Source organism: Malus domestica, chromosome 11, assembly GCF_042453785.1.
Source record: "Malus domestica chromosome 11, GDT2T_hap1".
NCBI lineage: Eukaryota > Viridiplantae > Streptophyta > Magnoliopsida > Rosales > Rosaceae > Malus > Malus domestica.
The window spans coordinates 41,044,545-41,187,699 of record NC_091671.1 but is presented as its reverse complement, the minus strand read 5'-3'; the positions used below and the strand labels follow the sequence as shown (position 1 = coordinate 41,187,699).

Here is a 143,155-nt window from a genome sequence, read left to right as displayed (position 1 = left end):
CAGCATCAGTATCTTGCGCGAGGAGGCAACCGATGGATTCTTCAGCCACTAAAATGTAAAGCTTAAGGGGTTTATCACGTTGAGGCGGTACGAGGACGGGCGGAGTTGCAAGAGCTACCTTGATTTGCGTGAAAGCCGTTCGATGTTCTTCATGGCACTCAAACTTATCTGGGTCCTTAAGTTTCAAAAGCGTAGGAATGCCATCATTTTGCCAGCGGAATTAGCTATGAAGCGGCAAAGAAAATTTATTTTCCCGAGCAAGGACTGGAGTTATTTTTTGGTCGTCGAGGGTGGTGCGTCAATAATCGCACGAGCTTTGTTCGCGTCTACCTCGATGCCGCGATGGTGGACAAGAAAACCTAAGAAATTACCGATCGACACACCAAAGGTGCATTTGGTCGGGTTCATCTTAAACTTATGTCAACACATGCGAAGGAAAGCTTGCCGAAGATCATCAATAAGCGTTCGGTGACTTTTTGATTTGACCACGACGTCATCAATATACACTTCTATGGTTGTGCCGATCAAGTCATGAAAAATAATGTTCATCGCGCATTGATATGTGGCAGCAACGTTTTTTATACCGAATGGAATGACTACCCACTCGTAGGTTCCAAGTGCCCCCAGGCAGCGGAAAGCATTTTTATGAACATCGGCCTCGGTAATAAATATCTGGTTATAACCGGCATGTCCATCCATGAATGACAGCATGTCATGATTAGTCGCGGCGTCGATTAGCAAATCTGAAATTGGCATGGGATATGCATCCTTGGGTGTTGCCAGATTCAGATTTCGAAAATCAATGCAAATGCGTATGGCCCCATTTTTCTTTAGCATTGGTACGATATTCGCCAACCATTCGACGTATCGAGTAGTTCGGAGAAACCCGGCATTTAAAAGTCAAACAATTTCATCTTTTATGCCGAGCTGTACTTCGGTCGAGAATCGTCGAGGAGGTTGTCAAAAATGCTTGCAACCAGGCGTAATTCATGCTCGACAAGGGTTCGATCAAGGCCAGGCATCTCATGATAGCTCCAAGCAAAACAGTCTTTAAACTCGCCGTGTAAGTTACAAAGTTCAGATTTGATAGAACGGGGCAACAAAGCACTAATAAATAGTGGCCGAGGGTCATCAACTGTCCCAACATTTATTTCCTCCAACGGATCTTTGACTTAAGGCCGACTGTCTTCAGGTTCGGCCGGGGCGGCTTGAACTTTATCAAAAGATAAAACAGGACCATTGTCTCCTTCAGCTAGGAACTTTACGAGGTTAACACCTGAATTCGACTTTTTAGATATCGCATACCAATGAGCCAGCAATCGTTACATGGTCGATGAAACTGCGGCTCGGTGTTTGGTCTGACTAATGTTAGACATCGGGATCGGAAACGAAGCTAGCCAATCCGAGTATCGTCGAATCGTGGTGAACAGTTTCGACGCCAACCTCGATGGCCTTCTGAACAGATATCTGAGTTGGTCTTCCTTCCTCATTGAAACCTTGTAAGGTGATGTAACCGGCGTGGTCATCATAATATCGTGCTTGGATCATGCTAGCTTCGAATGGCTGAGCATCAGCCAGATGCACAACAACCGATTTGTCGTCCCAAAAGATGAGAACTTGATACAATGATAAAGGAATACAGTTTGTTTGATAAATCCAATCTCATTCGAGTAGTGCATTATACTCGGTCTTGGAGTCGACGATGAAAAAAGCGGTCATGTGATTACGACCGACAATGTTCACTTCTAGTGGAAGCACCTCTTTGGTTTTAGATTTATCCTCGACGAAACTGCTCATGGTGATCCCTGATGGAATAAGTTTGTCGTTAGAGTGACGTAACGCCTTCATGATGGTTACAGGCATATTAATAGTTGCCCCACAATCAAGGAAAATTTTGGAGACTGAGTATCCTTTGATATGAGCTGTTACATACAACGGCTTTAGATGATGAAGATTAACCGGGGAAGAACAGGGAAACAAGATGTCCAATTTATCGTCGCCGTTTGTTTATTCTTCAGTGGTAGTAACAAAATCAACTTGTGTTACTTCCTCGGCGACCATATCACCATCCAAGGAACTTGGTTGGTGTGTAGTCAGCTGGAATTCAGCAGGTAAAACATGGACCATGCTAATTTCCATATTTTCAATGACTGAATGGCCTATTGGATCCTGGTCATCATTTTCCGGGTTGGTGAAGATTATAACATCATGTGTTAGAGCATTCTTGGTTTGATTACTGTGTGTCTCAACAAGCTCTTGCACTTATGCCATATTATCTGACTCTCTGTCCTTTTGACTATCGTCGTCGGGCTCGCATGCAATTGGTGTCTGATTCTGCTTCTGCCGCATTTTACGAGCTCGTTCCTCATAGGCGATCCGGGTGTTCCTTGTATCCAGGTAGGTGTCCAAACGTGCCACCCGATCTTTCTCATCGACCGTTAAACTGAATAAAGATACAGCCGAAAAGACTTCGAAGTGATATCGAAAGTGTTGAAGGTATTCGAGAGAAAAAAGGAGTTCGACTGTGTCAATGTCCATGTATGGGTCAACCTCAAAGCCGAGAACCTTAGCCTCTCGAATGTGCTGGAATCTAGCTTTCATTGCTAGATCAGTGGTTTTTTGGATGATCTGCTCAGCATCGAGGCAAGTTAATGCTAGGTTAAGAGCTTCTTAGCATGCCTTGGGCAAACCATACAAATCGTTAGCGGAATATTTCTTATGAAACTCTTTCATATATTCTAATGATTCATCGAGAAATGGGGGGTGCAGATTCTGTCGAACTCTGATTAGCGGTTCTTTCAAAGGTAACGGGGGCAGTTGGCTTTCGGCATCTTTCGTAAATTGCTCGAAACGAGCTTTCATCTCCCCGGGCCGAATAAGGAGTTTGATGCGCTTCTCAGACTCTTCAATGGTAGTTTCGAAGTCGCGATTGGTTTCCTTCTACCCTTGTAATTCAGCCATGATTGTTGGGGTTGGCCGATCATCTCCGCTCCCTACCGTCTCTTTCGGCTGCCATTTAGTGGCCGAAACAGGCTAGGCCGCTTGCCGTCGAGCCAAGCTATCTATACGCTGACGTCGACGTTTCTGAGATTTAGAAAGTACGGTATACATGTCGGTGGGAGAATTGTAGTTGTACCAACGTTGGTCACATGGTACGGGTGGCCTAAAGGTTTTTGGATTTGCCGATGAACTCGAGCTACTGGAATTACGTGAATAATAATCCTTGTTATAAAACGGTTCGTCGAAATCAAGGCGTCGTCTGACCAATGTAGAACCATCTGTCTGTTTCCTTGGGCCGAGCCTATCGAATACTTTCTGGCGCTGGCTTTCACTAGGTTCCTTTGAAGGTTCCGCCATGATCGTCGATTGGTGTCGTGACGGCAGCATCTGCGTCTGAGGTAGTTTCTCCTTTGGCTCGGTTAATACAACGCGTGTCTTACAATTGCTACACAAAACTATCGGCCCGTCATTTTCTTCTTCGCTGGAGTCTGACATGGACTTAACTATGGCCTGTCCTGAGAGTTCGGTAGGTGGCGTATTGGAAAATAGGTCGATCTTGAGTCGAGGCTGGGAACCTTTCTTTAAGACGTGTTGTACTATCAGCCCGCCATTTTCTTCTTCGCTGTAGTTTGACATAGATTCAACTATGGTCGGTCATGAGAGCTCGGTAGGTGACGCATTGGAAAACAGGTCGATCTTGAGTCGAGGCTGGGAGCTTTGCTTTAGGATGTGTTGTACTGGGGCAAACCCGACCTTCTTTTTTCCTTTACTCTTAGGCAAACGAGCGTCTACCATGCCAACTGTTGCCGAAGGGAATGGATCCGTATCAACCGTCATGCGTTTTTCAGGAAATTTTAACTTGCCTTTGTCAATCCAGCTCTGGATATCATCACGAAATATGAAACAATTGTTTGTGGCGTGCTTGGTCGAGTTATGATATTTGCAATACGTCTTTCCTTTAAGCTCTTCGGCCTTGGGAATGTTATGCCCTAGCCGAAGTTTGGTGTTTTTTGCTAATAACAATTGATCGAAAATTGCTTCGGCCTTTGTGATGTCAAAAGTGTAGACTTTCGATGTTTTCATTGTCTCTTCAGTGACTGAGCGGGTTTTGAAATTCTTGAAATTAATTTGAGTCAGAGTCAATGCCTTGCAAACGTATGGCTTATCTATTACAATCTCGGTCGCGTTGATGCTGACATATTGAGAATCCTCACCTTCGGTCGATGTGTAGTTGACTGTGGGATTTTTGTAAATCGTTCCTCATGATGGGGATTTCGAGATCTTCTCTTCTCGAAGCAAATATCATATTGCTCGACATGCTAGGGCTAATTCATACATATCCCGAAAGTTTGCCCCCAAGAATTTCTTTTTTTTATTCTACATCGAGTTCGTTCAAAGCAAGCCTAACAAACTCGACTTCAGGGAGAGGTACTCGGCACCAATTCCTAGCCGATTTAAATCTGGTAAGATAATCAATTGGTAACTCATCAGATGCTTGATCATCCTCGCCAATGAGGAAACTGACATTTCCATCCCTGTCCGATAAAATTACTAGTGAAATTTCTCGACATGAACTTTGTAGTTTTAGCACTGGATCCCACTGGGCGTGCCAAAATGTTGACCCTAAAAACTAACAAGCCTACGTGGCATGCAGGCCGAGTAATCTATGAGCTAACTACGTCTTTCGGTTGAATGTGGGGTGTGCCAACTCGACGGCCGAGCTCGACCGATGAGTAAATATGTTGACGTTGCGTTGGGTGCGCAGCTGACTTCGTCTTGCGATTGCAACCGAGGAAGGAACACGTCTCGGCCTCTTGGGTTCTCGAACCTGAAGACAAGGCCACTATTCTTACGAAGTTCACAAATCATCGTCGTCAGATTCGGTCACAGTGATGGTATTCGTCAGAGTAAACTCACGCCGAATCGACACCAAAGTGTAAGGGCACAAATACTCAAAGCGGATATAAGTCTTAACAGTAAACGTGGTTCGGCCGTTGAAATGCCGAACTCTAAATCCCACTTGAGAGTATCCAATCATAAAATAACTCGGCGTGCAATGTGCCAAGCCCAAAAAACTGTAACACCTCACTTCGTCGAGAAGGCTGATGAGATGACCTCGACCAATAAGGATTCGGAAACCCTTCTCGACCGAGACTTGGATAGATAACCAGTCGCCCTCGACGCAGTGCTATTTATGCCAACTGAAGATGCTATGAGATCGGCTGATTCTATGGCAATAGTGTTGTTTATGCCAACTGAAGATATCACTGGTTGCCTTCACAGTGCTGTTTATCCAAACTAAAGGTATGTCGGCAAAAAGAGAAAAGAAAAAATCTCAAGATTGTTGAGAGAATTTGCGCAGGGCAGTTGTGTGTTGAATTGGAGGGGGTTGTTTCGATGTCTTCCCTCCCTATTTATATCAGCCAACCTATATTGGATCTCATTCACTCCCAGATTAGAACTCCTACTCATGATCCAACTTTATCTCGACCAATCCTATTCCTACTAGGACTTTGAACATAACTCGTTATCAGACCGTATTCAATCTCAGCATCCTGATCCCATCGAGACTCCCTCTCATAACAGAATTCGTCCACATTCCACTTTCCAATAGGATATGGCCAACTTCGACCGCGCGACCCATGGGCTGAATATCTTCTAATGACACCTGTTTACAACTTCTGGGCCAATGATGAATCTAAACTCGGCCTATCCAACACTTGGCCGAAAAAAATCTAACTCAACCCAAAACAGTATTTTTTGGGCCCAAACAACATGTTAAAAACATAAACAAGTAATGCCCAATACTTCACCGTTTTTTCTTGAGAGAAAATGCTCATAACTTCACTGTTTCATACTTCCCTTATTAAACTAGCAAGTCTCCCCGCCTTGCCTCAACAGTAATCAATATACATATATATATATATGAGCCAGCCACATGCATTTTAATTTACTTCAATTAATTCCAGAAAGGAAAAAATCTTATTGCTTAATTAATCTGCTTAAAGCTGATGAATTAACAAAGTGAACAAAGACGAATTAATTCATTAATATCATGACATTTCATCAACTTAATTATTCCCAGCTGCTTTCAAATCTACCCATTACAATCAAGGGTTACTCAAAGCAAAACTAGCAGAAAAAGAAAGATAACAAATGAAATAAAAGCGAGAATTGTGGCCGCCGGCGGAATATCCATGTTTTCCTTAGCAAGACCTCCTGTAGGCATCCAGAAGTCGCCCGAGCGATACATGAGCAGCTTCCGCCTAAGAGCGAATCCCATTCACCCCTTCCTGATGGGTTGATACCAAAGCCAGTCTCTCCAACTCTCGCACCACTCGCATCCTTGCTGCTGCTGTAAAATGACTAGATGCCCTTCCGCCGCCGGGGAATATGAGGCGCTCATGATCAGCTTCATCTGCATCTTCTTTACATGATCAAACTCTGCAACCCATCTCCACCAACAATAACTATTATTATCACTATCATCATTAGGAGCTATTGATCTTGAAGAATTAGAATAGTCATAATAATGACCATCAACAACACTGGAAAACAGCAGCTGGTTCTTCATCGTATATCGATTGATCTTCCTTAATTAATTTCCCCTCTAGATAAGATAGCTAGGACTAGGAGGCTTCAAATTAACCAAAGATGAAGGGAGGGCGTGAACAGTAGGACATTGTAATGTTTCCTTTTTTTTTTGCATGGTCCAAGTTTAACGAATGAATGAGGAGGTCCACATAGCTCAAGGGAACAACTTCCGTTACCTTATGGTTTATGGCTGCTGATAAACCAAATATTCAGGATCTTTCTCCACGTCAGCAATTCATGGTAAAGGACTCTCCAAGTCAGCAATCTCAACACCAGTATTTTGAATTAATCAACTCGCAGTCATCAAGTCAGCTACACAAGTTGGATACTCTTCAAACTCTTCAACAGATAGAAAGGAATCACAATCCTTCCTTATCTATAGTTCATGTGTAACTTAGTTTTGAATTTCAAATGTAATTAGATGATATGTTTATCCTGTAACCTCATCTTGTAATCTATATATAATGAAGTTCATACCTCACTCATAATTAATTGAGTTGAACTTATGCAATCAGTGTTTACAATGGTATCTCAGAGCTAAAGTCTAACGACATAATTTTTTTTATTCTTCTCCCATGGCTTCTCAATCTTCCTCTCCCATTCCCCTACCAAATGTCTCCAATTTTCTCACGATCAAACTTGATCGTACTAACTACCCACTCTGGCAAGCTCAAATGCTACCTCTCCTCCACAGTCGAAATCTTGTTTCATTTGTAGATGGAACCAGTAAGTGTCCTCCAGCATTCCTGACAGATGTGGATGACAACATCACTGACAAAGTCAACCCCGACTTCGACACCTGGATACAACAGAATGCCACTGTTACGTCCTGGATCAACTCTTCAGTTCACCCCACCGTACTTGCTGCTTTAATTGGGAAAACTAGCTCCCATTATGCTTGGACAACACTACGTGATCGATATGCTTCTCAGTCAACCAGTCGCCTTCTCCAGCTTCGTAGTGAGTTGATGAATACTCACATAGGTGATTCTTCCATTTCTGAATTTTTGGATAAAATTAATTGTCTAGCGGATACCCTCTCTCTCTGGTGCTCCTATTTCAGACTCCGACATCGTTGCCATTATTCTCAATAACGTAGGCCCTACCTATGAAAGCACAGTTGCCTCCGCCCAAGCTCATGATGAGGCCATTACCTACAGTGCTTTGGAAGCACCACTCATTGGCGATGAAAGACGGCAGAAAATGCATTCTGCATTTGGTACTGACAGCGGCCTCACTGCTCTCACAGCGATTCGCAATGAAGGTCGTGCACCTGCAGCTTTTCGAGGACGAGGATCCTCTACTGGGTTCCAAGGTCGTAGTCATTTCAATAGTGGTCGTGGATCTTCCAATAGACACCGCAACTCCCTTCACTCTCACCAAGGGTCCAACTCTCACCAAGGGTCCCACTCTCGCCAAAATGATGGGATTCTCTCGGCACAGCTCCTTCCCAAGGTAATTTCACTACTGGAAGGATTCAATGTCAAATCTGTAGTCGTCATGGTCATTATGTGATCGATTATTTCAACCGCCTAAACATGTCTTATGAGGGATGCATCCCTTCACCGCGACTGCAAGCTTTTGCTGCTACTGCACCTCCTGCTTCTGCCACAGCACCTGCCATACAGGAGTGATTGTTTGACTCAGGGGCAAATGCTCACATCACAAATAATCCTACTAGTGTTTCAAATCCTCATGTCCTATGTACTTTGTCACGTCAGCTGCTTCCTCGCACTTTCCTTTCCTTCACTTGATGATGGTGATAAGCACATGCACAGTACAACACTAGATACATATATCGTACGAAACAGAATATTTCGATCAGTGACACGGTTCTCAGTTTTTGACATTTTTATCTGAATATTTTAAAGGAAGCCTAGGTTGCATAGTTTGTTGGAATATAAGTGTTTGTGCTAGTTAAATATATATTTACTGTGAGCCATTGGATTACATTCCAATTGGACAGCTGAGATGTAATCTCAGTTTTAATGATATGTTTTGTTTCTTGTAACTATCTCATAGGGTAGATTACATGAATGGTTGAGATTGAATTGTAATAGAGAGTGTCTCTCTCCTCTTAAGAGTGTTATCTCTTGCACATACCTTGTGTGCTGAGTATGAATGAAATATAAAGAAAAACATTAGCTCAGCTTGAACTCTCTCTCTGTAATTTTTCTGTGATTTTAGAATCTCTTCATCTTTCACTTCTTTTCGGTTTTGTTGAAACAGAGATCATAGTCTTTGGATTCTAACATGGCCTCAGAGCCAGGTTCAGTCGTTTAGCACTGGGCGATTGAATCTGTGAAGGAAACGATTTGAAGAGATTACTTGCGAGATCTGTGTCTAACATGGCAGGGTCTGGAGGTGGTGAGCTGAGAGCGCCGATCTTCAATGGCGAGAATTATGAATTCTTGAGCATAAGGATAAAGACTATATTCAAATCTCATGGATTATGGGAGTTTGTGGAAAAGGGGATAGAGTGCTCAAATTCGAAGGGAGCTAATGAATCTGCTGAAAAGACGAAGGAGAATGAGGGATCGAGTGATGCTGCATCTCTCTCGGAGAAGCTCATGAAAGATGCCAAAGCATTGGGGCTGATTCAAGGAGCAGTTTCCGATGAGATCTTCCCTCAGATCTCTCACGAAGAAACCTCTAAATGAGCTTGGGATATCTTGATGCAAGAATTCCATGGTGACAAACAGGTTAGAAGTGTCAAATTACAAAGTCTTCGTAGAGAATTTGAATACACTAGAATGAAGGATGATAAGTCTTTGTCTGCTTATCTTACAAAATTGTTTGATCTGATAAATCAAATGAGAAGTTATGGAGAAGAGTTATCTAGAGAAAGAATTGTGCAGAAAATGTTGATTAGTTTACCCTCAGTGTATGATCCTATATGCTCTGTAATTGAACACTCAAGGGATATAGATGTGATTGAGGTCCAAGAGGTGGTTGCCTCGTTGAAAAGTTTTGCACGGAGATTGGAGAGACATAGTGAGAATAAGACTGAGAAAGCATTTGCAAGTCTGTTAATCCTTCTGGAAATCGATATCAGAAGAATTGGAAACCAAAGTTTAAAAAGTGGGATCAAAAGCTTGCTTACCAATCGGGGAAGCAAATTGTAGCTGCAGAAGGTGGTAGAAATCCTTGCAAGCACTGTGATAAGTATCATTATGGAGAATGCTTTCTTAAAGGCAAACCTAAGTGTCACTGTTGTGGGAAATTAGGACATATTGCAAGAGACTGCAACAATAAGAAAAATGTTCAGCAGCTAAATTATGCAACTCAGGTTCCAACCATGTTCTATGTTAATAATGCAATTAATAAAAAGCCCATGGAAGATGTATGGTATGTGGATAGCGGCTGCAGTAATCATATGACTGGCAGAGAGGATGTGTTAGTTGATGTTGATAGAAGCATAACTGTAAAAGTAGAAATGGGGACAGGACAATTGGTTGATGTTGTTGGAAAAGGTAGTTTGGTGGTTAACACTAAGATGGGAAGGAGGTATATCAAAGAAGTAATGCTAGTCTCTGGTCTTAAAGAGAATTTACTCAGTGTAGGACAGATGATGGAGCATGGATATTTTCTGATTTTTGGAGATAATAAGGTTGAAATTTATGATGACTGTTCTTTATCAACTCTGATTGCTAAGGTGCAAATGAAAGGAAATAGAAGTTTTCCTTTGAAACTTCAAACAGGATTGCAGTTTGCTTTAAGAGCAAGTGTGGGTCAATCAACCTTAATCTGGCATAGGAGAATGGGACATTTTAATCTTAACAGCTTGAAGCTTTTACAGGAGAAAGAGATGGTGTTTGGACTGCCGGAAATCAAAAACATCAATGAAGTGAGTGAGGGGTGTATTCTTGGGAAACATTGCAGAGATTCTTTTCCAAGAGAGTCAACAAATAGGGCTTCAACTCCACTGGAATTGGTACACACAGATGTGTGTGGACCAATACAGACTATAACAAAGGCAGGAAATAAGTACTTTCTCACCTTTATAGATGATTGTACTCGGATGTGTTGGGTCTACTTTCTGAGGTATAAATCTGAGGTGTTCAGTGTCTTTAAGAAGTTTAAGGCTACTGTTGAACTTCAAGGTGGATATAAGTTGAAGAAACTAAGAAGTGACAGAGGATGAGAGTATACATCTTTGGAATTCAACAAGTTTTGTGAAGAAATGGGAATGGAAAGACAGCTCACTGTGGCATATTCACCACAGCAGAATGGAGTGGCTGAAAGGAAGAACCGGACCATTGTGGAGATGGCTAAATGTATGTTGGTTGAGAAGAAAATGCCACTGGAATTTTGGGCAGAGGCAGTTAACACTACAGTATATATTCTAAACAGGTGTCCAACCAAAGCTTTGGTTAATAAAACTCCTTTTGAAGCTTATAGTGGAAGGAAGCCAGGAGTTAAACATTTGAAGGTGTTTGGTTCTCTGTGTTATGCACATGTTCCAGGACAACAAAGACAGAAGTTTGATTTGTCTAGCACAAGATGTGTATTTCTGGGGTATAGAAGTTGTGAGAAAGGCTACAAGTTGTATAACATCGAATTTGGAAAAGTTGTCATTTCTAGAGATGTAGTATTCAATGAAGAAGCAAGTTGGGATTGGAGTGCATAGAAGGAGTATTGTATTTCAGTTTCACTTACTGATATACCTACAGAGAAAGGAAAGAAGGCTGGTGAATCTGATTTGACTCAAACTGAGATTTCAGAAGATGATAATGTGATACAAGAAAATGTTGAAGAAATACATGTTAGAGATGGTGTTGTAAGACATAATGAAAGCACAGGTCCACAGGATTATGATCACACTCCACTCAAATATAAGAACATCACAAAAGTATATGAAAGGTGCAATGTGTATCATTAAACCTGAGACATTTGAAGAAGCTATCAAGGATGAATCATGGCAGAAAGCAATGGAGAATGAAATTGCAATGATTGAGAAGAATGATACTTGGGAGTTGATTAGTAGGCCATCTGATAAGCCAGTAATTGGTGTCAAATGGGTTTACAAAACCAAGTTGAATCTCGATGGCTCTGTGCAGAAAAACAAAGTTAGACTGGTTGCAAACGGTTATTCTCAAAAGCCTGGAATAGACTTTAATGAAACCTTTGCACCAGTTGCTAGACTTGACACAATAAGAACACTGGTTGCTTTGGCTACTAAGAAAGGGTGGAGACTATTTCAATTAGATGTGAAGTCAACATTTCTAAGTGGGGTATTGCATGAAGAGGTATATGTTGATCAACCTCCTGGTTTTGTGATTAACAACAAGGAGGATGGAGTTTACATACTCAAGAAGGCTCTATATGGTCTTAAGCAAGCTCTAAGAGCTTGGTATGAAGAAATCAACTCTTACTTCACTAAGGCTGGTTTTCAAAGGAGTCCTCGTGAAGCAACTTTATATGTGAAGATTACCAAAAGTGGAATACTCATTTTTCACTATATGTGGATGATATCATTTACACTGGGAGTTCACAAGAATTGATGATGGAGTTCAAAACTGCAATGATGAGGTAATATGAAATGACTGATCTTGGATTGCTGCATCATTTCTTGGGTTTAGGTGTGATACAAACTGATTCTTATATCTTCTTGCACCAGAAGAAGTATGCACAGACATTGTTGGATATGTTTGGCTTCAAAGATTGTAAATCAATTGCTACTCCTCTTACAGTGAATGAGAAGTTATCTAAGATGGATGGTAGTGAACAAGCTGATGAGAATCTATATAGGCAGATAGTTGGAAGTCTGCTATATTTGACTGCAACAAGGCCGGACATTATGTTTGCAGCAAGTTTGTTAGCAAGATTTGTGCATGGTCCTACCAGAAAACACATGGGAACTGCCAAGAGAGTACTTAGGTACATTCAAGGCACACTTGACTATGGTATAGCATATGAGAAAGGAAAAGAAACAATGCTTATTGGCTACTGTGATAGTGATTGGTCAGGGAGTGAGGATGACATGAAAAGTACATCCGGTTATGCATTTAATCTTGGCTCTGGTGTATTTTCTTAGGCATCAGTCAAGCAAAATAGTGTAGCACTATCCACTGCAGAAGCTGAGTATGTTAGTGCAACAGAGGCCACTGCACAAGCAATCTGGTTGAGATTTGTTCTCTAAGATTTTGGTGAAGAACAGGTTGAGCCTACAACTATTCTATGTGATAATACATCTGCTATAGCTATAACCAAGAACCCTGTGCATCATCATAAGACAAGGCATATAAACAGGAGATTTCATTTCATTCGAGATGCATTACAAACTGGAGAGATCGACTTACTGTATTGCAAGACTGAGGAGCAGGTTGCAGATACCTTTACCAAAGCATTGGCTAGAGATCGGTTTTAATATTTGACAAAGAAGCTTGGAATAATTTTAGCACAACATTTAGAAGGGAGTGTTGGAATATAAGTGTTTGTGCTAGTTAAATATATATTTACTGTGAGCCATTGGATTACATTCCAATTGGACAGCTGAGATGTAATCTCAGTTTTAATGATGTGTTTTGTTTCTTGTAACTATCTCATAGGGTAGATTACATGAATGGTTGAGATTGAATTGTAATAGAGAGTGTCTCTCTCCTCTTAAAAGTGTTATCTCTTGCACATGCCTTGTGTGCTGAGTATGAATGAAATATAAAGAAAAACATTGGCTCAGCTTGAACTCTCTCTCTGAAATTTTTCTGTGATTTTAGAATCTCTTCATCTTTCACTTCTTTTCGGTTTTGTTGAAACAGAGATCATAGTCTTTGGATTCTAACATAGTTAACTTCTTATAAGCACATGAAAAATCTCTTAATTCTCTGATTTGGAGTTCACTCTCAACAATTGCCTTCTCTCCCTCTGAATTTCGTAGCAGTGTTCACAATAACCAGTAGCCAAACACAAGACGGACGATGAATTGAATGGTGAAGGGTAGTGTTCGCGTCAGGAATTTCCGTTGGGGACGTTTTCCTGGCCGACGAGCGCACAGCTCCCCAGGAGGTTGGCACCGGTTGAGGGCTGCTGTCGGGCTTCTGCTTTTCTGTCGGGCTTCGTCGGGCAAGTCTCGTCGGGCAAGTCTTGTCGGGCAAGGCTGAAAGAGAAGGACAGAGTTAACTTTGAGAGGTGCCTTTGTGGGGCCTTAGGTGTAGGCCTTGAGGCTCACAATCAAGGTTAACTTTTAAGTACTCAGGCGTGCCACTGCCATCTTCAGCATGGCAGATGTGAAATGGATGTCGAGTTTTAGTTGTATATATGTATATACCCGAGAAAATGTGTTAGTTATGATAGGTGCCTTTGTGGGGCCTTAGGTATAGGCCTTGAGGCTTCCTATCAATAACTAAACCAGTGCTCGAACACATCATATTTGTGCTCGTAAGTGCAGGAGTCTTTATAACTTTTATACTTCTGATTACCCGAGTCCGAGAGGTAGAATGAACCCAAATAGGTGCCTTTGTAGGGCCTTAGATGTAGGCCTTGAGGCTTCCCATTAGAGTTCGTTCTTATACTCAAACGTTCTAAACCGCAGAACGGAATGAATACAAATAGGTGCCTTCGTGGTGCCTTAGGTGTAGGCCTTGAGGCTTCCCATCAAAATTCATTCCATGCTTACGCGTTCTATGATAATCATAATATAATAGACATAAGACTAAGAGGTAAGTCGATTACTTGCGCCCTAAGTAACTTTGGACTTCTCGTTTATCAAGGATTGTCGTGGATGGGTTAAATCCACATAAGGTTCTTTTTTATGCCTTGAGGCCAAGGACTTTTAACTGATCAAATTTACATGTCCGAGGGCTTAGAACTTAGATCTGGTTTGAACAATGACTATATATTCAAATCGGATCTGAGTACTGAGAAAGCCTTTTAATAGTCATCTTGCTAGAAATAACTTGAATAGAACTGGAAGTATACAACATATTGCTAGGCTAATGAATGAAAAGACAAAAACACAAAGAAGGTCGGGCAAGGTTTAACCTTGTCGGGCAAGCTTGGTCGTCTTGCAGGTTCCTATCTTTGTGGCTTATCAAGGGTCTGAGAGTTTTTAGGGAGAGATAAGGAAAGGAGTTTTACAAAGAGAAATCGATACGACAGCAAGGTTGAATAGGGTAGCAGAGCTATTACAAGGGTTTGAGTGAAGGCTTGTCCCGAGATGGATGAAGGCTTGAGCTGACTACAGCTTCGTTCTGAAATCAAATCTGGCTTTGAGCAGAGTTTGTGCTTGCATTTGTTTGTTTGTTTGAGTGTCCTTATTCCTGGTTTCTCTTTCTTCTTATATAGACAACTCGGCTTGGTCTCCTGTAGCAGCAACCTTGCCCAAATGCGGTTTGAAGGGTGATGACTCATTAGCTATTTTACATGTACTGCCACCATAAAGTACTTTATGGGCTGTGTAGCTGGTCAGTCTATACCACTTGGCCTTTGGGTAGGTAAGCAAGTGGTCTTCATGAGCTGCATCAAATCAGAAAAGGCCCTTTCCTGCTTTCTGGGCTTTGGCTGGGCTTAGGTCGGGCTCTCCTCTAGGCATCCCTTTGGGCCAGCTCCTTTCTTGAGCCCAAAGTTCAAGTTTTGATCCAAACAATGCCCCCTTTAATCGATATTTAGCCTGGAATTCCAGGCGCCAATATTAATTGAAAAAGCTCCTTTATTAAAACCCACGAATCCCTTGCGTTTGAACTCTCCAATCCCCTATGTTTACAGCAAGAAATCCCTCTCTAAGGTTTCACCCTCGTCATCTTCTTTGGTATCCTCTTCTCGAACTTCATCAAATGGCTTCGAAATCTAGCCAAACCCAACCCTCATATGAATCTAGCGAAGGAATCGCCACTCTGCGTCGTCTACTCAACGGGCTGCATCGCCTTCGGGCAGGTTTGCATTCCGAGCTCTTCTTTGAGGTGCATGGGGCACAATCATTGGGTCCCGCCTAGATCTCTCGAGTCCCTTCAGTGGTAGAAAGAAACATGCCCAGGGATAATTGGTTTTCCCCAAATCCCTATTCGGCTAGGTCGAGCATCTCTTCATCCAAATGGTCATCATACCGACAAGGCTTTCCTCTGATGAACGACCTTGCCTGGGCTCAATGGATTGATGAATTAGAGCCCACTTTTAAGAAGAGATGGATGGATAATGGTATTTACGAATTAATCATGCTCTCGAAGATTTCCATCACTCCCAAGCTCGAATTGCTTGTTTCTGCCCTCCTTTTCTGGAATTCGGGCACGAATACTTTCGACTTCCGCATGGGCCCTATGTCTCCAACCATTCTTGACATGGCCTAAGTTTTCGGGTTAAGGCCCTCGGGCAGGATAGTGGACGTCACTCAAGACTGGGTTCCGTCCCCTACCACTGGAAGCTCAAGTTCATCTACTACCTTCCTTTCTTTGAACTATAACTCTGCAACTTTCAAGAGTTATGGGACCTTCTTCAAAGGATTCATTCCTTTTGTAAAGGAGAATTTTGGGGCGGGCTCTTCTCGGGTTGATAAAGATCAATAGCACATGTATTTCCTCTGATACTGGCTCAACAAACATATTTTCCCCAACAAGTCTAAAGGGGTGAGGGTTGAATGGATCCCCTTAGTAGAAGCTCTTCATAACTTTCATGACGTAGCTACAGGTCCATTCCTCATTTCCCATCTTTATCATCTCCTTTTCGAAATGACTCAAGGCGAGCCATTTGAGACCAACTTGAATGGGCCTATATGGATGATACAAACTTGGCTTCAATGGTACGTCCCAGAGTTTCGGGTTGCCAATTTGGAGTTCCCGGAGGGTGTGGCCCCTGCCCGAATCTTGGCTGAAGCTGCCCCTATAGACCACTCTACCTTTGCCTGCTTCTACTTCTTCAGAGTTTGTAGGACTCGATCAGATTTAGAATGGGGTGCGTCGGTCTTGAGGAGATATCCTTGGTTTTCTGACCAAGTCTTTCAAGATGCTTCTGGCGAAGATGCTACCCCCTTTTGCAGGGAGAAATTCATTAGCTGCATTCAACCGAGAGACCTGGCCTGGGGAGTTCGGGGTAATAGATATGACCGAGGTTTGGAGGTGTACCATCTTAACTTTTGCAGCAGGCAGTTGGGATTTAGGCAGGCCATTCCTGTCCCGTTCTTCGACTCTATCCATTGTGGTACTTCATTCCGGTTACTAACTCCACCTGAGGTGACATTCCGAGCTGCCCGACGCAGTCTTGACGTAATGAGTCAAGCGACCCGAAAGTCCATCGTTTTCAATTTTGAATGTACTTCGCTCTTCTCTTCTTGGTGGGAAGACAAATGGACCAAGAAGTATGGAGGAGATTTGAAAGAGACTCATGATCGCCTTTTCAACCAACTTTCTCTTAAGTCATACCCCAGCTCGGGCGAGCTTGAAAATTGGAAGGAGATGATCCAAGAGAAGAATCGGTCACTTCTGATAGGTACTTCTCTTTTAACCTGATTCTGTTTCCCTTATGAAGTCTTTTTATCCTTACTTTTGTTTGACCCTGCAACCCCAATGGATGTTGAATCAGAAGCCATTGAGTCCGAAGATGACTTAGCTGATGTTGCAGTTCTCCATGGGGCGGCCGCAGAGGCTGAAAGACGAGAAGTTGGGGAAGGTGTGGATGTTTCAGAATCCTTTGGGGATTCAGGAGCTGAAGAAACACCCGAGGCAATTATTAAAGCACCCAAGCGAAAGAAAGCGGCTGTGATTAAGGCTTCAGATCCTGATCCTACACTTCTACCCAAAACCACACGACCAACTCTTACTAGAAAGAGTAAGAGAGTAAAAATTATTGCCTCTCCTAAGTCATCAGCCCCATATGCTCCAGTCCCTGAGGCAGGCAAAAAGAAGCAACAATCTTCCAGTAAGTTTCTGCTTTCCTTTATCAAACTGCTACCTTTCTCCTTTATCTAACTGTTTCTTGTTTTTTTTCTCGAAAAACAGGACCTCAAGCATCCAAAAGACCAATCATTGCTTCTAAGGAGAAACCATTAAGAGCTGCTATGCTAAAAAAGGTTGAAGAACTGCAAAATACCGTCCTTAAAGAACTCGAGGTATGATTTATATATTTTTTGCTAGACCTCTTCTTGCTTTCACAAAACTTTTAAATCTGATTACTTTGAATCAGGACTCAAGAAAAGAAAAGCTTTTTCGGCCCGAGGCCTCTCCACAACTTGCTCGAGAGACAAGTTTCTCTTCTTCCCAGGTTAACCCTTCAGAGGTGCTTTTTCTTCCTTTCTAACTCTTGGATAACTCTCCAATTTCTAGACCTAATGCCTGAATCTTTTCTCTTCTTCTATTTGTATTTAGGCTGGGGCATCTACCTCCTTGCCTAGTCATGGCCCTCTTCTGAAGTCTGTGGTTTCTTCTACTGCTCTAGATGCAACTCCTTCCTCTCAATTTGATCCATCTACAGGAGTTATGTTGCACTTCGTGGATGAGGACAGTAACTTGGTGAGCCATTATTTCCACATTGAAATCCTGTATATTGCTTCCAAATTAACTCCCGCTCATGTTTTCTGCAGCCTTCTCCGGTATATGAGCCACCTCCTCCCTTAGTGGTATCAGATAATGAACCCATAGTTCCTGAGATTCCTGTAGCCTCAGAGGTAGCAATCTCGCGCGTATCTGTTTGCCCGACAGTTGATATTGATGAACCTCATTCTCCTCCTCAAGACCAAACTCAGGTATAGGAATATTTTCGTCTTGTTTTCCTCTTACAATTTATTTACTAACAATTACTGCTGTCTCTGGATATCTCTAGGGCACTGGTACAGGTTCAGGTGCAGCTATTTCCTCTCTTGCTGGTGGTAAAGAATCTTCCCCCCAACAAGGAGTTAGTACTCTTCCTGGTGAAACCCCAAGGCTGAGTCAGGTACATTTCTTCTCTCCAAAGCCTCTTTTTGCCTCAAACTGTATTTAGATTGTCTTGACCTGGTCTTTTGGCTTTTTGCAGCAAGTTCCAAAAGAAACTTCTCCCCCTCATTTGGTCCGTAAATCAAAACGCTCCCGTCCTCATTTATCTTCTGGAGGTACTGAGATTCCCCGTCTGGAATTGAGAAGATCAGGCAGACAGAGATTGCCCCCCCCAGTTGGCATTGCTCCATTAGAGGGAGCTGCAATGCATGATCCTCCTCATTTTCCATCCCCAAACCCTGCTAAGTTGCCCAAACTTTTTGAAGCACTTGGGCGGCTTGAGACGAGGTTGAGATCCTCAAGACATACTTCAGCGACCTCCAGTTCTTCAGAGCAACAACAAGTCTTCCAAGAATGGGCGAGGAAGGACTTCACTACATTATTCAGCCTCAAGTCTCTTTGTGATTTAGAAAAGGTCACAATTGAGTCTTTCAAAACTGGTCGGCTATCAAAACCTCAGCACGATTCCTTTCTCTCTTTCTTTGAGAATTTAAGGGCTCTTAGGGAGCAATACCAGAGAGCTGATAGACAAGCTAATCGGGCAAGATGCTTTATGGAGAAAGAGTCAAGCATCTCCGCTCAAGTTGATCGGTTGATGGATGAAAGCTTGCGGACAAAAGAAAGGGTTAAAGTTGTTACTTCTGAAATCCAAAAGCTGGAGGAACAACTGGTTGCTCTTAAAGCTGAACAAGCAACTCTTCTAGATACCCTCGAAAACCAAATTGAGGGAGTAGAGAAGTCAAACTCGGAGTTAGAGCATACTAGGTCCCAACTTGTAAATAACCATACTGTTTTGGTCGAACCCAGTAGGATATTTGCCATTATGCAAACATATCATTCTCGAATAATCACCCTGTGTGAAGATGTAAATTTTTTAGAATAGAATGATTTGTAACTCCCTCCTTTTTTTTATTGGAATGAACATGTGATTTGCTTCCTGCTCTGCTTTCGGTACTGTTTGAATTGACTTTGGGAAACTATTTTCCCCCTTGTTTACTTTCTTCTTTCTTCTACTTCCCTCAATAGCACCAATCTTAGGACCTGATCTTGGTCCCCTTCATGGCACTTTTATTCATGCAGGGGTGTTGGGACAACCTGGGACCTTTTCTTTCTCTGCAGTACCAAATGGTGACCCTGGCTCTTCTAAAATGAGGTTGATCATATTGATAGGAGCCTCAGGGAAAGGGTTAGTATCCACCATCATACTGGCTTGGGGCGAGTCAAGTAACAGTTTTCCCTTCACTATAAGATCTTGTATCCAATCTCTAAACTGGACACAATTAACTATGGAACGGTTGAAGGTATAGTGCACCTTACAATACTTTGTCCCCCTGAGTTCTTCTGGTTTGGGCATCTTTTTGGTATTGTCGGGCAAAATTACTCTTGCCCGTACCAGTTCTTCATAAATCTCAGGTGCCTTGGCCAGATCGAACGAATAACTCTGGTACTTGGGTGGTTTTATGGGGACGAAACCACTATCGTTCATTACGACCTTCTGATCTTTGACAGGTTGGACTAGCCTCTTTACCGTCAGTGGTTTGAAAGGTGTGGTCATTTCAGCGGCACATACATCTATGTTTTCTTCATCATGGCCATCCTCATGCTCTGGCCTGGTTTCTCCCACTTCCACACGATGAATTGCAGCTTTGTTTTTGTAGAAGGGAAGGACCTTGGAAGTGTGTTTCACTTGTTGCTCTTCATGCAACAGCCTCTCATACTTAGTGGCAGCAATTACCAATTCTTGCAGCTCGTTGAATTGTGTATCATAAAACCTCTTCCTCAAAGGTAATTTTATAGCCCTTTGAGCAATTGATATGAGCTGCGCTTGGTTGACGGGGAATTGGCATCTCATCCTTGTTTTCCTGAACCTCATCATGAAGTCCTCAGTAGACTCATGATCGTATTGTTTGACTTCAACAAGGTCATTGATAGTCAATTCTAGCTCTATTCTGTAAAACTGTTCGTGGAAAGCCATCTTCATTTGCCCCCAGTTGGCAATAGAGTTAGGGGGTAATAGAGAGTACCACTGAGATGCTAAACCCGCCAATGAATTCCCAAACAACCTCAATTTATAATTTGGGTTGCCCTCATATGCCACACAATGATTGGAGAATTTGAAAATGTGGTCTCTGGAGGACACGCTACTGTCTTCACCTGTGAACGTTGGGAATGCAAGCATCTTGAAGTTGAGAGGGAATGGATTGAGCTCGTCAATATATTCAGGATAAGGCTTTTGGTAAGTGACCCTGAACACTGGGCGAGCCCGCGGTTGAGCATTTTGAGCTACTGTCCTTAGCTCAGCCAATTCTTCCCTCAACTGCTGAGTAGCTGAATTATCATCATGACCGATGAGAGCAGTGTCAATCTTTGGGCTCCGGTCGTTGCCCGTACCTACTTCTTTCCTTGGTTCGGGCTTCCTCCAGTTAGTTCCCACTCCCTTACTAGCCAACGGAGGTGGCCTATAAGGTGGAGGTTTATCTGAAGTAGTGGTGCCCTCCTTTTTGCTAGTCTCCTCTATTATTACAGGCATTCCATACTTCGTTCTCTCTTGCTCGCTCTGCCTCATATTATTAAATGATAATAATGGGAAGCTGGGAGGCTGGGAGGCTCTTTTTCCAGAACTAGCTCTATCACAGGTTGACTCCCTTCAGGAACCACTTTATTATTTCCCTTATCCTTTTCTTCTTCTAATAGTGGGAATAAGGGAATGATTGGTTCACTTCTCATGGTGACTTGGCTCATCCCACTTTCCTGAGCCCCTTTTAGAGTAGAAAACTCTAGGTCAAGTCTTCTCTGTAGATTCCCTGTTAATGTACAGAGCCTACTCACTTCTCCCTTGGTTTCCAAGGAGATTCTTTCCATGCTTTTTAGTACTTGGATCATAGTAGCTTATAGTTCTTCACTAGTTCCCTTTCCTTCCGATCTCTCAGATGTGGTTGGGCTTTCTAGGACCACTCGTCCTTATGGGGAAGAAGGATTTTCTGATTAATCTGCCATTTGTAGAAGAAAAGGTTGAGGGAAACCCTCATTCGGATTCTGTTCGCCAATTTTATGGCTTTTCTTTTTGGACATGCAAGATCAAAAGGTATAAAAACCCACCGAGCGTGCCAAAACTATGTTCGCGTCAGGAATTTCCGTTGGGGACGTTTTCCTGGCCGACGAGCGCACAGCTCCCCAGGAGGTTGGCGCTGGTTGAGGGCTGCTGTCGGGCTTCTGCTTTTCTGTCAGGCTTCGTCAAGCAAGTCTCGTCGGGCAAGTCTTGTCGGGCAAGGCTGAAAGAGAATGACAGAGTTAACTTTGAGATGTGCCTTTGTGGGGCCTTAGGTGTAGGCCTTGAGGCTCACAATCAAGGTTAACTTTTAAGTACTCAGGCGTGCCACTGCCATCTTCAGCATGGCAGATGTGAAATGGATGTCGAGTTTTAGTTGTATATATGTATATACCCGAGAAACCGTGTTAGTTATGATAGGTGCCTTTGTAGGGCCTTAGGTATAGGCCTTGAGGCTTTATATCAATAACTAAACCAGTGCTCGAACACATCATATTTGTGCTCGTAAGTGCAGGAGTCTTTATAACTTTTATACTTCTGATTACCCGAGTCCGAGAGGTAGAATGAACCCAAATAGGTTCTTTTGTAGGGTCTTAGATGTAGGCCTTGAGGCTTCCCATTAGAGTTCGTTCTTATACTCAAACGTTCTAGACCGCAAAACGGAATGAATCCAAATAGATGCCTTCGTGGGGCCTTAGGTGTAGGCCTTGAGGCTTCCCATCAGAATCCATTCCATGCTTACGCGTTCTATGATAATCATAATATAATAGACATAAGACTAAGAGGTAGGTCGATTACTTGCGCCCCAAGTAACTTCGGACTTCTCGTTTATCAAGGATTGTCGTGGATGGGTTAAGTCCACATAAGGTTCTTTTTTATGCCTTGAGGCCAAGGACTTTTAACTGATCAAATTTACATGCCCGAGGGCTTAGAACTTAGATCTGGTTTGAACAATGACTATATATTCAAATCGGATCCGAGTACTGAGAAAGCCTTTTAATAGTCATCTTGCTAGAAATAACTTGAATATAACTGGAAGTATACAACATATTGCTAGGCTAATGAATGAAAAGACAAAAACACAAAGAAGGTCGGGCAAGGTTTAACCTTGTCGGGCAAGCCTGGTCGTCTTGCAAGTTCCTATCTTTGTGGCTTATCAAGGGTCTGAGAGTTTTTAGGGAGAGATAAGGAAAGGAGTTTTACAAAGAGAAATCGATACTACAGCAAGATTGAACAGGGTAGCAGAGCTATTACAAGGGTTTGAGTGAAGGCTTGTCCCGAGAGGGATGAAGGCTTGAGCTGACTACAGCTTCGTTCTGAAGGCAAATCTGACTTTGAGCAGAGTTTGTGCTTGCATTTGTTTGTTTGTTTGAGTGTCCTTATTCCTGGTTTCTCTTTCTTCTTATATAGACAACTCGGCTTGGTCTCCTGTAGCAGCAACCTTGCCCGAATGCGGTTTGAAGGGTGATGACTCATCAGCTATTTTACATGTACTGCCACCATAAAGTACTTTATGGGCTGTGTAGCTGGTCAGTCTATACCACTTGGCTTTTAGGTAGTTAAGCAAGTGGTCTTCATGAGCTGCATCAAGTCAGAAAAGGCCCTTTCCTGCTTTCTGGGCTTTGGCTGGGCTTAGGCCGGGCTCTCCTCTAGGCATCCCTTTGGGCTAGCTCCTTTCTTGAGCCCAAAGTTCAAGTTTTGATCCAAACAGGTAGTTTCACCTTACGCCAAAGTACATAGTCACGTGTTGTATTTTATTTTGCAGTGTAAAGATCTGGTGAAATTTTATAACTTCAATCAAATTTCTCTAGCTACGTGTTTTATCAAACATTTTTTGCCTCGTTTGTGGCATTACTGATGTCTAACCAGAAGTCACCGATGTCTTCTAATAAGGTGGAGGAAGCAGCTAAAAGGGTTGTACGAAAGAAATTCCACTCTGGTGTTTCGCTAAGGACACTTTGCTTACTCTCGGAGGCAAGTTGGTGTTCTAGCTTCTTTAAGTATGGATTGCACAATGACCTTGACATTTGAGTATATATATCTATCTAATTGTCTGAATTACCGTTCATTGAACCTTAATGTTCGAGAAAATTGTGATCAGGCTGAGTCTGGTGTCGAGGACATAAACTATAAAAGTGATCAGAACGGCCGAGGCCGGAAAACCAAGATCGAGAGATTTCTTACTCGGCAGTAATTATTTGAACAAGAATTTTTGGTTTCGCAAACCTAAGGTTATTCAGTCGTATATTAGCATGCCCGCATTCACTTAAAAATCCGGTAGATTTGCGGCTTACACTCCACTTAAGTTGCATATGTTTTAGGGTTAATAGTTTCCAACCCAAAGGTGTAAACTTTATGAATGGTGTAAAAATGATGAATTAGTGTTTGTCTTTTAGTTTATCAAAAAAATAATATTACGTTCTTTTTTGGAAAATGAACTTATTCATTCACTTGCAAATAAGACTATCTCCAAAGGAGATGTCAAATTTTAAATCTAAAATTTAAATTTATCATTTTATGTGGCATTTTGACATATTTTCATGTTTTGCTCTCCACCCTTCAAATTAAACTATTATTTTATTACATTATTTTTTTTTCTTAATTTCTGTCTTATACTTTAAATTTTACATATAAATAATTCATAATAAAAGTCATATTAATTAATACTAATACAAAGTCGTTGGAGGAGGACAATGAGAGGCGGCGATCGCAGGGGGAGAGCTGATGTGACTGGTTCCCATTTAGGGAGAAGGAGGTATTGGACGAGAATGCGATCCCGAATGTAAAGCTGTCGGACCTCTAAATAATCTTGGTGTCTGCACATGGGTTGTACACGTTGTTTGTGTTAGATGCTCCCACATTCACCACAATTAATGCCATCGGCAGGAGGAGCAGCAGCATCGCCACCGCCATTGTTGCCGGCAGTGATTGCATTTAGGGTGGTAGTAAGGTAACGGGATGGATGATTTTTGGTGGTGGTCGATGGGTGGTGGTCATTGAAGCTCAGAAGCCAAACCAACTCTACCGTTCAACAATCAAATAATAAATGACATTAAAATATTAATAAAAGACATTTAATAATTAGTAAAAAAAAATTGAAGCTACTGTCAAATTTAACAGCAAGCCCCTTTGCTACCATTACAAGTCATGCCACATAGGATTTGGCATTTTGATTGGAAACAATTAGTAGTTATCTTTTTTACTGTTATAGCTTATGTGCACAATTTGGCATTTCCTTTGGAGATGCTCTAAAGTATCTTTATTGTAGAAATTTCATAATCGAAACCTTTGAATTTCTTAATCTTCATTTAAAGATCATCTTATAAAAAATTATCTGAATTGGAGATCGGTTGGTCATCTAAAATGTATCAAATAAATCAGCGGTGTAGATACCAAGTAACATATCCATAACAAATCGCTAATTTAATTGATACAAATGGATGACCAAGCAATTTTCAATTCTAATGATTTTTTGTAAAAATAATCTTCAAATTAAGATTAAGAAATTAAACAGTTCTGATTACGAAATTATATGTGAAGATATATGTTGATGCACAAAATTGGGTGAACTTTGGAACAATGTAAGGTCTCAAGGTATGACCTTCGCAAGGTCGCTTTGGTCACCAAGTGAAAGTTATATGTAAAGAGATAGAGATAAGTTAACACAAGATGTATGTAGTTCACTCTGAGTTGGGCTACGTCCACAAGGGTAGAGGAGTTCTCATTAATAATGTAGAGTTTATATGATACAAAGATTTAAGCATAATCATTAATATTTGCGAGTTCTAAGAATAGATTAAAGTAGAATAGGATCATCAGGGAATAATTGTGGGAGAATGATTTCCTTTTATAGTTGAGGAGAGTCCTCTGTTTTCGTCCACGATCGATGTGGGAATCTATGAGCTTTATTCTGATGTTGACATGTGTTACGTTGTGATTGGTCTCTTGATTGGAGAGGAACTCATGTGCTTCGGTATGGGCGTCTTAGCACAAACCCTTTAGTAGGTCTTCGAATATTCTGAGTTGATTGGTACTCGATAATTCGGGATCTGTGAAGTATGTACAAACAATATATTATTTACAAGTAGGAGAATAAGCTTATTTTTATTAGGGAATACAAGTAACTATTCAAATACAAGTAAATAAATAAGGTTTTGGATAAGGGAGGGGTATAAAGTGGAAAATGATTTTCCCTGTGTAGTTGTGTGATGTCAATTCACTTATTATGACGTACAACATTTACATACTAGTTTGTACTTTCAGAGGGATTACCCTGAGAACTGATCCTGATTTTCATAGTACTCCCGGCCATAGATAGATAGCGTTAAGCGAAGGCTAGGCAGGCATTAGGCGAGAAACATAACTAGTAGAAAGAAAAGCAGCAGCAATTGAAACCGGAATTGAAATGGAGGACAAGTTATCCATCGTGGCAAAGAGTATTGCACCGTCACCAATTCAGGAACTGTCCCATCTCGCCCGGAGGTGCAACGCCATCAACCTCGCCGAAGGCTTCCCAGACTTCCCTGCACCTTCCCATATCAAACACGCTGCCATCTCTGCCATTCATTCCGACTTCAATCAGTACAGGTACACTCCCTCCTAGCTCACTGCTACACCCACGACTGCAGCTAGCTTAACAAGTTTTAGATAGATTTGATTGATGAATGATGATTTATTGTTAACATATAATTAGGCATGTGCAAGGAATATGTGACCACCTGGCAAACATAATGAAGCAGATGCATGGATTGGATGTCAACCCTCTTACTGATATGGCTATTTGCTGCGGCCAATCTGAGGCCCTTGCAGCGGCTGCCTTTGCAAGTATTTATACATGAGTTACTAACTGGATAACGCTTGAGTGCATGTGTGTATATAAAGAATTAATGTTTTGTTCTCCTTTATTTTTTGGACTCGCAGTAATAGACAAGGGCGATGAAGTTATTCTGTTTGACCCTTGCTATGAAACATATGAAGGATGTATTAAGATGGCTGGGGGAGTCTCAGTAAGCCTCTCTCTCTCTCTCTGATTCATTCTTCTTAGTAAATCAATATTTACCACCCTGCAGTACTCTGCTATGTAAATGATATCACTCTCCAAGTGTAGCCACTTGATCATCACTTTGTCATATATATGAATTGAGATTAGAGCTGCTGCCTTTGCTTGTCAAATGAATGAATGTCAATTATCAATTAGGATAGGCAGAATTTCTCCTTATTTTGTTCATTTCAATGGATGTGACAGGTATATGTGCCTCTTGACCCACCTCACTGGACCTTGGACCCTAACAGATTCATCAACGCTTTTAATGAGAGAACAAAAGCTCTCGTACTCAACAGGTTATAGCAAACTCAGGACCTATGGTCTCTATTGATTATAGAATAGAGGTTTACTTCCTCTGTTTGATCAATTGAATACGAAAACAATACTATAATTTATGGACCCTTTTATTGAAAATTATTAATCGAATGCTGGAAATATCCAGACGAATGGTCCCTAGCTAAACTCAAGTTATATCAAGAATTTCAAAATGGCTAATGTGTCCCTGCAGTAATTGGAGAATACTGTGGAACTCTGTATCCTGCAAGAAAAGATATCGTATTTCTCATATTATCATATTATGGTTTAGATATGTACTGATGTAAATTTTGCAGCCCTCACAATCCAACCGGCAAAGTTTTCACTAAAGATGAACTTGAGATTATTGCTGAAGAATGTCGCGCCAGGAATTGCCTAGCTATAACAGATGAAGTATGATATTCTTTCCCATATACTAATTAGAAGACTTAGGCAAAGTAAACTGCTTTAAATATTAATCAAATCCAATCAGGTATTTGCTATTGCTCCTTAGTTTGTACTTGTTTCTTTTGTTAGAAGTGAATATAAACTTTTCTTTTCTTGAATTAAACTGCTAAATGTGAGCCAACTACTTGTCTAATTGTTGAAATAAATTTCGGATTTTTTTTTCTTTGAATGTTATCTGCAGGTATATGAGCATATAACCTTCAACAATGCAAAGCATATATCCCTTGCCTCACTTCCAGGGATGAAAGAGCGGACTATTATTACGTCTTCCTTATCTAAAACGTTCAGTGTAACAGGTCATAGCTTACATGCATCTTTCCCAAAAGAGCTTTGATTCAATTCGTAATATAGGGCTGATTGTTCATTTGTGCTTCAAAATTACTAAGATTTCATGGTTTCGTTGTTGGAATCATGTCTATCGATCAGGTTGGAGGGTTGGATGGGCAATAGCTCCAGCTTTCATTGCCTCTGCAATCAGAAACATTCATGCTAAACTTACAGATTCTGCTCCAGCACCTTTCCAAGAAGCTGCCTTAATTGCATTGGGAAGCCCCCCCGAATACTTTGAATCCTTGAGAAGTGTAATGTCCAAATAGCCCAGATAATAGCTTTGTTTGTCTATGTGATGCAACTGGTGATGACTAATTCATCATTGGTGATATCTCTTTTATATATGCTCAGGATTATGAATCAAGGCGAGACTACATTGTCAATTTGCTTGCCAGGATCGGGTTTAAGATTCAATTCAAGCCTCAGGGTGCAGTCTTTTTATTTGCTGAACTACCTGAAAATTGCCAACTTTCTGATGTATGTTTACCTCCCTTTACTTTATTGGTCTTAGTTTTCAACAATTTGCACGAGGTTTAATATATTTTTCGGAATTACATGCATTTTTGTCCCCTCTTAATTAGGCTGCAATTGACAGTCTGTTTCTTATATGCGTAGCAAATGTAAGGTTTCATAACTTGTTTTAGTGATAAAAATGATGAAATTCATGCTTCCACAGGTAGATTATGTCAAAATGTTAATACAGCAAGCGGGGATAGTGGCTGTGCCAGGATGTGGATTTTTTCATGCAGATTTATCACTGGAGAAATTATCTCAGGAAGGTTACTGCTATCGGGGGAGATACATTAGGTTTGCATTCTGTAAAAGTGATCAGACTTTGGCTTCTGCTGCCAAAAAACTTGGACAGCTTTCGGATGCTGCAGGGTGTCTCAATCTAAGATAACTTGGCAGGAAGATTAACTCATATTTTTGTACTTTAAGTTGAGATTATATCGGAAGATAGAAGTTCATGAGAATAACGTAAGCTCGTCATATTAGATTGAATAAACGCACGAACTGTGCTTCCAATTTCACTTTTATTATTTAAAATATAAAATTGACAGAAAAAATATCCGATGAAATCACAAGAGAAAACTGCTCCTAAAACATCTCAGGGTATCCAAGGTGATGGAGGAGGTGGCGGGGGTGAAGGCAGGGGAGGAACTGCATAAAACATAGAGTTTTTGTCAACACCAGCAGGGTTTCCAGTGGACAGTGCCACAAGTGCAGCAACCAGACCTGCATTTCCTGCAAGGGTCGGCTCTGTGTAGTTATAATTGGAACGGACATCCTGGAAATTGTCGTGCTCATCAGGACCAGCAACCATGGCCCCAACAATTATATTTGGATTCGGTTTCTTACTGTCTCTCCATTTCAATCCCCCTTTACAGCCATACTTGATCTTATTTTTGGGAATGGATGCTCCTCTATGGTGGACCTGCTGTGGAAAACGCTCACCAAAGCCGACAATGTAGCTTATCCCCCGAGGATTTTTGCCAATAATGTAATCAATTTGGGTCCTGGCAAACCTGCGCAGTTCTTCAGTAGGGTAGAAATTGGATCCGCAATGCCATCCTGGTGCAGAAATAGCGTCAACATAGTCGCTGTATAACTGAGCTAAAAAAGCTGCATAGACTACATACTGAAGAGGCCTTGGCCTTCCATTGTTCAACTGAATCAGCCCTCCCTTTGTTCTGTTGAAGCTTGTGAATACGGGAAGGTAGGAACACATTGTTTCATCAATCTGACTGTGATATGTCCTCAACATCTCTTCATAAGGGTACCCGTAATTCAAGAACAATCTCAGCCGGCTTAGAAGCAAAAAAGCACCAGCATGCTTGTTGTCCCAGCTAAGTACCCTATTCTTGGGGTCAGTCCACAAAACTTTGCCATGAGCACCCAAGTCAGGGTTAGTGACAAGTTGGAGATAGGATAAGTTCCCCGTTGCAAGATACAACCAAGATCCACCCCACAGAAATTCATCCCAAAAACCAGTGGAATTGTAGATGGGGGAAGACGCGTCCGCACTACCCGTATACTTTGCACCTTGCCCTTTGTTAGCAAATTTGAAGAGTAAATCAGCACCATGAACAAGTTTCTTAGAGTAATTTGTATTGTCTTTGAAAACAATGGATGCAGAAGCTAAAGCAGAAGCCATTTCTGCGGCAAGGGCCGGGCAGTTATAACACTCTTGTCCAGTTCTTGGATGGTCAATATCCTCAGGACGTATCCAACAGTTGCGAGTTTTCTCCTGATCACCACCACCGGAGGAGTCAGTGTCATCACCCCCTCTAACATCTGCAACCACATTGAAAATGGAATCAGCTGCAGAGGAATTGAAGGTATTGAGAAGGTAATCTGTACCCCACTTGATGATGCCCTTCACATGGTCTAGTTCTCCTAGTGCCGCATATTTTGCACTGTATTCGATCACGCTCCAACTCAACATGGTAATGGCAAAAGATGCGGGGAAGCTGAACTTGCTGGCGTCTCCACCGTCATAATATCCGCCAATCAGATTTTTGGTGTTAGAGTTGCCATCACTCAAGCAGGAATCACCTCTCCATGAAACATTGTTGTACTTTGGTAGTTTTCCAGCTGCACAAAAAGAAACGTTCAGGTTAGATCGATTGTTTACGTAATACATGTTTCCCTGGGAAGGTTTTGATTAAACAGTCATCAACTCATCATTGTATTTTCCTTTTCATATGTAACATGTTGATGAGGGTGACATGACAATGTATGGAGGATTTTCGTCTGCGAATTGAAAGGTGATGACTGTCCAAGCAGATATTTCTTTTGGCGTGTTTGTAAATACGTGACTATATGACGGTCACACCCAAAGTTTTTTTGGTCTAAGTGGCGGGAAATCATATAGGAAACGTGCTATTGCTCGCTATTAGATTTGGACTCTCCTTGAAACTGGACCTAATTAATCAATCAGTTCTATCCCTTCTTTTGGGCAAAATAATGTGTGAGAGATTATACAGTATTCAGAGGGGAGAAATGAAATGAAATAAATAAAAATTACAGTGGAGAACTGGAGTGTAATGAGATGGCTGATATTGATACATACATCGTTGGGCATTGAAAAAGAAGAGGGCTTGGTGAAGGGCGGTGGTGTAGTTGTCAGGCACAGACGGGTGGACATGATGACGGCTCCGTTGGGCAAGCTTTACTATGAGAGTGATTAAGGCCGCCAAAATGCCAACCACCACCACACTCCTTACTGTGACGCTGTATTTTGCACAACAAATCTTCCTCATCGACGTAAACATCGTCCTCTTCTTTTTCTCGTCAATACTCCTCTCATCGTCTTTATTTTCTGGCTTCAGCAGCCACCCTTGCTTCACCTTGTCCGATGGCGGTGCCCCTGTCCCTGCCCCATCCTCCGCCTCTATCTCCAGCGGACCACCACCACCGTGCCGTATATCATCTCTTTTCATCCTCTCCTGTGTGTCTCTGATCGTTCTCTCTCAAGGGAGCTTCACCTTGAGAAACAGAAACAGAAAGACAGATAGCTGTCTTTGCCTCTGGGCTGCAAATTAATCGCTCTGTGCTATTAAGGCAGGCAGGCAGCCACTCCCGAAAATGCTTTCTAAGTGCCACCTCACTGCATTCCACTTGTCGAAAACAATCCCCTCCTTCTTTACTCTCTGCTGGCAAAGCGCTTCATATATTAATATTATGCACAAAGAAAAATGAAGGAAATTCTAATAAATTAATAATCCATTCATCCTACTCAAACACGTTTGTGACTGTTTATTCGGTCATTTAACAAAATAGCTAAGACATTTCCACTTATTATTATTATTATAAAAATTGCTAAAATAATAATTGGTCCTGAGTGTGTATATATATATAACACCTATGGGAACTTTCTGCACACACGCAAACAAATTAGGTTTTCTTTTACCAAAAGAAAAAATGTAAATTGTTTTAATGAGGAAATTATATGTCCTAATCTTCGTAAGCAAGCGTGAGTTGTCAAAAGTCTAATCTTTTTCAAAAAAAATTCAGAATAAATAGGGGTTTTTTTTTTTCCTCATAACTTTAGTTGGAGTGAATTATGGAAATTTAAGAATTCAACTGATATTATGGAATACATCGAATCCGTTTCCATATGTAATTGCAAATTGGTTAACCTTCGGAACCAAGATTGGCTATTAATTAAGCCCGCTTGTTGGAAATACAATATAGGGAAAAACAGAGAATAAAGAGTATTTCTAAAGAAATGCAAGAAAAGGAGCGGGACAACCTGAGAAGGAAATGAGACAGATAAAGAAAAGAAAATTATAGAAGATTAGATGAATTAGAATATTAATTAAGAGTAATATTAATTATGGAAACTTTAAACATAAAAATATGGTAAATATTATATTTAAGGTTTACCATGTGGATAATTTTGAGTGCATGGTAGTGCCAATCCGCATCGTCTAGTGGCAAGTCAAGCCTCACACAAGTTTTTCTCGAGGGGGCAGGGGGTGGACTAAATCTCATAATTGGTTAGTAATAAAGTGGTTCAAATTCGTCTTTGGCGAGAATTGAACATAAGTCATCTCATTTACTAGTGAAGAGGAATATCACTAGACCGTAGTACTAAGTAGCTCTATTATTTTTTGAGGAACTTTAACGAAAAACTCCCGGTACTATTCACTTTAATGAAAAACCACATTTTTACACTAAAAAGTCAATCCATATACTATTCACTTTACCCTTTATTTTGTCCTTATCGTTAAAACTCAAAATTTTCAAGCGCTTTTCATTAGTTTTCTTTTATTTTTATTAGATAGCCCATTTTAGTGGTGGATTCAAAAAAAATTGTTTTGGTGGGGGTTGCATGTAAAAATTCACAAGTAATTCTTCGACAATAAATAGCCGTAAAAATTAAATCATAACTCCATCATTCATAATTCATGAAATTAAAAAAATTACAAACTACGGGGGGTGTATTCAATTAAGAATTTGAGAGACTTTAATGGATTTATAAATCTATGGATTTTTATGGAGTTTAATTGATTTGTAGAGATTTCATATAAAATTTTAATTCAATTCCCTCGAAATCTCATGGGGAGAGGTGAGATTTGTGGATGCTTAAAATACACTACGAAATCTCTACAATTCCCTCTAATTCCTCAACTTTCTCAAATTTTTTAAAATCAATTTTTAATTGAATACACCAGGATTGTTATAAACTTCTTTAAAATTCTAATTGAATACACCCGGATTTTTAAAGATTTTAATAAACTATCTTAAAATTCTAATTGAATACACCTTGAATTTCAGGGAATCACTTAAAATCCTGATTGAATACCCCTATATTCATTAAAAGAAATAAAATCCCTCAAAATCCCAATTGAATACACCCCCCTACAATTATCCATTATAAGTGACATTGTTCATGACACGGTTTCATCTTTTGAAAATATCGTATTATAGCTTTATTATTATTTAAATTTACCATTATCAAGGAGAGATGAGAGAATTTGAAACTGTTACAATAACTTCATTATGAATACAAGGAAAATTGAAATTTTAAAGATCTGAAATTGGGTCGGGATTTGGTAGAAATTAGGATTTTAAAGATTTGAGTGTATATATGTCTAGATTAGAAGCTTAAGTTCTTTTTTACCTTTTCTCTGTGGCTAGGACCTTTTTTTTTAGATATAATAAAATGACTTGGTTTTGCTACGTCCAAAACACATAAATCAGCAGCAAAGAAGATACGTGATGCAACCTTCACCATCGCTACCCTACCCATTCATTGTTGTAGTTCATCGAGCAGTTGGAGGCATATCTCAAGGGAAACTCTAAGCATCAAAGGGGCAGCACTTAGGTCTTCCATGGAGATTTGCCAAAGTTAGGAAGATCAGCTAACTCCTCATGTCCCTTAGTAGATCCGACCCTGACCTATTTATAGGCTTTAGGATTTATACGAAAAATTATCAAGATATTACATATTGACTGAACAACCACATAATAAATATAATATACAATACTCCTCCTTGGATATCAACCCACTTTGCGGACTAAATTGGACTTCTTCAGACTTAATTAGACAGTTATGTCGTTAGAAAGCTACTGATGTCAGCTTTCCACAACACTTTACGGCTTATAATTTCATTCCCTTATGAAGAAAATATCGATGTTTTACTACAAACAATGCAAGCAGAGATTTTTTTTCACGGATTTGCATAGTCCACTTTTTCAGGATTGAACTCCGACTAGGGAAACAATTTGAAGGCTCATCCATTGGGTGAAAAACCTTGGAATAACCCATGGTAGTGCTCCAAGAGATAAGTGCCTTTGATTATTTAATTGTATACATGATTAAATACAAAATTTTACATGCTTTTAAGATTCACAAACAAAGATTGGGGCATGGAATCATAACAAGCCACGCGCATGAGCTCCACTCCGACTTGAGTTAGCCCCAATCATGTGTGGCTCCAACCTTATAAGCCTCGAACTGATTCAAATATAATTCGATCAATTAATGTACACTAAGTCAACTTGGTCAAAGAAATAACATCCTATGTAATGACTCAAGCACTTAGCAAGGGCCAGCATCGGGAACTGCATATTTAGGACAAAAACCCTCAAGCTGAGAATGATCTTTTTTAAATCGTTGCTACTGATCGCAAAGGAATGTGCAACCTTGCTATCTTCACCCTAAACTCACATTTTTTGCTTTCAAGAATGTGGATGTTTTGTTCATCACATGACTTTGTTCTTTCTCGCATCACTTTTTTGCAATATAGGGAATACCCCAATATCCCATAATATCACACTGTTTTTATGACTATGCAAAAGTGCAAGTCTAAAACAAATTCAAAGTAATTGTGTTAGATGAGTCTCTTGCAATAAAGCCTATTCTGTGGTGTTTCAATTAACAGTTTGGGAAACTCGAGTCATATATAAGCATGATTATGTTAGGCAGACTACAGACATTGGGACATGGCCCCATTGTCTGGAAGCTTTCAATGTACCATCCAGCTTCCAAAATGTTTAAACAACCTAAGGGTTGTGGGTTACCTACTCAAATCCAGGCTCTGGCCATTCGAGGGAATAATCGAAAAGGGTGAACCGAAAATCATCGGAGTAGTGCCTTTGAACTTTGACCGTAGAGTACAATTAATTATATCCCGGACTAGCGTACTAAGTCAAGTACGTCTTACATTGATCTCATGCCTAAAGTAAAACTGAATAAGGCATCCACACTAGGAATCCTCAATGAAATTTTATTTTAGTGGAACTGTGATTCTCGAAAGTAGCTTAGCAAAGCCAGCTAAGTGTAAACCAATCAGAAATGCTCAAGTCTAATGCATATAAGGTATGTCAAAATGATCGTAAGGTTTTTTCGATTCCACATGCAAGCAACCAAGTCACTAACAAACTTTTCATTTAGGGTTCTCTAGGAACAAAAATGCAATTCGAACTGTGAAGGAAGACCTTTCTTGGTTACATGTTGCGTTATTAAAATCTTCATACCTAAAATGGTGCAAGGTGAAATGAACAAACAAAATCAAAGTCATGCTCGATTTCTCATACAACATTTAGATTAATCTTTTGCAAGTGTTATCAATCATTATCGCCTGGCCAACAAGGCTATTGAAACATGTCAGACTGGCATTATGATGTAGAGATAATTCTGGACAAGATCCTTCACTTTCACATCCTTAATTCGATCAATACATCAAAAAAAGTTTCGAAGCAAGAGACATTTCATAGGACTTAGACCTGGTGTCGGAGTAAGATGGTATTCTGATTATCGCAGTGGAAATCTTTATAAACATTAAGTTTATGAGATAACATTTTTCTGCAATGTTATCAAGGGGACCAAAGCTCACATAAGCTTGCAAACTTATTCATACTTGACTTTGCTGCTTATTAACTCCGAGTTGGTTTAGAACTCCAAAAAAATTGTCGAATAAAACTATATTTCGGAAAAATGATGAAAAGTTCTAAGTATTTTACTCTAACATGATTAAAGACTTGAGTGAAATAAACTTAGCAAAATATCTCCTAAGGCATCTAAGTTCTTTCAAAGATAAAATAAAATAGGCACATTCCGCCATGCATCCAACCTTTTAGCTATACACTCGAAACTCTGATCAGAGGTTTACAATATGGTTTGGAACTATTAAAGATCAGATCTTTGAGAGACAAGCATGACTAGCCAGACTTGGCTAGCTTCGAATCAAACAAGCAAGTTGAAGGTCATTTCGATACACATTCTGGAAAAGTAATTCTAGAATGATTCACTTCTGGTTTGTTGGTAACAATCCATCCTCAAGCGGAGTGCATTCTCAGAATCATAGTTAGGGGCAATTATGAGACTATGATTTTTGGGCCCATGACACGTGGCACTCATGGGGTTAGAATGACTGAAAAGTCGTTAGAGTGATACTAGAGCTACATGGGTATTCCAGATCGGATTGTCAGAAACCAAGGTAGTCCCACAGGCCAAGAAGGCTGATTCATATACAACTGATATAGTTTCCAACTCTTTTGAGCAACCAAAAATATTTAGTAGCTAGCAAGCGGGGGTGCCAAAATTGACAATGGATAAAAAATTATCGTAGTCCAACACGAATTTGCTGGCTGCCTGGTACACGGCCCTGCAGCAAAGCTGCAGGCCTTAGATTGGGCTCAGGGGCAGGCTGCAAAGATGCCCCAACTCTTCCATGCAAGTTGCAGGCTAGAGGGAAAAGCAACCCAATAAGCAGCATACTCGCTCGGGGATGGGCCGAGGCATGGGAGAACAAGCCTAGCAGCGCAGAAAAACTGTTGGAGGCGCAAGCTGAGGGCAAGCAGAAGCCCAACAAAAGCTGGCTTCTAAAAACGGGCTGAGAGCGTGAAGCCCATTACCGAGAAACTCAGGCATTAGGCCTAGTCTAGTTCGAGCAACAAGCCCAGATGGCTGTTGATGAAAGGCTGGCGTTAGAATGACGTTATCCTGGTCGCTAACCCAAGTTGCAGGCTTGGCATGGCGTAGGCTCGGTGCGACTTGGATGCAAGTCAGCCAGGCATAGCTTGTCGTTGGCTCGGCGTAACACCAGGGCGCGGCTCGACCGTGAATTTTCTATTTTTTGCGGCTCGACCGTGAATTTTCTATTTTTTTTTTTCGAATTTAGGGTTTTGAAAAATCCAAAATTGCTTTTATTTTCTTTCATTTCATTCACTCACAAATTCCGCATAGAAAATTTATTATTGTGTTATGCATGAACTATATATTTTGACAAATATATGAAATACACAATATATATATATATATGAAGGTAATTATAAATTTAGGAGGTTCATGCATCATATGGAATGTTTTCATGCATCATGATACTTGAAAATATCAAACTTGGATTTTATAAAACCTGATTGGCAGAAAACAAATTGAGCATTTGAATTTGTAGGCGATCTGTCTCCATAACCAACGATTTCGTCTCCAATACGTTGTATCACGTTCAACATAGAAAAATTAAATTGAATCAATAGCATGTAGTTCAATTTAATAAAATAATAAGTTAATCATAAAAGTTGTATGACCTATTTATTGTAGAGAGGTGCGGCATAGTATAGAGAGAATTGGGTGCATTTTGAGGCGTGTTTTCTCACTCCATTGTTGCCTTTATTTATAGTAGTAGGGAATGTAAATTTTTACCCTAATAAAATTACAACTCTAATAGGATAATATCTAAAGTATAAGATATGGTAGAATCTCATAAGGATATCCCAAGATATAATAGAATTTACACGATCACATTTCTAAATTATAAGCCAACAACAAATTTAAATAAATATCTCATTCCTATAGGAGTTGATATTAAATTGGCGGTGTCGTTGCCTGACTTCGGGTTGTATTATTACTCGTTTAAAATTCAGATGAGCTATATGATGGTTGCATGCCTAATAAGGTGATAATGAAATTAGTGACTAAAATTTCATGACCTTGTTCCCTCCTTGAAAATAACCCATATTAACCGTACAAATATGGTAAGTGTAGTATTTCTCTATTAAAATATTTAGAAATTATGCATCTGATTTTTTATCTTAGTTTACTTTTCCTAAAATATTATCATTGCATACTTACTTATATGAGCTTTATAGTCAGTGAGGCTTCCTTTATAGTCAGTGAGGGGAAGCCAGCAATGCAATGGCACAGGGCCTTCAAATTCAAGAAGGCCCCTAAATATGTTTATGATACTTTCTTTCTCCATTGCAATTTGATTAATTTGATGCTTGGACAAATGTTATCATTTTTTTTTAACAAAATTTTTGTTGTGTTAATTTCTGAAGATTTAAAAACTTTTGAAATCGATACTACCATAACTAACAAATATAGTACTCTTTGACTCTCTTTAGCCTAGGCTGGTCTTTTAAATTTTCAGAAAGGAATTTCATGCAAGGCTGCTTTCTAGTTGAGTGCATTTTTGCTCACCACCATTAGTGTGATGTATACTCATCGCCTTATTTATCATCATTAAATGAGTTTGAATTTCGAGATTTGTGTCTATCTACTACACGAATCTCAAAATTCAAACTTATCTAACGGTGATAAATAAGGTGGTGAGTAAAAATACTCCTTTTTTAGTTATAGAATTTTTTATCATTTCATCATTTGATAAATTATACATCTTTTGTAAAATAATGTTAATAATAGTCTCTTTTGTCGTACTACAAGAATATAAAGACCTCCTTAGTTATTTTCGTGCTGGACTGGACCCTCAAAATTTTAAAGATGGCCCTGTTATGGCTTATGGGGTTTTATCACGAATCCAGTACATCATTCAATGTAGGAGTTTAACTTTTGGAGGTTATTAGAGCTGGTTTGATATTGTTGTGCTTTGAAAAAAAACTGATTCTGATGTGCTGTAAAAATAAGTGGCTGTGAAATAAAGCTGTAGAGTGTTTGGTAAACTTTTTTGTAAAAATGCTTTTGAAAAAAAAAAAAGCAGTATTATAGTGTTTGGTAAACTTTTATGTAAAATAGATGTGAAAAAAAAAACCGGTTTTTTAAAGCTGGTTTTGCAGCTTCTTGTTTTTTGGCTTTTTTTCACCCAAAACTGTGAAAAAAAACTGAAACTGAATGTTTACCAAACACAAAAAAGCTCCCAGCTTTTTTTGATACCAGCTTTTTTCAGAATCACCTCAGTACCAAACCAGGCCTAACTCTCTCTTGGTACGCAGAAGAGTTAACGAGTATATCAATATTTTTTTTACTACAAAAATATATTTTACACTAAAGAGAGAGGGAATTCGGCTAAGCCACGTCATGAACAACATAATTTGGTATCAAATTCGTCATCTACGAGATTTGAACCTAAGACCTCACATTTACAAGTGAAGATGAATATCACCAAACATGTAGTACTGAGTGGCATCAAGTATATCAATATTGAACTAAGTGCTAGAACGTTAGGGTTAGTGATTCTACTCACGTGAGGAACTTAATTATCTAGTTTGTGTAAGCAAATAAATTATGTATTTCTAGGCGTGGACTCCAGTTGAACGGAAATAACGAACGCCTATATAAGCATAAAATTTACAAAAGATGTATTAATTTGATAAAGCAGCATAGATTGATATATGGTTCAAACATTTATTTACTTTATTAAATCAGGTAGTACATATGCAGCTAGCTAGCTAGGTACGTTTCCCATGTGTATATATATTTAATTAAGGAACCCAAGTTAGCCGGCGTGAATGCGTGCAAACAGCAAAACGCAAGTGAAGGCAGTGCCAGGTGCATGTTAGCTTTGCAATTAGTTGTATTTTAAGCAGCAGCCATGTTATATACGACCCAAATTGAAGCGACACACATGCATGCATGTAGTACTAGGTACATTGATGGATCGGTCGATCTTAACCAATTGACCTGTTCTTCATGTCGTTGTAGCGACGATCGATGGAATCCAAGCGCTGAAGCCTCATCTGTTGATAGAACTGAGCTATAAACTCTTCAGCCTTGGCGTCAATATTTTGGTCATGAGTGGCATCACCAGGACAGGCAGCGATGGCATTGGTGTCGTCATCTTCCGTCCGGTCCAGCTCTTGGAGACTGACAGCAGAGGCGTATCGGCTGGACATTCCATCTTCGGAGGAGAGGTCGTCAGTCCGCGCCGGAGATATGGGTGGTAGGAGCACGTCTTCGTATCGTTCAATTGAAGAAGTACGTTCATGCGTGCTCCTAGCGGAGGAGGCCGACGGCGTCGATGGGTTACTGCTGCCGCTTTGGAGGTGCAAGGGACGGATGGACCCTACGAGGCGCTTCCACGTGCTTTTTGAAGAAGCCACTGCTTCTGCTTCGATGGAGGCCGGAATTGATTTGGATTTGAATTTGTCAGATGAACGGCGTCGTCGGAGCATAAAGGCGGCCACCTGGAGAATTTGTATAGCTCCTCTGCGCTTCTTTTTGTAATTATTACCGGCTGGTGCTGGTGCTGGTGCTGCGGCTGTGATGGCGCCCACATAACCATGATGATCCTGCCCATGATCTCGATCTCCATCGGATTTAGAATTAATATCGATAACATCGCCATTAGGAATAATAGGACCCGGACCCTTGTTGGTGGTGTCGGCAATGATGATCACGCTGTCTAACTTGGGTTCCATCAATAATTAATAAGCTATGGTTAATTATGGGGCCGGGCCTAGACCTAGTTACGTGACGGCTGACTGTCGATGTCGTCTTCTTCTTCTTCTTCTTCTTCCCGCGCTTCCTCTCTGTTATCGATCCCCTCCCCTGCGGCGAGCAGGGTGAGATGCGGGAGAAAACTTTGGAGGGAGTGTTGGAAAGCAACCACCTTATATACCAAATTAACTTCCGCTATCGATGCATCCTCCCTTTCTCTCTCACTATATATATGACCGTGATCCACCGCGACCTGTCTGTACCTCTACTTGTTTTCTTGTTTTTCGTTCCAACAAATATTAGGTTATATTTAGCCACTTCTCTAGCTACCGTCAATTTCTTTCATCCATTCATTTCATTCGTCATATATGTCTTTTTCTCTGCCAATTAATTACGCTTTAGCTAATTGCTAGCCATGTACGTTTACCCAATGGAATATCACTCATTACTCCGTATCCCATATCTACTCATAACTAATTAAAACTATATGCAGTGGCGGATCCATGATTCGAACTTTGGGAGTCTCATTGTTAAAAGTCCAAGTTTTTTTTGTAGAAATAGAGCGCGAAACACGTAAAAAAATTTAGTTTATTTACAGAGATATTTTGTCGAATATTTGGTGGGCATGTTGTCGTTAGCTGAACCAGGTTGCTTACATGTCAACGATATTGACATATGCTGAAGCAATATGATGAGTTCTATTGAGAGAATTTGTTGAGGCAACCTAAAAAGATGTTTTTTTTTTGTCAAGACCTGGAAAGATATTTTGTCAAATACTAGGTGAAGCTTTCCAAAATATCAAAAATGCCCCTTTGTTTTTTCACAACCAAAACCCAAAAAATTCAAAAAAGGAGGATAAACTGGTAAAAAAATCTTAACATAAAACGTGTTGGAAAACAAAATAAATTTAAAAAGAAAAAGAAAAAAAGAGACAGTGATGAATTGGGGGTGTATTCAATTGAGATTTTGAGGGATTTTAATTCTTTTAATAAATCTAAGGGTATTCAATCAGAATTTTAAGTGATTCTCTGAAATTCAATGTGTATTCAATCAGGATTTTAAGATAGTTTATTAAAATCCTTAGAAATCCCGGTGTATTTAATTATAATTTTAAAGAAGTTTGTAATATTTCAGGTGTATTCAATTAGAATTAGAATTTAAAGAATTTGGAAAAGTAGAGGATTTAGAAGGGGTCACCACGTTCCGTTCAGTTTTGCAACTGCTATCAACAGTTTCCGTTCGGTTTTCAGACTCCCACATTCCAACCTTTTATCATCACTTTCTCCGCTGCATGAGTTCATTTCGATTTGTGAATACAGAAAAGAAAAACCAACAATTTTAAGCGATTAATTGCAGTTTAATTTGCATTCATATTTATGTTTTTTTTTTTCCTTTTAGTTTGCCTTTGATTTTCTTTGACATGGAAGAAGAAATCATGTAACGAAGGGGGTTCTTATTTGTTGAACTTGGAATGAGCATGAAGAAATTAACGATACTTCTTTATCTTTTGAGCTGGACATGTAAGTATGTTTAATTTTTTTTATTATTATTTCGATGCCTGGAGGATGAAGGGCAATAAACCCAGGAGAGTTGAATCAGACTATCAAATTTTTTATGGTAAATGTGATTTTAATCCTTGCTTAAGATTATAGTTAGAAAAATGTCTTATGCAAGATTAAATATTGATTATAGTCCTTTGACTATACATCCATGTCAATATGTCAGCTTTTATTTTTTTGGTGGTTTTATTGATTCTATTTTTCCAACATTGCCCATATGTGATTATGGACAATAACAAATTTTAAATGCTGAGTTATGAGTGTGCAATTATTACTTAATATATTTTCATTTTTTGTCCATTTTAAACACAAAAGTTCAATTGTATGAATCTTTCATCGTCCTCTTCTATGGTGTTGTGCAGATTCGTTTCTTTGTCTAGGAAGTTTAGCATTTTCACTAAAATCGTGTACATGGGTTTTTGTTAGGATTTTTTGTTTGTTTGTGGATACTTGATATATTAGTTCAATATTTGTATATGATCTGCATATGTGTACTGTGTGGATGCAAATTTCTTCCTCCTTGATCCTGGACAATTTTGCACCTACAAAACAATTAACATCTTAGGTTAAGGCCAAGAGCCTCACGCGCCCACGATAAATTGGGAGGGCTTTGGCCGAAGAACCTCCGATGCCAAAGTTAAAATTTAGAGAGAAAGAGTGTTTAGAGAATTTTGGGATTTTTGCCAAAGTGTTTGAATTGGCTTTTTTGGTGAGAATGAGAGTATATTTATAGGGATAGGAGGTGGCTAGGGTTTTTTGGGTTTAATTTAGGTTTAATTAGGAGTTACAAAATTGATTATTTGTATAAATGGGGTAATAAAATGGAGAAAGGTGAAAAAGGTTAGGAAAAGGGGGGTGGCCGGCCTCTTAGTAGTTTTAGGTGTGGATGGGTGTTTTAATTGATAATTAAGGGATTGATTAGGTAATTAATCCCTTAATTAATCAATTTTTAGGGAATATGAAAGGAAAATATCATTTAGCTAATTGATTAGCTAAATAATGGAATACAAAATATATAGAATAAATTAGGTTTTAGGAATTACCTTATAGAAAGGATTTGATGAAATAGGCTTTAAATTGTTACCTATTGTGGGCACTTTTGACTTTGTTTAGGGATGATTGCCCGCTGCTCGCGCGTAAGAATCCCAGTATGCCTCAAGGGTATTTTTGTCCTCTTTTACCCAAGAATCCACGTGTCGCTTTGTGATTATTTTTTGCTCCACATACTGCACATGGTTTCAAATAGTTCTCATGCCATTCGCTCCTCTATATTTTGGCGCACTTTAGAAATGAGGTACACTAATCCAACATAGGTACCATGGTTGAGGTACATTAAAATTCTAATAATGTTTTTTTAATTTGCAGGTACTTTGTATTAGGTACCATGATATAGGTACCATGCTATAGATACTGTGGTATAGGTACCATGGTTTAGGCACATTATTTACTTATTTGGTATGATGTATTCAATAAAATTTGATTTCTAAAGTTTTGTTTCATTGTGATATGAAATTTTTTGAATTCTAATCAATAATTTCGTTTTCTTATTTGGTATGTAACTGAATTTCTTATTTTATAGGAGGAAATGAAGCCCTCAAATCAAATATTAATTGTGGGGGTATTTTAGGAACTAAAATACACATAAAAACATTAAATCCAATGAAATATGAGTTTTAATGTTAATTCTGAGGTGAACATCCAGTCAAGGGACTAATTTAAATTTTTTATCTTGTACCAGGTTTTTATGAAAAGTTGATTTATGCCAAGGATTAAACTCCACTTACCCCAATTTTTTAAAGCTACAAGTGTGGTAAAGTCAAGGTTTCTCAAGTGGAATTCGACAAAAGCTTTGCCGTGGAGAAGTAATATGGACTTTTATGCTTTATTATTTGGTAGGCTTCAGATTGTTGTACTGCATAATATCAGTTTACTATCTACAATTAGATTTATTGAGTCTGTGGTTCATTTTCTAAGGATCTTTATATCAGTAAACACTGTGCCTTCAAACATCCGTACTTTTGATACAATAGCTTTTTTTTAATACTGTAATTTTGCACTTTAGTCAAACATTGTATTTGTAGAAAATACTACTAAAAAGTATTGAAATTCACGGCAAAGCCCAGACTTGCAGTAATATGACATATTAGCATATAGCTGCTCAATTTGTATCTCACTTCATCATCGTTCTCTCTACACATCTTTCACAAACCACCATTTCAGAATAAATAGAACTTCAATCTCCTCAATCTGAAATTTTAAGTAATCTTTGGAGTTTTCCTGTTGCTTTGGGTTGTTTATCGATATTAGAGGAAATTGTAGAAATAGTCCCTCAACTTTAACTCAATTGGAGTAATGGTCCCTCAACTTTATTTCCATGACTATTGGTCCCTCAACTCGTCAAAATATGTAGCTATGGTCCTTTTTCTTAACACCATCAATAACTCAGTTAAATTCAGTCATGTGCGTGGCACATGACACTGACTATAAGGGTAATTTAGGAAACAAATTATTTCCCAGATAAAAGCATCCTCATGACCGGGTTGCATTCGATGCCCATCCCCAGGTTGAATTCAATATTCATCCCTAGGTTGAAGTTGATACCCATAGCTGTCTGCAATATTACCCAGTCTTAATCATGATAATTGATGTTAACTTATGACAACATGGTAGAAGGTAGTGGACAATTGGTAAAAAAAGGATCGTTGTCTTTGGACTCAAAAAGCTGTGTGTACCGTATACAAACTTAAGAACTGCAGGTTCTGCATATTTGACAAGAAGGTTGTTTCACGTCAACTTTGCATACCCAGAAAGACTTGGGTTGCATATATTTATAGCCAATATACATATTAAATCATCTATTCCAGGCCTCCATGGTCTATCCACATCAAAAAACAAGCATCAACATCATCTATTTCAAAACCACCATGGTCTTCACATCCTCCATCAGAAAACAAGTGGTAACATCAACTAATCGAGGCCTCCTTGGTCCATAAACATCAAAAAAACAAGCAGCAATATTATTTATTTCAAAGCCTGCATGGTCTTGCTTGGTTCCCCATCCCTTTGTATCCACCCCTTCTCACCTAAATCAAAGAATTGATTCAGTAAATCAAATCCAATTGGCATATAATGTATGAGAAAATAATCAAAGATAAACTTACAGGTTGTTTTCCCTTTCCTTGTTGCCCTGCTTGAGAACTGACATGTTGCTTTTTCTTTCCTTGAAAGTTAATTGGAGCTCGTGTTTCGGTGTTCCCTTGAGACATTTGTGTCCCTGAAGTTTGAGAGTTTGCTTGGGCATTTTGAGTTGTTGCTTGAGTGTTTACTTGTTGAGTCTCCTGCATTAACCCAAGAATGAATTAAACTGCAATTCACTTGCTAGTTTGGTTTTTTAGGATTTACTAAAGCATAAATATGTACCTGATTCTTATTTGTTGCATTCGTGTGTTGTGATTTTCCACATCCTACTTTATTGTGCCCCAACTTTCCGCATTTACCGCAAGCTATCTCTACAAACCATTTTCTAAGTCTCTGAGGTTGCGGTGTGTCATTGTGCTCACCCAATAAATTAGTTGGTGGTGGAGGATAGTGTGCTTGTGGCTCAACTTCACCTACAGACACAATTCTCTTTCTTTTTGGCCTGCCAGGTTGCTTCTTGCATGTTGGAGGTTTCAATGGAGTTAAATCTGTCCTATCCCACAAGTCCATTCCAGGAACAGGGTGGATCATAGGATCATAGGAGTTCAAGTAAGCTTCCTTCTTGTAACAGTCATGGACATAGGTGTAAACACTCTCATCTCTAGCGAATATACAAGCAATTGCATGTGAGCATGGGATCCCACATAAATCCCATCTCCTACATGAGCAAGTAGACTCCTTCAACTTCACTACAAACTGTCTACCGCTTAAGTGTTGTACTAGGTACTCCTTCTCACCAGCCATCTTAGGAATACAATAAGTACTTTCCACTTTGCTTTTCTCAATTATCTTGAAAATCCTTGGACCAACTGGATGCTTCCAATTCCTCCCAGCAGCTCTCCTATTGGCCATCCTAAGCATGATATACATGTTGATGTTATCTAGAAGTCCTAAGATAGGCTTATTCCTTGCCATAACAATAGCAGAATTAAAACTCTCACATAAGTTGTTAAGTAGAACATCACACTTATAGTGAGTATTAAAGCGAGATCTACTCCAATTATTAGCAGGCCTATCATTAAGCCATTCCCATGCTTTTTCATGTAGATTTTTCATCTTTTCCATCTCTTCCTTCCACCACGGTATTGTTGTTGCCCTTGCTGCTACCCATAAAATATTTTTCATTTCCAACCCTTGAAAACCAGAAGCTTTGAAGTTTTGATGTAAGTGCCTAACACACATCATGTGCTCAGCAGTTGGGAGCAATTTTTTTATTGCTGATTCGAAACCCTTTTGCTTGTCACTTACAAAAGCCCATGCTAGGCCATTCTCAATTTTCAAATCAGCAATCAAAAGCTCCAAAAACCAAACCCAAGTGCTTTTGTTTTCTATCTTAACAATTGCATAAGCTATTGGGAATAGACCATTGTTGCCGTCAATCCCAACAGCCGTTAAAATCTGTCCAGAATGAGGGCCTTTAATAAAACAACCGTCAACTCCTATGACAGGCCTACAACCTTCCAAAAAGCCTTGTTTGCACCCTGCCAAACACACATAAATCCTTTGAAAAAGAATATCATCACCGTCCATTTGAGTCTTCACCTTGATTGTGCTACCTTCGTTGGCCTTCTTAAGCTCTTCCACATAGTCCCATAATCGTGCATATTGCTCCACATAACTACCTTCAATCACTTCTCTAGCAAGCCTTTTAGCTCTGAAAACTTGGTTTCTAGTAACCACCAAGTTGAACTCTCTTCTAACCTCAGCCATGATGTCATCGACATCCCAATTTGGGTTTGTTCTAAGTCTGTCTATATAGTGCTCTGAAAGCCACCTTGAATCTGCATATAAAACTTTGTCTACCCTCCCACATTGGTGCTCTAACTGCAGGGTTTTTATAACAAAGGTATCAGACCTTGGATTCTTCCTCGCGGCTAAAATCACAAATGGGCAAGTTTCTGACCCTTCACATATAGCCCTCAGCCTCGTCTTGTCATTTTTTTTTAATCTAATAGCTCTACCAGTCCTCATAGAATGATGCTCCATAGCCTCCTTAGCTTCTTTTTTGTTGGCAAACATCATGCCAATTCTAAATTGAGGATTTTTAAGGTCCACTTGCCTTTTCCATGTTTTAAATTTCGGCTTTCGTTTCTTCCTCTTCTTATTTAACTCAATTTCTTCAATATTATCTTCACCTTCATCAAGGCTGTCAAAATCCTCAGAGTTTGCTTCATCCGATGATATATTTCCAGTATGTTCAAAAAGCGGCTCTGCCTCAAAATTCTCTAGCCCTTCTTCAACATTTATCTCATACAATTTATCATCATCTTCAATGTACTCGTACTCACTATCAACAAAGTCGTCATCATTTTCTTCATTTTGCTCACCTTTGTCAGTCTCAGTTTCTTGATTAATACCAATCTCGCCAAAACCATCCAAGTTAAACTCATCATCATCCAAGGTAGGCCACTCCAAAAAAAATTGACTACCAAACTCCTTGCTTGCATCAGGACCCACATAGAAGATCTCAACAAACCTATTTGGTGGTATTTTACCAATAAGGGTGACAATTGTACTGTCAGCCACAATCTCTTCAAATGTCCCTGGCACCCTGTAGTGTATTTGAACTTTCCCTGAGAAAAGATCATTCTCATCATAACCTACATACTTCCCAATTTTTCTAAACTCTAACAATGACAGATAATCAGCTGTCACATGGTCCAAATAGCACACTTGGCCACCAATATAAGCACCATCCATCAAGTAACCACCATGATTCAGTGCAAGAGTACACTTTTCAGGGTTAGCTGCACAAAAAAAAATATAAAAAATAAAAAACAAGATTGAGTGATTAAAGGCAAGAAGCAACAGGTAGAGTAAATGTGCACACCTGCCTAAATAGGCTTAGTAATTGTGAGCATCTGCCTCAATGGCAACATAGACAATACAAGTTCCAAACAAATGCGAAAACAAGTGATGACAAACCGACAACATTGGGACCCCAATGTAGGACCACAAACACTATAATATCAACAAAAGTTGCAGACATAAGAATCTCAAAAGAAAGCATGACAAAGATGCATAAATCAGCTAATAAAAGGTACATCTTCTCCTTGAAAACACCCATATCAAATAACAAAGTATAAAAAGGTTCAAGTTTTCCGGAAAACCTTACAATATTTCGGAGGATCTCCGGTCCACCTCATGACATCCGACAACTCCATCGTCATCGGCTAAACTATCCTTGAAATTAGCTATGGGTATCAACTTCAACCTGGGGATGGGTATTGAATTCAACCTAGGGATGGGCATCGACTACAACCTGGGGATGAGGATGCTTTTATCTGGGAAAAAAATTTGTTTCCTAAATTATCCTTACAGTCAGTGTCATGTGCCACGCACATGACTGAATTTAACGGAATTATTGACGGTGTTAAGGAAAAGGACCATAGCTACACATTTTTACGAGTTGAATGACCAATGGTCATGAAAATAAAGTTGAGGGACCATTGCTCCAATTGGATTAAAGTTGAGGGACTATTTCTACAATTTCCTCTCGATATTATTAAGGAAAAATTAAAATCTCCTACAGTTTTTCTATATCATTTAGATTAAACATCTCTGCTTTTTTTAAATTTGATTAAAGTGCTTTGAGTTGAATATCAAACGAACAAGAATACAAAATAATAGGAATATTATTAAACTAACGAGAATGCCGGAACGGCTACAAAACCCTAAAAGATTACATTGTGACTAGCTTATTCTGTAATGAATAACAAAGCACCCTATTTATAATACTCTATTTATAATAAACTAACACTAATCTCTAACAAAATCTAATTTTAACGGGCTAAGCCCATAAAACCAAACATTCAAATAAACCAAAATACTAATATTTTCAAACACCCCCCGTCAAACTCATGGCGGTACACGACATGAGTTTGCCAACAAGCAGATGTGGATGCAAGCCTCTAAATGCCGATGCCGATGCCAATATCAATGTCGATGCTGATGCCGATGTCAACTTCCGAACAGACAAACAAAAAATCCAACCAATTTTTTTTTTCTTTGCCTGCATAGGCCTCAAACAAGCAACCAATTTTTTCTTGTTTCTTCCTTTTTTTTTTTTTACTCACCTTTTTTTCCTTCTTTTTTCATTCCAATCTACTTTTTCCTCTTTTTTCCTTTGCAGCAATACAGACTTGCGGATACTCCTGCAGGCTGCAGCGTTCAAAGGTGTAGAAGCAGAGTCACGGGACAAAAACGAACGAACAATTTTTTTCTTCTTGCAAACAATCAATACCAATTAACAATCTGAACACGAATGACAACAAAAACAAGCAAACAGATACCAACCCGAAGGATCAAACCTGCTCTGATACCAAGTTGAATATCAGAGTACGAAACGAATAATAATACAAAATAATAGGAATATTATTAAACTAACGAAAATGCTGGAACGACTACAAAACCCTAAGAGATTACATTGTGACTAGCTTATTCTCTAATGAATAACAAAGCACCCTATTTATAATAAACTAACTCTAATCTCTAACAAAACCTAATTTTAACGGGATAAGCCTATAAAACCAAATATTCAAATAAACCAAAATACTAATATTTTCCAACACTTTGACCAATAGTCATCTCTATTTTTTTTAAATTAAAATAATTTTTGAATTTATCTTTTTATCTCCATGATGCAGTTTTCCTTATTTAGTAGAGATATTAGTAATTAAACTATATTTTCTCTTCTTCCAAAAATGTTTTTTGATCAGTTTTTTTTAATGCAAACGTTTAATATTATTTCTTTTTCGAAATAGTTTTTTCTTTTTCAAATAGTTGGTGATCAACATAAAAACTCCGTGTAATTTTTTCAATTTTTTTGTGAATTTTTTTTTTTTTTTTTTGCTGTTTTTTAAGTATAGTTGTTGACGAATTATTATTAGATACAATACATTACGTATATATTATCTGCGGGTACGTTTGAATTTACAAAAATCATTAATTGGTATGTTTATTTGCAATTTGGGTACGTTTGATTTGATACATATTGTTAATATTGGTACATTATTTTATTTTGGTACGTTTTATTTTGTACACATTGTGTATTGGTACGTTTATATTATTCTCAATCCTATTTTCTCTTAAAGTACTAAAAGAAAAACTTATTTCGGTACGTTTGATTTTGGGGAATTTAAAAATATTTTAAACTATTTTGGAAATAAAATATCTTAAATCATAGATAATTAGTGAAAATAAATTGAATCTAATCAACTTTTTTTTTTTTACAATTATCTCTAATGGATGAGAGTGTAATCAAAAGGCTAGATTACAATATAATATGCATATAGCACAAAAATTATGACAAAAAAAGTTTAATCAAATCATTAAAAGGCATAGATGTTTGATCTAGAGAATTCAAAACTGAGGCGTCTATATCAAAAGATCCCTTTAATTAATTGTAATGTGAATCTAGCTTCATACATAAAGAATCTTAGTTATAAAACTAGTGACCAGTTTGGGATTGTTGTACATTTTTTAAAAGTTGTTTATGTTGTACTTTAAGAATAATCAGCTGCAAAGTAAAATAGTTGAGCATGTGGTAAATTTTATTTTTAAAGTGTTGTGTGTATGAAAAGCAATGTAAAAACATTATGATAAGATTTAGTATAAAAATGATATAATTGTTTATAATTGCAAAAATGGACATGATAGTGTGGATGATGATGACGACAACGTGGCGACGACAATGATTGTGACGGTGGTGGTGCCAATAACAGGGTGTGGTGGTTGGGCTACAGAGGTAACAATGGTTGTAAGGTTGCCAACAACGGCAATGGTGATAGTTGTGGTTGTGATCAAGGAAGAAAAAATAGATAATATCGGCGATATATCACCAATATTATCGATTTTTAAGGGGATCGATATTTTTATAACTATCCAAATGGGTTTCGTGATAATATCGCGATATTTTCGAAATTATCGCGATAGATTTGGAACTGGGCACTCGGAGAAGAACGCCGGAGATGGATCTATGCGAACCCGAGCCGATTTCGTCCCAAAAACCTTGCAAAAACACGATTTGAACTTAAATTTCACATATAAGCTTCAATGTGGAACAGAAAGAGGTAAATCGAAGCTTACCTAACCGGAGAAATTCAAGAAACTCGCCGGAGTTCCTACGTTCGCCGAGTTGCAGGGACGAGAAGGAGAGGGAGAAAGACGAGGTTGATGATGACGATGGGTGTCTTCCTGAAGCAGATGCGATGGTGTGCGTGTGTGTATATGGGTCTCGGACTCGGTGTAGAGAGAAATGAGAGTTTCCAGAGAGACTAGGCCGACGAGGCTAAGGGAGAAGAGAGATCGACAGATCTCTGTGCGTGTGTGTGGGAGAAGGGAGAAGAGAGATCGACATATCTCTGTGTCTGTGTGTGGGAGAAGGGAGAAGGGAGAGAAGAGAGAAGAAGGATCGAGAAAGACTGAGGAGTCTCCCTGTGGGTTGTTGTGTGTGTGCGTGTGTAATGAGAAAAAGGATCGAGAGAGACTCAGTCTCTCTGTGCATGCGTTGTGTGCGTGCGTGTGTTATGTGCGTGTGTAATATAATCAGAAATTCAACACCACATGCAACCGCATGCCCATATGCCTTTTTTACTTTGAGAACAATTTTTTAGGAGGAAAGTGTATTTGGATTTAAGACCTTTGCTGGTAAATTTTAAATTTAAAGGTGTGAAAGATTCTCTTTTCTTCTTGGGTACCCCTCATTGTGAAAGGGGTTATATCACTTTTCTTAAATAATAATAAAAAAACAGTAGTATCTACATTAAAGGAGTGGGGGAGTGGACTAAGCATCACAATGGACTAGTAATAATATCCTTCAAACTTGTTTTTAACGAGAATCGAAATTAAAACCTTACAGTTACCAATGTAAAAGAACAATTATTATAATTTTTTTTTAAACAAAAAAAGAAGAAGAGAGAAGAAAAGATAAGCTCGCAGAGGTTGAAAGGGTGAACCCAGTAACTGTCACTGGATTCAGAACATGTGTGCGTGTGTGGTGGCATGTATGTGTGTGTGTGGTTGGGTCACCTCAAATCAGTTAAATAAACATCCTTTAAATCCATCATGTTTGCCAGCTCGCTATATAATCAACTTGATAATGTTAAATCCATCATGCAATGCATTTCCTTTCAATTTTTTGTGATAAACTAATAGATAATTGACTAAACAAACATCCTGCAAAGTTTCAATAAAAATTTCCAAGTTTTTCGTACAATTTCCATGGTTTCCATGTAATTTTTATCGATATTATCCCGATATTTCCATCGATATTTCCGTGTTTTCAAACTACCGATATTTCCGATATTACCGATATTTTCTTCCTTGGTTGTGATGGCAGTGGTGGTGGTTGTGTTTATGGTGGTGGCAGTTGTGGTTGTGGTGGTAGTGGTGGCAGGTATGGTTGTGGTGTAGTTGTAGTGGTGGTGATGGCAACAATGGTGGTGGTAATGGCAATGGTGGTGTAAGGGTTAAGGTTTGTAGTGGTAGGTAGTGATGGTCACTTTTTTCTTCAAAAAAATGTGTCTAGAACAAGGTATTAAATATCGGTAATATCGGAAATATCGGTAATCCGAAAACACGGAAATATCGATGGAAATATCGGTAAAATATCGATATCGATAAAAATTACATGGAAACCACGGAAATTGTAAGAAAAACTTGGAAATTTTTATTGAAACTTTGTAGGATGTTTATTTAGTCAATTATCTATTAGTTTATCAGAAAAAATTGGAAGGAAATGCATTGCATGATGGATTTAACATTATCAAGTTGATTATATAGCGATCTGACAAACATTATGAGTGTAGAAAATATGTAGTAATTAATGAAAGAAGTCTAAACACACCATAATCATTTATATATAATGAATTAGTACAATATTTTACACTTTAGTACCACATAGAGTTCCTATGAGGTTCAAATTTTTCACTATCTTCATCATCTCTATGTGTAGAATGAGTGTATTGTGAAGAGTAGTTATCAAATGATAAATCCCCAAAATAGTGCATGTAATTGTTAACATGCCACCCATATGGATCCGAGATTGGTTGAGGTTGTCTATAAGAAAAATCATTTGAAGATTGAGTCTGGGATTGTTTCCATGAGTCGCTCGATTCCATCCCGACAGGAATGGGATATGAAGGGTAAGGATATGAAGGGTAGGGAAATGGTTGGTTATGAGTATAACCATAGTTACTACTTCCCAATCCAACAGAGTCTGAAGTTCTAGATAACGAGTCATCTTCTTGACTTGACAAAATCCCCTTACCTCTTTCTCTGCGAGTATAGTCCTTCCCTATGGCACCAATTCCTGGTCCTGCCCGCCTACTGCCATGGTCATCATCCTGTGTTGCATGCGTGAAGTTTGCCTCACCAGTGAAGGGGCTCATATATCCGGGAGGTGGTGGTCCATAATAGTTTCCATATCCACCACCACTACCTCCAGCTCCACTACCTCCAGCTCCACTATGTCCTTCATCATTCCTACCTCCGGTGGTAGGTGAGTCTCCTGATCTTGTACTAGAGCTATCATTAGTATCAGCACGATGTTGTGGTTGTGTAGGATTGGAAGAAGGTGGAATTCCAGTGTTTCTTGGTCTTGGGAGGAAAAGTTCATCCAAAGAGTCAGCGCTGCTAGATCCCACCTCCTCCTCTAATACTCTTTCTACATTTATCCCTTCATTACGTGCTTCTTCAGCAACTCTGGGAGCTGGGTTGCCTTCATCATCATCTAAATGAAGAGGTCTAATCCATTGAAAAAGTTGGTTACCCTCCGTATCATCATCTTCACCAACAATATCAAACACATCTAGTGGGTCACCACGGTCGACATGATCTATTTCTGCTTCCTTATCTCGAATTTGAAGCTTCATGTTGTAGTAGCAATAAACTAATTTTTCCAACCTACTATGCGCCAACCTATTTCTTTGCTTTGTGTGTATCAGTGCAAATGTGCTCCAATTTCTTTCACAAGCAGATGAGGAAGCTGTTTGTGATAATACTTTGATTGCTAACTTTCTCACAGTTGGTGCATCGGTCCCATACATGATCCACCATTCAGCTACAATGAAAAACAATGTTGATAAGCCTAATAACTCGAACAAATTCTATTATAAACTTATAGTGAAATATGTTTACACTCACTAGGAGACATTGTTGTTCGAGCAGCAATTGATGTTGGTTCTCCAAAAGTTCTTCTTGCATCTTTAAACCATGTTAGCTGAATTCAATAAATCGTGTTAGTTTAATCCAACAAAGTAATTATTAATATTATAATTTAAGTAATTATTATAATTTAAGTAATTGTGTACCTCATTTCCAAATTGGCCAACTGCTAGTGATGCAGGGTCTAATTTAGAGTATACATTATGTACAGCACGTATAAGGGTACCATCATCTCCAACACCGGGTCTGTATTGGTATCGAGGATTCAAATAATATGCTGTTCAAAGAAACACATACTCTAATAAGAGAAATAAAACTTATGCAACTAAAGAAATGAATTGCAAATTATGACATAATTTATACCTGCTGCATGCAAATCGTGGTACAATGTTTTATACCATCGATCTTCAATTATCTTGATGACCCACCTTGCACCATGTTTTCTTTCCAATTCATCCTTCACTACACGCATCAACTCATATACTGCCCCCATAGTAGGATACACTTATGTGTCAACGATCCGTAAAACTTTGTAAAGAGGTTCAAACAGTTGGCACACATGTTCTGATTGAGTCCAGAAAGCATGATCAAGCACTATACTTTCCACCATACGACCTGTATTTGAGCGGCTGAAATTGTGGTTGGCCCAATCGTCACTAGTGAATAGTTGCTTCAACCCTGCTTTCTTCTTCAGTAGGCTGTCTAATGCAATATAGTTGGTGGCGAATCGAGTGGTAGCTGGACGAATGATTTCTCCTTTGCAAAATTCACGCATCTTTGCCAACAACCAACCGTGATTGTAAATATAATTTGTAATCGTTCTAGCTCTTTTGACCACAGTAGCAACATTCTCTCTCTTCCCCATTGCCTCAAACATGAGATCAATACAATGTGCTGCACATGATGTCCAAAACACATTATGATGCTTCATTAACTTTTTTCCAGCTTTGACAAATGCAGAACCGTTGTCGGTCACGACTTGGACAACATTATGCTCTCCCACCTCCATGATTACATCCTTCAATAATTTGTAAATATACTTGTAGTTCTTTATATGGTCTGAAGCATCAACAGACTTCAAAAAAATTGTCTTTCCCTTGGAGTATACCATGAAGTTTATGATAGACAATCTGGTCGGCCCAGTTCATCCGTCACACATGATTGTGCAACCATTAGTTTCCCACTTTGACCTCAACTTGTTAACATACTCGCCAATGTCTTTATACTCCATATCCAAATATTTGTTTCTTATCTCATAGGGAGTTGGAGGTTGTACTCCAACACCGGCCTGTTGACATCCCACTACCATATTTTTGAAATGATGTGATGATGCTTTCTCAGCAGGGACATTTTCATAGATAAAGAACTTGCTAATTAGACGCCCCATTCCCTCCTTCACATTACCTCCCTTGAAATAACTCCAAACACTCTTTTGACGTGCGTTGGATGACTTATATAAACTTGGGGCTATTGGTGGTGTTGGTTGTGATTCTCTAAGACTGCCTCCCCGTCTCATTTGTGCACCACCACTTGTCCCGGAACCTTGTCCCCTATTAGGAATTTTATGAAGGTGTTCTCTTTCCCATGCTGACTGTTTGGAGGCACGTAATGCTTGTTTCAAACTGCGTCGTTCTTCAGGTCCCATGTCATCATCACATTCGTCCTCATCGTCATCATCATCACTGTCAACCGCTTGGCCAATGACTTCTCCTCGTAGCCCAGCTCGAATATTTTCCATTCCATGTGTTATCTTTTCCTTCTGCTGTTTTTTATTTTTTAATAATGTGCTGATGAATGCCTTCACTTCTGGGGGGACATTATCGCATCGTTGGACATTTTTTGCTGGATCTAATCCACTAAGATGGTACTTAAGTCGTGTCACTCCGCCACTCTTCATTACCCGACCACAATATTTGCAAATTGTGCCATGTTTGTTTCCGTCTATTGGGTCTCCATGTTCCCAAGCTGGATCACGTTTAGTAACTCCACTTGACATCTTAAATGTACCTATATTTATTTTTTATGAAAATTAGACAATTATTTTTTGATAAAATAAGAGAACCTAAATAATAAAGTTATTCTACAGAAGAATTAAATACGAAGTAATGAAAATGAAAATGATTGTAAAAATTTAATGAATAATCCAATTTGATAATAATCCAATTTAATGAATAATCCAATTTAATGAATAATCCAATTTAATGAAGAATAATCCAATTTGATAATAAAACCCAATATTAATGAATAATAATCCAATTTGATAATTAAAAAAACCTAATATTAATGAATAATATTCCAATTTGATAAAAAAAATAATCCTAATATAAAACATGGTGATGAATAATAATCCAATTTGATAATAATCCAATTTAATGAAGAATAATCAAATTTGATAATAAAACCTAATATTAATGAAGAATAATCCAATTTGATAATTAAAAAAAACCTAATATTAATGAATAATAATCCAATTTGATAAAAAAATAACCCTAATATAAAACATGGTGATGAATAATAATCCAATTTGATAATAATCCAATTTAATGAAGAATAATCAAATTTGATAATAAAACCTAATATTAATGAAGAATAATCCAATTTGATAATTAAAAAAATAATCCTAATATAAAACATGGTGATGAATAATAATCCAATTTGATAATTGTTTGTACCATACTTGACCAATCCCGAAACTACCGAGCACCGGCCAACGCTATACTGTCAAGGACCCAGAAGAGTTCCCCTCCGACCAGGAGGCCAATCACTACTCGACACGTGTCAAGATTAGAAGCCAATCAGAGCGCAGCACGTGTCGACATCAAGAACCAATCATAACATGACACATGTCAATGTGACAAAGCTACAAGTTTTTCTATAAATAGGGGTCATTCCCCCACAATATGGCCTAATGCCATTTGTGTTAAATCATTCACAAGAACTCACTAAATTGAGAGCTTGATCCCTTGTACTTGTGTAAGCCCTTCACTACTAATAAGAACTCCTCTACTCCGTGGACGTAGCCAATCTGGGTGAACCACGTACATCCTGTGTTTGCTTCTCTGTCTCTATTCATTTACGTACTTATCCTCACTAGTGACCGAAGCAACCAAGCGAAGGTCACAAAACCTGACACTTTCTGTTGTACCAAAGTCTTCGCTGATTTTGTGCATCAACATTTGGCGCCGTCTGTGGGAAACGACACTTATTCCTACTCTCTTCAGCTGTGTCAAGCTGGTTTCTATCATTCGTACACTTTCTTTTGACCAGGCATCCCTCTCCAACATGGGAAGCGAAGGAAGCCACAGCACACAGAATGACACCCCCCTTGCACATAGTGCGAAACAACGAAAGAAGGAAGGAAAACGAGTTCTTCTTCAAGCTAAAGTCGATGAGTTGGAAGCTCAGAACAACAAGATAGCAATGAGGAATGAGGTCCTCCAGGAGCAATATGAGAAGCTCTTCGAGACACTCCACGAAGCTAGGCAAGCTCAGACACGCGAGCTTGTTGCCCCCGTGGAAGTCAACCATCAACTGGGTGCCCTCCAACATGGAGGGTCACATGCATTCGACATAGATATCCCTGATAGGGAACAGATTACCCCTCCACTTGATAATCAACATGAGGCTTCTCTTAACCCAGTTGCTTCGACCCGAACCATGAGAAGTGGAGGGAGACACCTCTTTGCTGAAGGGGCAGAAGGATCGAAAGCCGTCTTTCGCGATTGTCGGGATTTCCTGAAGCAACGTCGAGAGAATTCCATCCATATAAGCTCAAAGATTAATGACCCAAGGATTTCTGAGAGACTCGGTCCCCTGCCACGGCCCAAGCCGGCCACCAATTTAGGGAAGGGGCAACAAGTCCTCGAGAGACATGAGGGTACAGGGGACTCAGAGGTGTTCCGACAGACATACCCTGGAAGCCAGTACAGCGAGTCCAGGGAAAAATCACATGCCCTTGATCAAACCTTCCTAATTCCAAGAGGAGATGGAGATTTACGAAAGAAAGCTCCAGTGACACATAACTTCGCTCAGGACCCCCTTGTCCTACAACTTCTTGAGGAAGTAAACAAGTTGAAGGCTGAACGTCAGGCTGAAATACCTGACTGGAACCAACCCAGGCCTGGCCCTCTTACAAGGAGGATCCTCAACACCCCCCTTCAAGCAAAGACAAAGCAAAAGCTTGGCTTGCAACTTTATACTGGAAAAGAGGACCCGATTGAGCACCTTAACCTCTTTGAGTCCACCATGGCATACCGGATGCACACCGACGAAGAGCGATGTCTTCTCTTCCCCTCCACCCTCTCTGGTGGAGCTCTAAATTGGTATTGTCGTCTTACACCTGAGACGGTAGACTCATTTGAGGAATTGAGGAAACTATTTGTTTCCCAACACATTTTCCAAACCGATCGCTTGCACTCTGCAGATGACTTGTGTTGATGCACAAAATCAGCGAGGACTTTGGTACAACAGAAAGTGTCAGGTTTTGTGACCTTCGCTTGGTTGCTTGGTTGCTTCAGTCACTAGTGAGGATAAGTACGTAAATGAATAGAGACAGAGAAGCAAACACAGGATGTACGTGGTTCACCCAGATTGGCTACGTCCACGGAGTAGAGGAGTTCTTATTAGTAGTGAAGGGCTTACACAAGTACAAAGGATCAAGCTCTCAATTTAGTGAGTTCTTGTGAATGATTTAACACAAAATGGCATTAGGCAATATTGTGGGGGAATGACCCCTATTTATAGAAAAACTTGTAGCTTTGTCACATTGACATGTGTCATGTTATGATTGGTTCTTGATGTTGACACGTGCTGCGCTCTGATTGGCTTCTAATCTTGACACGTGTCGAGTAGTGATTGGCCTCCTGGTCGGAGGGGAACTCTTCTGGGTCCTTGACAGTATAGCGTTGGCCGGTGCTCGGTAGTTTCGGGATTGGTCAAGTATGGTACAAACAACTTGTACACTATCCGCCAGAAGCCAGACGAGTCATTACGTATGTATGCTGGCCGCTTCAGCCATGAATACTCCCGGTGTGCCGAGGCAGACGACAAGACTGCCCTCAAAGCCTTCACGGCAGGCCTACGTGATTGTTTCTTTAAATACATGATCAATGCCAATACTTGGAAGACTTACTCTGAGGTGATGGCGCAGGCTTATAACCATGTCTTCGCCGAGGCAAAGACATATCAGGAGAAACCCCCTACAACCATCCTTTATCAACAAGTGGGAGGTGGAAGCCAGACTCACCTAAATGAGAAGACCTCGACTTTCCAAACAGCAGTGGCACCTCCCCATGCCTTGCATAATGCTTCACCGAATCAACAGACATATCAATTTCAAGGCAAGAGGAAGGATTTCCATCCTCACCACTCTCCTTTCAGTAAAAAGAGTAAGGGACACTATCCCGATAACCAAGGGTATCGCCACAATAACGCTCGCCCCCAGGCAGTCAATGCAGTGGGTCAAACCCGCGTCAAGATACCCCCTACCCCAAGGTATGAGACATACACGCCCTTGAATGCCACATGCGCGGCCATTTACCCCAGCATAGCTCACCTGATACCAAAGCCAAAGCCGAGGCACCCAGATTACACGCCCCCGAATAACGCGGGCATGTTTTGTTGCTACCATGAGCATAACGGCCATGATAGCGAGAAATGTATCATCCTCCGTGATCGTATTGAAGCTTTGGCACGAGAAGGAAAAATTGATCAATTCCTTCTTCACCCTCAAAGGGATAACCGTAACCAACGCCAGGTGAATGTCATATATTCCATAAGCGGCGGCACACCCATATCTGAATCTTCCAATAGGGCCATGAAAAACAGTGAACGAAGTCTGAGGCCTGGTCACCAAGTGTTTCACGTGGAAGACATCAGGGGAGGGAAGTATCAAAAACCTAACTGGGATCCGATATGTTTCTACCCTGAGGAAGAAAGAGGCATCATCTACCCTCATAACGACCCATTGATCGTGGAGGCTCACATAGCCAACTTTGATGTTCGACGAATCCTCGTAGACACAGGGGCTTCGGTCAATATCATGTTTGCCGAAGCTTTCAGGGCACTCAGTGTAGCTGAACACTTGCTCGATCGCTCGATTTCTGCTCTGATAAGCTTCTCTGGTGATATCGTGCAACCCTTAGGGAGCATACATTTACCCTTTACTATTGGTACAGGCCCTTACACGGCTACCATTACCACTAACTTCCTAGTGGTTGACTGCCCAACGGCATACAATGTCATCTTTGGGCGCACAGGCATCAATGATCTCAAGGATATGGTATCCACGCATATGCTGTTGATGAAATTTCCAACCCCCCATGGCAACGGCTACATCAGAGGAGATCAGCTTAGTGCATGATCATGTTACAACACTTCAGTTAAGCAACAACACTTGCCCGGACCCAAGGAAACCCTGTCTGTACATGACCAAGTCACAAAGACCAGCCTAGATGAAGCGACCTTGGATCTTCCTGATAGCAACAATCAACCTGATGATCCTCGAGATGACTCTTTCACCCAGCAAGCCCAACCTGCTGAAGAGTTGGAGAAGGTACCTATCTCAAGAGATCATCCAGACCGCATGGTGAATATTGGCACCACATTGTCACCACCCCTTCGGTTAGCATTGATATCTTTTTTGAAAGAGAACACTGAAGTCTTCGCCTGGTCATACGAGGACATGCCAGGCATCTCTCCCAATGTCATCTGTCATCGTTTGAGTATTGACCCCAAGATCAAGCCGGTGAGACAGAAGCGAAGATCTTATGACGCTGAACGATACGAGGCAATGAAAGCAGAAGTTGAAAAACTCAAAGGCATAGGCTTTGTCCGCGAAGTCAATTACCCGACATGGGTAGCAAATGTGGTCCTTGTTAGGAAAAATCCGACCAAAGAAAGTCTTTCGCTTCAAAAGGTCTTGTGGAGGATGTGTGTTGACTACACCGACCTAAACAAAGGGTGTCCGAAAGATAGTTTCCCTCTTCCTCTTATTGACAGGCTTATAGACTCTACGGCAGGGTGTGAGCTCTTGAGCTTTATGGACGCTTATTCAGGATACAACCAAATCCTCATGAACCCCTCAGACCAAGAACACACGGCCTTCACTACTGACAGGGGACTATATTGCTATAAAGTCATGCCTTTCGGCCTAAAGAATGCAGGAGCAACTTATCAGAGACTGGTCAATTCAATGTTCGCCGAACAAATTGGGAAGAACATGGAAGTTTACGTTGATGATATGCTAGTCAAAAGCAAACATGCTGACCAACACATCACCGACCTATCTGAAACTTTCACCATTCTAAAGAGGTATCGAATGAGGTTGAACCCCAACAAATGTGCCTTCGGCGTGGGCTCTGGCAAATTCTTAGGCTTCATGATTAGCCAACGAGGCATTGAAGCTAACCCTGAAAAGATCAAAGCAATCCTCGACATGAAAGAGCCAATAACTTCAAAAGACATCCAAAGCCTTACTGGCAAGGTGGCAGCCTTAACCAGATTCATCTCTAAGGCCACAGACAGATGTGCTCCTTTCTTCAAAGCACTCAAGGGAAATAAGAAGTACATTACATGGACGGAGGAATGTGCCAAGGCATTCAGGAACCTCAAAGAGTACATGAGTAAAGCCCCTCTGCTCTCCAAACCAGAAGTTGGTGACACTCTCATCATCTATCTATCGGTTTCGGCTTCAGCAGTCAGTTCTGTTCTTATTCGAATGGACAGTGATGTCGAACGGCCCGTCTACTACGCTAGCAAGGCCCTACAAGATGCGGAGACACGATACTCCAACATTGAGAAATTAGCTCTAGCATTGGTCATGTCTGCTCGGAAACTTCGCCCTTATTTCCAAGCACACGCCATCATCGTGCTTACCAATCACCCTCTTCGACAGATACTCCAGAGTCCTGACACGTCTGGGCGAATGATCAAATGGGCGATAGCATTGGGTGAGTTTGACATCTCCTACCAACCAAAACCAGCCGAAAAAGGTCAAGCAGTAGCAGATTTCATCGCCGACTTCACATATCCTGTTGACATTGCTTCTACACCTGAAGCAGTAGCTTCATTACCATCGGAAGCTCAGAAAGTAGAATCAACGACCTCAGCATGGAGTCTGTATGTTGATGGCTCATCCAACCAACAGGGCTGTGGAGCGGGACTAGTCTTGACTACGCCCGACAAAGTAGCAATGGAGTATGCTCTTCGTTTCAAATTCAAGGCATCAAACAATGAGGCCGAGTATGAAGCCCTTCTAGCAGGATTACGTTTGGCCAAACACCTCGGGGTTAAACAAATTGATATTTTCAGTGACTCCCAATTAGTGGTCAACCAGGTTACCAACAACTTTGATGCTAAGGACAGCTCCATGGCAGCATATCTTGCGCAAACACAACTTTTGCTCAAGCACTTCCACTACCAGATCACCCAAGTTCCTCGAGCGGCAAACAGTCATGCAGACGCCCTGGCTCGCCTCGCCTCAGCTGTGGAAGACAAGATTGGAAGAAAAATTCATGTCGAACTGTTGGCAACACCAAGCACCATGGCCGTAGAAGTATGCAACTTACAACAGGGGGATAGTTGGATCACCCCGATCTATAATTTCCTTGCTCATGGCACCCTCCCAAATGATAAAGTCCAGGCTAAGCAAATTCGATACAAGTCTACCCGCTACCTGATCATCAATGATCAACTCTATAAGCGAGGTTTTAGCCTGCCATACTTAAGGTGTCTTACGCCTGCCGAGGCGGAAATCGTCCTTCGGGAAATACATGAGGGAGTCTGTGGAGATCATGCTGGATCTCGGTCCCTAGCACACAAGACTTTTCGCCAAGGATATTACTGGCCAACACTCCACCAGGATGCCATCAAAGTATCCCGCTCATGTGACAAATGTCAACGATATGCAACTATTCCTCATTCCCCTCCAGAGCCTCTTACTCCTATGATCAGCCCTTGGCCCTTCGCCCAGTGGGGACTTGATTTGATCGGCCCAATGCCGGCAGGGAAGGGCAAAGTCTGTTACGCAGTCGTTGCAGTGGACTACTTCACAAAGTGGGCCGAAGTAGAACCCTTGGCAACCATTACTGAGGCAAAGATAGAAGACTTCGTGTGGAAGAACATCCTTTGTAGATTCGGCATTCCCAATGCGATAGTCACTGACAATGGGCGACAGTTTGACAACAAGAAGTTCAAGTTGTTCTGCTCTAAGTTCAACATCAACTTATGCTTTGCCTCTCCAGCTCATCCCCAGTCTAATGGACAAGTTGAGGCCATCAACAAAATAATCAAGCGCACTTTGAAAACCAGCTTGGACAAAGCTAAAGGCTGTTGGCCAGAATTTGTACCCCAAGTTCTTTGGTCATATCGCACTTCATATCGGACTTCAACAGGAGAAACTCCATTCTCACTTGCCTTTGGCACAGAGGCGGTTGTCCCTGTTGAGCTCGAGCAAGCAACATTCCGAGTCCAGAACTACATTCAAAGTGAAAATGACAAACAACTCACCCTCAACTTGGATTTAGTCGAGGAACACATAAACCAAGCTCACTTGAGGAATGTCGCCTACAAGCAGCGCATCTCCAACTATTATGACTCTAGGGTCAAGCCTCGTTCTTTCAAAATAGGAGATTGGGTCTTAAAGAAAAGATTACTCTGCGACAGAGTCCCGAGTGAAGGCACACTTAGTCCAAACTGGGATGGACCGTATGAAGTCATTGGCATCAGTCGCCCTGGCTCTTACACACTTAGAAGCTCCGATGGCAAGACCCTTGGCCATCCATGGAACGCTGATCACTTGAAGTACTACTACAAATAGACTCACGATGTACAAGTGTTGAGCTATAGCCGTTCGGCATCCTATGTAATGAAGGCCATTTGGCAATGAATTCAATAAAGAGGTAATTTAGCCAACTCAGCCCTCACTCTTTTACATTCATAGCAAGCGATGCCGGAACCCTTCTCAATCAGAAAGCAATCCGTCTTCCACAGTCACTACAAAACAAGCAAATGAAGACCGTGTCAAGCGCCAAAAAAAAAAAAAAAAAAAAAAAAAAAAAAACAGCTTCATCCAAAAAGCTTCACCCGAAAAGCTTCACCTCCAAAGCTTCACCCACAAAGCTTCACCTAAAAAGCTTCACCCAAAAAGCTTCACCATCAAAGCTTCACCTAAAAAGCTTCACCCAAAAAGCTTCACCATCAAAGCTTCACCTAAAAAGCTTCACCCAAAAAGCTTCACCTAAAAAGCTTCACCCAAAAAGCTTCACCATCAAAGCTTCACCTAAAAAGCTTCACCCAAAAAGCTTCACCCGAAAAGCTTCACCTAAAAAGCTTCACCCAAAAAGCTTCACCCGAAAAGCTTCACCTAAAAAGCTTCACCTAAAAAGCTTCACCCACAAAGCTTCACCTAAAAAGCTTCACCCAACAAGCTTCACCCGAAAAGCTTCACCTCCAAAGCTTCACCCACAAAGCTTCAACACCAAAGCTTCACCTACAAAGCTTCAACACAAAACCTTGCTCCAAATAAACAAATTTTGTTCACAAAACCCAAGATGCCCTTGAACTTGTACAAAAACACTTGGGTAAACATAAACATTTTTTGTTTTACACCCACAAGGGCCCAAAATTTTCCTTCTTATTTATTCACTTATATATGTTCCCAAACATATTATAATAGATCCAACAACAAGCCAAAGTCCCAAATTTCATAATGGACAAAAGTACAAGCAATTCATCAATAATGAAGGTGCTACAAAAATTGGAATCTGCCCCAAAATAGAAATCCAACCCAAGAGACTTTTTCTCTCTCTCCCTCTTCCGCCTCCTTTCATCTATCAAATTTCTGCAACCTCTGCTCTTCTCCAATGGAGCTGAATTTTGGACACCCTATAGTTCTTGAGCATATGAACAACTTTCAAGAAGGAACCATTTCTGTTTGAGCGACGGAAATTAAAGTGTTGAAGCTCCAAACATGATAGTCGGCTTCTTGCAGATTTCGAAGCTGTTGTGATGTTTCGAAGATCTGGAAATATTTAACCGTTAGTTCATCCTGAATTTTTGATATGTTATGAAAGAGTCGATGAGGAACAACTTCAATGAAGAAAGCATACCGATCTGAACAAGAGAAAATGGAGTTTCGAAGCTCACAACAAATCTGACGGGTTGACAGACAAATAATAACCAGTCATTCATCATACCTGAATTTCTTGAGTTACACAGCTCCGAGGGATCTCAAATTTGGATATGTTGTAGTTCACAAGCTGAGGAACAACTTCAATGAAGAAAGCATACCGATCTGAACAAGATAAAATGGAGTTTTGAAGCTCACAACAAATCTGACGGGTTGACAGAAAAATAATAACCAGTCATTCATCATACCTGAGTTTCTTGAGTTATACAGCTCCGAGGGATCTCAAATTTGGATATGTTGTAGTTAACAAGCTGAGGAACAACTTCAATGAAGAAAGCATACCGATCTGAACAAGAGAAAATGGAGTTTCGAAGCTCACAACAAATCTGACGGGTTGACAGAAAAATAATAACCAGTCATTCATCATACCTGAGTTTCTTGAGTTATACAGCTCCGAGGGATCTCAAATTTGGATATGTTGTAGTTCACAAGCTGAGGAACAACTTCAATGAAGAAAGCATGCTGATCTGAGCAAGAGAAAATAGAGTTTCAAAGCTCACAACAAATCTGACGGGTTGACAGACAAATGATAAACAGTCACTCATCATACCTGGATTTCTGGAGTTGTACTGCTCCGATGGCTCTCCAATTTGGATATGTTGTAGTTAAGGAATTAACGAACAACTTTCATGAAGACAACTTTGTGATTCGACCTACAGATGATGGTGTTATGTTGAAAAACAATTCCGGTTGTTAGGGGAAATGAAAAACAATTCCACCAAAGAAACATCATTATGATGTTTCATCATTATGGTGTTTTCATCATTATGATGCTTTCATCATTGTGATGCTTCCATCATTGTGATGCTTCCATTATGATGTTAATGCACCAACGGTTACACCTTCTGCAATTCCACTTATTCGGGCCTAGCAACCTTCATAAACAAAATCTATGAAGAAAAAGTCCGGGGCTACCACTTAGAAAACAAAAGAATGAAGTTTTGGTACTTACGACATGGACTATTAGCAAGACACCTCATTCGTCAACTCCCTCGACTAGAGACTTGGGGGACTCCCACCATATGCTACTACGCCTTGGTACTCAAAAGTTCGTGACTACTCAGTGACTTGGATTTTTCAAGTCTCCAACCGAGAAGTTTTCCTCACTCGGGAAATTAAGGGAACACTACCTCAAACTACATGCTTCACTCACAAAGCTTCAACAATACAGGTTTCAACAAAAGCAAAAATTCAAAGAACTTTATGAAGAAGGCTTTGGTGTATTTAACACAATATGTTGAAATGAAGCAAAGCTTATTTATTAATATTTTCGATAAGCCACAAATATGTACATATACATGAGTCAAAATAAACAAACAAAAGGGAGCCTTCACAAAGGTTGCTTAGGGGAAGTCTCAGCAGTCGGTAGAGCCCCAGAAAGAGAAAGCACCGGAGGGTGGTTATCCGGAGCCTCAGTACTTGACAAAACCCCAGAAGGAGGAGGCATTGGAGGTTCATCATTTGAAGCTTCATTACCAGGTACAGCCCCAGAGGACGAAGGCAATAAATGCCTTTGGAACAAACCCACAAACCGCTGATGATCAAGTAAAACCTTACCATCAGATTCCTTCATCTGGTCAAGCTTCCTCTTCATGTTTGTAGCATAGTCATGGGCGAGCCGGTGCAACTGCTTATTCTCATGCTTGAGCCCTCTAATCTCCTGTTTGAGACTCATCACTTCAGCAGCCAATGATTCAACTTGGCGGGTTCTAGCAAATAGGCGTTGGGCCATATTAGACACAGAACCTGCACACTGAACACTAAGAGCCAGAGAGTCCTTAACAGCCAACTCATCAGACCGTTTGGAAAGTAGTCTGTTATCTTTGGGAGTGAGAAGGTTCCTGGCCACCACTGCAGCGGTCATATCATTCTTCATCACAGAATCCCCAACGGTAAGAGGACCAGTAGGGGATATGAAGGATGGGAGCCATATGTTGTCTGGAGAAGGCGTGGCTGTCTCTTCTCCAAGGTTCAAGTCAAAACGACGGTCGGAGGGTCCAGACATTTTCAAATGTGTTGAAGAAGGAAGAGGTCAAACAAATCAAGATCTTAGAAGTGCAAGAAATGAGCTTCTACTGGTAGAGATTCAAGTGTGCTGTGGAACTTAATGTCAGCCTCTATAAAAATCTGCACTCGACGGAGCTTCAGAAATCGAAGAGGCGTTTGCTTTCTCAAAAGCTGGGCTGCTCAGAGACCACGAGGGCCGATCTCAGAAATCGAAGAAGCACCTACTTTTTCAGCCTCGTCAGCACCTGTCACATGCACAATCAGCTTTGCGGAAATTACGGGCACTCTGTCGAAGATTTCTGGTGAAGTAGAAAGCACGTGAATCTTACTGTTCAATCACCGCTCTCCATATGCACCATCAACTCCTCGGGTACCACATATAACTTTGTCAAAGATCTCTGAAAAAGTTTAGGCACGAGAATTTCGAAGTTCCAGCTACCCTACTATTACCCATAAGGGTAAAGGAACAGCACCACTGCTTGACAACTGGAAAGTCCCTATGTGTGTCGACCTCCGTGTTTTGCGGCAAGACAGGTTGGCAAGAACGTCCAACCTTTACTCACATTCGAGAAAAGACTCTCAACATAATTACTTTCTCAAAAACCGGAGCAGCACCGCTTTCCGAATCTCGAGAGTCAGATCCTCGACGGGATTGCTTGTTCGAAAACCGAAGAGGCACAACTCTCAGAACTTCGAGAGCCAGATTTCCTTAGATAAAGCTTGTCTGTAATCTTCACACGTAATATCAGCTTTCCAGATACCACATACCACTTTTTCAAAGTGCTCTGACAAAATTAAAACACGTGAAGCTGGCAGCTCCCACTACATTGCTGTGACCAAGAAGGGTAAAGGAATAGCATTACTACTTGTTATTGGGAAATCCCTATATACATTGACCTCCCTCCTCAACGGACAGGCAAACCTGCAAAAATGCTCAACCCTTTCTCGCATTCGAAAAGGCACCCTCAACATAACCTCTCGAAATACTCAGCTTTATTTCCCCCCGATAATACCTCAGCAAATAAGCCACACCAAGAACAAGAGTATCTCATATCATCAGGGTCGAAAGCAAGAGTATCCCATATCATGCTTTCTCCCTGTCTTTGTCTTTGTCCTTGTCCACACCTGCAGGACAAGGAGAAAGAGAGCAGTCAGTCGGAACCTGAAATCAAACCTCCAATTTGGAACTGACTGCCTGGAGCCTTTGCCTGGTTGCTTACTTAGCATTGCTCTCGAGTACTCATCCTCAACTGCTGTCAAGGTCACGAATTCCACCGGCAAATACCTCATGACAGTTGATCAGATATTGGCTCTTTACACTGAAGCTGCCAAGCGTGGATGAGTCACTATGAAGGAATGTTCTGAAGGACCATTTAAATGCAAAGGTTGCACACCACTTCTGCCATGCAAAAGATTGAAGCAGAAGGTTCAACGGTGAGCTGAAACAGATCACTACAGCACGACACCTTTCCATACCACATTCATTATTCCGTCAACAGCAAAAGTATCCCATATCATCAAGGGCGAACGTACTCTAGATTTGATGGACTTGTTTTGACCCTCAAATTTTTGAGTCGGCCTTATACTCTGAAGGGCACCAGAAAACCCTCCAGCACAGTTCAAGAATAAGCCTGTGGAAAGTTACTTCTTCAAAAGCAAAAGTATCTCATATCATCTCTTATCCATTTGCTTCTCCTTATCCTGGCAGTTGAATGAGAGACAAGGAGAATGAGAACAATCAACCGGAAGCCGAAGTCAAACCTCTGATCCTGGGTTGCTTACTTGGAAGTTTGACTGCTTACCTTGTCTGTCACCTCTTTCGGCAGATCTCCTAGCTCGGCGACTTGGGGGACTCCTACTATAGGGTTTGTATCACACTTGACTAAGCCCGAAACTACAACTAAGCTTTAAGTGAAATTGATACATTACCTTGTGCGTCAACATCAGCTAAGTACACCATTCCCGGATGGAGGAAAGGTACTTCCAGAGAAGGGCAGATGAAGATCAGACCACACTTCGGTACTTAGAAGTTTCGTGATTACTCAAGGGATTGGATCTTGCAAGTCCCCAACCGAGGAGTTTCCCTCACTCGGGAACTTAGGGGAGCACTGTTTGTACCATACTTGACCAATCCCGAAACTACCGAGCACCGGCCAACGCTATACTGTCAAGGACCCAGAAGAGTTCCCCTCCGACCAGGAGGCCAATCACTACTCGACACGTGTCAAGATTAGAAGCCAATCAGAGCGCAGCACGTGTCGACATCAAGAACCAATCATAACATGACACATGTCAATGTGACAAAGCTACAAGTTTTTCTATAAATAGGGGTCATTCCCCCACAATATGGCCTAATGCCATTTGTGTTAAATCATTCACAAGAACTCACTAAATTGAGAGCTTGATCCCTTGTACTTGTGTAAGCCCTTCACTACTAATAAGAACTCCTCTACTCCGTGGACGTAGCCAATCTGGGTGAACCACGTACATCCTGTGTTTGCTTCTCTGTCTCTATTCATTTACGTACTTATCCTCACTAGTGACCGAAGCAACCAAGCGAAGGTCACAAAACCTGACACTTTCTGTTGTACCAAAGTCTTCGCTGATTTTGTGCATCAACAATAATAATCCAATTTAATGAAGAATAATCAAATTTGATAATTAAAAAAACAATCCTAATATAAAACATGGTGATGAATAATAATCCAATTTGATAATAATCCAATTTAATGAAGAATAATCAAATTTGATAATAAAACCTAATATTAATGAAGAATAATCCAATTTGATAATTAAAAAAAAACCTAATATAAAACATGGTGATGAATAATAATACAATTTGATAATAATCCAATTTAATGAAGAATAATCAAATTTGATAATAAAACCTAATATTAATGAATAATAATTCAATTTGATAATAAAAAAAACCTATTATTAATGAATAATAATCCAATTTGATAATAAAACCTAATATTAATAAAATAATAAATAACATTAAACATATTAAAATTATCCTAGGGAATAATTATACAACATTACTTAATTACTTAACAAAATTAACATGTAATTGTTAACATTACTTAATTACTTAAAAAAATTAACATGCAAGTATTAATTACTTAAAAAAATTAACATAAGAGTCCACACAAATTTATTTGTTGTTATATAAATTACAATAATATAAATTTAAGTTTGTAAACTTACCTTAAATATGGAACCGTTTGTGTTCAAGCTTTGGAATGGATCTGGAATAGCTTTGAAAATGGTAAGGGAAATAAAATAATAAATAACATTAAACATATTAAAATTATCCTAGGGAATAATTATACAACATTACTTAATTACTTAAAAAAATTAACATGTAATTGTTAACATTACTTAATTACTTACAAAATTTAACATGCAAGTATTAATTACTTAAAAAAATTAACATACGAGTCCATACAAATTTATTTGTTGTTGTATAAATTACAATAATATAAATTTAAGTTTGTAAACTTACCTTAAATATGGAACCGTTTGTTTTCAAGCTTTGGAATGGATTTGGAATAGCTTTGAAAATGGTAAGGGAAGAAGAAGAAACGAAAATGCTGAATGCCTCTGATACTATCACTCCACCTCTGATAAGGCGTGCCGCATGAAAGAATATAATAGACAATGATACACTGTTCTGCATGTGAAAGAATATCACGAACTCACGCACACGGACACGGTTTCATTATAAAAGCAGTATTATTTGATGTCCATGGTCTGAAACTGCAAAAAGTTATGGACATTTTGTAAAATCAGTCAGGCATCTCAGATGAGATGACCCAACCACATCAAAGGGCCACATAAATTTTTTGCAAGTATTGCTAGAATCTAAAACCAAAAAGTAAGAATATTATTGGTGTTACAGCTTTACAGGTTACGAATGCATTATATAATATTTATATGTCTATATACACAGGTCAACAGTCACCTCACACGACACCACACACACACACCGACATGACACCACACACGCACACATCCCACGCACACTCACCTCTCACACGCATACGGTATTCTCTCAGACTCTCTCGAACCTTCTCCCTTCTCTCTTCTCTGAGTCCCTTCTCCCCCTTCTCCGTTCTCCCACGTCAATTTCCCCCGTCAAGAACAAACACAGATCTCCCAATCCCACCCACGTACGTCTCTCGATCCTTCTCCCCCACACACACACTCACACACAGAGACCCAAGGTCTCTCGATCCTTCTCCCACTCCCACACACACGCACAGAGACCCACATCGTCGCCGCCGCCGTCGTCTTTCGTTCTAGCTCTCTGCGCCGATGGTCCAAGACCTACATACACACATGCACGACCTTCATCATCAGCATCGTCTTTCTCCCACTCCCACACACGCACAGAGACCCACATTGGCAGATCGGCTTCTGCTTCTCCCTCGTCGCCGCCGCCGTCGTCTCTCTCCTTTCTCTTTGCGCCGATGGTCCAAGACCCACATACACACATGCACACCCATCATCATCAGCATCGTCTTTCTCCCTCTCCTTCTCATCTTTGCAACTCGGCGAACTCCGGCGAGGTCGTGCGTGTCGACTCAATTTCGGAACACCTCCGATGATTTCATGGCAAATTTCATATATACAAATGTTCATCTCGTCTCCTTTTTCATTTTCATACCTAGATCGGAGTCTAGGGTCCTGTTTTACAGTCGGCCGGAGCTTCTACAGCTCCGGCGTTCTTCTCCGAGCGGTCAGCCACCGATATTATCGATAAATTCGGTAATATCGCGATATTATCACGAAAACTAGTTGGATATAGAAAAAAAAATCGGAACTTCTCAAAACCGATAATATCGGCGATATATCGCCCATATTATCGGCATTTCGGACCATGGTCTAGAAGGATAAATAACGTTATTTTTTTGAAATTAATAAGCGTTTTACTGGAATTAAAAATATTCATTAAAAGTGAAGCAATATATTTTATTTTTACTAAACAATTTTTTTTTGTTTACTTTAAAATGAAACAGTTTTTGGTGAAAAAAAAAAGCAATACTAAACTGGGCAGAAGAAAAGTTGTGCTTCCCTTCCGTAACTTCCATATGTATCATCAGGTCCCAGTACCTCTCAGTGTTGTCTTTAATCTTTATGCTGCTGAGTTTGTTTAAACTCTAATTGTAATTGTAGGTTGATTTACACCAGTTGGGTAACTAAATATATGCAGGATCACATGTGCTACCGTTACAAAGGCAATTACGGTTGATAGGAATCAAATTCACTAAAATTATTGTAAAAGGCCTTAACTGTATATCCAGACGTGACTATATAATTGGAATGTAGTCAATTAACCGAGGTCTATAATCCATATATATCGATCCTTGAACCAATATATAGATATCCATGCATGCATGCCCACGGTTAAATAGATGATGAATGTCGTCAGTGTTGTAGAGACTGAAATTTTTGTCTCCAACCAAAACTAGTGGTATAAAATAATAATAAGCGAGCTAAATAATTCAGCATAGCTGGGGAACCCAATATTGCGCAATCCAATGTCTGGGTCCATGGATTCTTAACTTTTACAAATAATTGCGCGCATCTGGGACAGAAATCTGTATAATATATCACTTATGTATTAATGTATACTATATCACTGATCACGTACATTAATTCTCACAGTCGAGTCGTCGTCACAGAGCCATGAGGAGCCAATTAAGTTGTCGATCGCTGAATTCACCACTTGAACAAAAAACTGCTTGCCGTCCATTGTGTGTTTGTATTGTATGTGTGTTTTCATGGTTGTAACAAAAAGCTTGCTTACCCATTAAAAAAAAAAATGTTTGTGATTATATCCTTATAATTTTCTTCGTCAAATGTGATATTGTGAAGAATGGGTGAGGTCATTGCTAGTTTAGGCCCCACATATTATGCGACTTACTTCCTACAGTTCACACCTCATACACACGCGCGCACGCACACACGCACACCTTCTGTCATCTTTGCTTTTGAATTCAACAATAAAATGAGTAAATTAAAACATATAGCTTAACAAAGATAAAAAAAAATATAAAATAAAGAGTCATTTACTCGTCAATTTGTCACAAATTTGTGCAGTATTTGATTGTCTCCAAGTATTTTCGGCTCTCCTTATATATTGCTTTCTCCATCCACATATAGTTTGTATTTAATTTAATTCCTAATTACATTTGGTATATATGGTTTAGTAGTGTGAGAACCTGTATTTTAAAAATATCTGTTTATTATTATTTGTTATTGTTAAAATATAAAAATCTATATTTGATGTTACATCCCACATCGTCCAGGGGTGAGGATCCTGTAAGCCTTATGTGTATATTCTCATCTCTACTTAGCACGAGGCCTTTTGGATCCTACATCGCCCAGGGGTGAGGATCGTGTAAGCCTTATATGTATATTCTCATATTTACCTAGCACGAGGCTTTTTGGGAGCTCACTGGCTTCGAGTTCCATCGGAACTCCGAAGTTAAGCGAGTTCGCGCGAGAGCAATCCCATGATGGGTGATCCACGGGAAAGTTCTCATGTGTGTTCCCAGAAACAAAATCGTGAGGGCGTGGTAGGGGCCCAAAGCGGACAATATTGTGCTACGGTGGAGTCGAGCTCGGAATATGGTGGGGGCTGGACCGGGTTGTGATATTTGATCTATATATATATATAAATGTGTGTGTGTGTGTGTATTTGAATGGACCTACACGTAGAGCCTTTGCAACTCAACAAAACCTTCATTTCCTTCTTATTAGACAGCACACAACCGCATAGCCATCCTTGTGTCCAACTTGTCATGTTTTCGTGTGACATTTATCATTCTTCTCATCACGGGTTGCCACTTGGCTTTCCCTCTCGTGACTCATCAAATATAAGTCACCTGTAGAAGCTACATAAGTATCTGTTTATTATTATTTTATTAAATTACTTAGCCATCTAAGTTTTAGCCAACTTATATGTCCCTATAAATAGGAGGCCCTGCTCCAGTGTTTTTCATCACGCGAAAGAATGGCAGCATGTAGCGCATGCAATAGTGTTATATATGTGTCTATATATATATATATATATATATATATATGTGTGTGCGCGCGCGCGTGCGCGCGTGTGTGTAGAGAGAGATTAAGAAAGAAAAGAGAACGAAAGAAATATATGGCGCTAGGAGTGTTCAAGGAGCTTACTTAAGTACGTGGAGCTTAGTTATTCCAGTAGTGACGTGAATCTTTGTTTTAGCTTTGGAATCCTGGTAGGGGAAATAAGGCAGACCTCTACGGAAATTGATTTTATTAAATTTCGTGAAGTGCTTGGTTGATTAATGTGATTGAATATTAATTGGCTAATTGCTTCAGTTAAGTGTTTACTTGTTATTGGATATGTGTTATTGGATATGGAATTATTGTTGTAATGCTATTCGTTGAGAATATACAATGATACATGTGGAAGATAAATTAATATTATTTGTGCATCATTCATGTTGATGTGGTGGGAATTTCAATATTCAGATTGGAAGTATGGAAATGAGGGTAGTTGGAAAAGATCTTTTGTGTAGTTGAATCTATTCATTGTGAAACCCATTCCAGGCGAGCTCGATGTGCACAGTAGAATAGGATATCGATAGGAATTGTCGATGTGGGTGATTTGGGTTGGAGATCAATGAATTAGATAAGATGACTAGCAAAAGGGATTCATGAACTTGGGATATCATATGGGGGTTAGTTTCTATAATAGAATATTTAAACCCCCTCTTGTAGTGTCCCACAATGCTCAGGGGAGATGATCATCTATGCCTTATATGTACATGCTCACATCTCATTGCAAGACACGTTTTGGGAACTTACTGGCTCTAGATCCCATAAGAACTCCGAAGTTAAGTGAGTTTGGGCGAGAGCAGTCCTAGGATGGGTGACCCTCGGGAAGTTCTCGTGCCGAAACCCAATAACAAATCCGTGAGGGCGTGGCCCATTGAGGACAATATCTTGCTATGTGGATTAGGATGTGTGACAATTCGGTATCAGAGCCACTCACTGGCCGGAAGTGTGCCTACGAGGACATTGGGCCCCTAAGGGGGGTGGACTGTAGTGTCCCACATCGCCTAAGGGAGATGATCCTTTATGCCTTATATGTACATGCTCACCTCCCATTGCAAGACTCGTTTTGGGAACTCACTGGCTCCGGATCCCAAAAGAACTCCAAAGTTAAGTGAGTTTGGGCGAGAACAATCCTAGGATGGGTGACCCCCTAGGAAGTTCTCGTGCCGAAACCCAAGAACAAATCTGTGAGGGCATGGCCCAAAGCGGACAATATCTTGTTATGCTGACTGGGATGTGACAATTTGGTATCAGAGCCACTCCTGGCTGGAAGTGTGCCGACGAGGACGTCGAGCCCCTAAGGGGGTGGATTGTAGTGTCCTACATCCCCCATGAGAAAGGATCCTCTATGCTTTATATGTACATGCTCATCTCCCATTGCAAGACGCGTTTTTGGGAACTCACTGGCTCCGAATCCCATGAGAACTTTGAAGTTAAGTGAGTTTGGACGAGAACAGTCCTAGGATGGGTGACCCCCTAGGAAGTTTTTATGTCGAAACCCAAGAACAAATCCGTGAAGGCGTGGCCCAAAGCAAACAATATCTTGTTATGCGGACTAAGATGTGACACCTCTACAGGGGTAAAATGCATGGTGTGGGACATGCAAGTCCGCGTGTTTTATTATATAAATTAACGGGGGTAATTGAAAAGGTTTCATTGCATTCATGCATTATTATCAATAATGATTTGATATTTGGCTATATGATTTCATGACACTTAATTTAATATTATCAATTTATTGTGATACGGTTGTCCCTACTGAGCTATAGAAGCTCATCCCTCTATTGTTATGCAGGTTTACGAACTAAACACTCAAGAGGGTAGGCAGGATGAGATCGGATTAGATTGGAGTAGAGAAAATTTATTCATTTATTTATTGTAGGTTGTAAAGAATTCTTGATTTGTTTTAGAATCATGAATTATTTTCATAAGAGGAGTTCAGTTTTCCAACCCGTGTCAATTTCCTTTTATTTATTGAGCTTCTAACTCACATTTCGGATTCGGGTTCGAGTTTTTGTTGTCGACCCGGGTCTGAGGCGTGACAAGTAGTAATACAAATTGGAATTTACAGGCCTACAATCCCTAAGTTCTCGACATATATACTTGACCTTTTTTTATCTCAACCGTCGCATCTTGAAGTCTTATCATTTAAGGGTGCGTTTGTTACACCAGACTATCTTGGACTGGACTAGCTCTAGGGACTAAACTGGGCTGACTTAGAATAGACTGAGTTAGACTAACTTAGTGAAACGTTTGGTACAGTATCAGGCTAAGAAACGGGACTAACTTTTAATTCTAGTTCAATTCATAACCTTTCAATTAAATTAACAATTTTCCTTTATCTTTGCACAAAATTCTCCACAAATTTCTTGAAGATTTCAATATTCAAACAAGAACAAATTTTTGCAGAAGATAATCATGAAGCAAGGATCAAAAACATTGACAAACATTTCTATCATTGTCGTTCGCTGGAAACCTCAATCTTCAAATTGATGGAGAGATTAGCCAACCACGAAGCAAAGGTTAGCCAATCTTGAGTGGCATCTCTTCTGCGCAGGACAATCAGTTACCCAGATTTTGTTCAGACAAGGAAATGGCAGGGCATTGTCGTATACACTCTTCAACACCGATAGTGATTGCAAATACAGATCTGTGATTATTTTCCTCCAAATCAATTATTTTCTCCATTTTAGAGCATTCAGATACACTTAAGCGGTCGAGATTAAGGGCCGAAATCAACAACTTCACGAAGCTGCAAACAAAAAGAAGAACAAAAATTGAATTTAATATCCATTAAGATTTAGAATCCAGTCATTCAATTTATGTTTCTTCAAAGTTATAAACTTTTGATTGAATTTGTTTTGAATCAGAAAAAGAAGAAGAGGAGGTGGAAGAGATAACCTTGAGTCGAAGATAGGCTAGACTGGAGAACTCTTGTCTTTGCCGTCGATTGAGCAAGGCGAGGAGTCGAGCAGGACGACGCGAGAAAGAGGTAGTCTTAGGAGTCCGCTGGTATTTGGGGACCTTCACTAAGACCAGCTAGCTTAGTCCATGCGAGTGAAGTTTAATCCCACTAAAGCTAGTCCCTTCCTTTAACAAACATGGGACTACGGTAATTCTTAGTACAGTCAAGTACAGTGAGATCTAGTAAAGGTAAACAAACACACCCTAAAAGTTAAAGTTCAGTTCTAATGATTAAGTTCAAATACAAAGCAAGATGTGAAAAGCAAAATCTCCACAAACTCAACCAACTTCTAAAATATCAAAACTCGTCCCCAAGTAATATAATGACAAATCATGTTCCCATATCCATGTCCTTTCTTTGTCCAACTTATTTCTCTAAACAGAGATTGTCCTTAAGCCGCTCAATTTGTAGCAAAATTTCAAAGCAAAATGTACATATGTTTGTGTACCTACAGACACAAATCAACAGAAAAAAAGTTAGGGTAAATAACATTTTACCCTCTCAGGTTTGGGTTCGATTTCAATTCCTTACAACATCTTTAAAACATTTCACTTTCATACCTCACATACTATTTTATTTCAATATAATACGTCCATTACATTTTCTATCAATTGGTCCGTTAAGTGCTGACGTGGCTGCCAAAATTGTGCCATGTGGCAAAAAAAATATTTTTCTACATTAAAAATATTATAATATTAATCCTATTAAAAAAAATATTAAAAAAAACCTAACCCACATCCCCTTCCTTCCCCCTCACCTCTCTGCAACTCCCATTTACAAAATCCACCACTCAGTCCGCGGTTCATCCCCATTGAAGCACTTCCATACCTAATTCTACCCACCAACCCATTTACAAAATCGCCACTCTGAAACCCTAATAACCTAGCCCCCCAAACCCGTAGAGCGTTCTGCCCAGGCCGTTGAAAAAGTCAGAGTCGACGAAGAGGCTCCGGAGGTGGGTAGCGATAGCGGTGGAGCCGAAGTATGTGGTGGGCTTGGGGGTGGAGGAGAAAGGGTTGGGTGGTTGGCCCCCGGATGAGTCGTCGGACTTGAGAAACATGGCGATGTTGTCGCTGCCGCTGCCATGTGGCAAGAGGTTGGGGAAGGCTAGGCAGAAGAGGTCGAGGTCGGAAGAGTCAAAGAAGAGGAAGTCGTCGAAGGTACTGATTTGTTTGAAGGTAGGGGGTTTGAAGAAGAGGAGGTCGTCGGAGGGGATGGAAGGAGGGGGTTTGGGTCCTAATTTGTTTAAAGGTACTGATTTTATTAGCAATCCATTAGGGTTTAATTCAAATGGATTTTGGTTTTTTTTCCTTAAGGAAGAAGATATTAGAGTTATGGAGGTTTAGAAAGAGATGAAGAGAACTGAGAGGGAAGAAAATAGAATTGCAAAAGTCATAGTGATGCGGCAGTCGGACGGGAAAGAAGAGATGGGTAGGGGTGGGGTGAGATGGGGGTTTTGGGTTGTGGGGAAAGGGAAGGGGTCGAGGAAGAATTTCTGGTTTTTTTTTTAATTTTTATTAATAGGGTAAATTATTATAATATTTTAAATGCATAAATTTTTTTTTTTTACCACGTGGCAGCCACGTCAGCTTTTAACGGACCAATGGATGAAATATCTAACGGATGTATTATATTGAAATAAAATATTACGTGAGATATATTTAAAGATGTTGTAAGGAATTGAAATCAACCTCAAACATGAAGGGGTAAAATGTAATTTACCCTAAAAGTTAAAAGATGACTTGATGATTAGAATGAAATTCTTTATATCAACGCTTAAAACCCAAATGCTATCAAACCAAGGGCAAGGGAATTATCAAAATGAGAAGAGTAAAGCAGACCTTTTGACAAAGAAAAAAATAAATAAATCAGGCGTTGTTCTCCATATTATTGGCAAAGCTAGGACTTGTAGGGCAAATAAGTAATAGTAACCTGAAGAGAAAAAGTTTATCCCGAGTTTTTTGAATTCATTTGCACTATGACCATAGTTAAAAAATGGAGTGGGAGAAAAGAAAATGAGATTAAAAAAGAACACACATCAAAGAGATATAAAATATTTACACCAAAGATCTAAAGTAGATTAACAACAAATTTGTAATTACATCAAAGATACATACTCAAACAAATAAGGTTTTTTAGCCAAAATGGTCATTGAGATTTGCATAACACATCACTTTGGTCCCTGAGATTGAAAATCAATAGAAATGGTCTTTGAGATTGTCTACCATCCATTATTTTAGTCATTTAGTTAAAAACTCTGTTAAGTGTCCTAGAGCTCTTGGCCGAAAGTTTGGACAATTTTCAAAGCTTCGTAACTCAATTGTTTCTTAACCAAATTCGACCCATAATATATCAAAATGAAGATGGCTGTAAAATAGCCTGAAAGGTAACTGGTCCGCGAGAAAATTGGAACTCACCGGAAACTAGATAAACTTTAAATGTTCATAACTTCTTCAATACTCAATGAAATCAAGTGATTCAAAAACAAAAATCATACTTCTCAACGAGACGAAGAGAATGGTATCTTTCTCGATGGCTAAATCACCGTGGTTTGGCCGAAAAACTGCTCGAAAGTGGCTATCTTTGACACACCCCGACCTAGGAAGGTCAAAGCATGCTGGCCATCACCGTGAGGTGACGTAACCATGAGGGTAAATAATGTGAAAAAGTGAATAAATTTAAACCTAAAGGTGCCTAAAACAAAAAACTGCACGGGTGAGCGGGATTGAACCCTTTTCACACGTGATGATAGAGCATAAGACAGTATAATGAATATGATAAGAGTTATACCACTGAAGGTAACCATCTCCTGAGATTTGCTAGAATCCTTGTAAATACGTAAGCACGGCTACTAAACCTCGAAGGGCGAAAAACAAAGTTGAGTGGGTCAGCAAAACAACATTTTGTAAAAACCTTTATTTTCGAATATACTAACCCCTCGTCGTAAAACAAGTATAGTCTCCTTAAAACATACTACGTAAGTATGTAAACAATAATACAACAACATTATTGTCACATCCCGACCCGGGGTGGATCATTTCTCGGGCTCGCTCCACCACCGTAGCACGATATTGTCCACTTTGGGCCCTGACCACGCCCTCACGGTTTTGTTTCTAGGAACTCACGAGCAACTTCCCAGTGGGTCACCCATCCTGGGAGTGCTCTGGCCCCTTTCTTGCTTAACTTTGGAGTTCTTACGGAACCCGAAGCCAGTGAGCTCCCAAACGGCCTTATGCTAGGTAGGGATGAGAATATACATTTAAGGATCACTCCCCTGGGCGATGTGGGATGTTACAATCCACCCTCCTTAGGGGCCCGACGTCCTCGTCAGCACACTTCCAGTCAGGGATTGGCCCTATTACCATTTGTCACATCCCGTCCCGGGATGGATCACTTCCCGGGCTCGCTCCCACCGTAGCACGATATTGTCCGCTTTGGGCCCTGACCACGCCCTCACGATTTTGTTTCTGGGAACTCACGAGCAACTTCCCAGTGGGTCACCCATCCTAGGAATGCTCTGACCCTCTTCTCACTTAACTTCGGAGTTCCTACGGAACCCGAAGCCAGTGAGCTTCCAAAAGGCCTTGTGCTAGGTAGGGATATGAATATACATTTAAGGATCACTCCCCTGGGCGATGTGGGATGTTACAATTATAACTAGAAATATGCCAAGTCATGATATATAAATGCCCCAGTAATAAAATCATGTGATAATCAAGTATAGCCAAGTGCTCATCCATCTAAGCTAACACACGAGTTCGAACAGATAATTTCTGACACGAATAAAACTAGGTGTAATCAATATGCTCTAGTACTACAATCACGTGTAGACTAGTGCAGAAGCACATCACATACAAGTCGGATTTCCTAATGCAATATACCCGACAGGACTGGCACCTAACTTGGATCCAAGGCGAGCGAATGGTGCGCTGTGAACATACACGTGAAGGACTAGCCCTGGCCCTGGGGTGAGTACTAACACCGGTGCAGCAAGATGAGCATGTACAGATATGTATGAATGTCATGACAGTAATATCCCAACCATATAGCAGCATTTATCACATTTAATGTCACCATAACAAATACTTGGCAATATAAGCGTAAAAGTGAAGTAACTACGCATTTAGGGAAACTATCAATATGTATAAGCATAAAATAAACTGCCCACTCACAGATACGCAGTCGAAACGAAGCCTCCTAGCCTTGCTTGACCTCGTACGTCCTCGGGGATACGTTTCCCCTATATGTGAAATAACTTATTAACCTAGTTTAATAACACATACACGGAAACTTAAATAAAACCTCCGTAGATTGCTCAAACATAGGGTTTGAATACATGAAATCGATCTACTCGACGTCACGGACACACACTTGTCGACCACACGTCAGCCGGAGGCCAGACGTGCCGTCACGCGCCGCCACAAGAGGCTGCACAACCTGCCACACGCTGCATGTGCCAATGGCATGTAGGTGGTCACGTGCGTTCACATGCTTGCGAGTATGCATGTACTCGCCTTCTCCACGATTTTCTGCAATTTTTATGGATTTTGGGCCAACTTCCTGAGCCCCTAACGAGCTAGATTCTCATCCAAAAACACTTCTACAAAAGCCAAATTAAAGCTAGAAATGAGATGAATCAATCTATATTCACAGAAAGTTCAAATGTGGTCCGTGTCATCCAGGAATTTGGCCTGAAAGTGGCCAAATGGCCATGGTCAAACTTTTCCAGAATTTTGGGAATTTCTTCCCAACTTTCAGGGTTGTTTTCTAACTGGATAGTTAACCAAACTCAGTGATTCAAAAGCCATTTTGAAGTTAGGAATATATAGAATAAGTCTATACCTATTAGAAATCCAGTCGAGGTCGAGGTTGGCCGGAAATCTAGTCTAAAAGTGGCCAAATGGCCACGGATCCTTGTTGGAAAAATTTCGGGATCTCTTCCTCCGAGTCATTTCAATGTTGACCTTCCACTAAGATGTTTGAAATGAGTCACATATCCATAATTTCAATGAGAGGAATTCAAAACCAATGTCCAGAGACCTTACCTTAGTTGAACTCGATAAGAACTCTTCGGAGAAAATGATGAACAGTTGCAGTGACCACTATGCAGTGCAAGCTCCACGCTTGGGTTTGAAGTTCACGACCTGAGCTTATAGAGATAGGATGGGATAAAGCACAATGGTGGTCTGATTACCTAACTCGTCGAAGAAGTCGAGTGGTCGTGACTGGGGTTAGTGCATGGCCTTTCGGCCTCTCTGCTTGTGCAGAGAAAATAGAGAGGTTTTCAGAAGGAATGAAGAGGAAAATAGAGAGAATGAAGTCAGTTTCTGATTGGTGCCAAGTTTGAGGGAAAAGAAAGTGATTGGTCAAGAGGGTTTTAGGGAGAAAGGAAATGATGAAAGGGATTGGTGGAAAATAAAATTGATTTGTTAGGAAGAAGGGGACACGGATCCACCAATCAAGGGAAGAATTTGATTTCAGATTTTTAACAATTTTTAATGTAAAAGATATGCTTCCTTACAGTGTTTCCGACACTGCTAATTTGTACGCGCATGTACAAAAGTACTCGTGATTACGTACTTTAAAGAAACGTAACTTTTTCGTTATAGATCCGTTTCGGGTCTAACTCGCGTCCACGCGTTCATAGCGACGACTACTAATTTAGTACGAAACCATGAAAATGAAACTGAAAGCCGAAAATCACGTCCACGTCACATTCCACTTTTGTCCAAAAGGGGTAAAATCGTCAGTTCACACCAATGGGAAAAGAAATTACAGTGAAAAGTAGGAATGGGTCGTCACAATCTTGGTCTCAAGTTAGCCACTTTCGAGCCGTTTTCCGCATCAATCGTCAAGTTGGTCAATTTTCTTGAAGAGTACACTGCAATTGTAATATCAACCAGTCATCTTTACTTATAGGTGAAGAATGAAATGAATAAAAAAAATATTTGAAAGTTACAAACATATTTGGTTAAATATCTTTACTATTAGTAATATATATTGCTTTCCGACTAAGAAGACGTCCATCGTTATATAAGGGGAGCACACCAACCATAATTTCATCTCTATTTTTCCTAACACACAGATTAAATATCATTAGCTAGCATAAAGAGAAAAATTACCAGATTGAGGAGACAGGGATTCTTTCATTGATCTAAAAAAAAGCCCTTCTGGATTAATTAATCTAAAAATATGACTTTAACCCCTAAAACTTAATTTTCTCTACATAAAACCCGAGATAAGTTTTTTTTCTTGAATAAAACCATTGACTAGATTCCACATCAGCAAATTCATTAATTATGTTTGACTTCACACATTAAAAAAATTTCGGATGCCTAAACTACCCCTATTTGAATATTTTTATTTTTTTATAAACCCTATTTGAATGTTTGATGTACATAATTAATGCCATGCGGATGGATGGTAAGGGAGAATTAATGATTTTACAAAAAAACAAAAAAACAATAATGTTATAAATTCATTGCCTAATATATAATAACATAAAACATGTCCAATATATGTTACTATACATGCTTAATTAAGTCAATAAAATTATATTTTACATATTAATGTAGGTAAATTATTTCTCTCTCTCTCTCTCTCTCTCTCTCTCTCCCTCCCTCTCTCTCTCTCTCTCTCTCTCACACACACACACACACAAACACACATATATATATACCTGATATATGTAAAATTCATGCAAAATAATTTACCTACAAAAAAAAAACATTTGATTCAAACAGTGCACCTACTATTAAAATTTTAAAATGTTAGATTGCTTAAAAAAAAAGAAAAATAATATACCCAGTATATGTAAAATACATGAAAAATAATTTACCTACATAATAACAAACCCATATATGCAAAATAAAGTACCTATTATTTAATTTTTACGAAAATTGTGAAACTATTGTGTAATTTAAAAAAAAATTACATATTGTTTATTTTTTTATGAAAATAAGGTAACTATTGTTTAGTTTTTACAAGAAACAATGTATCTACTAGTTTATTTTTGTTTACACCATATTCAGGGTCTCCGTATTTAGATCTCATACAAATACGCAGGGGACTTAAATGTAATTATGTAATAAAGGAAGGGGCAAATATGTAATAAGTGAGGAGCCCTTATTCTATAAAAGGACTCATCACCCTCACAATAGAGGGAGGCCAATTCCTAGGCCCTCTAACCCTCAGAAACTCTCTCATCCTCAATACTCTCAGAAATACATAATCAGTGTGGACGTAGCCCAAACCTTGGGGTGAACCACGATACATCTTGTGTTCTTTACATTTCATGCAGATTCACGGTCGGATTTACGTTGTTCCAAGACCTCCGGTTTTGTGCATCAACATTTGGCGCCGTCTGTGGGAAACGATACGAAAAGTTATGTCGGTTCTCTTTCATTTTTCACCTCTATCATGAATCTGCAAACAACTTCTAGTACGATCAAATACAATTCAACCCCAGTTTCTTCTAGTTTTCCGTCTAAACACCTCCATTAAACACATCTCTCTTTCTCTCCCTCGATTTTCGTGTTCCATTTCAACTTTTGTTAAAGCCCACTATCTTTCTCTCATTCCAAGAACTCTCTCCCAACTGGAGAGAAGAAAGAAAAAAAAAGCTTAATTTAAGCACTTTGAGATCTGGGATTTTTTAAAAAATAAGGAGCAAATGAAGGAAAAGGCACTAGGGCTGAATCTGTGTTTACATCTTCCCAAAACACTAGAGGATTCATCATCCTCCTTTATGGACTCAACTAAGAGGTTGTCGGCGACGAGAGGCTGCCCTGCTTTCACATGCCAATTGGGCCAAATACGGTGTGAAGCACCGGTGCCGAAGATCCCCCGCTAGAGAACCGATGGTCCCTGAGGGCCACGTCCCGATCTACGTCGGCGACGAGATTGAGCAGTTCGTGGTCAGCGCTGAGCTCTTGAACCACCCAGTCTTTGTCGAACTCCTTAACAATCGGTGCTGAGCATTCGTCAAAATCGAGATCTCTATCTCTCTCGCATCTCTCAAAAGCTTTTTCTTCTGCTGCTTCTTCTTCTACCATGTCAAATGAGAGGAAAAATCCTTACCAGTACGATCCTTTCGACTACAACCACCATGAGATCAACAAGTCAAGCTTTCCATTCTTCAACTATGGCAATTCCTCCACATACCAAAACCAACCAGATGACCCACAAACCCTAAATGGGTTTGAATCTGATCATCATAATCCGTTCATGAGCTTCATCGACTGCCTACACGGATCATTGGACTACAACACCCTCTTGAAAGCTTTCGACATGTCTTGTTCTTCATTCGAAGTCATTTCTCCACCGTTGGATCATGATAACAACTCAAACAAGCAGCCGGCAGCAGCAGGTGTACGAGATCACTCAGTAGGGACTACTAGTACCACTAAAAACCATTTCACACCAAATTATTCTTCAATATTTTCTTCATCTAATGAAGCTGCTGGTGCTGCTGGTGATGATCAAGTTTTAGATGAAGATTCATATCATAAGAGAAAGAAAGATAAACAGCCAAAATTAGGGTATGATGGAGATCATGAAGACAAGTCAAAGAAAGGTTGTAGCTCTTTTTTGCTATGATGGTGTCTGAAGGATTCTGTTGGGGACGGGCAACCCACTGCTTGACATCTCTGCCGTCGTCAACGAGGAATTCATACAAAAGGTTTGGAGCAGCACAGGGCCTAAAAGGGCGAGGTCTCTCAGCATTCGTCAAGATCGAGATCTCTATCTCTCTCTCTCCACACCATTGTCCCTTACCTCTTGCCCTCCGCCTCCTCGAGGCTGTCCACTTCCACATCGCCGCTACAGGCCACACCAACAATGAGCTTCACGGTCGGAGTTTTCAACAGTGGTGTTTGTTCACAATCAACAGTGGCGTTTATTCTGCAATGACTCAAAGTTCAGTGTGCGTACCCTCTGAGTTTTCAATCAATTTTAGGAATGATCACAGTCAACAGTGGCGTTTGTTCTGCACTGGCTAAAGGGAGGCTTTACTTTTGAAAACCCCGAGAGTCACGAGGATGCTAAAGTTGGCGAATCCAATGCCACTTTAGAAAAAGAAGTCACAGATTCAGCTTCAACGGCAGTAACCAGTCAAACCCAACTCAGAGGGGGTGGGCAACAAAAGCAGAAAGCAAAAGATGTCAAAGAAATTGAGTGGGAGAAACAAAAGCAGAAAAGAAAAGAGAAAAGAAGAAAGCAAAAGCTAAGCCTATTATTATGATTCCTTTTGTCTACCAAGTGAAGAGAAGAGACAAAGAGGTGCAGTGGAAAACAGGAAAATAGAAAGCAAAAGAGAAAGCAAAAGCAAAAAGAGAAAAGTAAAAGCAAGGAATAAACACCCCATCAGAATGATGTGAGGGCAAAGCCCAAAATAAATGGGCTGGAATGTTGTGTAGAAGGCGAAAGCCCAAAAGCCCAAAATAGCTCCAACCAGACGATCAAAAGTACGCCCAGTACTCTGCAATTATTCGGCAACCTGCAGATATTACCACCAACCAGGTGATCAAAAGTACGCCCAGTACTCCACAATTATTCAGCAACCCGCCGCTATTACCATCAACCAAGTGATCAAAAGTACGCCCAGTACTCCAAAATTATTCGGCAACCTGCCGCTATTACCACTAACTAGGTGATCAAAAGTACGCCCAATACTCCACAATTATTCGGCAACCTGCCGCTATTACCACCAACCAGGTGATCAAAAGTACACCCAGTACTCCACAATTATTCGGCAACCTGCTGCTATTACCACCAACCAGGTGATGAAATGTACAACCCGTACTCTCCTTCATGCCACCAACCAGGTGATCAAAAGTACGCCTAGTACTCCAAATTATACATGAGCATTACTCATGTCATTCATACATAAACATTCATGAGCATCACTAATGACAATCATACATAAACATTCATGACCATTATTCATGTCAACATTCATGAGCATCACTCATGACTACATCCATGAGCATCACTTATGTCAATCAGCTTCAAAAGCTTCATTTACAGAGCTCTAGCTTCAAAAACGTCATTTACAGAGCTCTAGCTTCAAAGCTTCACTTGCAAAGCTTCACCTACAAAGCTTTAGTGCAGGGTATACAAATACCACATCTGAACAACCGCCACTTCGGCCCATACATGGATTCAATTTGAAGTCTCCAGCCAACATACTCTATTGACCGAAGACTTAGGGGACTACATTATGTACCATATATTGGGCCTCAACTAGGCCTCATGAAAAATACTTAGGGGACTTAGCCCATTATTTATGTATTAAGGAGCGAGCTTTTATTCTATAAAAGGGATTATTTTATAAAATGGACTCCCTCACCTTCATTAGAGAGCAACGCCGCCATCTGAGCAACCGCCTCACCGCGAGCATCACTCCTAGCCCATCAATTATGTACTGAGGAGCGAGCTCTTATTTTATAAAAAAAGACTCCCTCACCTTCATTAGAGAGCAACGCCGCCAGCTGAGCAACCACCTCGCCGCCAACATCACTCCTAGCCCATCACTTATGTATTAAGGAGCGAGCCTTTATTCTATAAAATGGACTCCTTCACCATCATTAGAGAGCAACGCCGCCAGCTGAGCAACCACCTCGCCGCGAGCATCACTCCTAACCCATCACTTATGTAATGAAGAGCGAGCCTTTATTCTATAAAAGGGACTCCCTCACTATCATTAGAGAGCATCGCCGCCAGCTGAGCAATCGCCTCGCCGTGAGCATCACTCCTAACCCATCATTTATGTATTGAGGAGCGAGCCCTTATTCTATAAAAGGGACTCCCTCACCTTCGACACCACAAGCCGAACCAACCAAGGCAACATAAGCCACGAGCCGAGCAACCTCGCAGCATGTGCTACTTCTAGTTGAATATCATTTTAGATTAAGCACCGCCTCATATCAAGCATCAGTTCAAGACAACAATTAGTTACTTCGACCTACACATGGACTGAATTGCAAGTCTTCAGCCAAAAGACTTTCTTGACTGAAGACTTGGGGGATTACTGTTTATACCATATTTAGGGCCTCCGTATTTAGATCTTGTACAAATACGCATGAGACTTAAATGTAATTATGTAATAAAGGAAAGGGCAAATATGTAATAAGTGAGGAGCCCTTATTCTATAAAAGGACTCATCACCCTCACAATAGGGGAAGGCCAATTCCTAGGCCCTTTAACCCTTAGAAACTCTCTCATCCTCAATACTCTCATAAATACATAATTAGTGTGGACGTAACCCAAACATTGGGGTGAACCACGATACATCTTGTGTTCTTTACATTTCATGCAAATTCACGGTCGGATTTACGTTATTCCAAGACCTTAGGTTTTGTGCATCAACAATTTTTACCCTTTTTTTTTTTAATTTTCACAAGTTAATGTATCTACTTGTTCAATAGAATGTATATTGAACTAATTAGATTTGGATTAGGCGATTTCACATAAAAGAAGAAAAGAGCTTCCTTTTTTTTTTTAAATTAAAAGCAAAAAAAAAACTTAAACTAATTGAATGTTGTTGACAAACAAAAGACAATATATTAAAAGTCTACAAAAAAAAACCATAATTGTCACAACCCGTCCCAAATTTATATTTATCAACGGCGTGAATTGACAAGAATACCCTTGGACGTTAATTTGTATTGTGTGATTTAAGTTGGATTTGGACCCATTTATTATTTTTCCCTAAGTTTTTGGACCCAATTAGAAGTAAGGGAATTATTGGTTTTTGATTGGTGGCTTTGGACCACACACATACCTTCTCTCTCTCTCCCGTGGACTTCTCTCTCTCTTCATCTTGGCATTTTCGTATGGGCAATCCAGGAACCATTTCAAACCTTGCAGATCGAAACCAAGGTAAGCATTTTCATGTTCTTTATGACCTTAGGAGTCCATTGGTACAAGTTTTAGAACCTGAAACCTTCGAAAACCCCGTGAAACCTAACCCTCGAATTGTGCATTGTTCATGCACACATAAGTATCTTGTTTTCAGGGAATTCTAAGCTCATAGGAAGCTTATTGAGGTTGTTGATGCACAAAATCGGAGGTCTTGGAACAACGTAAATCCGACCGTGAATCTACAAGTAATGTAAATAACACAAGATGTATCGTGGTTCACCCCAAGGTTTGGGCTACATCCACACTGATTATGTATTTCTCTGAGAGGTGAGGAGAGAACCTTTGAATATGAGAGGGGATGGGAGAGAGGATGAGAAGGCCTAAGAATTGGCCTCCCCTAATTGTGAGGGTGAGGGGTCATTTTATAGAATAAGTGCTCCTCACTTATTACATATTTGCCCCATTCCTTTATTACATAATTACATTTAAGTCCCCTGAGTATTTATACGAGATCTAAATATGGAGGCCCTAAATTTGGTATAAACAGTAGTCCCCCAAGTCTTCAATCAAGAGAGTTTTTTGGCTAGAGATTTGAAATTCAGTCCATGTGTGGGCCGAATTAACTAGATGTTGCCTTGAACTGATGCTTGATATGAGGTGGTGCTCAATCTGAAATGATGCTCAACTAGAAATAGCACATGTTGCGAGGCTGCTCGACTCGTGGCTTATGTTGCCTTGGTTGGCTCGGCTTGTAGCGGTTGAAGGTGAGGGAGTCCATTTTTATAGAATAAGGGTTCGCTCTTCAATACATGAATGATGGGCTAGAGTTGATGCTCGCGGCGAGGTGGTTGCTCAGTAGGCGGCGATGCTCTCTAATGAAAGTGAGGGAGTCCCTTTTATAAAATAAGGGCTCGCTCCTCAGTACATGAATAATGGGCTAGAGTTGATGTTCTCTAATGATGGTGAGGGGGTCCCTTTTATAGGATAAGGGCTCGTTCCTCAATACATAACTGATGGGTGTTCTCTAATGAAAGTGAGAGAGTCATTTTTATAGGATAAGGGCTCGTTTCTCAATACATAAGTGATGGGTGTTCTCTAATGAAAGTGAATGAGTCCATTTTATAGAATAAGGGCTCGCTCCTCAGTACATAAATAATGGGCTAAGTCCCCCAAGTATTTTTCATAAGGCCCATGCCCAGTTGAGGCCCAATATATGGTGTATAGTGTAGTCCCCCAAGTCTTCGGTCAATAGAGTATGTTGGCTGGAGACTTCAAATTGAATCCATGTATGGGCTGAATTGGCGGTTGTTCGAAGGTGGTATTTGTATACCCTGCATTGAAGCTTTGTAGGTAAAGCTTTGTAAGTGAAGCTTTAAAGCTGGAGCTCTGTAAATGAAGCTTTTGAAGCTAGAGCTTTGTAAATGAAGCTTTTGAAGCTAGAGCTCTGTAAATGAGGCTTTTGAAGCTAGAGCTTTTGTAAATGAAGCTTTTGAAGCTGATTGACATGAGTGATGCTTATGAATGTTTATATTGATTGGCATGAGTGATGCTCATGGATGTTGTCATGAGTGATGCTCATGAATGTTAACATGAGTGATGCTCATGAATGTTAACATGAATGATGGTCATGAATGTTTATGTATGATTGTCATGAGTGATGCTCATGAATGTTTATATATGAATGACATGAGTAATGCTCATGTATAATTTGGAGTACTGGGCGTACTTTTAATCACCTGGTTGGTGGCATAAATGAGAGTACGGGTTGTACATTTCATCACCTGGTTGGTGGCATGAATGGCTAGTTGCCAAATGATATTAGAGTATGGGTTGTACATTTCATCACCTGGTTGGTGGAATGAATGGCTAGTTGCCAAATGATATTAGAGTATGGGTTGTACATTTCATCACCTGGTTGGTGGAATGAATGGCTAGTTGCCAAATGATATTGGAGTACGGGTTGTACATTTCATCACCTGGTTGGTGGTAATAGCGGCAGGTTGCCGAATAATTTTGGAGTACTGGGCATACTTTTGATCACCTGGTTGGTGGTAATAACGGCGGGTTGCCTAATAATTTTGGAGTACTGGGCGTACTTTTAATCACTTGGTTGGTGATAATAGAGGGCCTGGCTCTTTTAGGCATATGGGCATTCGCACTCTACACAACATTGCAGCCCATTATTTTGGGCTTGCCATTTTTTTTTAACCTCTAATGGGGTTTATACAGATGTCTCCGAAAGATAAGAAAAATAAATTATATCATTTAAAGTAAGGAAAGTAAATCACTTCATTCTGGCGGGGTGTTTATTCCTTGCTTTTGCAGTGTCCCCATGTGCCTCCCTTTTGCTTTCTGGTTTTACTTTCTATTTTTCTTTCTGCTTTTCTTGACATCCCCGCTCTAATAGAACTCATTGGTGACAGCTTGCTCCTCCCTCTTTTGCCTTTTGTCGATCCCTTTTTTCACCGCACCTTTCTCTTTTACTTTTTTTCTTTTCTCTTTCCCCTGCGTCTCTGATTGCTTTGAGTATGGGGTCGACCTTCTCGAGTACTTTCTCACCATTTTCGTTGTCGGTGGTATTATCCTGCTCATTCTTTTTCTTTTGGCAGATGGCAGACAAAAGGAAAAAAATAGAATTGATAATAGGAACTTATCTTCTTCCTGGTTTCCCTGCATGTTGTGGAGCCATGTCTTTGATGCAATACGCCATCAGTATCGTGAGCTACGTCTTTCAGTTTCTTTACCCGGTCCTCCACCGGAAAAGTGTAGAGAATTTCTAACACCTTTGCAGGATCCATACTCGCGCAATAAAGGGAGATTAGAGAGAGGAATGCAGAAAACGGTGAAACAGAGTGACTTCTGGTGGCGGATACTTGGGAAGAAAACGAAGGGGCAGTGGAACTCAGTCGCAAGATGAAGATAGAGGGGCGGAGGGCAGCTGACTAAAGACGGTGAGATGCAGTGTGTAGGAAACATTATTGGCGTCTCTTGATGAACATCTTCAATCGATATAGCTATCGTCATCTTGGCTTTTGAAATTATCTTAACAGCCACAGCCTAGTCCTTGAGCTCACCATTTTTTCCCCTACCAGAGCAAGTATGACCAAAATGCCCTCGCTTTGCCTCTTTCCCGAGCTTGTACTTGGCTCTGAAATTCTTCCAGTACCTGAAACTTTTGTCTAGCGACTACTCCAGCTCTGCCCCACCCTCCTCCGAAATCAAACTCTCCTTCGACTTCCTAAAACGTTTCACTAGCGACGCCTTTATGTGCTTCGCCAGAAACAGAGGCGCGAACTTCCACATGAAAACCTACCCGGAGTCGACGACCTCGTCGGAGACGGCGACACTCCATCGGGCAACGGTCTAACCGATACACCGTGTGGGTAGGGGCTCGGTCACGGGCTAGGGTTCGATGACCTGGCCGGTGTGTTTTTTACGCTGACAGCCCCGTTCTGCCCGGCCTGAGACGGCGTCGTTTGAGGTTGGTGAACAGAGATAGTGATTGTACAGTGCCACATTATTGGCTGGAGACGACGTCGTTTTTTACAAACTCCATAACTTAAATGCCACATTATTGCCTATTCCAATGCCACTCCCAAGGTAGCCGTGCCGCCATTATTGTCTATTCCAGTGCCATTCCCGATAGAGCTTATTCCAAACACTGATGCTGGAGAGCCTGGAGTTGTGATGCCGATGCCGGTGGTTGGTGTGCCCATGGTTGGAGTTGTGCCCGTGGTTGGGGTGGTGGGTGTGCCGTTGGTGTGCCTGCGGTTGGCGTGTCAGTTCCTGCTTGACTGGAACTTGCAAGATAAACACAAGTCGAACTTGCAGTACTGTGAGCAGTTTGACTCTGAGTAGCAGCACCTGCAAAATCACAACTCTGCGCAGTTTGACCCTTCCTCTGGAAATAACTGTTGACAGCATAACTGCAGTGATCTTTGACGGTGTTGGGTTGGTAACATGCACCGTTTTGGTTGATTGGACTGCAATCAGCTCCAGCTCCACAGGCATAGTCCAGTGCCTTTTAAAGTGTTGCATCACCGACTTCATCTTTGCATACGCAATAAGTAGCACTCGAGTGGCCAGTGAAGGCTAATAAGATCACAACATACAGTAAAGCAGCCATGATTGATGCAGGATTGTAGAGAGAGAGCTGGTTGAACAACAGAAGAAATAAAGAAGGTGGGGGAGAGAGAGTGTGTGTGTCTCTTGGTTTTGCAGATCCATGGTGGACGGTGGTGAGGTTGTCACGGTGGTGAGATGAAAAATTAAGAGATAACCGACACAGCTTTTCGTGTCGATTCCCACAGACGGCGCCAAATGTTAATGCACAAAACCGAAGGTCTTGGACCAACGTAAATCCGACCGTGAATCTGCAAGTAATGTAAATAACACAAGATGTATCGTGGTTCACCCCAAGGTTTGGGCTACGTCCACACTGATTATGTATTTCTCTGAGAGGTGAGGAGAGAACCTCTGAATATGAGAGGGGATGGGAGAGAGGATGAGAAGGCCTAAGAATTGGCCTCCCCTAATTGTGAGGGTGAAGGGTCCTTTTATAGAATAAGGGCTCCTCACTTATTACATATTTACCCCTTCCTTTATTACATAATTACATTTAAGTCCCCTGAGTATTTGTACGAGATCTAAATACGGAGGCCCTAAATATGGTATAAACAGAGGTCCTCACGAATCTCGGGGTAGTTCATTTGAAGAATTTGGACGTCGGGATCACAGGAAACGAAGAGTTACAGGTTTGGTCGGAATTTCGAAGCTTCCCCGATGTGATTTCGTGAGATTTGAAGCTTTAAATAGGTATAATGTCATTCTTCTCACTCTAAGCTTTCATTTGGTTCAAATTTCATGAAAAATGGTTAAGAAACAAGTGAGAATAGTGAATTTAAAGTTTTACCCAGTTTTCCGGCGACCGGCGACTCACCGGGGACGAATACGAAATATTCCGTCAGTTTGGACGGAATATTCTCACGGCGTCAGTTAGATTAGATGGATTCCATTGGATTTTAACGGAATATTCTGAGGAATATTCATAACGGCAGTCAGGGAATCCGTAGGATTCCCTGCCAGATTCCCTGCACGTGGTGGAGCATCTTGCCGTGCACCCGCCAGCGCGTGGCGGTGCGTGGGAGGTCCAAAAATATTTCTAAAAATATGGGGATGATCCTGAGGTTGTGTAGATCACTGTGGTACATTCATATACCCATTTTGAGCAATGTATGAGAAGTTATTAGCTAGTTTTGCCTATATGCTTTAAAATAACGTTTTTATAGTTAATTCGCATATAGGTGAGACTTATCCTGAGGACGAGTGTATCCACGGGCGACTTGGGGGCTACGACCCTTCGACATATCAGTGAGTGGGCTTTTGGTTTTCAGTATATATTTATATACTTGATATATTTCTAAAAAATGCATTTAAATGAAAGTATGCCTTGAATTTCCATGCCAAATGCCTTTATATTTTTGTTATGCTTTTAGTGGTTGCATATATATATAAATGTGGTGTTGTGGAGGCACAGGTAAGTTCAGGTAAGTTATGTTTGAGTATGTGAACTACGAATGACTTGATCCTTATTCAGGGTACGTAAGCAGTCTAACGAAACGTTAGATGCAGTCATACATTAATTGAGACAGAGGCCTTAGTTGTGAATGGAATGATTATAAATGCATTGATGAACATTGAGCTCATAACCTGCACCCGGGTGATTGCGATTTAACCAGAGAAAGCTAGCACAGGCCTGTATATTATGTCACCTCCCGCACCATATACTCACATTGGATCCAAATAGGTGCACAGTCTTGTCGTACAGACCACTATAGGTGATTCCGACTCGTAGGTGACTAACGTATTATCGCACAGCTAGCATTGAGAGAGTAAAATTGAGCATAATTATATTACACCCAATCTTGTCGTACAGACCCTTTTTAGTGGTTACGACTTATGTGCAGTATATTGTCGTATAAGTCATAGTAGTGACTCCGGCTAGATTGAGTTTGAGCTATGAATTCGGTCGTACAGACTACCACAGGAATTCCGGCTAACATATCATATTTCCATGAAATCATTCTTACCTAAATTGTTTACTTTGTTATATTTTGGTATGGCATACATATGAGTATGATTATGTGAAGCATGAACTGAATTGATATGATTTCAGATATATATACGTATATGCTTATATCTTGATTCTGGGAAAATTATACATGTTTTACAGCGAGAGGTTAGTTATGTTGATAAATGAAATGATTTTGTAAAACATTTGTTTTTGCCCACTCACGTTTTCTGTTTTGCGCCCCTCCAGGTTCTTAGTAAGCTTGTTGTTGATGACTCGGGATTGTCGGCAGTTCTGACCTATTTGATTAATAGTAGGACATTCTTGGTACTGTGTAACTATTACTTGTCCTACTGGACTGCACCTAGACTTTATGCTCTGAATTATGAGTGTTTACTGTTGTAACTAACTCCTATCACTTTCTGTTTAGTAGTGCACTCTATTAATGTGGTTTTTAATTATTCGTATTTTTGCTATCTTTATCGCTTCCGCACTGTGCACATGGTTACGTCACTCTCACGTGACGGCCAGCATGCCTTGACCTTGGTCGGGGTGTGTCAATAATAGCCATATTAATGTTGGTGGCATGGTGTTGTAAATAAATTTAAATATATGGACATCTTTTATCTTACATGGCATCAAATTCAAAATTTGGGTTTTATTTAGATGTTTTAATATTCGTGAGTTTATGTCTAGAGTTCAACAATTGTAAGGGGCTAAATCTAAAACACCCTTAATTAATTAAAATCTACAATATAAATCTGAAATGAAATTTATGTGTATATACATATGTTAGAACTTAGAACACGGCTTGGGCGAATATAAGCGATATGGCCCATGGGCAACCACAGATGACAGAGTGAGCTTCATTGTGAGGCCACTGGGTTCTCTTGGTTGATTCCAGTAGGAATAACATATTAATTGCGGTGCATTTGCATGGAAGGAAGGTAACAGGAATTGGATCCCATCCGGATCCAAATTGTGAGGATCATAGGGATTCTTGATTCATAGTCATTCATCGTGTATCGTGCGGTTAGAAATTATTTGATTTTTTATTTAAAATTAAACACAAATAGTACCTGATAAAAACTGATCGTTCGATATACGATGAACGGCTAAAATATAGAGATCCCTAGGATCCCAACAAAATAAATCCAGAGATCATCCTCTTCTAAGGAAACAAACAAGGAAACGGTGGTATGTCAGGTAAGATCCAGCAAAATCCAACTAATCAAAAGCTGCGTTGATTGTGCTAGTTTATAACTTTATGTATTTGTTGCTCAAATAATTGGCATTGACCTATTCAAAATTCAAATGGCTGCCCCGCGAGTCGCTTAGTATCATCAATTACATATATATTTCGTCGAAACCCATCATTTAAATATGAGTTATATACTATATGGCAACAGCTAGAACAAATATATATTGTCCCTCAGATCTAACTTAATAGTTTTGTTGAAAAGTAGAAGTTTCTTGCCTATCATAAGCCTTAGTTAATAATATTGTTGACTTGCAAGTTATAACGCATTAAGGGTCAAACCGGGTGCATAATTTCTTACAAGTTTATGTACTTGGTGTAGATATTAATTTCCCGTATTTGGTGGCGTACAGATTAACAATAACAAAATAGTAGTATAGCAAGAAACAAAACAAAAAAAGTAGTGTAGGGAAAGGAATGACGGGTTATATAAATATGGGTAAATTACATTTTTATACCTCAGGTTTGAGGGCTATTTTAATTCCTTACAATATTTTCAAAACATTTCACTTTCATACCTTAAGTACTATTTTGTTTCAAAATAATACATCCGTTACATTTTCCATCCATTGATCTGTTAAATGCTGACGTGTCTGCCACATATATGTCACGTGGCAAATAAAATATTTTTTTTAAACCTGAATTTTCTCAAAAAAAAATAAAAATTAAACCCACTATCCCTCCCCCCCCCCCCCCAGCGACCCACATCCCTATCCCTAACCCAGAATCCAAAAAACCTGCAGCAGCAGTAAGAAGAAGAAGAAGAAGAAGAAGAAGAAGAAGAAGAAGAAGAAGAAGAAGAAAAAAAAAACCTGCAGCAGCAGCATAAAGAAGAAGAAGGGAAAAAAAACCTCAAACCCAATTCGTCCCCCCCCCCCCGGCGTAGCGCGACCTTCCCCCCTTCCCCGCCCACCACGGGTCAAGATAGTATGGGTGGGTTTTGAAAATACCTTGAGTTTGAGATGATTTTAGACTGGTTTTGTGGTAGATCCACCTAATCTCGGGTGAAATTTTTGGGGATGGGGGATGGGGGATTTTTGGGAGGGGTGATGGGGGATGGGAGAAAGGGGTGGCTCGGGTGGGACGAATTGGGGCTTTTTTTTTCTTTTCTCCCTCTTCTTGCAGGTTTTTGGGTTTTGGGTTAGGGTCACCGGGGGGGGGGGGGGGGCGGGGGAAGGCACTGGTTTCAAATTTTTTTTTTTTTTTTTTTTTTGAGAAAATTCAGGTTTTTTAAAAAAATTATTTTATTTGCCACGTTAGCATTTAACGGATCAATGGATGGAAAATGTAACGGATCTATTATTTTGAAATAAAATAGTACTTAAGGTATGAAAGTGAAATGTTTTGGAGATGTTGTAAGGAATTGAAATAGACCCCAAACCTGAGGTATGAAAGTGTAATTTACCCTATAAATATTTAGACACAGTTTGACTTCTTACATATCAGAAGTCAATCTTCCTTACTTTCTCTATACATGATGAGGTTATATCATTTTACTTTACGAGATATCATAATCTAAATCATTTATTTTCTCTTTATCGTCATCTAAAGATTATCTCTAAAAAAAAATGAACAACTCAAGTTATAACGTTTAGGGTGCGTTTGTTGCACCGGACTATCTCAGACTGGACTAGCTTCAGAGACTAAGTTGGACTGGCTTAGAATAGACTAAGCTGGACTAGTTTAGTGAAGCGTTTGGTGCAGTGTCGAACTAAGAAGATGGACTAACTAAAAATTATTATTATATTTTAAATTAATATATGAATAAAAAAAGGGCATATCCCTCTTCTTCTTCTCGAATTGCAGGTACTCTGCAACTTCGACCCCATCTGTTCCAAAACCCATATGTTCCAAACCCATCGAATTGCAAGGCATATCCCCCATCTGTTCCAAAAACCCATCCAAAATTTCTGAAAGTCTGAGCCTCAACTGCCAAAACCCAAGTAGAAAAACCCACAAAACTTCACCAACCTAGATGCCAAAATCCCCAAATAACACAATCCAAAACTAACCCACAACAATTCAATCAACAAAACACATAAAGAAGGGCAATTCCAAAAAGAAAATTGATCCCATATTCAGCACGTTGAGGCAGTCGGCGAACCCAGATCCAGCGAGACGAGGCCACAGGAGCCGCGATATCGATCCAACCGTGGAGTCTCTGTCGATGTGGAGCGAAGTGCGGGGGGAGGGGTGAAGCGAAGAAGAAGACATAGATGGGAGGGGCGAAGGTCTTAGCAGTCCGCCTGATTTTGGGGTCTTTAGCTAAAGCACATAGTCGGAGCGAGTCCCTGCTAGTCTCAATTAAATTAATCCATGCAAGAAACAAACATGGGATTACACTGACTAGTAATCCTAGTCAGTCCAGTGAAACTTAACAAGGTCAAACAAACGCGTCCTTATAGTACAACGTGGTCATGTAAGAGAGCTGAAGTAATATTGTATTTGAAAATTGGAAACCGATGAATGAAGCGGAAGGGGAGGTTCGAGCTTGCTTCCTCCCGCGTATAACAACCGTGTCCCCTACAACAATCGAGTTCCCACCTTCCACACTAATCTCCTCTAAGCAAATCACACACATCATTAGCAACCACCGCGTAAAATACAAAGATTCCTCTCATATATCTATTTATTTATATAATATATATTACTAATCATGTATTGTATAAATGGCTACCTCCTCCTGTGAGTTCCCATATGTATATATACGAGCCTTCCAAGACAACACCAATCACCACTCACCGCATCATAGAAAATTTTCAGCTCGCTCTCATCAAACTGTAATTTATTAGCCAATTTTTTGTGATCAATTTGTCACTTTCTCTCTTTCTGGTCTACCACTACCACTACCAGGCCACATTTTGAATCTACCTACGTTAGTAGCACCTCTACTCTGCTTCCACCAGCTAATCAATTGCTCAAGACTGAACTGAAGACGACGATGACATTGATGAAGATGTCGAAGAAGAAATCATCAAATGGTAATGATGATGACGTCGGTCGACCAAGACCAACACATAGAGCGTGGAAGCTGCTGCGTCTGGCATTGCTTTGGGCAAGAAAGGGCGGTGTTTTCAGGCGACGCCTCATGATGAAACTGCGCATCGTCCCCCAGTTGCTCAAGAGTAGCTTCGCCCACTTGCTTATGCACATGCAGCAGCAGAAGCAGCATCAGTATTACTTCGAGCGGCAGCTGTCGTTCGACAAGACCCCAATTTTCCCCACCCTCAAAACCAAAACCAGCTGCTCCCGCTCCTCCTCCATGTGCTTCATCAACAACATCCCTTGCCTAAACGCACCATTAGTACTTGATTATTTTGATGATGATCAAGTCGACATGATCATCAATAACCACGGATATCAATCAAACGATTGCCGCTACTGCTACTATGACGATGATGATGAGGATGATGCTAGTACTGCAAGACAGAGCTTTCTTATCAAATGTGATGAGAAGGATGATGGCCGTGATATTATTCAGGATGATGAGGAAGAAAGGGTTACTCTTTCTCCTGCCACAGCTTATAAAAACAATATTTACGAGGAGTTAGAGGAATCGGTTGACATAAAGGCAGATGAGTTCATAGCTAAGTTCTACCAGCAAATGAAGCTCCAAAGACAGATTTCATACCGACACAACACTCAGAACCTCACATGTTAAATTAATCACAATATCATTCACATGGTCCATCCACATTCCACAATTCCTCCAGAATTCCGCAATTCCGCAATTCCAGATCCAGGGACAAGACAGACAGACAGACAGACGACCAAAACAGTAACACGCAGGACAGCCATCGCATTGCGGCCTTCTTTTGCTTTTGTTTTTTTGTTTTTGGGTTCAATTCCGCTCCACTAGTCTACTTTACTGTACTGAGCTACATTGTATTTATTTTGTAAAAGAAGAGGCATAGCATTGCGGCATATTTTGTAGATACTGTAGGCTTAGGCTTCCCATTACATTGTATGTAACTACAATCATCTCACACATACAAGCAGCAGCTTACAACTGAATTTAAAAAATGTCGGCATTTTTAAGTGCTAATAAATGATGAGGACAAAATTCGAAAAGTTTCAAAAGTATTCATTCCGAATATGGAAACTCTTGAATGCCAACAAGTAATTAATATCGCCAAACAACAATATCATTCAAATTCCCGATATGTTTGAACAATCTACTAAATGAATCCTTCTAATGACCTAGAATTTGTATCTGCTTTCAACTGATCGATCAGCAACCTGATAAATTGTCCAACTGCATCAACACCCTTGCTCCACAATCAGGATCTACTTTCATAAACTTCCATACGTTTATCTGCCATTGTAACAAAAAAAAGACAATGCATTAGTTTTTTACTACACTAAGAACCATCAATAGGCATCCATGCCCATTCTCATAACCATCAAGGGAATACTGTCTACCATTTTGTATAGATGAAGAGAAACATATCTGTCTCTTCCCAGATGAAATAGACACCCCTTCCCTCCTTGGTCATACTGTAATCCAACCCTGTCCCAAACCAGACAGACACTGTTCAACATAATCACTTAACTGACACCTAAGATGCACCTATTTATGCATACGGAGCACAGAATGTCGTGAGTCTTGAGACGATCCAACCCATTCCCATCCCCCTTTCTCACCCACATTCAGAAGAGCCAGGGGGAACAATGCACAAACAGCTACAACGCAAGTCCAATTCTTCTTCTATGGGACCTCTCACATTCAAATTACAAACCTACCTTGAACTAATGATCTGGAACTATTGAGAGAGATCCAATGCTGTCAAACTAGAATTTTGATTCTGGTCAAGATATGTTTCCAACTGTCCTGTTGCTGCCAAGATAAGACCTACAGTTGCAACGTCACATATGTCAACTCAAGTTCAGAGATCCAAGGACTGGGTAGAAATCAACCGAATAAAAATGAGAATTGTAATAGACAAGTCTATTCCGACACAAACATGTCCAATAATCTCTCCACTTTGAGTAAGATAGATCTGCGCTACATGGTAATTCCATGATGGATGTCATAGTGTACACATGTTTCCAAGAAAGAACGGTAAATGTGAGTCTATGACATCTATGGTTCACTTTTGTGTCAAAGTACCTAAAAATAGAGGAGAGGGCCTCCCAGGCCGTGATTTAAATTCTGGATGAAATTGCACTCCTACATAGAATGGATGACTTGGAAGCTCTAAAATCTGCAGAAGAGAAAAACACCAGAACAAACACAAATCATGTAAAAAATAAATCTTCAAAGTAATGATAAGAAAGGAATTTTTGCAATAATAACCAAATAAATTCTGACAATGCTCAAGTTCAACAAAGCATCAAACTCAACAGAAAACCCACCTCCATTCGTCTCCCACTGTTATCCTTCCCTACAAATTTCAGGCCAGCTTCTTCAAGAACTCCAATAACATCTGGGTTCACCTGCATCATGATGAAATAAGACCATGTACACTACGTAAAACATGCTTCTGAAACATCATGTTTTTCACCTAAATAAATTTACAACAAACCTCATATCTGTGCCTGTGGCGTTCATCCACATACTCTGAGTTATGGTACCTAGCAATTGATAGCAATAACACATCAGGCATGTACCCTATACTCTTAAACATGGAGAACTTTAAAGTGGTCTTGTGGGATTTGTTTTGACAAAAGCAACCGCAGACGCAACACATAGCAGAGAGGTCATCAAAGGCCGCATGCAAAATAGTTCGTTGACCAAGAAAGTTCAAAATTTTACAGTATAAATGCAATAAAGTTCTATAGCTTGTGCCATGTGTCCTTTTCAGACCGACAGACTTGGAAGTTGGAACACATGGCACATGCATTGATTTTACTGTATAAATTCAGCAGAGGTACCTGAAGTTATAATTTCATTTTGTAGTAACCGGCTGGCTATTCTATGATTTCTACATTGAACACAGTTATAGATATTGCACATACAGCTTTGAAGTAGTGCAATCAGGAGCTTGGAAAAGTGTTCTTCTGGATCCCAGTCTCATTGTGCTTCCCATGTGTGTTCTTGATCCCTTTACTCATACAAAAAAATTAACCATCATGGGGCGAAGGTTGAAGCCATACTTATTTTAAAATTAAAGAGGTAAACATCACCATAAATTTGTACCTCAGGCATAAAAATTACAACAGGATTCGGTGTCTGTGCATTAAACTCTGTGCTGTCTGCCCTTTCTAAACCCAAAACCTAAAACAAGTAATTAAAGTAGGGATGATACATGATCTTAAATAAAGAATAAAACCTGTTAGTTAAGCAAACGTTGCTTACAGATCTCGCAAATTCAATCACTGAAATCTGCATGCCCAAACAAATCCCGAGATAAGGAACATTGTTCTCTCTGGCATACTTTGCAGCTAATATCATACCTCTCACACCACGATCTCCAAATCCACCAGGAACCAAGACACATGCTGCATTCTGCAAATATAGAATAGATCAAAGCATAAACTGTACAACAGGCTAGGAGACGATAATTTAGCTTAAAGAATACCTTCAGGGTCCCCCATGCAGCAGCATGTGCTTCTGGTATCTGTATGAAAAACAAATCTTAAGAAAAGACAAAATAATAGACGTAAAACCAAATTCTGCAAAAAGAGGAGTGTAATTGTTCAATACCAGTTTGGCACTATCATCTTCAAGGTCAGAAGCAGCAATCCAGTCAATTGATGGCTTTAAAGAACAAGCAACACAAGCATGCAGAAGGGCCTGTGAGACAAATTTAGCAAAATATTTATATTTTGGGGTTCAGTGTGGCCCGAGCACAGTGATAAGTGAGCAAGGGTCGCTGTATCTCCATCGGCACCCGGATGCAGTGTTAAATGAGCAAGGGGGCTATAGAAACTTCTTTTCGAACGACTCCACTCAAAGTTGTTTGGGAGCATATGCTCCTATCAACTTTACACGGGACACACAAAAGAAGTACTTTGATCCTATTAGACGGGGAAGGGTGAAGAAGCTAGGACAGAAGGGTAGAGTTCAAGAGAGCAAAATGCGTTTAGGAACGTGGAATATAGGAACCTTGACGGGAAAATCTATGGAAGTAGTAGAAGTTATGGTGAGGAGAAGGATAAATATTATGTGCCTACAAGAAACTAAGTGGGTTGGGCGTAAGGCAAAGGATCTAGAAAACTCAGGGTTTAAACTATATGGTATTCGGGCACAAATAGAACGAGAAACGGTGTTGGCATCATCGTGGACAAGACCTTGACACAAGATGTTGTAGATGTTAAGAGGGTAGGAGATAGAATCATGGCAATCAAGATTGTAATAGGACAAGAACTTATCAATGTGATTAGTGCGTACGCACCTCAAGTAGGGTTGGATACGAGTTCGAAGGAGAAATTTTGGGAAGACCTTGGAGACTTGGTGCAAGGAATTGCTCAGACGGAGAAGTTATTTATAGGAGGAGATTTAAATGGACACGTGGGCAGGGAGACAGGCAACTATGGAGGTTTTCATGGTGGCCATAGTTTTGGGGAGAGAAACGAGGATGGGGAAGCTATCTTAGATTTTGCAATGGCATATGATCTCTTCTTAGCCAACATCTTCTTTAAGAAGAGAGAAGAACATGTGATCACCTATAAGAGTGGGTCGTCAAAAACACAAATAGATTTTCTCCTAATGAGGAAAGGGGATCGTATAACTTGTAAGGATTGCAAAGTTATACCAGGAGAGAGCGTGGCTAATCAACATCGCTTGTTGGTGATGGATGTACATATCAAAAGAGTGAGAAAAAAGAACAAGACTTGGAAGTGCCCAAGGACTAGATGGTGGAATCTAAAAGAAGAAAAACAAGCCATTTTCAAAGAGAAAGTAATCACCCAGTGTGTGTGGGATAGAGAGGGGGAAGCTAACCAAATGTGGGATTTCATGGCTAGTTGTATCCGAAAAGTAGCAAAAGAGGTATTAGGAGAGTCCAAGGGCTTTGCCCCACACCAAAAGGAATCTTGGTGGTGGAATGAGGAGGTACAAACAAAGGTGAAGGCTAAGAAGGAATGTTGTAAAGCCTTATACAAGGATAGGACCTATGAAAATGGTGAAAGGTATAGAAAAGCGAAGCAAGAGGCAAAGAAAGCTGTTAGAGAAGCTAAGTTAGCGACTTATGACGATATGTATAAGCGACTAGATACCAAAGAAGGAGAGTTGGATATCTATAAACTAGCTAGAGCAAGGGAAAAGAAGACAAGGGACCTAAACCAAGTGAGGTGCATCAAGGATGATGATGGAAAGGTTCTTGCTACAGAGAACGCGGTTAAAGACAGATGGAAAGGTTATTTTCATAATCTTTTCAATGAAGGACATGAAGGAGTGCTTCTTTAGGGGAGTTGAGTAACTCAGAAGAGTGTAGAAACTACTCTTTTTATCGTAGAATCCGGAAGGAAGAAGTGGTTGTAGCTTTGAAGAAGATGAAGCATAGAAAAGCAGTAGGCCCAGACGATATACCAATCGAAGTGTGGAAAGTTTTGGGAGAGACAAGTATAACATGGCTCACTGACCTTTTCAATAGGATTTTGAAAACGAAGAAGATGCCAAATGAGTGGCGAACGAGCACTTTGGTGCCTATCTACAAGAATAAGGGCGATGTACAAAATTGCATGAACTATAGGGGTATTAAGCTAATGAGTCATACAATGAAGCTCTGGGAGAGAGTCATTGAGCATAAATTGAGGCAAGAGACACGGGTTTCGGACAACCAATTCGGGTTCATGCCAGGACGCTCAACCATGGAGGCAATCTATCTCTTACGAAGATTGATGGAAAGATATAGAGATGGGAAAAAGGATTTACACATGGTCTTTATAGATTTGGAAAAAGCGTATGATAGGGTCCCAAGAGACATTCTTTGGAGGATTTTAGAGAAGAAAGGAGTACGAGTAGCATATATCCAAGCTATACAGGATATGTATGAAGGAGCAAAGACTGCCGTAAGAACTCATGAAGGACAAACCGAAAGCTTTCCCATAACTGTAGGATTACATCAAGGCTCATCCTTAAGTCCTTACCTTTTTGCGTTGGTAATGGATGAGTTAACGGGACATATTCAAGATGATATTCCTTGGTGTATGCTTTTCGCAGACGATATAGTGTTGATAGATGAAACTCAGGAAGGAGTAAATGCAAAGCTTAACCTTTGGAGAGAAGTGTTGGAATCTAAAGGTCTCCGCCTAAGCCGATCAAAGACAGAATATATGGAGTGCAAGTTCAGTGCAAATGGGGGCCAAAACGAGTTAGGGGTGAGGATCGGAGATCAAGAAATATCAAAGAGCGACCGTTTTCGTTACCTAGGATCTATCTTGCAAAAGAACGGAGAATTAGATGGAGATCTCAACCATAGAATACAAGTTGGATGGATGAAGTGGAAGAGTGCATCCGGCGTGTTGTGTGACCGCCGTATGCCACTGAAGCTCAAGGGAAAATTTTATAGGACGGCAATAAGGCCGGCGATGCTGTATGGCACAGAATGTTGGGCGGTGAAGCAACAACACGTACACAAAATGGGTGTAGCGGAGATGAGGATGCTTCGTTGGATGTGTGGGCACACGAGAAAGGATAAGATTAGGAATGAGGATATCCGGGGTAAAGTAGGAGTAGCCGAAATTGAAGGAAAGATGAGAGAAAATCGGTTACGGTGGTTTGGACATGTGCAAAGAAGGCCTACTGACGCTCCGATTAGAAGATGCGACTATGGGACAGAGGTTCAGGGCCGAAGGGGTAGAGGAAGGCCTAGGAAAACTTTAGAAGAGACCCTAAGAAAAGACTTAGAGTACTTGGATCTAACAGAGGACATGACACAGGACAGAACACAATGGCGTTCTAAGATTCATATAGCCGATCCCACTCAGTGACTTGGATTTTCCAAGTCTCCAACCGAGAAGTTTTCCTCACTCGGGAAATTAAGGGAACACTACCTCAACCTACATGCTCCACTCACAAAGCTTCAACAAAAGAAAATTCAAAGAACTTAGCGAAGAAGGCTTTGGTGTATTTAACACAATACGTTGAAATGAAGGAAAGCTTATTTATTGATATCCCCGATAAGTTACAAATATGTACATATACTTGAGTCAAAATAAACAAACAAGAGGGAGCCTTCACAAAGGTTGCTTAGGAGAAGTCTCAGCAGTCGGTAGAGCCCCAGAAAGAGAAGGCACCGGAGGGGGATCATTCGGAGCCTCAGTACTGGACAGAACCCTAGAAGGAGGAGGCATCAGAGGTTGATCATTTGGAGCTTCATTACGCGGTACAGCCCCAGAAGACGAAGGAAATAAATGTCTTTGGAACAAACCCACAAATCTCTGATGATCAAGTAAAACATGACCATCAGATTCCTTCATCTGGTCAAGCTTCCTCTTCATGTTTGTAGCATAGTTATGTGCGAGCCGGTGCAACTATTTATTCTCATGCTTGAGCCCTCTAATCTCCTGTTTGAGACTCATCACTTCAGCCGCCAATGATTCTACTTGGCGGGTTCGAGCAAATAGGCGTTGGGCCATATTAGACACAGAACCTGCACACTGAACACTAAGAGCCAGAGAATCCTTAACAGCCAACTCATCAGACCGTTTGGAAAGTAGTCTATTATCTTTGGGAGTGAGAAAGTTCCTGGCCACTACCGCAGCGGTCATATCATTCTTCATCACGGAATCCCCAACGGTAAGAGGACCAGTAGGGGAGACGAAGGATGGGCGCCATATGTTGTCTGGAGAAGGCGGGGCTGCCTCTTCAACAAGGTTCAAGTCAAAACGACAGTCGGAGGGGCCAGACATTTTCAAAGGTGTTGAAGAGAGAAGAGGTCGGACAAATCAAGATCTTAGAAGTGCAAGAATGGAGCTTCTACTGGTGGATATTCAAGTGTGCTTTGGAACTTAATGTCAGCCCCTATAAAAATCTGCACTCGACGAAGCTTCAGAAATCGAAGAGGCGCCTGCTCAGAAATCGAAGAGGCGTTTGCTTTCTCAAAAGCTGGGCTGCTCAGAGACCACGAGGGTCGATCTCAGAAATCGAAGAGGCGTTTGCTTTCTCAAAAGCTAGGCTGCTCAAAGACCACGAAGGCCGATCTCAGAAATCGAAGAGGCTTGCTTTCTCAAAAGCTGGGCTGCTCAGAGACCACGAGGGCCGATCTCAGAAATCGAAGAGGCACCTACTTTTCCAGCCTTGTCAGCACCTGTCACACGCACACTCAGCTTTGCGGAAATTATGGGCATTCTGTCGAAGATTTCTGGCGAAGTAGAAAGCACATGAATCATACTGTTCAATCACCCACTTCCCACACGCAACAGTAGCTCATGGGTACCACATATAACTTTGCCAAAGTTCTCTGACAAAGTTGAGACACGTGAAGCTTGCAGCTCCCACTACATCGCTCTGACCAAGAAGGGTAAAAGAATAGCAAAGAAACAACACTAACAAAGTTTAGACACATAAATTTTGAAGGTCTAGCTACCATATTATTACCCACAAGGGTAAAGGAACAGTACCACTGCTGGATAATTGGAAAGTCCCGGTGTGTCAACCTCTGTGCTTCATGGCAAGGTAGACTAGTAAATATGCCCAACCTTTACTCACATTCGAGAAAACACTCCCAACAAGATTGCTTGCTCCAAAATCGAAGAGGCACCACCCTCCGAATCTCGAGAGCCAAACTCCCAACACGATTACTTTCTCAAAAATCGAAGAGAGGGTAAAGGAACAGTACCACTGCTGGATAATTGGAAAGTCCCTGTGTGTCAACCTCTGTGCTTCGTGGCAAGGTAGACTAGCAAACATGCCCAACCTTTACTCATATTCGAGAAAACACTCCCAACAAGATTGCTTGCTCCAAAATCGAAGAGGCACCGCCCTCCGAATCTCGAGAGCCAGACTCCTAACATGATTACTTTCTCAACAATCGAAGAGAGGGTAAAGGAACAGTACCACTGCTGGATAATTGGAAAGTCCCTGTGTGTCAACCTCTGTGCTTCGTGGCAAGGTAGACTAGCAAACATGCCCAATCTTTACTCACATTCGAGAAAACACTCCCAACAAGATTGCTTGCTCCAAAATCGAAGAGGCACCGCCCTCCGAATCTCGAGAGCCAGACTCCCAACATGATTACTTTCTCAAAAATCGAAGACATCGCTCTCCGAATCTCGAGAGCTAGACCCCCAGCAGGATTGCTTTCTCAAAAATCGAAGAGGCATCGTTCTCCGAATCTCGAGAGCCGGATCCCCAGCAGGATTGCTTGTTCGAAAACTGTCTGTAATCTTCACACGCAACATCAGCTTTCCAGATACCACAGACCACTTTTTGCTCTGACAGAGTTAAAACTTGTGAAGCTGGCAGCTCCCACTACCGTGCTATGACCAAGCAGGGTAAAGGAATAGCATTATTACTTGATGTTAGGGAGACTCCTATATATGTCGACCTCCATCCCCAACGGACAGGCAGACCTGCAAAAATGCTCAACCCTTCCTCTTATCTGAGAGGGCACTCCCAACGAAGCCTTTCGAAATATTCAGCTTTCTTTCCCCCCGATAATACCTCTGTAAACAAGCTATACTAGAGCAAGAATATCTCATATCATCAGGGTTAAAAGCAAGAGTATCCCATATCATGCTTTTTCCCCGTCTTTTCCTTTGGCCTTGTTCTTACCTGCAAGACAAGGAGAAAGAGAGCAATTAGTCAGCACTTGGAATCAAGCTTCCAGCCAGGAACTGACTGCCTGGAACCCCTTACCTGATTACTTACCTGGCATTGCTCTCGAGTACTCATCTTCAACATCTTATGCTTCCAGGGAAGATACCGCATCTGCCTGAGGAACAGATAGGGCAAGTGAGAAGGATACAAGGAAGCATGTGGAGACAAGCGTAACAGCACACGTGCTGATACATCCACTACTCTGTCAAAAGCAAAAGTATCCCATATCAGCAGGGTCGAACGTACTCTAGATTTGATGGACTTGTTTTGACCCTCAAATTCTTCAGTCGGCCTTATACTCTGAAGGAAACCAGAAAACCCTCCAGCCCAGTTCAAGAATAAGTCTGTGGAAAGTTACTTCTTCAAAAACAAAAGTATCCCATATCATCTCTTCTCATTTTTCTTCTCTTTATCCTTCATGCTGCCTGCAAGATAGGGAGAATGTGAACAATCAGCCGGAGCTCTGATTGCTTACCTTGTCTGTCACCTCTTTCAGCAGATCCCCTAGCTCGGCGACTTGGGGAACTCCTACTACATGGTTTGTATCGCGCTTGACCAAGCCTGAAACTACAACTAAGCTTCAAGTGACATTGATACATTACCTTGTGCATCTCCACCAGTTACAGATACCACCCCTGGATGGAGGAAGAGTACTTCCAGAGAAGATGCCACATCTACCTATGAGACAGATAAGGAAAGTCAAGACGATACCACACTCCGGTACTTAGAAGTTTCGTGGTTACGAGATTATTCTCCCACAATATTTCCTAATGTCATTTGTACTAAATCATTCACTTGTACTCACTAAAGGAGAGCTTGAACCTATGTACTTGTGTAAACCCTTCACAATTAATGAGAACTCCTCTATTCCGTGGACGTAGCCAATCTGGGTGAACCACGTACATCTTGTGTTTGCTTTCCTATCTCTATCCATTTATAGACTTATCCTCACTAATGACCGGAGCAATCTAGCGAAGATCACAAAAAGTGACCGTTTTCGCTACCTAGGATCTAGCTTGCAAGAGAACGGAGAATTAGATGGAGATCTCAACCATAGAATACAAGCTGGATGGATGAAGTGTAAGAGTGCATCCGGCGTGTTGTGTGACCGTCGTAGGCCACTGAAGCTCAAGGGAAAATTTTATTTTATAGGACGGCAATAAGGTCAGCGATGTTGTATGGCACAGAATGTTGGGCGGTGAAGCATCAACACGTACACAAAATGGGTGTAGCGGAGATGAGGATGCTTCGTGGGATGTATGGGCACACGAGAAAGGATAAGATTGGGAATAAGGATATCCGAGGTAAAGTAGGAGTAGCCAAAATTGAAGGAAATATGAGAGAAAATCGGTTCCGGTGGTTTGGACATGTGCAAAGAAGGCCTACTGACGCTCCGGTTCGAAAATGTGACTACGGGACAGAGGTTCAGGGCCGAAGGGGTAGAGGAAGACCTAGGAAAACTTTGGAAGATGCCCTAAGAAAAGACTTGAGTACTTGGATCTAACGGAGGACATGACACAAAACCGAGCGCAATGGCGTTCTAGGATTCATATAGCCGACCCCACTTAGTGGTAAAAGGCATTGTTGTTGTTGTATTTATATTTTGGGGTCCAGATTGCCATATTGTTCAGAATTATATATCAGCAAGCATTTATGGTAAAATACATGTGTAGGCGGTGACTTATTAACATATATAATCTAATAAGCATGCATTGCACAAGGAGCCATACACTCATATTTGCACTACAACATGCAATAACTAATTTTTTTCATGAAAAATTACTAATGAATTCCAGTCTTAGTAAAGATACACCATCCTATGACCCTTCCTAATAATAGAATAGAAGCTACCATTGCACCTTTACTACGGACAAGTAAGAATCTGCAAGGCCCACATACTTCCCCACCATGGCAATCCTCACCTGCAAATATAAAATTCTCATCTGGTGAATGAAAAAACCAAAAGAGAGAATGTTTGATCGAGCATTGCACAATTATCTAATAATACTAACAGAATTGGTGAGGTTATCGTAAGTCTCTGCCATCTTGGTCCAATCTCTTAAATCAGGAGGCATGGCAATGCTGAAACAGAAAATTAAACACCGGTAACTTAAAATAGCCAAACTTCATGCTGTTTGCCTTCCTATATTTAGGCAGCATTCAGAGAGAGCACATATATCAACTAAAAGAATCCAAGTCAGACAGTATTCTATAAAGAGATTGCCTTGGCATCATTACACAAGAAGAATTTAAATAAGCTGATGCTGATCAACAATCGAGCACAAAAGTTGAAGCCTTACATGTGAAGTAATGGTGAGAACATACCTTAGTAGATTTAGTTGTTGAAGAATTGAATGATGAGCGTTTTGATTCTGAACAACAATTTAGAACAATAGTTTAGATAAAATTTTGAAATAAAGTATGAAGCCACCAAGGAGACAGATAATTGTTATAGAACCCACCCTAAGTAAGAGAGGAACGTGCCAAATGTTTGGTACATCGTGGATATTAAGAATATTACCAGCCTGTAAAAAAGCATAAATGAAATTTAAAATTTGTAATCAGAAAATGAAGTTTGATTAAAGAAATTTAGAAAGAGGCCACGTAGAATTATTCAGCAACAACTTACTGTAACATGACAAAATTGTGAAAGTTTCTGCTTAGTATTTTCCAACAAAGGCTGCCATGCAGTCACCAAAAAAAAAAGTATTATATCTGCACAAAAATTAACCTTGGCAAAATAATGGTAGAGTAAAGCACAAGGGGAATCGGGTGATCTCACTGCACCAATGTAGGTGTCCAAGCAAGTCTTAAATGGAAACTAAAGAAAAGCTTCTAAGGTTAATAGATAGGTGAAAAGATGTACCTCTGCAGAGCGACATGCTAATAGATGAGGAGTCAAACCTAATGCTCTTAGTTCCCGCACACTATGTTGTGTAGGCTTTGTTTTCTGCATGAATTACAAACATGAAAAGAAAGTAAGAAAGATACAAAATTAAGCAAATTCTTCGTAAAATATAATCAATTTTGATTCTAAACTTACAAGCTTGCATGACGAACTAATGAAGAAACGTAACACTCAATAATTAAGTAGTGGGATCTTACTTGCTCTCCAACAACACCCAGCACTGGTATCAGGCTCACATGAATAAGACAGAAGTTCTCTTGCCCTGACAAAAGAATTAAATCAAAACCAGCAATTATCATTTAACATCCATGTAATTCAAGATCAAATTGCATGTCAACTCCAAAAGGAAATAGTTAGTTACTTTTAAATCTGGATAAGCATTGTTTCATTGCATCTATACCCCGGCCAACAAAAATACAAAAAAGCACCACATAAAATCTCAATAACATTGGAATAAAATTGGATTATATCAATTTTATTATTGCAAAGCTGCTCATAACATATCAGACCAGAAACCTAAACCGTACGTACTGCGTATTCCTAGAGCAGTCATTGGAAGATATATATTGATCACACAGCATAGAAACATGATAAACAATTGAAAGCCAACATATGGGTGAAGAAATTATCTCATAAGCAGAATAAAAAAATTCCTCAAAAGAACAGAATAAACCACAACCTTACCAACTGAAAAGGACAATTGGCGCAGAGCCTCAATGAATGGCATTGATTCAATGTCACCTAAGAAGAAAGAAGAATAATTATCTTTGTACATAAACACAGAGAAAGAATAATGAAGCATGTAATGCCTCTATGTATTGACTATTGCTTACCGACAGTCCCTCCCAACTCTATCACGCAAACATCTGCAGGGCCCTCTTTTCCATCCACAGGAATTACTGAAACGGATTCAATCCATGTCTTAATGGCGTCAGTTATGTGTGGAACCACCTAAATCGACTCAAAATCACAAAAGAAAGGCAGTCATCAGCATTCAATGCAAGTGAAGCAAAAAAGAAAAGGTAGGATTTATGAACATTGTGATTTTGTATCATCACCTGAACAGTCTTGCCAAGGTAATCACCTCTCCGCTCCTTCTCAAGAACAGACTACACGGAACGAAACAATAAAAATACAAAATGTCAAAATAAAAGTGATGAAATGGAAGACAGACAAACACCCCTTGTTATTAGAAGCACCTGATATATCTTGCCAGTGGTAATGTTGTTATCCCTAGTAAGAGTTACATCTAGGAAGCGCTCATAGTTGCCCAGGTCCAAATCAACCTACAATTACGATTAGAGATTAAACAAACTCAGCAGCATGAAGAATAAAGATAACGCTGATTGATACGTATTGAAGAAACTAGTCAATGATTACCTCTCCGCCGTCGTCAAGCACAAAAACCTCACCATGCTCAAAGGGAGACATGGTGCCAGCATCTGTGTTCAAGTATGGATCTGCAGCAGCAGATAGGTAGAGTAAATCAAATCAAATCAAATCAAATTGAATAGATGATTAAGTAGTAAAAGCAAAAGGAAGGAAGGAATAAAGAGAAGGAACCGATTTTGATGGAGGTGACGCGAAGGCCGCAGGCTTTGAGGACGACGCCGATGCTGCTGGCGGTGACGCCTTTGCCCAGCCCACTGACCACCCCTCCTGTAACCAACACGTACTTCATCAGGAGCACACTCTCCTCCCTTCCCTCCCTCTCACTTGTATTTTGCAGGCCAAATGTTTGTGTCTATGTCTGAGCGGGAAACGCTAAGGAAGAGTGGAGCGGACGGGGGCAGTGCCAGTGCCAGCCCCTTTATATCATAATCATACCTGATATCTTATCATATGATGGAGATGGGATGCTCAAAGTTGTATCCTGACATCTAAACAAGTTTCTCTTTTGTGCGAATATGTAGGATTGGTTCATATTCTTTTGTCTTTCCATCAGTTAAATATAAATAACGAGGCTGTTCATTTTATTCCCTTGGCCTAATTGAGGACCGTCCTCGTGTTTGTTGTTGATTTAAAGCTAATATTAGTGCTTGCTAGTTGCTGCTGAGTGTGGGAGGAATAATCCTAATTCCTCCGGCATTCATCCCACTTCCATAGTATTTAGTAAGTGCATTTCTTTTTCTTGCTCCGGCATTCATCTCAACATTTTTTATTTCACTTTTACTCTGTTGTAACATCATTCAATTCCTTCTATCTTGTTCAATCTATAAATATAATTGCAACAGGTATTTTTCCACGCAATTTCAATACACAGCGTCACATTTCGAATTCAACTGATGAATCAACTTCTTTACCCATTCATATCTCATTATCTTGTGTGTTAACAAGACAAGGCCTTGAGCTACATGAACTTCATCAATAGTATCTACTTTACACAATTAACTCCCATTCCCATATGAAAGGAATGGAAATGGAAAATAAAAACACATTCAATTTTGTGATTATTGGGCTTGGGGGAATGGCCCAGGGGATCTTCAATTGGGTTTTTTCCCTTAAAGTTATGTAGCCCAGTAATAGCCCTTCCCTTAAGAAATTGGTGAGACATGATTGGAAATAACAAATAAAGTTATGCGTCCGGAGTCGAGCTCATCGGGCGGGGGTGGAGGCGGAGGAGCAGGAGGTGGTGGTGGTGGCCAAGAGATAGAATCTTCGTCATCTGCAAATGCATCGGCTGCATCAATTTCATCGTCTTCTTCACCATCTCCATCTGGGAAGCGGAGCAGAGATCCTGGAGATGAGGTTTACCTCGACAATTTCCACTCTCACAAGCGTTATCTCAGCGAGGTTTCCTTTTCTTTTCTTTTTCTTTCAATTTCTTTACTTTATTTAATGGAATGAAACTAAAGAATCTTCCTTTTCCTTTCAAGAATGAAAATCTACTGCCTCTGAATTCTCATTCATTTCCATCAGAATTGAATTCATTCACGAGGCCTTATTTTGTTAGTGTTTCAAGTGAAATTAGTCCTTCATTTCGCTCATAACTCACTTGTTTGTTGTGCACTGCACTAGTGCAGATTATGGCATCTAGTTTGAATGGACTCACTGTTGGAGACCCACTCCCTCTCCCTGACAATCTCATGGAATCTCCAGCACAGTCTGATACCATGTTTTATCCAAGGTTACTTCTTCTTTCACACTCATATCAAACTTGTCAATCACTTTCCATAACATCGTCATATGCTTTTGGAACCTTCTCAAATGAAATACTCCTTCCGCATACATAACTAACTGCCATTCTTCTCCGTCATTCACTCATTGTTATGATAACCTTGTGCTTCACATTTAGACTTTGTATGTTTTAAGTTGCCTAGTTTCACAGGTCATAGGTGCTATTGCATCTTTCTATATTAGTTCAGCCTCTTTTTTGCGTAAACATAAACATATCTTGCATTTATGAGTTATTCAAATCTAATCCAATCCGATAGACCACACGAGGCCTGTAAAACATCTTAGGACTACAGGTTCGTGTTCATGGTTTCTTGGGTTATGGCACTCAACGTTTTGTATTTTCTTTGACTTATTTCCTATTCTGTTCTTATTTTTTTCCCCGAATTTGGTTTGTTGGTGATATCATACAACTCAAACAGAATAGGCCATCTGATGGTATAGACTGTATAGTTTCGAGTGGATGTGGCCGTGATGCACTCGTATAAGCTTCCTTTTGAAAGAGTGTAATCGTACTTTTAACCGTCTTACTTTGGGCCTTTTGCTTAAGTGGTAAACCAAAAGGTGAGTTTGGTACTTCATGTGGCTGCTTAAAATTTTCATTTTTGTCTTCAGTCATCCAATATAGATTTGCATAGTGTGGGGTAATTGTTGATTTGCCACAGAAGTTAACAACTTGAATTGTATTTGTATTGTATAGCCAGATATAAGGCATTAGTATGCCTTCACCAAATTTTATCTCCTTTCCTTCAAGTCAATTTTTTTCTCTTTGTTTGATTGGGCCTCGGGTGTTCCCCTTCCTAGGGAACCTTCAAGTCATTGTTTTCCAGATTACATTAAACAGGAGTTCTCTTAATAATCATGTGCATGCTTTCTCCATCTTGATTCTTCCTGATAAAGAGAAAATTGTGTTTCCTTTATTATGCAGATCTGATTTTTCATTATGTTTTCACAACTTTATGCTTCCAGGGATGAGATGTCCTTACAATATTCACCAATGTCAGAGGACTCAGATGACTCTCGATTTTGTGAGAACCCGATAAATACTTGCTCCTCCCAACCTGATAGTGTTCCCTCTAGTCCCGTCTCTCCTTATAGGTACCAAAAATTTCCTCCCACCTGTCCGAGCACTTCACATGGCTGCACTGTCACTAATTTCAACAGCTCCCAGCCTCGTCAGCGAGGCTCTGATTCAGAGGGGCGATTCCCGTCATCACCTAGTGATATTTGTCACTCAGCTGACTTAAGGAGGGCTGCACTCTTGCGGTCTGTGCAAATGAGAACACAACCTGCTGGCCCTCCGTCTTACGAGTTGGAGTTTGGTTCAGGGCAAGAGCCTGTATCCAATATTGAAGCTGAAGAGCAGCCATGTTCCTACATGAAGTCTTTAGTTGATGAGAGGGAATATCCGATTGCAGGGTGTTCTTCTATGGGTATCACAGAGCCTGATTTTAAACAAGAGAAATCATGCAGGATGTTGGATATGGATGTGAAAGGGATTGATTCTGCAGATTAAGTGCTTGCTTCAGTGATGTTAGATACATGCTTGATATGCAGAATCTGGAGTGCAAGATGAGAACTTAGGCTTTCCCTTTGTTTTAAATGAAGAGAGGGGCATCATAAAGTCACATATTTTCTTGCCACCTGTCGGGGGTTCTTTCTTGGGAAAATGGCCATTGTCGAAGAATTTTAAACAGGCGGAGAATCGGTTACCTTGCTGTTATGTGGAATATGTGGAAGAAGGTGAATGGTTTATTCCTTTACTTTGTTTCCTTTGTGCTAGGGACAGCTTATCTAACGGTCGTGACGGTCGTGAGATTATTGTAAAGTAAATTAATCATTTCCCAGTGTTAAGCTGGTCAAGTAAGATTACGATTCTCATTTCGCCCCCAATTGTAAGCTAACTAGAGCAATGATTGAATGGCAATGGATGATTAAAGATAATAATATGATAATTGATTTATCCATAACCCTCTGTCCGTACAAAATATTGCCTCGGTCACAAGTACGTGCAGCCTTCTAGTTTTGGGTCAGCAACGTCAAGAACGTGTGGCCGGTCAGTCCTGTTAATCATAAACCAAACAAATTCGGCATCTATTCGTAACTCTGCTAATATGTAATGCATTTACTAAAACTATGGTAGGGGGTCGGGGGCGGGGGTATAATTTGCCAAAGTCAGTCGTGAATACTAGCGGATGTGGGTGGTGTGAGGATGAGCCTCCCCCTCAAGGTGCAACAAGGAGTTATGCAGACACTCCAAGTCTTGTATGCACACCGTCTTCCTTGTGACTTCCCTTCTTACGTCCGCCAGTTGACGGCTTATCTCCAATCTCAAATCATAGTTAGCATTGCTTTGCTTGCTCCTCACTTCAGCGGAGGAGTCTCTTCCATGTAAATCAGCTGACCACTTGTGACCGTTCACCATCGTCTCATTCAATCTGACATCCATGGCCACAAAATACCAGAACTAAGCATGGGAAACTATTCATTAAAACAAAAACAATACCTCAAAACAATTAATAAGGTAAAAATTCTATCTAGTGGACCATCTAGACTTCAACAATTACTGTAATGCACTCTTCACTCTTCCATCCGAATACACACAAGCAAAAATACATGATATTATACATACAAAAATTCCAAGGAGAAAAGAGTATGACAGACACTCGTCATATCTGTATGTGTCCAGTAGTTTCCAGATTAAAAATAGAAATGCAATGCTATTGATGAAGGTACAATGCAAACGCAATCAAGAAAAGAAATGTAAGTATTTTCTTACTTTTTGATTATGCTTTTTATGCCTGCCTTGTCTTTCACACTAAACAAGGCGTCAACTGCATCTTCTTTTGTCCTCACAAGCCCCTCTAAGCTACCACAAGACGTGCACATTGAGTGCACTGCAGAGTCTGTTGTCTCCGAATTTATATTGGTAATTCTAATGGTAACTTCCTCTTCCTCCTCCGGTGGATCAATTGAACGACCAAAACTCCGTACAACAACCTCCCAATCCGAACCTGCTCTTTTGAAGCATGGGCATTAAATAATTATCCCGAAACCATGGAAAATGGAAAGGGACTATAGGGGTTATTCAACAGTTCAAGGGTAAACGACAAGGTATATGACATATTCGTAAAAGTGGGCAAGGCCTCTTTTAATAGGGAAGGTTGATTGCAGATATGTTCTCACTACAATAGTAACAGATGGGAAGGTCATATTTTTTTCAATGTATAAATAAATATTGTTGTTATTGTTGCAGCTGTCAATGTAGAATGAAATGGTTGGACAAAGTTACCCAGTCTTGAGGAATTATCTTTCAATCTGATGCGGCTTTCTGAAGGCATTCGAGAAGGTCTTTTCGTACGATTAGTTTTCTGCTTGAGATGGAATTTGTAAGAACACATGGCATGTTTCATTTCAGCAATATTCATGAAACCGCAAGCAGAGGTAATATATCTACAGTGCACATGCGTTCTGAGTAACAAAACCGAAGCCAAATGCAATCACACGCACACAAGACAGAGTAATGAATGTACGAGGTTGGGGCATTATGAACATACCAAATAAGGCTCAGGCTTCTCCGTCATCAACTTCAACTTCCGAGCATGAGTTGGAGCTTTAGGCATTGGGGAGCCCAATTCGGAGAAGGTGTCATCTTCAGAAGTTGAAGAATGAAAAGACCGGGGGAACGTTGTTATGCAAGATAAAGCCCTATTCCTCGCGGATAATGGGTTGATAGAAAAATCTATGGTGGCATGACATCTTCCATCGAAACAATAAGTTAATATATTTCAGAAGCTTCAAACAGAAACTGACAAGCTATGACTCAAGTAGAAAAGGCAGTGGAATTCAAATTCATCGTTGTGGTTGACACTTGACAGAAGTGAAAACGTCAAAAGTGAAAATTTCAATGTATAACAAGTGACGAATTTTGTGGAAACATACTCCCTTTGAACCTGACAATTCTGAGGAAGTAGAACTACATACATTGCTTAAACAGAAATTAGAAACCATGTCAACCATACAATCATTAAAGTTTTGCTATTCCCATATTATGTTTATTTACAGATTTGTCATTCAGAAAGTATGCATCAAATAATGCAACGCCACGCCTTGAAAAAGATTCATTAAAAATAAATAAATAAGGATTTAAAAAACTGAGGTCAGATTCGGAGTAATTACCGAAGAAGCTTTGCTGCGAATGAAACGAAGAGCTCTTCACCTGTAAAGTACGAAATGAATGTTTAGAAATCATAATCTATTCTATCGAGTTTTGAAGCCAAAGTAATAGCTAATGGCTGAGAGAGAGAGAGAGAGAGAGAGAGAGAAGCCTTTTTACCAGTGGTAGTGAAGGTTCCGATGCGATTTGGCTTCAACCTCAACATTCCCACTCGCTCCGCACTCCGCAGCCAACAGTGGAGTCGTCCACCGCCAGCAGCCGCGCTAAAGGGTGACCAGTTCCTTAAACTTGGGCTTTCTTATTTAAGACCTAGGTCAGTAGCCCATTCTCAATCTCCGAACGACATTGCCACAGTGAATCTAAGCCCACAGTATGTTCTTAGGTTTTGCCCATAGAAAATTAAAATCAAAATTTAATTACTTTTTGTATGTTTGAAAGTGCTTTTAGACTATTAAATACTATCACATCGTTTAAAATAATTAAAAATATTTTTAGGGAAATGTTATTGGCACTCCAAAAATCTTATTCTACACTCCTCACAAGTGTATTTTTCTTTCTAAATATATAAAGTTTGGAGTGTAGAATGAGAAATTTGGAGTGCCAATAACAATTCTCTCTTTTTATATCAATAAAAATTCTTCTAATAGCAATTGGCAGAAGTTAAAAGCGCTCTTCAAGTGCTTTCTGAAAGTATTTCTTGCATAAGAACTCAAAACACGCTCATAAAATACACATAAGCATTCCGATTTAGGGAGGGCCTCTACTAATGAGGCTTGTTTGGTATGTTGGATTAGATTAGAATAAATAACTCACTTTTGAAAGACTAAAAGAGAATTAGATATGAAGAAAACACATCTCTTCTAAGTTCTAACCCTACCAAATTGAAAATGACTAGAATGAATAAGTTTCATTCACGAGTAATTTATCTCTTTTATTTCTCTTCTCAACATACCTTTTCATAAAGAGTCGTCCATTCTAATTCAATCATACATTCCAAACGAGGCCAAAAGCATCTCAAATTGACCCGTCAAACAACCTTTAAGAGGTAGAAATCCTTCCTCTATAGTTATTTAACATAAAATATTAGGTCTTATAATTTTTAACTAATCATTTCATTTCATTTCTCGATTCGTTTGTCTTTGAATTTGTTATTAAAGGTAGACAAGAGTCTTTGAATTTGTCACAAGACTTTATAAATTGGAAGACCAATAATATTTTGGACACGGACCATGAGCAAGCACTAAGCGGTAGTTGCGATCTTTTAAAAGGGAAGTGATTTTTGTAATTTCATAAATTATGTACACATCTGCTTAATTATGTTTATTAACTGAAGGGGAGAGTAGAAGAAAAAAGAAACGAGGATCACACGTCGTAGGACATGTGGTTATTATTTTCCTACAAAAATCTCTCGGAACACGGGTGGTATACCATATATTTTTATATATGTGGTGGGAAATTTTATTTTTTAAGTTATTAACTTTTCATCACACATATCCAATCATTTGTATAGTAACATGTGGTGTACTACTCCGTGTACCCATCGCATTGAAAAATCTCTGCTCTTATGATAGATGGAGATGTAGACTAAAGAAACCGTAGACACCGTCGTTTTTTCTTCTTGGGCCAAAAAAGGATCCTCGTCGGATCCCATGACCTCACCCATTTATCATATATCGTGCAGTCAGTTTTCGTTAAATACTATTCATATTTAATTTTAAATTTTGAAATAATTTTTTACCGTACGATATATGATGAACGGATAAGATCACAGAATCCCTAGAAAAAGGATCCGGTGAGGATCCTTTCCCTTCTTGGGCCCTCTCCCTTCTTACCATCATGTCAACCTCCTTCAAAAGTGCCCAACACATTTAATTGTAATACATAAAAAGGAAAGATCTGGCAATTGTTGTTGGTATCCTCCGTAGTCACCACTCTTGTCTTGAACGTATATGCAGTGAGAATGCACGCATGAACGCACATCTGGTCGATGTTGCCTTGCCTGTTTCTCCTAAATTACATTGGCCTGTTCACTCTTCATGCTCAACATATGTTAATCCACGATTTTGTTTTCATAAAATTGCCATTAATTAGAATGCGAACATTCAACTTGATCAAAATTATGTAACAATATATAGAGCAATACAAGATTCACATCATTCAATCACATGCAATAATACTCGTCTCAACATCTTGTAGATTTATTGTTCTGCATGTAAATTATTCTTGTCAAGTAGTGTCCCCACGGTTGCCTCTTTTAACGTACATTTGTGGTTCATCTTTTACCAAACACTACAAAAAAACATGGATTAGGTGACGGTATTTTTTGTGGCGTCTAAAAATTCATCACATTTGCTAAAATGAGCGAGGCTTTTTTAGAAATCATCACATAAAGATTTTCACAAACACCAAATTATTTTGCGTCACATAAACATTTTGAATTCATCACAAACTATTGGGCGGGAAATTTTACCGCCAAACGAAATGTTAATATGTGATGAAATTTTTACATTCATCACTTATATAAAGAGTAGGCCACATAATAGTCAATTCATCACTTATAATATTAAAAGTAAAAATTAAAAATATTGAAATAATAATGTCAAAACTCCCAAATTGTAAAACCTAATAACCTATTTTGTTTTCCCTAAAAATAATAACCTATTTCGTTCTGTTCTCTCACCCCATCTCTTTCAGCTCCCCTTGGTTCTACTCTCTCACCCCGCCTCGCCGACCAGCCACCTGGTGGTTGCCATCAATGGCTACCACATACCACCTCTCATTCGTCTCTCTCCCTCGGCCTCTCAATTGACAACAAGGTACTTATTTATTTAATTGTTTTTGGATTTTCTTCTTCAATCAGTCTTTGTTTGCCAAGCTGAGACACCTAGTTATCAATTTCCCTTCTCTTTTGAAAATCAATGAATAATGGTTGTTATTTTTCTATTTTCTCTTTGAAATGTCGTTGATGGCCATCTGTGAACATTATCATTTGTTAAATTGTAATTTTCTTATTTCTAATTTAGTTAGAACACAATTATTGCAGCTATTTAAGCTATTGATTAGTTGCATAGTTAATTCTCTGAGGTAGGATAAAAACTACAGCATCTCAGCTATAGCACAAATCCACTTCTAAAAAAAAAAACTATCATGTCCTACTACACCATAACAAATAAGAACAAAAGGGGGCAAACAGAAGAACTGAACAAAAGAAAAAGAAGAGGAGGAATAGTTTTTGGTAGATGAAGAAGATTATACTAGTTGCAATATTCGAAAAAAAAACTGGAACTACTCCATTTTTCGTGTAACTATTTTTTCAACATGTAGACTACCACAGAGTAAATTTGTGGAAATTTTAAGTTTGTTTGAATGTATTTTTCATAGATTTATTGAATGTACAAGGGGGGGATATATAATGAGGTAGAAGGTTACACGCAACCCTACCTTGGCAAATCCTACTAACCCGATAAACCCTAAAGCTGTCACTCATTAAATTAAGGGAGTGCAGCAAGTAGCTACCACACAACTATCAACAAGTCATCTAGATGTCAATCTTTCTCAAATTAAGGGATTAGACTTAATAGAGAATCCCATGGAAAGAGGAAACATAAAATCTGGTAGCATCAGTCACCCCATATCGTCTAATATTCATATGCAGCATCAATCATATGCAGCATCAGCCACTCAGCATGCAGCATCAGTTATGCAGCATTAGTCACCCCATATCGTTTAATAAAATTCTCAAACAAAATAATATTTTGTTAACTAATTTGAGTTTGATTGAATTGATTAAATTTTGGTGTTTGTTAGTTCAGGTACAAGTACAATTTTAGTATTATGTACGATTCTAAAATCCAGATGACCCTTCGCGTTCTTTAGAGGGTTTCCTATACTATTTATCACTGAAACACCTTTTGTCATGGTACTCTTCCTCTTTCCCACACATTTATTTACCTATCTATTAAGTGCAATGCTTTTAGCACTTCAAACTAAGTATTTTACAATTTTTATACACGCAATATATGTATCGTCAAAAGTTAAACATGAGAGTGCCAACGGCGCTGTGCCGTTGCCCTTCTGTAATTGGTTTATTATGTGATTTGGTGCATTGTATTGCAGGCTACATGGGGTGTTTTTGAAAATCTCAAGAAACTAGAACAATGAGGGCTGAATTTGGCTTTGCCACTTTCTTGAACGTATTTCATTTTTAGGGTGTTGGACATGCATTATGCAAGCTTAAATTTAGATTTCATGTTCCCCATCTTTTTAACCTGCCAAGTTTGGGATCGGATTGGATTTTACATCATAGTCGCTTGTTGGAGCAAAATGTAGTTTAACATTGGCATGCTAAGAGATTTAGATATTCTACCCAAAGTACCTTCAAGTGCTTTACAATGGAGGAAGAGAACAAAAGATTTGAATTAATTTGTAATTGATGGGATATAGAAAGCCAAAATCATTTGTTGGGAGGATAGGAAACTAGAACTAGTAAATTGATTGAACATCTACAGTTGGTTAGTCAACTTTTAAAATTTCTATATTATGCTCTGATGCAGATTTACTTTTGTTGTATGAAATTCTTATACTTTCTTGATTTTCAGGATTAAAGGTGCTCAAGCTTGAGATTAGTTAAGTACAAGACCAAAGTTTCAAGTGCATATGTTGTATTTAATACTTGCAATTTAACATGACATAGTATTCATGCTACCTCTAGTCAAAAGTATTATTGCATCTGAATAGTAATGATGAATATGAAGTATTGTGCATGTATATGCTGAAAGCATGCTAGTTTTTCATATCATATTATATGTCTGTCTAAACAATTTTACATATATTTTATTATGCCAACCTATTGAAATGTGTCAGAATGTGCAGCTCAATAATAGGACTAAAAGTGATTTGACTTCAATTCATGGATAGACAATGGATTTGTAGTTTGGTGAGCTTACGACGATGATGATAAAGTGATTATGATTGATGACTGTGGTGAGATATGTGCATTATAAATTAATTCATATCCTACAATAGTAATCCATTGGCCTATAATTTTACAAATAGTCATTATAAGTATAATGGTTTGTATATATTAACATTTTAGTCTGTTTTAGTTACTTTTCCCTTTCATATTTTAGATGACAGCTTCTACGTAGTGAGGAAAGAGGGTGAAATAGGTGAGGGATCCCTTACCTCCTCCTCCAATTGATGCACTTGCACCTCCTCCGCCACCACCTTCTCCACAAAGACAAGAACGGCCAGCGGATCAATGATGTTGCTTTAGACAAATAGATAAGTCATTCAGTCATTCATGGGCTTATCATTTTTTTCCATTTCAAGAGAGTTGGAGAGTCAAAATTCACATTTGACAAGATACAACTTAGAAAGCACAAATAAGGTGAACATGCAAGATTGACTTCAAGAAAAAAACTTGATATAACTAGCTAGAAGCTGAAAGGACCCCTTATGAATTAAATTACATTTGAATTCCTAATAAGTTTATGTTTCTCTTCGTTTTGTTTGCCCACCAATATATCCTTATGATATTGATTGATGCTTATTACATTATATTCTTATGCTATTGATGCTTATTACTTTTTGAGCAAAACCTTATATGTGCCTAGTTCAATTTAACCCACATTCAAACAGAAACTACAAAATCATATGTAAAGACAGGTTATACCTGATGGTCTCATATAGTAGTCAAGTTGTATTTTTTTAATTAAGGATATTGTAGCTAATCTTTCAAAAAGAAACTAATATGTTTCTATTTTATTATGAAATGATAACATGAAGAAAAAGAATGATGAAGCAGATCCAAGAAGCACTTAAGGGTACTCCTTTAAATCAAGTTTTTATCGGAGGGTTTCCTCAGATCAACAATTGAGAGTTCAATTGGATTTCCAAAATGAAGATGAAAGTTTGGTATTAAAAGTTAAAGGCTTTTTTGGCTGCAAGTGTCGTAGACTTCTCTATTGTTAGCACCTCAATGTTGATGAAAGTCTGGTATCAAAAGTTAAAGGCTTTTTTGGCTGCAAGTGTCTTAGACTTCTCTTTTGTTAGCACCTCAATGTTGATTAGACTTTCCTTTTGTTAGGACCTCAAGTTGTTTATGTATAAGTGTTGATGCCCTTCATGACGAATTACTACCAATGAGATAGGTCACCCTGAGTTAGATTGATATTGGGATGTTTATGTTATTTTGTGGGATGTACACTTGATGAGTGTATTCGACTTATGTGCTTTAAGTGTTGATTAATGAAAAATGTGAATTAAGTATATTACCTTATAGTTATGAATTGCAATTCTAGATTACGAAACAGGAACAAGTAATTAATTCATCATATATTATTCCTAAATAGGTATTTGATTTAACATATGTGACATAAGTTGTGTCACATGTCAAAAGAATATGTGACGATTTCAATGTCATTTAATGTTAATCATATCATTCTGGGATTATATTGGGTGACGATAAAATCATCACTTATAAGTTTGATATGAGACGAAAAACATTGGTCACTGACTTTTTTATTTTATGATGCTTATTCTGTCACTTACAAACAGAATATGTGACGAAATTAGCGCCACGTAAAAGAAAAATATGTGGCGACTCTAACATTCGTCACGTAAACTATCGGTGGCGCTGTATAGGTGACGATAATTGTGACGCTGGAATTTCATCACATATAGTCAAATGTGACGAATTTTCATATTTATGTGACGAATGTCTGTCGCCACAAAAACCCTATTTTCTTGTAGTGAAAAAATTTGTAGTTCACCGGAATTTCAGAAAGAATAGAAGAATTAATATCCATGTTACATTATATACATGTATACATATGTGTGTGTGTGTGTGTGTGTTTTGATATTATTACTTTAGTCTAAAGAAGGCTTTTCAATTGCACTGTACAAATGAATAGTCTTTGGAGCCGAATTTCACTTTATTTACGAGGCTGCCATTGACTTTCTCTGCCGCTGATTTCGTGGAAAGGCAGGGGTGCGATGGTCATTTTAGTCTGTAGGGTTTCGAACGGGTTGGGTGGGTTAGCGAGTTTCAATTCCTTTCTTTCTGAGCTACAGTGGGACTCGGTGAGACCATGCCGTCGGGAGAGAGAGAAGGAGAGGGAGAGGGAGACAGCACGAAAGAGAGAGTGGGAGAGGGAGGAGTAAGGATCGCTCGCCGAGGGTTTCGCAGTTGGGAGGCCATGCTGATGGAGATAGAGATAGAGATCGGAGAGGGAGAGGGAGAGAGGGAGACAGAGACAGAGCGACAGAGAGAGAAGGAAAGGGAAGAGTGGGGATCTCAGCGCCATTGCTGCAGATCCTTGATTTTCTTCGAACCTATCTCCGTGTTCTTCTCACCCTCTCACAGTTGCAGCATCACTTGCCCACTTATTCACTCACTCACTACAGGTACACCTCTTAAACTCTCGCTCACTCTCTCTCCACTGAAATTTGGAGGTGATCTTCCAACCCTAAATTGATATATTTCATACCTTGATTTTATCTTAATTTATCTGGAATTGATCTGCATATGTGTAGTATAGACAGTTTTATCTAATGTTGTAGAATCCATGTCCTATTCAGAAATTCTGAGATGGTCAAGGTTACGGAAAAATTGGAAGGTATATAGAAATTCCAATATGTGTTCTCCGGCCGATTTGAGGTGGGTAATACAAACTTTTATGTTAAGTTGATTTGTTTTCGTTTTTTGGGATGCTTATTTTCATCTGGAAACAAGGATGAGCATCCAAAAGTTTCAATCTTATACCCATTATTCAATACTGGCTCAATAATCATCAATTTTCCTCTGACTTTGCTTATGAATTCTGATATATAATCAAGGACACACAAGCGCACCAACGCCTCCATTTTCCGGTGAAAAATCACCACAGAACCACCACCGCTTCTCCCGTGCACGTGTCGACCATCGTAGAAAGGGTTCCGTCGGGCTCAATCAGAGTGGGTTGAGGGCAGTTTGCAGAGTGACAGAGGGTGCTCCGCCTCCACACCAAGGCCATCATCAGCCCCACCCTCCTCATCTCCAACATGTACCAGCGCCCCGATATGCTCACCAACCCCGGCGTCAACCCCCAAGGCCAAGCCTTCGACCCCCGCAAGATCCAGGACAACTTCGAGGTCCATCAATTTCTCTCTCTCTCTCTCTCATTGGGATTTTCTTTTTGGGTGCTGGATTTTTATGTCTTGAATAGGGATTTTGTTTTTGGGTGCAGGATTTTTATGAGGATCCGTTCGAGGAGCTGAGCAAGTACAGACTGATCGAGAGCTTGAATATCTGTGACAATTTGGCTGACCACATGGTTTAATTTTTAATTTCTAGGGTTTTTTTCTGTGTAATTTTTTTAGTTTTTTTGGTATGTTACAAACATGATGGTCGATGTTCGTGATGCTATGGTGGTTTTATCTGCCGCTGTAATATGCTTCGTCGAAGTCCTTTTGATTGATTTGTGGTCAGTAGATGTATTGTGCTACATGACAGTTTGGTGTTTATTGCTCATTATTGCTGAACTTCCAACTTAGAGCTGAGCTATTAATGAGGACTGGGTTTATTTTGAATTTTCGATTTGGAGAGAAGTGTTGGAATCTAAAGGTCTTCGCCTAAGCCGATCAAAGACAGAATATATGGAGTGCAAGTTCAGTGCAAATGGAGGCCAAAATGAGTTAGGGGTGAGGATCGGAGATCAAGAAATACCAAAGAGCGACCGTTTTCGTTACCTAGGATCTATCTTGCAAAAGAACGGAGAATTAGATGGAGATCTCAACCATAGAATACAAGCTGGATGGATGAAGTGGAAGAATGCATCCGGCGTGTTGTGTGACCGTCGTATGCCACTGAAGCTCAAGGGAAAATTTTATAGGACGGCAATAAGGCCGGCGATGCTGTATGGCACAGAATGTTGGGCGGTGAAACATCAACACGTACACAAAATGGGTGTAGCGGAGATGAGGATGCTTCGTTGGATGTGTGGGCACACGAGAAAGGATAAGATTAGGAATGAGGATATCCGGGGTAAAGTAGGAGTAGCCGAAATTGAAGGAAAGATGAGAGAAAATCGGTTACGGTGGTTTGGACATGTGCAAAGAAGGCCTACTGACGCTCCGATTAGAAGATGCGACTATGGGACAGAGGTTCAGGGCCGAAGGGGTAGAGGAAGACCTAAGAAAACTTTGGAAGAGACTCTAAGAAAAGACTTAGAGTACTTGGATCTAACGAAGGACATGACACAGGATCGAGCACAATGGCGTTCTAAGATTCATATAGCCGATCCCACTCAGTGACTTGGATTTTCCAAGTCTCCAACCGAGAAGTTTTCCTCACTCGGGAAATTAAGGGAACACTACCCCAACCTACATGCTCACTCAGAAAGCTTCAACATACAAGCTTCAACAAAAGAAAATTCAAAGAACTTAGCGAAGAAGGCTTTGGTGTATTTAACACAATACGTTGAAATGAAGGAAAACTTATTTATTGATATCCCCGATAAGCTACAAATATGTACATATACATGAGTCAAATAAACACACAAAAGGGAGCCTTCACAAAGGTTGCTTAGGAGAAGTCTCAGCAGTCGGTAGAGCCCCAGAAAGAGAAGGCACCGGAGGGGGATCATTTGGAGCCTCAGTACTGGACAGAACCCTAGAAGGATGAGGCATCAGAGGTTGATCATTTGGAGCTTCATTACGTGGTACAGCCCCAGAAGACGAAGGCAATAAATGCCTTTGGAACAAACCAACAAATCTCTGATGATCAAGTAAAACCTGACCATCAGTTTCCTTCATCTGGTCAAGCTTCCTCTTCATGTTTGTAGCATAGTCATGTGCGAGCCGGTGCAACTGTTTATTCTCATGCTTGAGCCCCCTAATCTCCTGTTTGAGAGTCATCACTTCAGCCGCCAATGATTCAACTTGGCGGGTTCGAGCAAATAGGCGTTGGGCCATATTAGACACAGAACTTGCACACTGAACACTGAGAGCCAGCGAATCCTTAACAGCTAACTCATCAGACCGTTTGGAAAGTAGTCTGTTATCTTTGGGAGTGAGAAGGTTCCTGGCCACCACCGCAGCGGTCATATCATTCTTCATCACGGAATCCCCAACGGTAAGAGGACCAGTAGGGGAGACGAAGGATGGGCGCCATATGTTGTCTGGAGAAGGCGGGGCTGCCTCTTCAACAAGGTTCAAGTCAAAACGACGGTCGGAGGGGCCAGACATTTTCAAAGGTGTTGAAGAGAGAAGAGGTCGGACAAATCAAGATCTTAGAAGTGCAAGAATGAAGCTTCTACTGGTGGAGATTTCAAGTGTGCTTTGGAACTTAATGCCAGCCCCTATAAAAATCTGCACTTGACGGAGCTTCAGAAATCGAAGAGGCGTTTGCTTTCTCAAAAGCTGGGCTGCTTAGAGATCACGAGGGTTGATCTCAGAAATCGAAGAAGCGTTTGCTTTCTCAAAAGTTGGGCTGCTCAAAGACCACGAAGGCCGATCTCAGAAATCGAAGAGGCGCTCGCTTTCTCAAAAGCTGGGCTCCCTAGAGACCACGAGGGCCGATCTCAGAAATCGAAGAGGCACCTACTTTTCCAGCCTTGTCAGCACCTGTCACACGCACACTCAGCTTTGCGGAAATTATGGGCATTCTGTCAAAGACTTCTGGGGAAGTAGAAAACACATGAATCTTACTGTTCAATCACCCACTTCCCACACGCAATAGTAGCTCATGGGTACCACATATAACTTTGCCAAAGTTCTCTGACAAAGTTGAGACACGTGAAGCTTGCAGCTCCCACTACATCGCTCTGACCAAGAAGGGTAAAAGAATAGCAAAGAAACAGCACTAACAAAGTTTAGACCCATAAATTTTGAAGGTCTAGCTACCATATTATTACCCACAAGGGTAAAGGAACAGTACCACTGCTGGATAATTGGAAAGTCCCTGTGTGTCAACCTCTGTGCTTCGTGGCAAGGTAGACTAGTAAACATGCCCAACCTTTACTCACATTCGAGAAAACACTCCCAATAAGATTGCTTGCTCCAAAATCGAAGAGGCACCGTCCTCCGAATCTCAAGAGCCAGACTCCCAACATGACTACTTTCTTAAAAATCGAAGAGAGGGTAAAGGAACAGTACCATTGCTGGATAATTGGAAAGTCCCTGTGTGTCAACCTCTGTGATTCGTGGCAAGGTAGACTAGCAAACATGCCCAACCTTTACTCACATTCGAGAAAACATTCCCAACAAGATTGCTTGCTCCAAAATCGAAGAGGCACCGCCCTCCGAATCTCGAGAGCCAGACTCCCAACATGATTACTTTCTCAAAAATCGAAGAGACACTGCTCCCCGAATCTCGAGAGCCAGACCCCCAGCATGATTGCTTTCTCAAAAATCGATGAGGCATCGTTCTCCGAATCAATCGAATAGGCGCTCGCTTTCTCAAAAGCTGGGCTACTCAGAGACCACGAGGGCCGATCTCAGAATTCGAAGAGGCACCTACTTTTCTAGCCTTGTTAGCACCTGTCACACGCACACTCAGCTTTGCAGAAATTATGGGCATTCTGTCGAAGACTTCTGGTGAAGTAGAAAGCACATGAATCTTACTGTTCAATCACCCACTTCCCACACGCAACAATAGCTCATGGGTACCACAGATAACTTTGCCAAAGTTCTCTGCCAAAGTTGAGCACGTGAAGCTTGCAGCTCCCACTACATCGCTCTGACCAAGAAGGGTAAAAGAATAGCAAAGAAACAGCACTAACAAAGTTTAGACACATAAATTTTGAAGGTCTAACTACCATATTATTACCCACAAGGGTAAAGGAACAGTACCACTGCTGGATAATTGGAAAGTCCCTGTGTGTCAACCTCTGTGCTTCGTGGCAAGGTAGACTAGCAAACATGCCCAACCTTTACTCACATTCGAGAAAACACTCCCAACAAGATTGCTTGCTCCAAAATCGAAGAGGCACCGTCCTCCGAATCTCGAGAGCCAGACTCCCAACATGACTACTTCCTCAAAATCGAAGAGAGGGTAAAGGAACAGTACCATTGCTGGATAATTGGAAAGTCCCTGTGTGTCAACCTTTGTGCTTCGTGGCAAGGTAGACTAGCAAACATGCCCAACCTTTACTCACATTCGAGACAACACTCCCAACAAGATTGCTTGCTCCAAAATCGAAGAGGCACCGCCCTCCGAATCTCGAGAGCCAGACTCCCAACATGATTACTTCCTCAAAAATCGAAGAGACACTGCTCTCCGAATCTCGAGAGTCAGACCCCTAGCATGATTGCTTTCTCAAAAATCGAAGAGGCATCGTTTTCCGAATCTCGAGAGCCAGATACCACAGACCACTTTTTCAAAGTGCTCTGACAGAGTTAAAACATGTGAAACTGGCAGCTCCCACTACCGTGCTATGACCAAGCAGGGTAAAGGAATAGCATTACTACTTGTTGTTAGGGAGACTCCTATATATGTCGACCTCCATCCCCAACGAACAGGCAGACCTGCAAAAATGCTCAACCCTTCATCATATCTGAGAGGGCACTCCGAACGAAGCCTTTCGAAATATTCAGCTTTCTTTCCCCCCGATAATACCTCTGCAAACAAGCTATACTAGAGCAAGAATATCTCATATCATCAGGGTTAAAAGCAAGAGTATCCCATATCATGCTTTTTCCCTGTCTTTTCTTTTGGCCTTGTTTTTACCTGCAAGACAAGGAGAAAGAGAGCAATCAGTCAGCACTTGGAATCAAGCTTCCAGCCAGGAACTGACTGCCTGGAACCCCTTACCTGATTACTTACCTGGCATTGCTCTCGAGTACTCATCTTCAACATCTTATGTTTCCAGGGAAGATTCCGCATCTGCTTGAGGAACAGATAGGGCAAGTGCGAAGGATACAAGGAAGCATGTGGAGACAAGCGTAACAGCACACGTGCCGATACATCCATTACTCTGTCAAAAGCAAAAGTATCCCATATCAGCAGGGTGGAACGTACTCTAGATTTGATGGACTTGTTTTGACCCTCAAATTCTTCAGTCGGCCTTATACTCTGGAGGAAACCAGAAAACCCTCCAGCTCAGTTCAAGAATAAGCCTGTGGAAAGTTACTTCTTCAAAAGCAAAAGTATCTCATATCATCTCTTCTCATTTTTCTTCTCTTTATCCTTCATGCTGCTGCAAGATGGGGATAAGGTGAACAATCAGTCGGAGCTCTGATTGCTTACCTTGTCTGTCACCTCTTTCAGCAGACCTCCTAGCTCGGCGACTTGGGGGACTCCTACTACATGGTTTGTATCGCGCTTGACCAAGCCTGAAACTACAAGTAAGCTTCAAGTGAAATTGATACATTACCTTGTGCATCTCCACCAGTTAAAGATACCACCCCTGGATGGAGGAAGAGTACTTCCAGAGAAGATGCCACATCTACCTATGAGACAGATAAGGCAAGTCAAGACGACACCACATTCCGATACTTAGAAGTTTCGTGATTACGAGATCTTTCTCCCACAATATTTCCTAATGTCATTTGTACTAAATCATTCACTTGTACTCACTAAAGGAGAGCTTGAACCTATGTACTTGTGTAAACCCTTCACAATTAATGAGAACTCTTCTATTCCGTGGACGTAGCTAATCTGGGTGAACCACGTACATCTTGTGTTTGCTTTCCTATCTCTATCCATTTATATACTTATCCACACTAATGACCGGAGCAATCTAGCGAAGATCACAAAAAGCGACCGTTTTCGCTACCTAGGATCTATCTTGCAAGAGAACGGAGAATTAGATGGAGATCTCAACCATAGAATACGAGCTGGATGGAAAGAGTGCATCCGGCGTGTTGTGTGACCGTCGTAGGCCACTGAAGCTCAAGGGAAAATTTTATAGGACGGCAATAAGGCCAGTGATGTTGTATGGCACAGAATGTTGGGTGGTGAAGCATCAACACGTACACAAAATGGGTGTAGCGGAGATGAGGATGCTTCGTGGGATGTGTGGGCACACGAGAAAGGATAAGATTGGGAATGAGGATATCCGAGGTAACGTAGGAGTAGCCGAAATTGTAGGAAAGATGAGATAAAATCGGCTCCGGTGATTTGGACATGTGCAAAGAAGGCCGACTGACGCTCCGGTTCGAAGATGTGACTACGGGACAGAGGTTCAGGGCCGAAGGGGTAGAGGAAGACCTAGGAAAACTTTGGAAGAGACTCTAAGAAAAGACTTAGAGTACTTGGATCTAACGGAGGACATGACACAAAACCGAGCGCAATGGCGTTCTAGGATTCATATAGCCGACCCCACTTAGTGGGAAAAGGCTTTGTTGTTGTTGTTGTTGTTTGTCTATCAGGGCTGGCCTTGAGACTGTTGGATTTAGGATGAAAGAAAATCGTGCATTTGCACAATCGCACATAAGAAACTTCATTGTATAATGTTAGAAGACCATATGTATGTAATAGATTTTCAATCATTTGAGTGAGTTGCTCAAATTTTAATATGTGATGGTGTTGCATAATTATTTCCTGGCTTCGCATTATCATAAACTATGACAGTTCCATGAATAAGATTAAATAATAAATCTGGTTTTGTTTATTGGAATTTGCTCTGTGGTTTTGTTTATTGGGATACCTATTTATGCATAAAGTTGTGCGACATGCCTTTTAAAAGGAACTGTTTCATAGTTGTAGAATACTCATCCCGAGTAGTTGAACGTTTAAGAATAAGTTGCAGCAAATTGTAAAATAACGGTTTGACAATGGCGGCTTCTTAAGCGGAAGATCCTATTCAATTCTCTATCTCACTGTTGGATTTTCCATTCAATTCCTTATCTTACTGTTGTATTTTTCATGGGGGTTTGGGTGCACAATTACAGGGAGAGAAAGAGAGGGTGGGTGCGATCATTTTCTCTTTCTAAATCATTCCTTTCTCAATTTGTGTCAATGGTTGTTGGTGTTCGTCTTCCTCCTTGAGGTAAGGACTTTTCAATCAATTTCTGAAGATTTAATTTGGGTTTTACTGTTTCAGTTCTAACATTCACGGATCTATGAGCAATAGTTTCAGATCTAATGGTTTTGTTTTTAGAATTTTCGTAGCTGTGTAGTTCTCCATTTTTTTTGCTTCTGAATCTGAAAAATGGATTGAAATCTTTTTTTTTAATTTTTTTATTGCAGTAGACATAACCCAGAATTTATTTTTTCATTTGGTAAATTGGGTTGAAGTTCAATTGATATTTAATCATGTAAATATGTTTGCTTTTTTGTGTTTATTTTTTCTTTGTAGATGGAGAGAGATTGCCTTTGGCTGTTAAGGAGTTGGGCACATGTGATCTTTACTCTCAGGTGAGGCTTTATTTGATTCTTATTTTTCAATCATGTTTCTTTCTTGAGAGCTACATCTTTCAGTTTCATAATTTCTGCTGCAACCCATTTTTACTTAGATGTGCTTCAAGTAAGATTTACATATTGTCATCTTGACATGTTGGTTATTCAATATTTTCATAGGAAAACTAATGAAGAGGGCTTGAAAACTTTGAGTTTTAACGATAAGGACAAAATAAAGGGTAAAGTGAATAGTATTAGGTTGGACTTTTTAGTGTAAAAATGTGGTTTTTCGTTAAAGTGAACAGTACCATGGGTTTTTCGTTAAAACTCCCTATTTTCATTTATGCCCTTTTAGACTTTTAGTTGTTTGAATGGACTTTCTATAATCTATTTTATCTAAATGAAGCTAAATTTAGTAGTTGTCTTTGTATATTGTATTTGCATTGTTAAATGGTTTTTTTTTTTTTTTTTTTGCTGAAAAATATAAATGATCACATGTAACAAATTTACAAGTTAACTACTTACATTAATAATTTAATGAACGTTTAATAGATACATCACAATTTTGTTCATAAGATTTGTACAAGTATATCAACCCCCATAAATTCTATTTCTATTAAAACAGAACAGAAATGCTCCTAATGCTACTCACCAAGGTGCAAAATCATCAGGAAGCATTTTCTGACTCTTTCAAAGCCCCTCTGGTAGGATTCCATTTTTTAGCCCCAATTTATTTTCTCTGTTTCGGTGCTTTTGAAAAGTTTCAGTTTTTCGTAGTTCTCTAACCCATCAAACAGAGTACTCATACATGTACACACACACACACACACACACACTTATATATACATATATGCACCTTCTTTAGTTTCTCTGTGAAACATGTATTCACTCTGTTATTGTAAAGAATGTTTGATTTAGTGAATTAATTAATCTCAACTAGCCTACTGTAGTTGAAGATTTGGATTTTACTTTAGTTTATTTTAAATGAATGGTTTGCACTCCTAAAACTCCGCCGTGTAAGTTTATCTTACATTGCCGGTCCCAAGCCCGGAAAAAGGAGGAGGGGGAGGGCGTCAGGTAGTCGACAGCCGGCACTCCATGATCACATCGAATCCTTATGAAAATGAATCCAGAACGAAATCGCGCTAAAGCTAGGGCGTCACCCGTAAGTGGCGCGCTGTGTGGCCTGAGCACAGTGATAAGTGAGCAAGGGTTGCTGTATCTCCATCGGCACCCGGATACAGTGTTAAATGAGCAAGGGGGCTATAGAAACTTCTTTTCGAACGACTCCACTCAAAGTTGTTTGGGAGCATATGCTCCTATCAACTTTACACGGGACACACAAAAGAAGTACTTTGATCCTATTAGACGGGGAAGGGTGAAGAAGCTAGGACAGAAGGGTAGAGTTCAAGAGAGCAAAATGCTTTTAGGAACGTGGAATATAGGAACCTTGACGGGAAAATCTATGGAAGTAATAGAAGTTATGGTGAGGAGAAGGATAAATATTATGTGCCTACAAGAAACTAAGTGGGTTGGTCGTAAGGCAAAGGATCTAGAAAACTCAGGGTTTGAACTATGGTATTCGGGCACAAATAGAACGAGAAACGGTGTTGGCATCATCGTGGACAAGACCTTGACACAAGATGTTGTAGATGTCAAGAGGGTAGGAGATAGAATCATGGCAATCAAGATTGTAATAGGACAAGAACTTATCAATGTGATTAGTGCGTACGCACCTCAAGTAGGGTTGGATACGAGTTCGAAGGAGAAATTTTGGGAAGACCTTGGAGACTTGGTGCAAGGAATTGCTCAGACGGAGAAGTTATTTATAGGAGGAGATTTAAATGGACACGTGGGCAGGGAGACAGGCAACTATGGAGGTTTTCATGGTGGACATGGTTTTGGGGAGAGAAACGAGGATGGGGAAGCTATCTTGGATTTTGCAATGGCATATGATCTCTTCTTAGCCAACACCTTCTTTAAGAAGAGAGAAGAACATGTGATCACCTACAAGAGTGGGTCGTCAAAAACACAAATAGATTTTCTTCTAATGAGGAAAGGGGATCGTATAACTTGTAAGGATTGCAAAGTTATACCAGGAGAGAGCGTGACTAATCAACATCGCTTGTTGGTGATGGATGTACATATCAAAAGAGTGAGAAAAAAGAACAAGACTTGGAAGTGCCCAAGGACTAGATGGTGGAATCTAAAAGAAGAAAAACAAGCCATTTTCAAAGAGAAAGTAATCACCCAGTGTGTGTGGGATAGAGAGGGGGAAGCTAACCAAATGTGGGATTCCATGGCTAGTTGTATCCGAAAAGTAGCAAAAGAGGTATTAGGAGAGTCCAAGGGCTTTGCCCCACACCAAAAGGAATCTTGGTGGTGGAATGAGGAGGTACAAGCAAAGGTGAAGGCTAAGAAGGAATGTTGTAAAGCCTTATATAAGGATAGGACCGATGAAAATGGTGAAAGGTATAGAAAAGCGAAGCAAGAGGCGAAGAAAGCTGTGAGAGAAGCTAAGTTAGCGGCTTATGACGATATGTATAAGCGACTAGATACCAAAGAAGGAGAGTTGGATATCTATAAACTAGCTAGAGCAAGGGAAAAGAAGACAAAGGACCTAAACCAAGTGAGGTGCATCAAGGATGAGGATGGAAAGGTTCTTGCTACAGAGAACGCGGTTAAAGACAGATGGAAAGGTTATTTTCATAATCTTTTCAATGAAGGACATGAAATGAGTGCTTCTTTAGGGGAGTTGAGTAACTCAGAAGAGTGTAGAAACTACTCTTTTTATCGTAGAATCCGGAAGGAAGAAGTGGGTGTAGCTTTGAAGAAGATGAAGCATAGAAAAGCAGTAGGCCCAGACGATATACCAATCGAAGTGTGGAAAGTTTTGGGAGAGACAGGTATAACATGGCTCACTGACCTTTTCAATAGGATTTTGAAAACGAAGAAGATGCCGAATGAGTGGCGAATGAGCACTTTGGTGCCTATCTACAAGAATAAGGGCGATGTACAAAATTGCATGAACTATAGGGGAATTAAGCTAATGAGTCATACAATGAAGCTCTGGGAGAGAGTCATTGAGCATAGATTGAGGCAAGAGACACGGGTTTCGGACAACCAATTCGGGTTCATGCCAGGGCGCTCAACCATGGAGGCAATCTATCTCTTACGAAGATTGATGGAAAGATATAGAGATGGGAAAAAGGATTTACACATGGTCTTTATAGATTTGGAAAAAGCGTATGATAGGGTCCCAAGAGACATTCTTTGGAGGATTTTAGAGAAGAAAGGAGTACGAGTAGCATATATCCAAGCTATACAGGATATGTATGAAGGAGCAAAGACTGCCGTAAGAACTCATGAAGGACAAACCGAAAGCTTTCCCATAACTGTAGGATTACATCAAGGCTCATCCTTAAGTCCTTACCTTTTTGCGTTGGTAATGGATGAGTTAACAGGACATATTCAAGGTGATATTCCTTGGTGTATGCTTTTCGCAGACGATATAGTGTTGATAGATGAAACTCAGGAAGGGGTAAATGCAAAGCTTAACCTTTGGAGAGAAGTGTTGGAATCTAAAGGTCTTCGCCTAAGCCAATCAAAGACAGAATATATGGAGTGCAAGTTCAGTGCAAATGGAGGCCAAAACGAGTTAGGGGTGAGGATCGGAGATCAAGAAATACCAAAGAGCGACCGTTTTCGTTACCTAGGATCTATCTTGCAAAAGAACGGAGAATTAGATGGAGATCTCAACCATAGAATACAAGCTGGATGGATGAAGTGGAAGAGTGCATCCGGCGTGTTGTGTGACCGCCGTATGCCACTGAAGCTCAAGGGAAAATTTTATAGGACGGCAATAAGGCCGACGATGCTGTATGGCACAGAATGTTGGGCGGTGAAGCATCAACACGTACACAAAATGGGTGTAGCGGAGATGAGGATGCTTCGTTGGATGTGTGGGCACACGAGAAAGGATAAGATTAGGAATGAGGATATTCGGGGTAAAGTAGGAGTAGCCGAAATTGAAGGAAAGATGAGAGAAAATCGGTTACGGTGGTTTGGACATGTGCAAAGAAGGCCTACTGACGCTCCGATTAGAAGATGCGACTATGGGACAGAGGTTCAGGGCCGAAGGGGCAGAGGAAGACCTAGGAAAACTTTGGAAGAGACCCTAAGAAAAGACTTAGAGTACTTGGATCTAACGGAGGACATGACACAGGACAGAACACAATGGCGTTCTAAGATTCATATAGCCGATCCCACTCAGTGACTTGGATTTTCCAAGTCTCCAACCGAGACGTTTTCCTCACTCGGGAAATTAAGGGAACACTACCTCAACCTATATGCTCCACTCACAAAGCTTCAACATACAAGCTTCAACAAAAGAAAATTCAAAGAACTTAGCGAAGAAGGCTTTGGTGTATTTAACACAATACGTTGAAATGAAGGAAAGCTTATTTATTGATATCCCCGATAAGTTACAAATATGTACATATACTTGAGTCAAAATAAACAAACAAGAGGGAGCCTTCACAAAGGTTGCTTAGGAGAAGTCTCAGCAGTCGATAGAGCCCCAGAAAGAGAAGGCACCGGAGGGGGATCATTCGGAGCCTCAGTACTGGACAAAACCCTAGAAGGAGGAGGCATCAGAGATTGATCATTTGGAGCTTCATTACGCGGTACAGCCCCAGAAGACGAAGGCAATAAATGCCTTTGGAACAAACCCACAAATCTCTGATGATCAAGTAAAACCTGACCATCAGATTCCTTCATCTGGTCAAACTTCCTCTTCATGTTTGTAGCATAGTCATGTGCGAGCCGGTGCAACTGTTTATTCTCATGCTTGAGCCCTCTAATCTCCTGTTTGAGACTCATCACTTCAGCCGCCAATGATTCAACTTGGCGGGTTCGAGCAAATAGGCGTTGGGCCATATTAGACACAGAACCTGCACACTGAACACTGAGAGCCAGAGAATCCTTAACAGACAACTCATCAGACCGTTTGGAAAGTAGTCTGTTATCTTTGGGAGTGAGAAGGTTCCTGGCCACTACCGCAGCGGTCATATCATTCTTCATCACGGAATCCCCAACGGTAAGAGGACCAGTAGGGGAGACGAAGGATGGGCGCCATATGTTGTCTGGAGAAGGCGGGGCTGCCTCTTCAACAAGGTTCAAGTCAAAACGACGGTCGGAGGGGCCAGACATTTTCAAAGGTGTTGAAGAGAGAAGAGGTCGGACAAATCAAGATCTTAGAATTGCAAGAATGGAGCTTCTACTGGTGGATATTCAAGTGTGCTTTGGAACTTAATGTCAGCCCCTATAAAAATCTGCACTCGACGAAGCTTCAGAAATCGAAGAGGCGCCTGCTCAGAAATCGAAGAGGCGTTTGCTTTCTCAAAAGCTGGGCTGCTCAGAGACCACGAGGGTCGATCTCAGAAATCGAAGAGGTGTTTGCTTTCTCAAAAGCTGGGCTGCTCAAAGACCACAAAGGCCGATCTCAGAAATCGAAGAGGCTTGCTTTCTCAAAAGCTGGGCTGCTCAGAGACCACGAGGGCCGATTTCAGAAATCGAAGAGGCACCTACTTTTCCAGCCTTGTCAGCACCTGTCACACGCACACTCAGCTTTGCGGAAATTATGTGCATTCTGTCGAAGATTTCTGGCGAAGTAGAAAGCACATGAATCGTACTGTTCAATCACCCACTTCCCACACGCAACAGTAGCTCATGGGTACCACAGATAACTTTGCCAAAGTTCTCTGACAAAGTTGAGACACGTGAAGCTTGCAGCTCCCACTACATCGCTCTGACCAAGAAGGGTAAAAGAATTGCAAAGAAACAACACTAACAAAGTTTAGACACATAAATTTTGAAGGTCTAGCTACCATATTATTACCCACAAGGGTAAAGGAACAGTACCACTGCTGGATAATTGGAAAGTCCCGGTGTGTCAACCTCTGTGCTTCGTGGCAAGGTAGACTAGCAAACATGCCCAACCTTTACTCACATTCGAGAAAACACTCCTAACAAGATTGCTTGCTCCAAAATCGAAGAGGCACCGCCCTCTGAATCTCGAGAGCCAGACTCCCAACATGATTACTTTCTCAAAAATCGAAGAGAGGGTAAAGGAACAGTACCACTGCTGGATAATTGGAAAGTCCCTGTGTGTCAACCTTTGTGCTTCGTGGCAAGGTAGACTAGCAAACATGCCCAACCTTTACTCACATTCGAGAAAACACTCCCAACAAGATTGCTTGCTCCAAAATCGAAGAGGCACCGCCCTCCGAATCTCGAGAGCCAGACTCCCAACATGATTACTTTCTCAAAATCGAAGAGAGGGTAAAGGAACAGTACCACTGCTGGATAATTGGAAAGTCCCTGTGTGTCAACCTCTGTGCTTCGTGGCAAGGTAGACTAGCAAACATGCCCAACCTTTACTCACATTCGAGAAAACACTCCCAACAAGATTGCTTGCTCCAAAATCGAAGAGGCACGGCCCTCCGAATCTCGAGAGCCAGACTCCCAACATGATTACTTTCTCAAAAATCGAAGAGACACCGCTCTCCGAATCTCGAGAGCCAGACCCCCAGCAGAATTGCTTTCTCAAAAATCGAAGAGGCATCGTTCTCCGAATCTCGAGAGCCAGACCCCCGACAGGTCTGTAATCTTCACACGCAACATCAGCTTTCCAGATACCACAAACCACTTTTTCAAAGTGCTCTGACAGAGTTAAAACATGTGAAGCTGGCAGCTCCCACTACCGTGCTATAACCAAGCAGGGTAAAGGAATAGCATTATTACTTGATGTTAGGGAGACTCCTATATATGTCGACTTCCATCCCTAACGGACAGGCAGACCTGCAAAAATGCTCAACCCTTTCTCTTATCTGAGAGGGCACTCCCAACAAAGCCTTTCGAAATATTCAGCTTTCTTTCCCCCCGATAATACCTCTGTAAACAAGCTATACTAGAGCAAGATTATCTCATATCATCAGGGTTAAAAGCAAGAGTATCCCATATCATGCTTTTTCCCTGTCTTTTCCTTTGGCCTTGTTCTTACCTGCAAGACAAGGAGAAAGAGAGCAATCAGTCAGCACTTGGAATCAAGCTTCCAGCCAGGAACTGACTGCCTGGAACCCCTTACCTGATTACTTACCTGGCATTGCTCTCGAGTACTCATCTTCAACATCTTATGCTTCCAGGGAAGATACCGCATCTGCCTGAGGAACAGATAGGGCAAGTGAGAAGGATACAAGGAAGCATGTGGAGACAAGCGTAACAGCACACGTGCCGATACATCCACTACTCTATCAAAAGCAAAAGTATCCCATATCAGCAGGGTCGAACGTACTCTAGATTTGATGGGCTTGTTTTGACCCTCAAATTCTTCAGTCGGCCTTATACTCTGGAGGAAACCAGATAACCCTCCAGCCCAGTTCAAGAATAAGCCTGTGGAAAGTTACTTCTTCAAAAGCAAAAGTATCCCATATCATCTCTCCTCATTTTTCTTCTCTTTATCCTTCATGCTGCCTGCAAGATAGGGAGAATGTGAACAATCAGCCGGAGCTCTGATTGCTTACCTTGTCTGTCACCTCTTTCAGCAGATCCCCCAGCTCGGCGACTTGGGGGACTCCTACTACATGGTTTGTATCTCGCTTGACCAAGCATGAAACTACAAGTAAGCTTCAAGTGAAATTGATACATTACCTTGTGCATCTCCACCAGTTACAGATACCACCCCTGGATGGAGGAAGAGTACCTCCAGAGAAGATGCCACATCTACCTATGAGACAGATAAGGCAAGTCAAGACGATACCACACTCCGGTACTTAGAAGTTTCGTGGCTACGAGATCATTCTCCCACAATATTTCCTAATGTCATTTGTACTAAATCATTCACTTGTACCCACTAAAGGAGAGCTTGAACCTATGTACTTGTGTAAACCCTTCACAATTAATGAGAACTCCTCTATTCCGTGGACGTAGCCAATCTGGGTGAACCACGTACATCTTGTGTTTGCTTTCCTATCTCTATCCATTTATATACTTATCCACACTAATGACCGGAGCAATCTAGCGAAGATCACAAAAAGTGACCGTTTTCGCTACCTAGGATCTATCTTGCAAGAGAACGGAGAATTAGATGGAGATCTCAACCATAGAATACAAGCTGGATGGATGAAGTGTAAGAGTG

The 143,155-nt window shown here is 40.3% G+C and overlaps 9 protein-coding genes and 6 long non-coding RNA genes across 22 annotated transcripts; 5 read left to right on the top strand and 10 right to left on the bottom strand.

The window, feature by feature from the left end:
- Positions 1-25,744: 25,744 nt before the first annotated feature.
- On the top strand, positions 25,745-28,707 carry LOC103404956 (uncharacterized). Its single transcript, XM_008343919.4, has 9 exons — positions 25,745-26,127; positions 26,234-26,364; positions 26,461-26,546; positions 26,786-26,880; positions 27,196-27,292; positions 27,528-27,642; positions 27,773-27,927; positions 28,028-28,153; positions 28,353-28,707. The coding sequence occupies exons 1-9, from the start codon at positions 25,946-25,948 to the stop codon at positions 28,575-28,577; spliced, it is 1,212 nt and encodes a 403-aa protein (XP_008342141.1). The 5' UTR covers positions 25,745-25,945; the 3' UTR covers positions 28,578-28,707.
- Positions 28,650-31,341, bottom strand: LOC103404966 (endoglucanase 9-like). The gene is made up of 2 exons (XM_008343930.4): positions 30,750-31,341; positions 28,650-30,271 (listed from the first exon to the last, which is right to left on the bottom strand). Exons 1-2 carry the CDS (start codon positions 31,117-31,119, stop codon positions 28,785-28,787), a joined length of 1,857 nt encoding a protein of 618 aa, XP_008342152.2. The 5' UTR covers positions 31,120-31,341; the 3' UTR covers positions 28,650-28,784.
- Positions 31,342-39,249: 7,908 nt separating this feature from the next.
- Positions 39,250-40,543, bottom strand: LOC103404976 (uncharacterized). Its single transcript, XM_008343940.4, has one exon. It carries the CDS (start codon positions 40,280-40,282, stop codon positions 39,533-39,535), a length of 750 nt encoding a protein of 249 aa, XP_008342162.3. The 5' UTR covers positions 40,283-40,543; the 3' UTR covers positions 39,250-39,532.
- A 4,096-nt stretch (positions 40,544-44,639) lies between these two features.
- LOC139189724 (uncharacterized) lies at positions 44,640-45,570 on the bottom strand. Its single transcript, XM_070808882.1, has 3 exons — positions 45,281-45,570; positions 45,022-45,198; positions 44,640-44,943 (listed from the first exon to the last, which is right to left on the bottom strand). Exons 1-3 carry the CDS (start codon positions 45,566-45,568, stop codon positions 44,887-44,889), a joined length of 522 nt encoding a protein of 173 aa, XP_070664983.1. The 5' UTR covers positions 45,569-45,570; the 3' UTR covers positions 44,640-44,886.
- Positions 45,571-55,453: 9,883 nt separating this feature from the next.
- LOC139189576 (uncharacterized) lies at positions 55,454-70,749 on the bottom strand. Its single transcript, XR_011573344.1, has 2 exons — positions 70,626-70,749; positions 55,454-56,230 (listed from the first exon to the last, which is right to left on the bottom strand). It is a non-coding gene; the product is annotated as an uncharacterized lncRNA (long non-coding RNA).
- LOC139189714 (uncharacterized) lies at positions 64,839-65,520 on the bottom strand. Its single transcript, XR_011573570.1, has 2 exons — positions 65,419-65,520; positions 64,839-65,243 (listed from the first exon to the last, which is right to left on the bottom strand). It is a non-coding gene; the product is annotated as an uncharacterized lncRNA (long non-coding RNA).
- LOC139189713 (uncharacterized) lies at positions 65,661-66,195 on the bottom strand. Its single transcript, XR_011573569.1, has 3 exons — positions 65,962-66,195; positions 65,781-65,878; positions 65,661-65,697 (listed from the first exon to the last, which is right to left on the bottom strand). It is a non-coding gene; the product is annotated as an uncharacterized lncRNA (long non-coding RNA).
- A 6,050-nt stretch (positions 70,750-76,799) lies between the features above and the next one.
- On the bottom strand, positions 76,800-82,888 carry LOC103418825 (uncharacterized). 6 transcript variants are annotated; one of them, XR_526834.4, is made up of 5 exons: positions 82,527-82,884; positions 82,324-82,451; positions 81,654-82,081; positions 77,418-77,929; positions 76,800-77,268 (listed from the first exon to the last, which is right to left on the bottom strand). It is a non-coding gene; the product is annotated as an uncharacterized lncRNA (long non-coding RNA). The 6 variants fall into 6 exon arrangements; XR_011573524.1 differs by having other exon boundaries at positions 81,654-81,721; positions 82,527-82,882; XR_011573520.1 differs by having other exon boundaries at positions 77,418-82,081; positions 82,527-82,888.
- Positions 82,889-94,630: 11,742 nt separating this feature from the next.
- Positions 94,631-95,871, top strand: LOC139189611 (uncharacterized). Its single transcript, XR_011573418.1, has 2 exons — positions 94,631-94,713; positions 95,663-95,871. It is a non-coding gene; the product is annotated as an uncharacterized lncRNA (long non-coding RNA).
- Positions 95,872-99,465: 3,594 nt separating this feature from the next.
- LOC103422135 (uncharacterized) lies at positions 99,466-100,595 on the top strand. The gene has a single exon (XM_008360172.4). It carries the CDS (start codon positions 99,613-99,615, stop codon positions 100,330-100,332), a length of 720 nt encoding a protein of 239 aa, XP_008358394.1. The 5' UTR covers positions 99,466-99,612; the 3' UTR covers positions 100,333-100,595.
- A 90-nt stretch (positions 100,596-100,685) lies between these two features.
- On the bottom strand, positions 100,686-114,354 carry LOC103449229 (uncharacterized). Of its 2 annotated transcripts, XR_011572664.1 has the most exons (24): positions 113,849-114,290; positions 113,666-113,745; positions 113,485-113,571; positions 113,344-113,394; positions 113,119-113,236; positions 112,970-113,026; positions 112,483-112,547; positions 112,244-112,327; positions 112,007-112,057; positions 111,840-111,902; positions 111,703-111,749; positions 111,390-111,459; positions 111,237-111,299; positions 103,318-103,407; positions 103,193-103,231; positions 102,970-103,119; positions 102,811-102,888; positions 102,630-102,715; positions 102,197-102,245; positions 102,027-102,107; positions 101,782-101,875; positions 101,415-101,523; positions 101,094-101,181; positions 100,686-100,986 (listed from the first exon to the last, which is right to left on the bottom strand). XR_011572664.1 is itself a non-coding variant. In XM_029089283.2 (23 exons), the coding sequence occupies exons 1-22, from the start codon at positions 113,964-113,966 to the stop codon at positions 101,435-101,437; spliced, it is 1,710 nt and encodes a 569-aa protein (XP_028945116.2). In that variant the 5' UTR covers positions 113,967-114,354; the 3' UTR covers positions 100,686-100,986; positions 101,415-101,434. The 2 variants fall into 2 exon arrangements, 1 of the variants encoding a protein (XP_028945116.2); XM_029089283.2 differs by lacking the exon at positions 101,094-101,181 and having other exon boundaries at positions 113,849-114,354.
- Positions 109,187-109,757, bottom strand: LOC139189122 (uncharacterized). The gene is made up of 3 exons (XR_011572667.1): positions 109,624-109,757; positions 109,429-109,492; positions 109,187-109,332 (listed from the first exon to the last, which is right to left on the bottom strand). It is a non-coding gene; the product is annotated as an uncharacterized lncRNA (long non-coding RNA).
- A 469-nt stretch (positions 114,355-114,823) lies between the features above and the next one.
- On the top strand, positions 114,824-117,429 carry LOC103449227 (uncharacterized). The gene is made up of 3 exons (XM_008388514.4): positions 114,824-115,078; positions 115,309-115,412; positions 116,429-117,429. Exons 1-3 carry the CDS (start codon positions 114,863-114,865, stop codon positions 116,973-116,975), a joined length of 867 nt encoding a protein of 288 aa, XP_008386736.3. The 5' UTR covers positions 114,824-114,862; the 3' UTR covers positions 116,976-117,429.
- On the bottom strand, positions 117,394-119,987 carry LOC103449228 (uncharacterized). Its single transcript, XM_029089284.2, has 6 exons — positions 119,796-119,987; positions 119,639-119,678; positions 119,017-119,218; positions 118,752-118,830; positions 118,239-118,473; positions 117,394-117,897 (listed from the first exon to the last, which is right to left on the bottom strand). The coding sequence occupies exons 1-6, from the start codon at positions 119,839-119,841 to the stop codon at positions 117,648-117,650; spliced, it is 852 nt and encodes a 283-aa protein (XP_028945117.2). The 5' UTR covers positions 119,842-119,987; the 3' UTR covers positions 117,394-117,647.
- A 6,681-nt stretch (positions 119,988-126,668) lies between these two features.
- LOC103413163 (uncharacterized) lies at positions 126,669-135,893 on the top strand. 2 transcript variants are annotated; one of them, XM_070807395.1, is made up of 6 exons: positions 126,669-127,043; positions 127,218-127,296; positions 127,476-127,769; positions 127,865-127,951; positions 134,918-134,976; positions 135,584-135,893. In XM_070807395.1, the coding sequence occupies exons 3-6, from the start codon at positions 127,680-127,682 to the stop codon at positions 135,741-135,743; spliced, it is 396 nt and encodes a 131-aa protein (XP_070663496.1). In that variant the 5' UTR covers positions 126,669-127,043; positions 127,218-127,296; positions 127,476-127,679; the 3' UTR covers positions 135,744-135,893. The 2 variants fall into 2 exon arrangements, 1 of the variants encoding a protein (XP_070663496.1); XR_011572663.1 differs by adding an exon at positions 134,511-134,608 and having other exon boundaries at positions 126,672-127,043; positions 134,918-135,893.
- The last annotated feature ends 7,262 nt before the right edge of the window (positions 135,894-143,155 follow it).

Bases quoted from the DNA above. Each gene is read 5' to 3' on its own strand.
- LOC103404956 (XM_008343919.4), top strand. From the start codon at position 25,946: ATGGAGGACAAGTTATCCATCGTGGCAAAGAGTATTGCACCGTCACCA. The intron at 27,643-27,772 runs GTCATAGCTTAC...TCTATCGATCAG, and splicing joins TAAAACGTTCAGTGTAACAG to GTTGGAGGGTTGGATGGGCA. The intron at 28,154-28,352 runs GTATGTTTACCT...ATGCTTCCACAG, and splicing joins AAAATTGCCAACTTTCTGAT to GTAGATTATGTCAAAATGTT.
- LOC139189724 (XM_070808882.1), bottom strand. From the start codon at position 45,568: ATGGACTTGTGGGATAGGACAGATTTAACTCCATTGAAACCTCCAACA. The intron at 45,199-45,280 runs GTACATATTTAT...GGGTTAATGCAG, and splicing joins ATGCAACAAATAAGAATCAG to GAGACTCAACAAGTAAACAC. The intron at 44,944-45,021 runs GTAAGTTTATCT...TCTTTGATTTAG, and splicing joins AAGGAAAGGGAAAACAACCT to GTGAGAAGGGGTGGATACAA.
- LOC103449228 (XM_029089284.2), bottom strand. From the start codon at position 119,841: ATGTTGAGGTTGAAGCCAAATCGCATCGGAACCTTCACTACCACTG. The intron at 119,219-119,638 runs GTAATTACTCCG...TTTCGATGGAAG, and splicing joins TTCGCAGCAAAGCTTCTTCG to ATGTCATGCCACCATAGATT. The intron at 118,474-118,751 runs GTAACTTTGTCC...TCAAAAGAGCAG, and splicing joins AGATAATTCCTCAAGACTGG to GTTCGGATTGGGAGGTTGTT.
- LOC103413163 (XM_070807395.1), top strand. From the start codon at position 127,680: ATGTACCAGCGCCCCGATATGCTCACCAACCCCGGCGTCAACCCCCAA. The intron at 127,952-134,917 runs GTTTAATTTTTA...TTTTCTTTGTAG, and splicing joins ACAATTTGGCTGACCACATG to ATGGAGAGAGATTGCCTTTG. The intron at 134,977-135,583 runs GTGAGGCTTTAT...CTATTAAAACAG, and splicing joins CATGTGATCTTTACTCTCAG to AACAGAAATGCTCCTAATGC.
- LOC103404976 (XM_008343940.4), bottom strand. From the start codon at position 40,282: ATGGAACCCAAGTTAGACAGCGTGATCATCATTGCCGACACCACCAAC.
- LOC103449227 (XM_008388514.4), top strand. From the start codon at position 114,863: ATGCGTCCGGAGTCGAGCTCATCGGGCGGGGGTGGAGGCGGAGGAGCA. The intron at 115,079-115,308 runs GTTTCCTTTTCT...GCACTAGTGCAG, and splicing joins ACAAGCGTTATCTCAGCGAG to ATTATGGCATCTAGTTTGAA. The intron at 115,413-116,428 runs GTTACTTCTTCT...TTATGCTTCCAG, and splicing joins GATACCATGTTTTATCCAAG to GGATGAGATGTCCTTACAAT.
- LOC103404966 (XM_008343930.4), bottom strand. From the start codon at position 31,119: ATGAAAAGAGATGATATACGGCACGGTGGTGGTGGTCCGCTGGAGATA. The intron at 30,272-30,749 runs GTATGTATCAAT...CTTTTTGTGCAG, and splicing joins CTTTTTCAATGCCCAACGAT to CTGGAAAACTACCAAAGTAC.
- LOC103449229 (XM_029089283.2), bottom strand. From the start codon at position 113,966: ATGAAGTACGTGTTGGTTACAGGAGGGGTGGTCAGTGGGCTGGGCAAA. The intron at 103,408-111,236 runs GTGCAATGGTAG...TTTGTCTCACAG, and splicing joins CTTACTTGTCCGTAGTAAAG to GCCCTTCTGCATGCTTGTGT. The intron at 102,246-102,629 runs GTATGTGCAATA...ATCAATTGCTAG, and splicing joins GATTGCACTACTTCAAAGCT to GTACCATAACTCAGAGTATG.
- LOC103422135 (XM_008360172.4), top strand. From the start codon at position 99,613: ATGACATTGATGAAGATGTCGAAGAAGAAATCATCAAATGGTAATGAT.